The sequence below is a fragment of the Puma concolor genome, chromosome B2 (genome assembly GCF_028749965.1).
Source record: "Puma concolor isolate L17-30 chromosome B2, mPumCon1.1.hap2, whole genome shotgun sequence".
NCBI lineage: Eukaryota > Metazoa > Chordata > Mammalia > Carnivora > Felidae > Puma > Puma concolor.
Genome location: NC_141671.1, coordinates 51,392,580 through 51,536,758, shown reverse-complemented (window position 1 = coordinate 51,536,758; position 144,179 = coordinate 51,392,580). Strand labels below are relative to the sequence as shown.

Here is a 144,179-nt window from a genome sequence, read left to right as displayed (position 1 = left end):
GAGAGATTTCAGAGAGTCTAAGTGCTCGGGCCAGAACAATGGTGAAGGAGCTGTCGTTGAAGTCAAAGGTCAAACCTAAGGAAATACACTTAAGGAAATGTGAGCCTAGTCTTAGCTGGGCCTTGATGTTGAGTGAGTTTGACCCCCAAAACTAGGCTGTCCTTGAAGCCATCTCTCTACTGCGTAACTTGTTCAAGCCTTCTGGTTAGTTCTGTCTCCTTCGGGATAATGCAGTAGTTCTCAGTGGGGCAAGGACAGGGGTGGTTTTTCCCTCAGGAAATGTTTAGCAATGTCTGGAGAAATTTTTGGCTTTCACAACGGGGACAGGATGGGGCTTCTACTAGCATCTAGTGGGTAGAGACCAAGGATGTTGCTAAATATCCTACAATGGACAGGAAACCCCCACCCCCACCCAACCAATACTGATCCAGCTGCAAATGTCAACAATGCTAACATTGAGAAACCCAGAGGGAGAGAAACTGGGAGAGATGGGTTCAAATCCACATGGCTGGTGCGTGAGAAATAACCCTGTTTCTCTGGTTCCTCACTGAAAGGCCACCACCCCTCACCTCAGCCCATCCCCTGAGTGCTAAAAGCCTGGTTGGTTCATCTGCCCACACATAGGACGTGCCTCAACTCAGACATTTATGAAAGACAGTACCTGGGATGACTAAAAGGAGATAGTTTCAATTCTGAGGAGCCACCAACTGCACAAGGGTAGTGTTTCTTTCTTTCTTTTTTAATTTTTTTTTAATGTTTATTTATTTTTGAGACAGAGAGAGACAGAGCATGAACGGGGGAGGGTCAGAGAGAGGGAGACACAGAATCTGAAACAGGCTCCAGGCTCTGAGCTGTCAGCACAGAGCCCGACGCGGGGCTTGAACTCACTGACTGCGAAATCATGACCTGAGCTGAAGCCTGCCACTTAACCAACTGAGCCACCCAGGTGCACCTCAAGGGTAGTGTTTCTGTAAAACATGCCTCATCTCCTGCTCATTTGTCTCCTGTTTCCCGGAGATGCCTGTACGTTTGCAACAGTTGATCCAGCTTGATCAGGTCTTTCTAGGACTAAGCAGAAAATTCCAGGGACTATTTCAGTGATCAGGAGATAGAGCTAATCTTAGGATAGTCTCCTCTGATTCACCCTGAGCTCTTCTCCCTCTGTGTTTCCCCATCATCCCCACTTATCACAGTAAGTCAGGTGGTCACTGCATACGCTGGTCTAGCAGTGGGGTAGAAGGTAGAACCCATGGTTAAGGTTTAAAGGCACTGGCCATGGGTGCTGCAATATATAGGCTTTGAAATAATTATTTTACTTCCAGTTTGGAGGGAACTTTACAGTTTATCTGGTGTAAGCAGAGGTCTCCCCACTGTACAAATGAGGAAACTAGGCCTTGGGAAAGACAGTGTTTCTCAAACCATGAGGGACTGTCATTCTAATTAGTGAAACACCTAGCTACCTGCCGGGACACATCGGAGAAGTCTAATCTTCATCAAATTATCCCCCAGACCAGTAATTAATGTTACCATATCTACAGTCAAAATGCATCACGTTTGCAATTTGCTCACAGTTTCCATCACCCCATTTCTCACCATTGTGTATTCACTGTTATTACCCCTCACCTTCCCATCCCAAACCCTGCCAGTACTGCTCCTGGTGAAAAACTGGCAAGGAGACACTAAGGACATCTTCCCAACGTACCAGTGTCCCACAGCACATATGCACCGAGATGACCAGGGTACCCATTAGTGAATAGCAGATGTTAGGCTGGGAAATGCAAACAGTGGTTATCTCTGGTAGAGGGTTTATGGGCAACTGCTAATGTCTTCTTAATGCCTCTCTGCATTTTCCAAAATGGGTATATTAATTCTATAATCAGAAACAAAGTTTTGAAACATACATTTCCTAAAAAATAATACAGGAAAGATGTGAGTCTAGAACCTACATCTTTTCTTTTAAAAAAAATTGTTTTAATGTTTATTTTTGAGACAGAGCATGAGAGGGGGAGAGCAGAGAGAGAGGGAGACACAGAATCCGAAGCAAGCTCCAGGATCTGAGCTGTCAGCACAGAGCCCGATGTGGGGTTTGAATCTATTCACCATGAGATCATGACCTGAGTGGAAGTTGGATGCTCAACCGACTGTGCCACCCAGGCGCCCCTAGAACCCACATCTTTCCAAACTGAGCCAGGACCCGTCGACTTTACTTTTCAGTGATTTTTGCCAAAAAGTTTGGAAAATTTACAGGTGCTTCCCTGTTTGCTGTGTCATTGGAAAATGTAGGGATAAAAGGCAAAGGAATATTGCCTGTCCCAGAAAGTTTAGGGAGAGGCGTATAGCATGCTTCCTCCGTGATGGCTGACCCTAAAGACTCCACAAAACATGGTGGCCACATGGGCAACTATCCTCACACTCAGAGAAATCTGCGTAATGACAGTCTCAGTAGAAGAGAAGCCTGTTTCCTTTCTTTTTTTAAAAAAAATTTTGTTTTTCGAAAGAGTGTGAGTAGAGAAGGGGCAGAGAGAGGGAGAGAGAGAGAATCTGAAGCAGGTTCTGCACTGTCAGCACAGAGCCTGATGTGGGACTTGAACCCACAAACCATGAGATCACCACCTGAGCCAAAACCAGGAGTCAGACGCTTAACCAACTGAGCCACCCAGGTGCCCTGCTTGTTCTTTCTTTAAAAAAAAAAAAAAACTCTTTCTTCCTTGAAACTTCTTGGTCTTTATATTTCTCCTGCCTCTTCAAGTTCTTCAAGATTATCTTTCCTAACTCAGGTCTGCTTTGACACCATTATTTCTGCTTCCAATTCTTCTATTTCTTGTTGAGTTGGGACAGGGTCAGGAAACAGGGGTTTGCTATTTATAGTCTCCATGATGCTTATAAAGGTCATCTTTTGTACTCTATCATTAAGGGAGAACTAGGCTGTACTTTCTTTTACTCAATTCTTCTCAAGAGTAGAGTCCTCAGAATAAATGTATTGATACATCATTCAAATCACAGCAAGGCCATTGGGTTCTGGATGGGGACATTCAATTTAGGGGCATTGGAGGCTTTCTTGCTCTTGACTGTTTGGCTCATGGATTATAAACTTGTGCATCTTAAACTAATGTTCCTGAGGACCAGTGTGGGCATTTGCTTTCATTGGACCTTATATTCTTTTGTGCTTCCTGTCTCCACTTTAACTTGGCTCTGTGCACTTTTTAAGGTTTCTCAATATTCCCAATCTTCTCTTGACTCATCCATATAATTTCTCAGGGTCTCCTGAGAAGAATTAGGAAGGCTACTCCTGGATGGGATTAGGAAATCATTGAAATTTGCCTAACACACTATCAAGGGTTTCCCATGATCCTCCATGCCTTTCCTTTTGTATCAACCTTTGGAGCATCGCTGCCTTCCATTTATTTCCCCAAAGCTGCCCAAAGCCTGAGTACTGTTCTAGTTCTCCAGATTTCTGCCTGCATTAAGGACGGTCTTACCATTGGTCAGGGACAAACAAAAGGTAACTGTGTACTCCCCAATCCTGTGCCTGGAGCAGGCATCACAAATCAGTCAGTCATGGCACGCTTACCTGGGGAGTTCAGACTCCGCACCAGAATCTTTCTCAACCAGCAGTTCAGGTAACCACTACCAGTTGATCAAATCAGTTGTCGTTGATTTGATATAAGCTTATTTGCCCTGGTAGAGGGGCTTTCTGGTGTAAACTACCCAGTTGAGATAGCTCATAAGTATAGTCTTAGGTTTGGTTGGTTGGCTTTCAAGATTTATGATTTTAGAATCTCCTTTCTGGGGACTCCTGTTTACACAGCTATCTTCTCCCCCACCTGAGTATTACTGTTCTTTTAGACAATCCTATGTGATCATAGTTTCCATATATAGAGGGCCTATTATGTTCTGGGGCTTAACATCTGTAGTATTTTGTTGTCACAGCAACCCTGCAGGTAGTTATCATGATCTTCAGTTTACAAATAAGGCTCCGGGTACTAAGTGAGTTTGACTAAAATAATGAGTGCTAGGAAGGATGGGAATTCACACCCAAGGCTATCCAACTCTCAAGTTCAGGTCTTCTTACTATTCTACGCTACTTTCTTCTCACTTCAAATTCTTTTTTTTTTTTTAATTTTTTTAAATATTTATTTATTTGAGAGAGAGAGAGAGAGAGTGACAGAGTGAGAGCTGGGGAGGGACTGAGAGAGAGGGAGACACAGAATCCGAAGCAGGCTCCAGGCTCTGAGCTGTCAGCACAGAGCCTGATGCGGGGCCCAAACCCATGAACCATGAGATCATGACCTGAGCTGAAGTCAGATGCTCAACTGACTGAGCCACCCAGGTGCCCCTCCCTTAGAGTTCTGAGCTAGGCAAAGGCATTACGCCTTCATGTGTGGGGAAATAAGATCCTTTATTTCCTGTCCAGTTCCCAGGGATTCAAAGGAATCATGTTTAAGGTTTGAAGCATGTTGAAAGACCTTAGATCTCTAGAGGCCCCAGTGTTATCACTTGACACAAATGGTACTAGCCTCTACTACACTAGGCTTGAATTGGGGACACCCAGGCAAGGAATTCCTTCTCTGACACACTCATGGTAGAGAGGATCACAGAAGCCTCCCTTCTACTGCAATTGTTACTATGATGGCCGGACTGAGAATCAGCTTGCATGTATTGAACAGGTACTATACGTTAGGCTCTCAGCTCATGTCCTTTGACCCAATTTGTTGTCTTTGCACCACGCCTCACAGCTAGCTCCTTGCATCACAGGGCTCCACTTAAGGTGATCACACAGAGGAGGTGCCTCACAGATGGGAATAAAGAAGGATCAAGGCAGCAGGGGGAACTTTGCTTCTAGCCTTAGACCTCAAGGGAATGTGAGTCCTGAGGTAAGGGGAAGCTACCTCTCGGCAACTGTCCATCTTAACCTGGGATTGTAGGTTCAGACCTACAGTCAACTAGCCAGATATTAAATAAATCAGACTGCAGTCAAGAACAGATTTGAGGGAAGTAGGAACTGACATATGGATGTCGGCTTTTTCCTGCTGTTGGTGATTCCTGGCACTAGGCTCTGTTAGCCGAAGGCAGAAGTTGGTGAGCCCTCTGAGGAAAATTAGAAATGTCCACTGCCAGTCACTCTTCACACGCTAAGAAACAGCAAAGCCATTTTCTTCTTTGCTGTCAGGAGCAAGGAAAATAACCAGACTAGAACAAATAACCTTCACTGCAATTTAATCTGATGAAAAGCTATTTGTAGGGCATTGGCAATACCTTGTATCTAGAGTGACCATTTATCCCAGTTCAACCAGTTTCGCAGTTTTTGCTTGTTGTCTCCATATAATTAGAAAAAACACTCCTCTTTCTACAAACAAGTGTCCTGATTTTGACCATGAATTGACTATATGGTCACCTTGCTAACACAGGAGGTTTCAACTTCCTGTTCCTCTGGCCTGCACACAATAAAATGGGCTGGATATATTTCCTATGCTTAAGGAAAAGTTAATCTGCATAGACTTCCATTTTGTGAAAAAGAAGCCAGTGCCACTAAAGAAATTTCCACCCTATCCATCTTCAACCTACTGTGCGAGTGCATACACGCACACAGTGTCTAGTGTCATTCGGTATTCTTTGAACAGTCCTGAATGCTTTTGTGAATCTCAGTTCCATGGCCAAATGTCTATTGGAGTCACAAGAAGGTGCAAATAAGGAAACATTGAGTGGATTAGATATGACGTACCAAATCTGGCAATGGGCGGAAGACTATGGGAAGCGAGGTGGGGGGCCTCCAGATGCAAAGTAGTCACAAACTGTTTGTTTGTGATATGGGGACAGATTGACCTCTCTTCCACCCCTTCCCATCTTTCCTACCCCCACCCCTGCCCCAGATGACTCATCCCAGGATCCCTTTCCTATTCATTCCAAAACAGGATATTCGATTTCCTCAACCGGCCAAGATAAACTGGCCAGATAAAAACTGGCCAAGACAACGGAGATTCCTTGGCTAGTTGTTGAGGACTTCAGCATGGCAAGAGTCCGCTCTGTCATCAAGATGGCTTTTCATTTTGGATACACACCTACATTCTTAGATCCTATCATTTGCAGCTTTGAAGGCCAATCAAAAGGATTTGGGGGTGCTCCTGTTTTCTTGTGAATGTGAAAAACAGCCCTCCATAGCATTGACTACAACAAACAAGTAACAAAGAAATGATGGGACAAGAGTGTCACCTAGCGGCAAAGGCATGCCTTCATTTATTTCTTTCAATAAAGCTAGTATCAAAAGCCCATAGAATGTGACCAGTGCTTACTGGGGATTATTGTTACTATTTTAATTAAGTATAGTTGGCACACAACGTTATATTAGTTTCAGGTGCTCAACATAGTGATTTTTGCAAGTCCATATGTTATGCTATGCTCACCACAAGAATAGCTACCATCTGTCACTATACAATATAATTAGAATACGATTTCCTATGCTGTACATTTTATCCCTGTGACTTAGTCATTCCATTACTGGAAGCTTGTATCTCCCACTCCCCTTCACCCTTTTTGCTCATCCCCCTACCTCTTCTCCTCTGGCAACCATCAGTTTATTCTCTGTATTTATGAGTCTGTTTCCACATTTTGTTGTTTATATATTTGTTTTATTTTTTTAGATTCCACATATCAGTGAAATCATATGTGGAACCTTCTCTGTTGACTTATTTCACTTAGCATAATACCCTCTAAGTCCATCCATGCTGTCTCAGATGGCATGATCTCATCTTTTTTATGACTGAGTAATATTCCATTGTATGTATGTATATGTATATATATATGTGTGTATATATATACCATTTCTTTATGCATTCATCTATCAACAGACATTTGGATTGCTTCCATATCTTGATTATTGTAAATAATGCTGCAGGAAACACACGGGTGCATATATCTTGTTGAATTAGTGTTTTTGTTTTCTTTGGGTAAATCCCCAGTAGTGGAATTACTGGGTCATATGGTATTTCTATTTCTAACTTTTTGAGAAAACTCCATGCTGTTTTTTACAGTGGCTGTACCAATTTACATTCCCACCAAGAGTGCACAAGGGCTCCTTTTGCTCCAAAACTCCCCAACATCTGTTGTTTCTTGTGTTGTTGACTTTAGCCACTCTCACTGGTGTGAGGTGATATCTCATTGTGTTTTTGATTTGCATTTCTCTGATGATGAGTGATATTGAGTACTTTTCCTATGTTTGTTGGCCATCTGTATGTCTTCTTTAAAGAAATGTCTATTCAGGCATGTCCTCTACTCATTGTCTAATTGGAATATTTGGGGTTTTTTTTGGTTTTGAGTTGTACAAGTTCTTCATATATTTTGGATATGAATTCCTTATCAGATATATCATTTGCAAATCTCTTCTCTCATTGCATAGGTTGCCTTTTTGTTTTATTGATGATTTCCTTTGTTGTTCAAAAGCCTTTTAACTTGCTGTATTTCTATCAGTTTATTTTTGCTTTTGGTTCCTTTGCCTGAGGAGACATGTCTAGAAAAATGTTGCTAAGTCTGATGTCAAAGAAATTACTGCCTATGTTTTCTTCTAGGATTTTTATGGTTTCATGTCTCACATGTAGGTCTTTTTTTTAAAAAAATTTTTTAACGTTTATTTTTGAGACAGAGAGAGACAGAGCATGAACGGGGGAGGGGCAGAGAGAGAGGGAGACACAGAATCAGAAGCAGGCTCCAGGCTCTGAGCCATCAGCCCAGAGCCCGACGCGGGGCTTGAACTCAGGGGCTGTGAGATCGTGACCTGAGCTGAAGTCAGACGCTTAACCGACTGAGCCACCCAGGCGCCCCTCACATGTAGGTCTTTAACCCATGTTGACTTTATTTTTGTGTGTGATGTGAGAAAGTAGTCTAATTGCGTTTTTTGCAAGTGGCTGTCCAGTGTTCCCAGCACCATTTCCTGACAAGACTGTCTTTCCCTCGTTGCATTTTCTCGCCACCTTTGTCAGAGACTAACTGACCATAAAAGCATGGGTTGATTTCTGGGCTCTCCATTCTGTTGCACTGGTTTGTGCCAGTATGATGCTATTTTGAGTATTACACCTTTGTAGTATATCTTGAAAGCTGGGGTTGTGTAACTCCAGCTTTGTTCTTTCTCAGGATTGTTTTGGCTATTCAGGCTCTTCTTTGGTTCCATACAAATTGTAGGAGTATTTGCTCAAGTTTTGTGAAAAATGCTGTTAGTATTTTAATAGAGATTGCATTGAATGTGTGGATTGCTTTGGGTGATGTAGACATTTTAACAATATTTGCTCTTTCGGTCCATGAGCATGGAATGTCTTTCCATTTGTGTCGTCTTCGTTTCTTTCAGCAGTGTCTTATACTCATCAGAGTGCTGGTCTTTCACTTCTTTGGTTAAGTGTATTCCTAGGTATTTTATTCTTTTGGGTGCAATTATAAATGAGATTGTTTTCTTAATTTCTCTTTCTGCTACTTCATTATTAGTGTTTGGAAACACAACCAATTTCTGCAGATTATTTTTGTAACTGGCAACTTTACTGAATTCACTTATTACTTCCAATAGTTTTTTGTGTATAGTATCATGTCGTCTGCAAATAGTGACAGTTTTTTTTGTTTTTGTTTTTGTGTTTGTTTGTCAAATAGTGACAGATTTACTTCTTCCTTGCCAGTTTGGATGCCTCTTATTTCTTGTCTGATTGCTGTAGCTAGGACTTTTAGGACTAGTTTGAATAAAAGTAGTAGTGAGAGTGAACATCCTTTTCTGATTCCTGGTCTTAAAGGAAAAGCTCTCAGTTTTCACCACTGAATATGATGTTAGCTGTGGTTTTGTTACTTGTGGTCTTTACTATGTTGAAGTATGTTCCCTCGAAACCCACTTTGTTGAGAGTTTTTATCATAAACAGATGTTGAATTTTGTCAAGTGCTTTTTCTGCATCTCTTGAGATGATCATATAGTTTTCATCCTTAGTTTTGTTGATGTTGTGTATCACAGTGATTAATTTGTGAATAGTGAACCATCTTTGCATCCCTGGAATAAATCCCACTTGATCATGGTGAAAGATCCTTTAATGTATTGTTAAATGTGGTTTGCCAATATTTTGCTGAGGATTTTTGCATCTATGTTCATCAGGTATATTGGCCTGTGGTTTTATTTGTTTATTTTTTTAGTGTCCTAGGGTGGATTTGATATCAGGGTAATGCTGGCCTTTGTTGCTGTCTTGGATTGGAACCTAGGGATTATTTAATGTACACAGCACAGAGGTGCTTTAGAATCAGGAATTTTAAAGGAATAGTCCCTGACCTCAAAGAAACCAGCTTTAACAGAGGGACACTGACATGTAAAAACTTTAGAATAGCAGGTGATAACTGATGAGGAGAACAAAGGCAAGAACAATGCAGTAAAATTAAATTTCCTTACAACTTACAGGCCACTCATGATACCTGAGACCTGCAGAGTGTGACTTCCTCAAGGAACTCATGGCTGCCTTAATGTTAATGTTTTACTAGAGACTGAAAGCAACCTTATCCTGACAATTAGACCTCTAGACCTCTAAGATCCTATAATTCTTTAACATGAGGATATCCCTTTAGAGGCTTAGATGATCTCTACCCAGCCCCCCAAACTTAAAAGTATATAATCAGTTGCTTGTCAGTCGTAAGTGCAGCTCCTGCTGCCCCCGGGTCTTGTCCCCATGCTATAATAAAAGCACCTTTTTGCACCATAAGATGTCTCAAGAATTATTTCTTGACCGTTGTATTCAATGGCCCCACATCATTTTTGGTGGCCCATAAGTACAGGGATTCTGCATCTTCTTTCACTGGACTTGGAGCCTTTGTGCAAACCTGGCAGGTTATTCCCTCTTCTCCTTTTACATTTGTGTATATATGTATGTAGTAAGTGATATCTACACCCAATGTGGAGTTCAAATTCATGACCCCAAGAGTCGCATGCTCTTCCAACTGAGCCAACCACGTGCTCCTTAAAATTATTTTTTATTTACTTTTATTTTGAGACAGCAAGTGAGCAGGAGTGGGGGAAAGAGACAGAGGGAGGGAGAGGGAGAATCGTCTTCTATTTAAGGTTTTTTTTTTTTTTAAGGTTTATTTTGAGAGAGAGAGAGAGAGAGACCAGGGGTAGTGGGGCAGAGAGAGCAGGGAGGAGAGAGAGAATCCCAAGTAGGCTCCACGCTGCCAGCACTGAGCCCAATGTGGGTCTCAATCCCACAAGCTGTGAGATCATGACCTGAGCCGAAACCAAGAGTCAGATGCTTAACAACTGAGCCACTCAGGTGCCCCGAGACTGAAAGAATCTTAAGCAGGCTCTGCCTGCTCCATCCTTTGAGCCAAGCATGGCTTGGATCATGACCTGAGCCGAAATGAAGACTCAGATGTTCAACTGACTGAACTACCCAGGCGCCCCTAAAATTATTTTTAAAACCTTTTAAGGTAATCCATACACATAAAATGGTGCTCGAACTCCCAACCCCGAGATCAAGAGTCACATACTCTTCAAACTGAACCAGCCAGATGCTCCTCTCCTTTTATTTTCATTTCAGAGTTTATTCAAGGAGTACGGTCTTATCGGGACAGTTTCATGTTGTTTGCTCAGGCTGCAATCCTCTCACCCATGGCTGCTCTATGGGGAGGAAAAAAAGCCTGCCTTTTGACTGGAAGCTAGTACCTTGGCCCTAATGGTAATCAAGACCCAGAAACTTGATGCCCTCTCTTTATTCCTGTCCTTACACAAAGCTGTCTTTCTTGGGCGTGGGATGGCCACTTAGTCACTAGGATGGTTGCTAATCTTTTTTTTTTTTAATTTTTTAAAACCTGTTTTTAAATTTTTCAAATATTTATTTAAATTCTAATTAGTTAACATACAGTACACTATTGGTGTCAGGAATAGAATTCAGGGATTGATAATTTACGTATAATACCCAGTGCTCATCATAACAAGTGCCCTCCTTAATACCCATCCCTGACCTACCCCCCCCCCCCCAACAGATTGTTGCTAATCTTAAGACTCCCATGTAGGATTTGCTCCTCATTGGTCTCATGTGATCCCCTCCACATCTCTGGTCTAGCCACTTCTGGCCAAGAGACCTCCACCTGGAGCCAGCCAAAACTCGTACCCAGTTGAATTAAAACCCAACCAGGGACCATTTCCTGGAGAAGTCAGTTATAAAGACTATGTGTGTTGGAATGTCGCTTAGACCATGATGGATTTCCATTTTACTATTCTTCATCAGTGTCCCGTACTGACTGCTTAAATTGTAACATTAGGTATGTCCCCCTGCAAATTCTTTACATCTCCATGGATTAAAATAGCAGGCTCTCTTGGTCTGTCTACAGGCTCTCAGTGTGTCATGGGAAAAACAATAGGGAAGTGAAGGGATGTTGACATCCTTTTGGTAAACAAGTCAGCATTCATAATGGCTTTTTGAGGGATGCCTCTGGTCTTTGAACACTTAGAACCTTTGACATTATCCTGAGTGGAACACCACTCAGCAATCCAGGAGGGAGTATGGTAATGGACTTTTCCGCTTTTATAAGACCATGGGATCTTCCTCTTTAGTCCCCAAGAACTCCCCCTTGGGGTGTCTCTTAACCCAAACTGGAACCAATTTTGATTGCAAGATTGAAAGAAGAAAAGATTTATCTCCTTCAATAACACATGGCCTCAGTATTCCTTAGGAAAGGAGGAAAATGGCCTATTAATGGGACAGTAAACTTCAGTATTATATACCTATTTAATCTCTTCTGCAGGAAATAAGGCAAATGGACCAAAGTGCCCTATGTCCAGGACTTTTGACCTTGAATCAAGATACTGACCTAAGGGTGTCTTGCAGGATATGTTTAGCCACTAAGCAGGCTAATAACCCTCTTCTCAACACATTGGATGATGATTGTTTAAAAAGGCTGCCTGCTTGTAACAAACCTGAACTACTGGAGGAAATACCAGCCGGCTTGGACAAATAAGACAGTGGTTCTGTTACCATGCCTCCTCCTTACAAGCTCGGGACCCTTCTGCTCCCAGCCCAGATGGACATACCAGGAGCAGAACTCCCTATCTTCCAGGAGTTCCTCCTAAATCTGAACAATACCCCCATAGGGAGGCTGCTAATGGAGAAATGGGCACTATTAGAGTCCATGTCCCATTCTCTATGGCAGACTTGGCTCAGATAAAACAACAATTAGGATGATACTCAAAAACCCTTCTCGATTTATTGAGGGTTTTCAACAATTATCTGTTATATTTGACTTGACCTGGCAAGTCAAATATATATATATTTGATCAGCCAGATCTGAGATCATTGTCCTGCCAGGGGCCTGCAAACCCACATACCAAACCACACTGGAATTATCAAGAGGATAAGGAAGGGAAAGACAGATCATATGATCACTTGTTTCATGGAAGGAATGGAAAAGGCTCCTCTTAACCTGTAAACTTTGATAAAATTCAGCAAGTTACTCAAATTGCAGATGAAAATCCAGCTCTATTTCAGGGTGATTTGATAGAAACCATCTGTGAATATACAAATCTGGACCCAACCTCACCTGAGGGAACAATTATATTAAGCATGCATTTTATAAGTCAGTCGGCACCTGGTATCCACTGAAAATTGACTAAAATGACTTTAGGCCCTCAACCCCCAACCCAGTGCCTACCAGAGGTAGCTGTTAGAATTTGTAATAATAGAGATAGAGTTTTGAGACAGGAAAAGGACCAGAGAGCTAAATTGCAGGATAAAATAAAGGCTCAAATATTGGCTTCTGCTATTGCAGATTTACCACAATGCCAGACTAACCAGGGGCTAAAAAAAAAGCCGGCATCAGACAAAGGACCAGGTAAAACCCCATGCTGTAGGTATGGCCAGATCGGACATTGGAGCAAGGAATGTCCAAACAAAACCTCTCCACCAGGGCCATGTCCTGTCTGTAAAGAAGAAGGACATTGGAAGAGAGACTGTCCTCGTCTCCAAAGAGAGAGGAAGACAGGAACTCACTTTGCTGCCCAATAGTGGGAAACAGAGGATATGGCATGATGGGGCCCTGAGGCTGGTCCGGCTCCCTTTGACATCAAGATGACTGAGCCCCAGGTCACCCTGGACATGGAAGGTAAGTTTGTCCATTTCCTTATTGATAGAGGAGCCACTTTGTCTGTTTTTACTCAGCGCTCGGGCCTTCCTTGTCTTTCTAACTGTAATGTTGTTGGCATAGAAGGGAAACTAAAATGTGCTGTCAGATAATGCCTATAACTTGGAAATACAAAAGTCAGTTGGTTATTCATGTTCTTCTAGTCCTTCCATCTTGTCCCACTCCATTACTTGGATGAGACTTAACATATAAACTAGAGAGCAGGAGGTGTGTTCTTACTAAAGAAGAGCATGGCTTATTCTCTTTAATACTTGGGGAGAATTAAAACCTTGCCTTGATATCCCTTCTAATATCTGGAAAGAAGTGAATCCACAGGTCTGGGATTGCAGTGTCCCAGGACTGGATCCTTTTTTTTTTTTTTTTTTTTTTTTTAATTTGAGAGGAAGTGTGAACGGAGGAGAGGGGTAGAGGGAGGGAGGGATTGAGAGAGAGAGAGAGAGAGAGAGAGAGAGAGAATATCTTAAGCAGGATCCATGCTCAGCACACAGCCCAATGTGGGGCTCAATTCCACGACCCTAGGATCATGACCTGAGCCGAAATCAAGAGTCGGATGTCCAACCAACTGAGCCCCCCAGAATGCATCTTAAAGCCCAACCGTTAAAGTGACCTTAAAGGACCCAACCACTATACCTCATAAAGAAATATACATCCCTTAAAACCTGAGGCAAAATCTGGGTTACAACCACTTATTGATAAGTTTCTCAAACATGGTATTTTAAGGCCTCATGAATCTCCTTATAATACTCCAATTTCACCAGTAAAAAAGCCAAAGGGAGAATATCAAATGGTACAAGACTTAAGAGCAATAAATTAAGTGGTTGTACCAATTCATCCCATAGTGCCAAATCTATATACTATTCTCACCCAGGTCCCTGGCAATGCTAACTGGTTTACAGTACTTATTTTAAAAGACACCTTCTCTTGCATCCTTCTATGTGAAGAAACACAGCCAGTATTTGCTTTTTTTTGAATGGGCCTCACCTCCAAGCCCACAGACTGCTCAATTGGACATTCTTGCTATGGGGATTTAGAAAGAGTCCTCACCAATTTGGAGCTGCATTTAGCAAAGACATCTATGATATATCCTTGCCTTAAGGGACTATAATCCAATATGTGGATGATATTAAAAAAATTTTTTTAATGTTTATTTTTGACAGAGACAGAGCATGAGTGGGGGAGGGGCAGAGAGAGAGGGGGACACGGAATCTGAAACAGGCTCCAGGTTCCGAGCTGTCAGCACAGAGACCAACGCAGGGCTCAAACTCATGGACAGTGAGATCATGACCTGAGCCGAAGTCAGATGTTCAACCGACTGAGCCACCCAGGCGCCCCCAATATGTGGATGATATTTAATCTGTAGTCCCACAAAAGAAACGTCTGATAGTAATTCTATAACCTTAATATCTGGGGAAATGGGATATTGCATCTCTCTTAAGAAGACACAAATTTCCACACAAAAGGTACAATATCTGGGATACGAAATAACAAGTCACTGTACACTGTCTACAAACAAGAAAATGGCTATATTAGATCTTGGACCCTCAACTACAAAGAAATAACTCTGTGCTTTCCTAAGTATGGTAGGATGTTGCTGCCTATGGATTCCTGGATTTTGGTTGTTAGCCAAACCATTGTATGATTCAGTTGAAGCTTGTGGGTTTTTACCTGGAAATTAGGGAACAAAACAAGACTGGTGGGCTGCTTTTTCAAAGACACCTGATAACGTAGCTCAGAGGTGGCCAGCTTGTCTTTGAGCAGTGGCCAGAATAACCCTTCTGGTAGAAGAAGCTTCAAAAACTCACCACAGGACGGTCCTTGACTGTAATGACTCCACATCAGGTCCAGCATGTCCTAGAGACCAAAGGCCACCATTGGATGATAGGAGGTTGACTTTCTAAATACCAGGCTATGCTTTTAGATATGCCTGAAATAATACTTAAAACCTGTCAAACTTTAAACCCAGTTACCCTGATGCCTGGACCTGACCATCATACTTCTATGTTAGGACATGACCTCTCAGAAATGATCAATCTTGATTATTCTAGCAGACCAAACATAAAAGATTCCCATATTGAAAATGCACATGACAGTGGGTTTACTGATAGTAGTAGCTTCATGGATAAGGGAGAAAGGAAAGCTGGATGTGCCATAGTTAGCCTACTTAAGACCACTGAGGTAAAAGCCCTTCCAGTAAATACTTCTGCCTGAAAGGTTAAATTACTAGCACTTACTCATGCTCTTCAATTAGCAAAGACCTAAAAATTATATTTATACTGACTCCAAATAAACTTTCCTGGTGCTACATGCCCATGGAGCAATTTGGAAGGAAGAGTGACTATTATCAAATCGTAATTCTCCAAATATGGGCCTGAAATAATTACCCTTCTTGAGGCTGTAAATCTACTTATGGAGATGGCTGTAACTCATTCAAAGGACATCAAAAGAACATGACCTTGGAATCTAAAGGAAACAATTTGGCTGACCATGCAGCCAAACAGGCAGCACAAAATAAATATTAAGTCTTATACCAGTTTTAACTCCAATAAGTCCGTATTTCCAGTATATTGAGATCAAGAAATTTACACAGCCCAGAAATGGGGGTATCTAAAAAATACACAGGACTATCTTGTTAATGATGAGGGAAAAATCTTCACACCCAAAAATAACCAATGGAAGGTAACACAGGTTTACACTAAGCTAAGCATTTGAGCAAAATGCTTTAGAACATTTGATTAAAAATATATTTGGTGGAATACATTTAACAACTATAAAACAGGTATATCAACCCTATATTGTTTGTGTACAAGTAAATCTGGAAGGTACAATCCATCCCCCTCTCCCCCAACTTTTGAAATCAGTCCAAAGAGGTGGAACATATCCAGGAGAGGACTGGCAGCTTGATTTCACACAAATACCTCCTTGCAAAGGCTCTAAGTTCCTACTAGTGTCTGTAATACTTTCACTGGATGGATTGAAGCTTTTCCATGTAAAACTTGAAAGAGCCACAGAAGTAACCAAGGTCCTGTTGTGAGAAATTATGCCTAGATCAGGCTTTCCGTGATCCCTTCAAACTGACAGTGGACCTTCTCTTACTGCACAAGTAACTCAACAAATAGCACAAGCTTTAAAAATTAAATATTTTCTACCTTTACCCTGGCATCCACAATCCTCTAGAAAGGTAGAGAAAGCTAATCATACTTGAAAATGACACTTTCCTAAACTTAGTCTAGAGACCCAAGAAAATTGGGTTACTGTCTTACCATGAAGACTTCTCAGAATGAGAATTGCTCCAGAAGAACCTACAGGCTATGAGTTATTATATGAAAAGCCATTTTTTACAATGGACATATTATTAGATAAAGATTATAATACTTTATTAAATTATTCACTCGAGGCCAGTTTAATTCATAAGTTACTTAATGACTATGCTGATCGCATGCTCCCAAAACCTGATTGAACTATAATTGAATGTCCACCCCATGTAAGCCCTGGAGACATGGTTTATTTAAAAGGTTGGAAGTCAAATATGGGGGAGGGAGGGTACCTAAATTCAAAATGTAAAGGACCTCATCAGGTCATATTAGGTACTCTTACTGCAGTAAAATTAGAGAGATATTCTTCCTGGACTCATATCTAAAATAAAACCTGCACCTCTTTCACAGGAAACCAATGAACAAACTAATATGCCTTCTTACTCTTGTGAACCTGTGGAAGACCTCAAACTCCTCTTCAAACGACAATGAAGGTTGTATATTTTCTCTTTGTTCTCTGTTCACATATTTTGACAGTTCCTTTCTACAATGGACACAGTTTTATACTGAACTGCAAAATGAAACAGCCTGTTGGATATGTAGAATTTTTCCCATGTCAAGTACTTCCAGGTTACTCTGATGGGTTTCTCCTTTACAAAGCACTGATTGACATCCTTTAGGTACTTATATTTTAGATGTGATACCTAATTCTAACACTAGCATATATCGTGGTAATTCTGTCACTAGACAAAATGTTTCTTCTTGTCCTATGATCCATATGACTTGGAACTTTCCAAGCCATAACCAGAATTTTTCATTTTTCAAACTATTAGGGTTTTAAACTGAACTCACAAGCCTACAGATTAATGTCTGCCAATGAGTGCAATCTTAAAAACCCTACATATCGATATCCCCAGGATGGAATATACCAAATCTGGGATGAATATTTATGGCTCACACCAAACATTGGACAACTCAATCAACAGATGAGTTTATGCTGGGAACAAAGAAATCATACATGTGATACCTGGACAAATAGCACATGACATTTGGGATGGCTATCACTAGAAGTATATTCTCAAACCATTGTACTCCAGGTTACTGATTGGTTTGCTACTGATTGGGCAGAGAAACCCAGAATTAGATGGCTCACTCCAAATGGAACCCAATGGTTACTTGGGTCCAACATATGGCCCTGGCTTCCTCCAGGATGGATAGGTCATTGCACCTTGGGTTTTGCTTGGGTTTTGGTTTTGGTTTGGGATTCATGGGTGCATTACCAAAACCATCACTATTCTGCTAATCTTCTAAATTTAAGACAACGATTGACACAATCAGTATTTCACTGGTATGATCATTTAACGTCCATCTTTGTTCCATCAGTGGGTCTGAAGGATGTCATCTGGCATATGGAATCCTTTAACAAATACACTATAAAAACACAAAATGACTCAAAAAACACTATTTCCTTACCTAATGCTGAAGTTACACAGATGTTCAAAGCAGTTCTACAAAATCAAATGCCTTAGGTGTTTTAACAGCTGCACAGGGTGGTACATATGCTATTATTAAAATGGGATGTTGTGAATATATTCCACATTATGAAACAGGATTGTGAAAAGATGAATACTCAAATTGGCACTTTACATTATCCCTCCCTCTCCTTCAATGATTGTTTAAACTCCTGGGCTGGAGAAGGATTTTGGTCAACTATCAAAGGTCTTTTTCTCAGGTTTCTTTTTATCATAATAATCTTATTTTGTTGTTTTCTCTGGTGTCTCTCCACCTGGTGCTGAGACTCCTTCAGTGCCATAAATTCAAGCCGACAGGTGGTTCTTTCTACTTGAGATTCATACATGTTGTCTACCTTGGATTCAGCTGTCTCTGCCTTCTGTAACTCCTATATAAAAATTCCCCAACTGACCAATGTTGACCCATAGGTAGGGACATCTCTTCACCCCTGTTCAGCAGGAAGAAGTTACAGAAGAGAAGACCTTCCACCTTCAGCAACCTTAAAGATTTAAGGGTCAAAATTGTTCAGGGGGGAAAAGATGAGGAGAACCAAGGCAAGACAAATGCAGTAAAATTAAATTTCCTTACAACTTGCAGCCCAGTGGTAAATACCTGAGACCTGCAGGGCCTGATATTCCTCAGAGAATTCATGGCTGCCTTAATGGTTTCCTACAGACTATGAGCAACCTTACCTTGACAATAATAGCCGGATCTACAGGCTCCTAGTAGTCTTCTTTAACATATCTATTCTCCCTCCCCCCAAACTTAAAAGTATGTAATCAGTCACTCCTCACAATCACAAGAACATCTCCTTCGGCCTATAGGGTCCTGTCCCCATGACATAATAAAAGCACATGTTTGCACCGTAAGATGTCTCAAGAATTCTTTCTTAACCATTGCGCTCCATGGCCCCACCTCAATAACTGCTGGGATAGAGACATTATGGGGGATTTAGGAAACACAGGAAGGGGTATGTTCTGGTAGAGTCTCGGAATCTATCACAGAGTTGCTGAGCCCAACGTTAAGAGGGCATTCATCAGCTCCACGATGGGCTCATTGACCTCTGCCGCCAGTTGCTCAAGTGGAGAAGCTGTGGGGATTGAGCTCAGCCCAGATCACCCTCTTGCTGTCATTGTTTTACCATGTGCCTATCCGTTAGTGTAGCCCCCCCACACCCCCTGCCTCAGGTAGGTATTGAGCATTTGAAATACAGCTAATTGGAACTGAGATATGTGGCAAATGTAAATTATATTGCAGATTTCGGAATTTAATAAAAAACGAAGTGTAAAAAAATTCCATTAATGTTTTTGTATTACATGTAGAAATGATACTACTTTGGATATATTGAATTAAAGTATACTATTGAAATTAATTTTACTTGTTTCTTTTTATTTTTTTTTGTTAGTGTTGCTCTAGAAAACTTAAAATTATATGGGGCTGGCTCGGTCAGTTGAGCGTCTGACTCTTGATTTTGGCTCAGGTCATGATCCCAGGGTCATGGGATCCCAGGCTCAGCGAGGAGCCTGCTTGGGATTCTCTCTCTCTCACTCTTCCTCTGCCCCTCCTCTCTCTCGCTCTCTAAAATAATAAACTTGGGGCGCCTGGGTGGCGCAGTCGGTTAAGCGTCCGACTTCAGCCAGGTCACGATCTCGCGGTCCGTGAGTTCGAGCCCCGCGTCGGGCTCTGGGCTGATGGCTCAGAGCCTGGAGCCTGTTTCCGATTCTGTGTCTCCCTCTCTCTCTGCCCCTCCCCCGTTCATGCTCTGTCTCTCTCTGTCCCAAAAATAAATAAATGTTAAAAAAAAAAATTTTTAAAAAAATAAAAAAAATAAAAAAAATAAAATAATAAACTTAAAATTATATATATATATATAGTTTATATATATAGTTTAATTATATATATATAGTTTAATTATATATATATAGTTTTATATATATATATATATATATATATATATATATATATATATATATATATAGTTTAAATTATACTTGAATTAGGCAATACTAGTCTAAGTCATTGGTTCAACTCCAGTGGGAATTCTAGCATGTTTGAGTTTTGATGTGAGTCCTTTAGAACTGGGCTCCTGGCTCTGCTACAAGTAGGTGTTCTGGAGTCAGGCTTGCTTCACTACTCAGTAGCTAGGGTAAGCTTGAAGAAGTTTAAATAAACTCTTTTAATGTCAGGGTTCTTAAAATTTGTAAAGTGGGAACAGTAATACCTACGAATTATGAGCATAAACACTATAACCCCTATCAACCAAAGCTTTTTGCTCCATACCTAACATATTTAAGTTCTTAAGAAAATTTTTTTTTAATTTTTTTTTTAACGTTTATTTATTTTTGAGACAGAGAGAGAGCATCAACAGGGGAGAGGCAGAGAGAGAATCTGAAACAGGCTCCAGGCTCTGAGCTGTCAGCCCAGAGCCCGATGCGGGGCTTGAACTCACGGACCGTGAGATCATGACCTGAGCCTAAGTCGGACGCTTAACCGACTGAGCCACCCAGGTGCCCCTTAAGAAAATTTTTAATGTTTATTTTTGAGAGAGATAGAGCATGAGTTGGGGAGGGGCAGAGGGAGAGAGGGAGACAGAGGATCAAAAGGAGGCTCTGTGCTGACAGCAAAGAGCCCAATGCAGGGATTGAACTCCCGAACCATGAGATCATGACCTAAGCCAAAGTCAGATGCTTAAGCAACTGAGCCACCCAGGTGCCCCTAAGCTCTAAAAATATTTTAAACAGCTTTATTGAGGTTTCATTTACAAATAATATTCTTAATACTCTTAGTGAACAGTATTAAGACTAAAATTTTATCTAGTGCTTCCTACTGCTAAGCCCTTTGTATGAATTCCCCCTGATTTGTGCGAATTCTACTTTTACCACCTTAGGCAAACCAGGTCACCTTGCTAGATCCCCATTTCCTCGCCTCTACACTGGGATGATCAATAAATGATTTCTAAGATCAATTCCAGCTTGTTCTTATTTCCTGGTTCTATTTCTTCTTTCATCTCCCGAAGATGTGTAATTTTGGTTTGTTTTTAAAATTTTCTTCCACTACCCATATTTTTCTGTTTCCTCTGTGTTCATTTTCTCTGTTGAGTAAGTTTGCTTCTCTATCTTTTGTGTTAGACTTTCCCTTCACATGTCTGGTCTCCCCGGCTTGTCCATTGATATTTGAGAATGAGACACTGAATGCTAACTGGAATCTCTGTGTGTTGGGTGGGGTGTGGGGGGTGGTGTTGACTGAGCAGTGAGGGATGAACCTATTTTGTTGAGGCAGCTCAGTGTCAGTATCTATAAGTCTTCATATGGAGGATATTTATCAAAGAGGAAGCCTCCACATCCCTGCTTGATGGGGGTAAGCCTGGTAATTTGAATTCTAGGGGCTAACTAGGGATCCTTCCTGCCAGGTCAAACCATTTCAGTGTGCTGCTTTACCTTCCATTGGAGGTCAGTTGAGTTGGTTTGCTCTTTTTAGCTTCCCCTACTTCCAGCCAAGGTCTCGAGTCCCTATGGAACAACAACAGTAATAATAGTACATACAATGGCTGCCACTTATTAAGTACCAACTCCATGAGGCATTGTCTTCAGTGATTAACATGGAGTGTATCATTTATTCCCCTCCACTCTCTGGGTAGGTACTATTTTTTGTTCAGATATGGAGAGTTTAAGTGACTTGCTCAAGGTCACAAAGCCGTGGATCTAGCACTTCTACCTGGAGCCCATGCTCAAAACCACTATGTCATTTGTCCACCTACTTTCTATTTCCCAAATACTACCCTCTCTTGTCCATTGATGGTGCCTCTCCTGTTCTCCTTGTCTTTGAAATGTATGCTTTATTTCCTTACTGTCACTTTAGGAGGGTTTCAGAAAAGAGTGGGGACAAATGTGCAGGTTCATTCATCATATATAACCAGAGATGGAAATCCCTTTTTGGATATAGGCAGCTATCACAATTGGTCACACTGACTGATGGATGGCTAGTGTAAGACTAAGGCCAAACCTGCTGTCCCAGCTTCTGCTTCTGACCCCAATTAGACTTTGTAGCCACAGACGCCTCAGGGAGCCCTGGCTCATATATATATTGGTATCATAGTCAAGTTATCTAGAACCGTTGCTGACAGAATCCGCCACTGAGGAAATGATTGCTAGGTTGCAAGATTCAGAGCATGAGACCATCAGCTAAAGAAGACAGAACTGGAAGTATTTTACTGTGGGAGTGAAAAATCACACATATATATTAGAGGCCAGAACAATTAACACCAAAAGGTAAATAGTAGATTTTGTTGGGTGATGTGACTATAGGTGATTTATATTTTTGTCTTTGTGTTCATCTATTTTCCAGATTTTTATACTGCATGTGTAATTTAACAAGAAATGATTAAGGTATTTAAAAACATTCTCCCTTTGATTTAGCATTTCTACTTCTTGGAAGTATCCTAAAGAAATAATTAAGGATGTGTGTTAAGATTTAGCCACAGGAATGTTCATTCCAGAAACATTTATACCAGCATTAAGTTAGAAAACAGAAATGTGTAAGGGGAGATTAAAGTTGGATTATATAGCCATTAAGAATATATAATGAAATGTACATGGTATTACTATGTGAAGAAAACAAGCCTACAAAGCATTATGTACAATACAATCCCAGTTTTTTATTGAAGTATAATTAAGATACAATGATATATTAGTTTCAGGTATACAACATTGACTCAACAGTTCTATACATTACTCAGCACTCTTTGTGGTAAGTGTAGTCCCTCACCATCTGTCACCTTTTGATATTATTACAATACTATTGACTATATTCCCTATGCTGTACTTTTCATCTCCATGAGTGGTTTATAACTGGAAGTTTGTACCTCTTAATCCCCTTTATCTATTTTACTCAAACCCCTCCCCCCACTTACCTCCCCTGTGGCATCCACCAGTTCTCTGTATTTAAGAATCTTTCTCGTTTGTTGGCTGGTTTGGGTTTTTTTTTTGTTGTTGTTTATCTGTTTTGTTTTTTTAGATTCCATATATGAGTGAAATCATAGTATTTGTCTATCTCTGACTTATTTCACGTATCATAATAACCTCATGTTCATCCATGTTGTGGCAAAGGATTAGATGCCATTCTTTTTTATGGCTGAGTAATATTCCATCATGTGTCTATAACACTTCTTCATTACCCATTAATCTATTGACAGACTCCAGTTGCTTCCACATCTTGTCTACTAAAAACAATGCTGCAGGGGCAAATGAGTGGCTCAGTCGATTAAGTGTCCGAGTCTTGATTTCGGCTTGGGTTATGGTATCACGGTTCATGAGATTGAGCTCCACCTTGGGCTCTGTGCTGACAGCATAAAGCCTGCTTGGGATTCTCTCCCACTCTCTCTTCCCCTCAACCTCCCCCACTCTCATGCGCTCACATGCTCTCTTTCAAAATAAATAAAAACTTAATGCGGCAGTAAACCTAGAGGTGCATATATCTTTTCTAATTAGTGTTTTTGTTTTCATTGGGTAAATATCCAGTGGTAAAGTCATTGGATTATATGACATTTCTATTTTTAATTTTTTGAGAAACCTCCATGCTGTTTTCCACAGGGGCTGCACCAATTTGCATTCCCATCAACAGTTCATGGGGGTTCCCTTTTCTTCACATTCTTGTCAATACTTGTTGTTTCTTGTCTTTTGGATTGTAGCCATCTGACTGGTGTGAGGGGATATCTCATTGTGGTTTTGATTTGTATTTCCCTGATGATGAGTAATGTTGAGCATCTTTTCATGTGTCTGGTGGCCATCTCTATGTCTTCTTTGGAGAAATGTCTATTCAGGAAGATCCTCTGCCCATTGTCTAACTGGATTATTTGGGGTTTTTTTGGTGTTGAGTTTTAAAAGTTCTATATATATTTTGGATATGAACCCTTTACCTGATATATCATTTTCAAATCTCTTCGCCCATCCCATAGGTTGCCTTGCGTTGGTGGTATAGTGGTTAGCATAGCTGCCTTCCATAGGTTGCCTTTTTGTTTTGTTGATGGATCCCTTCGCTGTGCAAAAGCTTTTTAGTTTGATGTAGTTCCATCAGTTTATTTTTTGCTTTTCACCCCCTTGCCTGAGAAGACATATTTAGAAAAATGTTGCAAGACTGATGTCAAAGAAATTACTGCCTGTTTTCTTCTAGGAATTTTATAGTTTCATGTCTCACATTTAGGTCCTTAATCCAGGTTGAGTTTATTTTTGTGTGTGATGTGAGAAAGTTGTCTACTTTCATTCTTTTGCATGTGGCTGTCCAGTTGTCCCAGCACCATTTATTTAAAAGACTGTCTTTTCCCATTGTATATTCTTGCCTCCTTTGTCATAGACTAATTGAACATAAAAGTATGGGTTTATTTCTGGGCTCTTTATTCTGTTCCACTGGTCTGTGTGTCTACTTTTGTGCCAGTATAATATTGCTTTGATTATTACAGCTTTGTAGTAGATCTTGAAATCTGGGGTTGTGATACTTACATCTTCGTTCTTCTTTTCATGATTGCTTTGGCTATTTGGAGTCTTCTTTGGTTCCATACAAATTTTAGAATTATTTGTTCTAGTTCTGTGAAAAATACTGTTGGTATTTTGATAGGAATTTCATTGAATCTATAGATTTCTTTGGGTAGTATGAACATTTCAACAATACTAATTCTTCTAATCCATGAGCATGGGATATCTTTCCATTTGTGTCATCTTTAATTTCTTTCATCAGTGCTTTACAGTTTTCAGAGTACAGGACTTTTACCTCCTTGGTTAAGTTTATTCCTAGGTATTTTATTATTTTGGGTGTAGTTGTGAATTAAATTGTTTTCTTAATTTCTCTTTCTGCTACTTCATTATTAGTATATGGAAACATAAGCAATTTCTGTGTGTTAATTTTGTATCCTGCAACTTTACTGAATTCATTTATTAACTCTAATAGTTATTTGGTGGAGTCTTTTGTTTTTATGTATAGTATCATATCATGTGCAAATAGTGACAGTTTTTGTTGTTGTCATTTTAAATAGTGACAGTTTCACTTCTTCTTTGTCAATTTGGATGACTCCTTTTTTCTTTTTCTTGTCTGATTGCTATGCTAGGACTTTAAGTACTATGCTGGATAAAAGTACCAAGGGTGAATGTCCTTGTCTTGTTCCTGTTCTTAGAGAAAAAGCTCTCATTTTTCACTATTGAACATGATGTTAACTTTGGGTTTGTTACATGTGGCCTTTATTATGTTGAGATGTGTTACCTCTAAACCCACTTTGGTGAGAGTTTTTATCATAAACAGATGTCGAATTTTGTCAAATGCTTTTTCTGCATCCACTGAGATGATCATGTGGTTTCATTCTTGGTTTTGTTGATGTTGTGTATCACATTGATTAATTTGTGAATATTGAACCATCTTTGCATCCCCAGAATAAATCCCATTTGATCATGGTGAAAGATCCATTTAACGTATTGTCGAATGTGGTTTGCTAATATTTTGCTGGAGATTTTTGCATCTATGTTCATCAGGGATATTGGCTTTAATTTTCTTTTTTTTTTTTTTTAGTGTCTTTGGTTTTGGTTCTAGGTAATGCTGGTCTCATAGAATGCATTTGGAAGCTTTTCTTTCTTCTTCTTTTTTTTTCAATAGTTTGAGGAGAATAGATGTTAACTCTCCCTTAAATGTTTGGTAGAATTCACTTGTGGATCCATTTAGTCCTGGACTTTTGTTTGTTGGGAGCTTTTTGATAACCAATTCAATTTCATTACTGATAACCAGCCTGTTTAGATTTTCTATTTCTTCTTGATTCAATTTTGAAAGATTGTATGTTTCTAGGAATTTATCCATTTCTTCTAAGTTTTCCAATTTGTTGGCATATAATTTTTCATAGTAGTGTCACAATCCTTTGTATTTCTGTGGTGTCAGTTTTACCTTCCCTCTTTTGTTTCTGAATTCATTTTTTTGTATCCTCTCTTTTTTTTTTCTTGATGAATCTAGCTAAAGGTTTTTCAATTTTGTTTCTTTTGAAAGAGCCAGCTCTTGGTTTCATTGATCTTTTCTATTGTTTGTTTTTTTGTTAATTTTATTTTATTTTTTAATAAATTTTCATTTTTTTAATTTTTAATGTTTTTTATTTATTTTTGAGAGAGAGATTGAAAAAGACAGACAGCACGAGCAGGGGAGGGGCAGAGAGAGAGGGAGATACAGAATTTGAAGACAGGCTCCAGGCTCTGAGCTGTCAGCACAGAGCCCATCACCGGTCTGGAACTCATGAACCATGAGATCATGACCTGAGCAGAAGTCAGACACTTAACTGACTGAGCCACCCAGGTGCCCCTGTTTTTTTAATTTTAGAGAGAGAGCACGTGTGAACAGGGGAGAGGGACAGAGAGGGAGAGAGAGAGAGAATCTTAAGCAGACTCCACACCCAGCATCACGCCCAATGCGGGGCTCAACCCCATGACCCCAAGATCATGACCTGAGCCAAAATTAAGAGTTGGAGTTTCAACTGACTGAGCCACCCAGATGCCCCTCTGTTGTTTGTTTTTTTGGTCTCTATTTCATGTACTTCTGCTCTGATCTTTATTATTCTCTTCCTTCTACTAACCCTGGGTTTTGTTTATTCTCCCTTTTCTAGTTCCTTTAGGTATGAAGTTAGATTGAGATTTTTCTTGTTTCTTTTTGCCCTTTAAAAATTTTTTATGTTTATTTTTGAGAAAGAGAGCAAGACAGAGTGCAAGTGGGGGAGGGGGGCAGAAAGAGTAGGAGACACAGAATCTGAAGCATGCTCTAGGCTCTGAGCTGACAGCATAGAGCCTGATGTGGGGCTCGAACCCACAAACTGCAAGATCATACCTGAGCTAAAGTCAGACGCTTAACCAACTGAGCCACACAGGAGCCCCAGATTTTTCTTGTTTCTTGAGGTAAGCCTGTATCACTATAAATTTTTCTCTTATAACCGCTTTAACAAAGATTTTGGAGAGTTGTGTTTTCATTTTCATTTTTCACTGGGTATTTTTTAAATTTCCTCTTTGATATTTTCATTGGCTATTGGCTATTTAGCATGTTGTTCAGTCTCCATGTATTTGTGCCTTTTTTTTTTTTAAGTTTTTTTTAAGACAGTCTCTTTAGCAAATGGTGCTGGGAGAACTGGACAGCAACGTGCAGAAGAATGAAACTAGACCACTTTCTTACATCATACACAAAAATAAACTCAAAATGGATGAAAGGCCTAGATGTGAGACAGGAAACCATCAAAACCCTAGAGGAGAAAGCAGGGCAACAACCTCTTTGACCTCAGCTGCAGCAATTTCTTACTCGACACATATCCAAAGGCAAGGGATTTAAAAGCAAAAGGGAATTATTGGGACGTCATCAAGATAAAAACTTCTGCACTGTGAAGGAAACAATCAACAAAACTAAAAGGCAACCAATGGAATGGGAAAGGATATTTGCAAATGACATATCAGATAAAGGGCTAGTATCCAGAATCTATAAAGAACTCACCAAACTCAATACCCGAAAAACAAATAATCCAGTGAAGAAATGGGCAGAAGACATGTATAGATACTTTTCCAAAGAAGACATCCAGATGGCCAACAAACACAAGAAAAGATGCTCAAAGTTACTCATCATCAGGGAAATGCAAATCAAAACCACAATGAGATACCACCTCACACCAGTCAGAGTGGCTAAAATTAACAACTCAAGAAACAACAGACGCTGGCAAGGATGTGGAGAAATGGGAACCCTCTTGCACTGTTGGTGAGAATGCAACCTGGTGCAGCCTGCAATGGTGTGGAGGTTCCTCAAAAAATTAAAAATAGATCTACCCCATGACCCAGCATTAGCACTCCTAGGAATTTACCCAAGGGATACAGGAGTGCTGATGCATAGGGGCACTTGTACCCCAATGTTTATAGCAGCACTTTCAACAATAGCCAAATTATGGAAAGAGTTAAATGTCCATCAAATGATGAATGGATAAAGAAGATATGGTTTATATATACAATGGAACCTACTTGGCAATGAGAAAGAATGAAATCATGCCATTTACAGCAACGTGGATAGCACTGGAAAGTATTATGCTGAGTGAAAAAAGTCAGAAAAGGACAGATATCATATGTTTTCCCTCATACGTGGATCTTGAGCATCTTAACAGAAGACCATGGGGGAAGGGAAGGGGTAAAAATAGTTAAAAACAGAGAGGGAGGGAGGCAAACCACAAGAGACTCTTAAATACAGAGAACAAACTGAGGGTGGATGGTGGGGAGAGGAGAAAATGGGTGATGGGCATTGAGGAGGGTACCTATTGGGATGAGCACTGGGTGTTGTATGTAAGCCAATTTGACAATAAATTATATTAAAAATAAAAAAATAAAAAATAAAGGGTTTTTTTAGTGTTTATCATTTTTGAGAGACAGAGACAGAGCCTGAATGGGGGGGCGGGTGGGGGGGGCAGAGAGAGAGGGAGACACAGGATCTGAAGCAGGCTCCAGGCTCTGAGCTGTCATCACAGAGCCCAATGGGGCTCGAACCTACGAACCCTGAGATCATGACCTGAGCTGAAGTCGGATGCTTAACCGACTGAGCCACCCAGACACCCCTGTATTTATGTTTTTTAATTTTTTTCTTGTGATTCATTTCTTGCAATTCATTATGTTATATGAAAAGATGTATATGAGGGGCTCTCTCTGCTGTCAGCATGGAGCTCACTTCAGAGCTCTTTCTCTCTCTGCCCCTCCCCTACTTGTGTGCACACATCTCTCTCTCTCTCAGAAATAAACATTAAAATTTTTTTAAAAAGATGCATACAGTTTCAATCTTCTGAAACTTATTTACTTAATTAAAATTTTATTTTAGAGCACATGAGTGGGGGAGAAGGGCAGAGGGAGGGAGGGAGAGGGAGAGACCGAGAGAGACAGAGAGAGAGAGAGAGAGAGAGAGAGAGAGAGAGAATCCTAAGCAGTGTCCACACTCAGCACAGAGTTTAACACAGAGCTCTATTCCACTACCCTGGGATCATGACCTGAGCCCAAATCAAGAGTCACATGTTCAACAGACTTAGCTACCCACGCACTTCAGTCTACTTAAATTTATTAAGACTTGTTTTGTGACCCAACATGTGACCTATCCTGGAGAATGGTCCATGTGCACTTGAAAAGAACATGTATTCTATTAGTATTGGATGGAATGTACATCTCTGTTAAGGCCTTCTGGTTTAATGTGTCATTCAAAGACACTGTTTCCTTATTGATTTTCTGCTGGATGCTCTAGCCATTGAAGTAAGTGGAGTGTTAAAGCCCCCTACTTTTATTATATTACTGTCAGTTTCTCCCTTTATTTCTGTTAACATTTCCATTATGTACTTAGGTGCTCCAATGTGGGGTGGACAGTTATTCACAATTGTTATATCTTCTTGTTGGAAGAGCCCTTTATCATCATGTAATAATACCCTTCTTTGTCTCTTGTTACAAAGTAATTTTGTCTGATCTAAGTATTGTTACATTGATTCCTGCCTCCCCATCCACTTCTATTTACGTATCTTTTTCCATGCTTTCACTTTCAGTCTGTATGTGTCTTTAGTTATAAAGTGAATCTTTTGTAGGCAACATATAGATGGGTCTTTTTTTTTTTAATCCATTTAGTCACCCTGTTTCTTTTGATTGGAGCATTTAGTCTTTTTCCATGGAATTATTGATAAGTATGAACTTATTATTATTATTATTGTTATTATTAATTTGCAGGTACTTTCTGTTCCTTTATTCTTCTCTTGCTCTCTTTCCTTGTGGATTGATGGCTTACTTTAGTGCTATGCTTGGGTTCCTTTCTCTTTTTTGTGTATCTATGATATGGTTTGATTCGTGGTTACCATTTCATTCATATATAATGTCTCATGTGTACATCAATTTATATTAAGTTAATGGTCACTTAAATTCAAGCACATTCTAAATTTTTGTGTATCCCCTAACTGAATTTTGTGTAAATAACCAATTTTACTACTTTTTGTTTTAAACTCCATACTGACTTTATAAGTGATTTTATCTATTACCTTTACTGCATGCTTTAACAGTGAATTTTTTTTTCTTTCATCATTTCCTTCTAGCTATAGCCTTTTCTTTCCAGTCAAAGGATTCTCTTTAATGTTTCTTGTCAGGATATTCTAGTGATGATGTATTCCTTTACCTTTTGTTTGGGAAGTTCTTTCTCTCTCCTTTTATTCTAAGTGATGGCCTGCTAGATAGAATATTCTCAGTTACAGGTTTTTGTTTTTTTTCCTTTCAGCACTTTGAATATATCATTCTACTCCCTTCTGGCCTGCAAAGTTGCTGCTGAAAACCAGCTGATAGCCTTACAGGGTTTCTCTTGTACGTAATTTTTTTTTTCTTGCTGCTTTTGAAATTCTCTCTTTATCATTACTTTTTGCCATTTTAATTATTATGTGTCTTGGTGTGGACCTCCTGGTTCATCTTTTTTTTTTTTTTATGTTTATTCATTTGTTTTTGAGAGACAAAGAGTGGAGCACAAGCAAGGGAGGGGCAGAGAGAGAGGGAGAGAGAGGATCTGAAGCGCTGCACTGGGAACACAGAGTCTGATGCAGGGCTTGAACCCACGAGCCACAGGATCATGACCTGAGCCGAAGTCAGATACTTAACTGACTGAGCCACCCAGGTGCCCCTCCTGAGTTCATCTTGCAAGGGGCTCTCTGTGTTTCCTGGACCTGGAAGTCTCTTTCCCTCTCCAGATTAGGTAAGTTTTCAGCTATTATTTCTTCAAGTAAATTTTGTCGCCTTCTCTTTCTTCTCCTTCTGGGATCCCTATAATGCAAATGTTATTAAATTTGATGATGTTGAGTTCCCTTAACCTATTCTCATTTTTTATTTTTTTTATTTATTGATTCTGTTTAGCTTGGTTGCTTTCCATTACCACCTTCCAATTACTGATATGTTCTGTATTCTCTAATCTGCTGTCAGTTCCCGCTGGTGTAATTTTTATTTTGGTTATTGAATTCTTCATCTCTGGTTCTTTTTTATATTTTTCTTCTTTTTGTTTAAGTTCTTCCTGAGTTTATCTGCTCTTTTCTCAAGTCTAATGAGTATCTTTATGACCATTACTTTGAATTTTTTATCAGGCATATTGCTTATCTGTGTCATTTAGCACTTTTGCTGTGATTTTCTAGTATTCTTTCCTTTCAGCCATATTCCTCTGCCTCCCCATTTTATCATAGTCTTTGTGTTTATGGATTAGGGAGGTCAGCTGTGTCACCTGGTCTTCATAGTAGTGGCCTTGTGTAGAAGATGTCCTGTGGGGTCCTGGAGCACAGTGTCCCCAGTCACCAAAACCAGGTGCTCCAGGGGTGCCCCTTGTGGGGGCTGAGTGCACTGTGCTGTCGTGGCTGAGTGGTTTGCCTTCTCCTAGTCGGCAGCAATGATCCACTTTGCTGTGGACACACGGCAGAGTTTGGTTCTTGCACTGTTGAGGGGCCTAATACCGGTTTGGGACTTGCAGGTGATGCGCTCAGTAATCAGACCAGGTGTCTGCATTCAGCCTTTCTGCTGCGGCTGCGGGCCCTCAGAAGGACGGGTTTTCTCCCTGTGGTGCACGGAGGCTCTCATTCACCAGCAGGGCCGGACGTCAGAATAAATGTCTGCAGTTCATCCGTCTGCTGCAGTTACGGGTGCACCAAGCAGCAGCGCTTTTGCCTTGCACAGCCAGCCAAAAGGCTCTGCTAATGGAACTGCAGGCACACCGGCATGTGGGGTTCTCTCTCCCTCTCCCCGTGCCAAGAGTCACTTTGGAGTGGTGCCAGTCCCTGCCAGAGCTGCTTCGGTGCGCACCTGCTGAGGCAAGAGGGTTAGATGATGCAAGGTGTGCAGGGGAATTCAATTCAGGGGTGGCACAGAGGGGGCCGGCGAGGTAGGTGAGGAGTTAGTGCTGGTTCCCACCAGTGTCTATCTAGTCTAGGGGAGGGAGAGCCCCCAGCGGCCCCAAGCACTCCTACCTTGTCCTCCACTAAGGTGTGAGAAGGGGGCTGTGGAGGAAACACAAGAGGGGGAGAAGCTGTCTCCACGGTTAGTTCTTAGGCCAGATTCCCTAGAAGGGCATCTGGACATCTGAGCAGTTCAAGCAGGATATAAATGCAATTTCTGGAAAATGTTTTGATTTTTTAGGAGTTAGTCGACATACTGCTCTGTCAGCTTTCCATAGTAGTTACTGGTTTGTCCAAGTAGAGCAAAGGAAGGACATTCCTGAAGTTGAAAGGCTTCTGCGACAGGACTTGCAGAGAATAGGAGGAAAAGGTTACACAGCAAAAATTCCTCCTGGTTAGTTTTCTTTGGGTGTTAGGATTGCTTTTCGATTCTCTGTATTTTTTTAATTTTTGTTTTAATAAAGCACAGGAGCAGGGGAGAGGGGGCAGAGGGAGAGAATCTTAAGCAGGCTCCACACTCAGTGCAGAGCCTGACGTGGCGCTGATTCCTACAACCCTGGGATCGTGACCTGAGCCAAAATCCAGAATTGAACACCCAACTGATGGAGCCACCCAGGTGCCCCGTTGTTTGTACATTCTAATATTCTCACAATACAGGTATATTGCTTTTGTATTGAAAACCTATGTACATAAAATTTGAAAAAATAGTATTTTCAGCTTCAAGGTAAATACGTAAAAGTTGCTTTAGTGGTCACCAGAGGGAAGCTTTGAACTTGGTATCCACTGGCTACATGCAGCAGGTCTTCTAATCCAGGCATGGGTGGCAAAGCAGAATCGACTCCCACTCTCCTTAGGAATCTATTTTTCTAGCTCTATTTGATTACGTCCGAATCAGATGTCCTCTTAACCTGTATGTCAAAACTAGTAGTCACATCATAAAGAGCTGCCTTCTCTAAGGCATTTTGCTTCTCTCTTTTCTACCTTGAGGAAAACATCATTTCTCAGATTGTTACACAAAGCCAACCTAAGCAGAAGTCTCTTCTCACACACACGCTGGATGCTTGGTTTTCATCTTTAACATAACATGTAGTAACTTTCTCCCACACCGAATTGTAGGAACTTGGGAAGCATCTCTTAATGTCAACATGAACTTGAAAGCAACTGGCTGCAGATGCTGATTTCTGAAAGGACGGGAGTCTTCAACCCCAGCTGTGTCTGAATGTCCAACAACAAAGCTGATTCCAGGAGAGTTCTGCCACACACAAACTCTGAGACCACACAGCAATGGCACCATCATCAGAGAGGTAACACAGCACACTCAGTGGCTGGCTCTCTCCCCACTTTAATTCTGGACAGAGTTGGGCGTGGGTTGATATGATCATCTGCTGCTCTTTTAGGAACAAAGGTGCCCAGCTGAGTTTGTTGAAGGGCTCCAGGCCAGAGTTCAGTCTTTCTCACTTAATGTCACACATCTGTAAGGTGCCTAGATGAGGCTGGAGTATGGAGAGTGACAATCTGTGGCCACATACGGAGACCACAGATATAAGGAGGCAGATTCCTAGACCTTCGCTGGCTATCCCAGGGCTATGTTTTATTCCAACATTTAAAAAAAGGCCATCTAAATACATTTTCTTGAAAGAAATGTTTATTATGTTTATTGGTCAAACAGTTTCAAACAAATCCAGAACAAGTTTTCACATTTTGAGCCTTTAGTGCAGAGAGACTATGTCATGCGTGAAAGAAATGCTGGTCCAGTGGAGCCCTTCCCTGATGCAATTAATATGGGATGATCAGGCAGAAAGAGAATTATGTGACAGAGCTCTGCTCAGAAATCCTCTTGAAAAAGAACAGGATTTAAAGCTCATTTTAAGGTTTGTCACAACATAAATGTGCTTAAACAACTTGTAATCTCAACTTCTTAATTTCAAAACAAAATACCCCAGGTATCAACTATCCCTTTAAATAAAAAAAATAATCAATTTATACTCTTCTTAAAAGAACTCTAACAATGTAAAATAAGTTCCAATTCCATATATATATATATGTACATTTATAACTTAGGTGCTCTTTTGCTCTATATACTTTGATTCATGCAACAGTGACAGAGGACTGGATGGGAGGCCCTAGAGAGGCCTCTCCGAGAAAGCAGTGTAGCTCCTCACTCTGGCGAAGAACAAGGGGGTGTACATCTTGTCAATCTCAAAAGCAGTGACTGCAGTCTCACCAGTTGATCTGCAAGAAAGCACAAAAAGACCAGTTACAAGGAAGTTGCAACTTATTTAAAATTCTTCCATCTTTATAGGGGAGGGCTTATCTTATATTTTAGTCTTTATTTTTAATTCATCTCAGTAAATTCTACATGATAGAGGCATGATACAAGAAAACCACAGGCCCCAAATGGTGTCAATTAGACCGAGTTTCCAAACCAGGGCCTAATACATAAGCGAAATGCAATTTCAAATCAGTCAGGAATTTTATGATGGGCCCCCATGCGTCTGCCACATGGGCCCTCTCCATCCCCCAGAGGACGAGGAGGTAATCTGCATGGGAAGACTCCCTGCTCTTTCCCTCTAAGTGAAAGCAGCATTGCCCGGGAAAAGCCTTTTCCTTTGTTAATAACCTGCTTGTCCCCACCCTCCTACAAAAACCTTCCATTTTGTGCAACTCCTCCGACCTCCCCTCTACTTGTTAGATAGGATGCTGCCCAATTCGTAACTTATTTAATAAAGCCAATTAGACATTTAAAATGTACTTGGTTGAATTTTTGTCATTTAACACATTTGGTGCCAGCAACAGGATCCCAGGTGAATTTCCAGCAGCACATGGGGACAATGAGAAACAGGTATGGTACCTGTGACCCTTTGAGTTCACTGCCTTTCTCACCATTTTCAGGGCTGTGGGTAAGTTCCTCTCAGTTATGAATTTTTTGTTGTTGATGTTCAAGCTCCCCATCTAGCTGGTTTTCCTTTACAGGGCAGGTCAGCTTGAGGTGGCAGAAGGGTCTGCCTGAGCCAAGCTCCTAGCCTTGCAGACCACAATTTCCTGGTAGAAAAGCAAGGTTCCACAGGAATTGGTGGTGGTGTGCACAGGGCCTTCTTACAGGCCGAAACACTGAGGTGCACGTTTGCCAGGATGGTTTTGTGCAGAAAAGGCTATCAATAGTGGGGATCTTGGAGGCCAAAAAGCTGCACGAATTGGTGGGTATGGGTGGAGCATTTAAAGGCTGTTAGAGGGCTCCCCACCTCAAGAAGTCTCCTGGGATAGAAGTTGGTCATGGAACAGGTTAGACAGGCACTAGGTCACCTACCAACCTCAAGAAACCTTCCAGGCAACAAAGTAGACTGTAAAACACACAGTTCCCAACCCCATGGTGCATCCCTTTTAGGTGTTGGTTCAACTTGGAGAAACCCAAAGACCTAGCTAATGGGATCCTTAAATCCTAATAAGTCAAGCGTGCCATGTTCCAGCACACCTGCTTATTCCGTGTCTAAGAACTCTAGTCCCAGAAGTTTTAGATATCCAGCAAAAATGGCAAAATCCTCCTAAGCTTGTTTTGTATCTGAGGAACTTGGCTTGGTAACCATCAGGTTGGGTGCCCCAAAAGGCAGCTGAACAGAAATGTGGGTTAACTCCGTGGCTAGGGTCCTACCAAACTGCTGCCAGCCCTCAGAGGAATTACAACCTAGAAATACAATGGCCAGTATGGGGAACATGCCAATTAGATAAGATCATTTAAGAAGTACACTTGCAAGCAAGGGTTTCCAAATTAAACAGGATGGGAGACCTGTTTTCTGGCATGCAGAGGCTTTCAAAAGGTTTTAAAATTCCAAAATAGTTTCACTGAAAGATTTTATCACAGGAAGTTAGTGAAAAATTAAACACAGAAAAGGTGACTATCTAAAACAAGACTTTTAAGACTGACATGACTCCTACTGCTTCCTCTCTGTCTTCCTTTGGGTACTCACTCTAGTCTGAATTTTTTCTTCCACTCTGAGAAGGCTAATAAAACCATAAACAAAATTCTGCCAAGTTAATGGCCTTACAGGTTCCCTGTTACCTACCTTCAATATCTACCTTCAAAGAAGGGCCCTCATGTGAACCCCTCTCAGAGTTGATGAAGCTGAGGGATTTTTCTTATAAGCTGCTACATTATTCTTTAAACAGTCAAGGGTAAACTGGCAGATATAGATACAGATCTTGCCAAAGTGATCCTGGAAAAACTGGCAGAAGCCAGCAAAAGGTGAAAATTCTTACTGGAACCAGCTCTTCCAAATCTGTCTGCCCAATTAAACAGAAAATAAAATCACACTGCCCCTTCCCTTCTAAATCCAGACCCATTGGTTATTGATCCCTTCTCTCCCAGGGACAGCTATTGCCTCCTTGCTGGTCTTGTTTTGTGTAACTGGTCTTGGTTTTCTGCTTGCCTGGAACATATAGATTGTTGGTTCTTCCTTTTGGCCATCACTGTGAGTGGTTCTAGATTTGGGAAAGAAAGTTGATACCCCCTGCACTCTCTTTGGTGACCCATCTTATACCCGAGGGAGGCTATTCAGTATTGCCAAAAATACTTAGAATTATGTACTGAGAGGAGGAGAAAAGCAAATTGAGGGCACTATAGTTGGATAGATGGAGCAACCTATGACTTCATTTAAATTACAATCCAATTCTTTGAAGAACTGAAAGCAACTGGTCCTGATGTTACAAATCTTTACCAAACCAGAAATGTAGCTCTATAGGCAATCATGAGTTCACCTATGCCTCTAGCAATCCCCAAACTTGCCCTGGTTATCTCAAACAGCTTGTACATTATTGGCCTTAGGAAACCAAAGTTCCTCTAAAAGGAGCTTGTATTTTCCCCTGTACCTTTTAAATCTAAATGTTCAATGTTCTACCTGGTCTTCTCCAGGAGCTCTTTAGTCCATCTCGTTAAAATGAAAATTTAAGGGAGATAATTCTTATCAAGAAAAAAATAAAACAGAGAAAGATTTTTTGGAATTTTAATTACCAAGGACAAGCACAAAACTTAATATCCAAAGATGGATATTAAAAAAAAAAAGCTTTACCCCCTAACCGGGTAACCTTAACCTATTCATCATCTACCAGAAAAACAAACTCACATCCAACTTTCATTGGATTTCATAGCAGAAATTTCATAGCAGATTTCATAGCAGAAATTCTGCTATGATTTCATAGCAGAAATTTCAAAACCAGCTCTAAGTCCCTGAGCCTGTCTGTTCACATGTGTCTACAAGTGTGTTATGTGTTACCTTCTACCTCCGCATGGTATTGCTAAAATGGATTTCTAAAAAAGCTCTACGTAGTTGGTTTGAAGGCAAGTGCCTGTAAGGATGGGCAGTCTGAAACTCAGAAAGAAACCCAAATGTTTAAGTTCACAGGTTTTGGGAAAATATTTGATATAAAAACTAGATTATGGTTGATGGCTTAATTAAAACAAACATGTTTTTAGTTATCAACATTAAATATAAAACTTACTCTACCTGAGTTTACTAGCTATTTAAGTTCACGTTCTCTCTTATAAGATGTAGCCACACAAAACATAATAGCTTAGGATAATGGCTGACTTTAATGTCTAATGTTTAATAAAGTTCTTGTAGGTAATCTAAACATAATTCAGGATATTTCAAAAATAAAGACAAAAGTTTACAAATGAGCTTTTCAGCAATATTTTCCCTAATTTTTTTATTTTTTATTTGGATAGTCTAAAACCTTGAAGTTTTACTGAGTTAGGTTAAATAAGTTAGTCGTTAAATATGTAGGTCATTTCCAAATAAGAGAAAATTCTAAAACATTAATTAGTAAACATAGGCTTATCTACTTTTGGCTTCCTATTACAGAGAAACAAGATATTTAAACAAGCTAATGCTACATTAAAAAATTTAAAAAGGTACATGCTTATAGAAATTCTAAAATGTATTCATAAATATGCAAATTAAAAAAATCTAAGCTCACTTCTTAGTTTTCACTAGAAATTAAGGTTTCTTAAGGGTTAAGAATTCTAATATACATAATTAAAGCCACTAAAAATAATTAGGGAAACATCTGTATACGCCAGGAAAAGTAGGACGTGTTTTTACTAACAAAAGGTATGAGAAATGGAGATGTGTTTTTTGTTGAGGAAAAAGAAGTTTTATCCTAAAATGAAGCTGGTTGTTTAAAGGGGAAAAAAAAATTTTAAAAAGGACAAAAAGTATAGAAAGAAGCGGTGGGGCCCTTGGGTAGCTCAGTCAGTTAAGCGTCCAACTTGGGCTTAGGTCATGATCTCACAGTTCATGGGTTCAAGCCCCACGTCAGGCTCTGTGCTGACAGCTCAGAGCCTATAGCCTGCTTCGGATTCTGTGTCTCCTCCTCTCTCTGCCCCTCCCCTGCTCCTGCTACATCTCTCTCTCTCTCTCAAAAATAAATAAAAAACATTAAAAAAAAAACAAGTTTGTAAAAGGTTTGCAGAAAGAATCTTTGAAAAGGAATTTTAATGTGTGGTCAAGCTGGTTAAGATTAAAACTTATTTTAAAAAATGAGTTTTAGGGGTGCCTGGGTGCCACAGTCAGTTGAGTGTCCAACTTGATTTCGGCTCAGGTCATGATCCCAGGCTTGTGGGATCAAGCCCCCTGTCAGGCTCCACTCTGAGTGTGGAGCCTGCTTGGGAGTCTCTCTCCCCCTGTGCCCCTCTCCTCTGTTTGCATGCTCTCTCCCTTACATAAAAACTAAGTAAGTTTTGGGGCGCCTGGGTGGCTCAGTCGGTTAAGCGTCCGACTTCAGCTCAGGTCACAATCTCGCGGTCCGTGAGTTCGAGCCCCGCGTCAGGCTCTGGGCTGATGGCTCAGAGCCTGGAGCCTGCTTCCGATTCTGTGTCTCCCTCTCTCTCTGACCCTCCCCCATTCATGCTCTGTCTCTGTCTCAAAAATAAATAAACTTAAAAAAAAAAAAAAAATTAAAAAAAAAAAAAAAAAAACTAAGTAAGTTTTAACACCAAAATAAGATGGTGCAAAATTAGAGTCTGGCTTTCTGTTAAGAAAAACAAAGTTTTCTTGGACTTTGGTCTGCTTTTGATAAATTGCAAAAATGTCTTTACCTTTTAAATATTAAGTTTCATAATGATTTGTAATCCTATTTAGGCAAGTACTTTAAAACCCTTTTTAAAAATTTTTGAAAAACTTCCAAAGGACCTGTTAAACTAATGAGGCTTACTTAGTATGTAAATTACATGGAAAGCATTGTCAAATGAGTTAACACTAAGCCTTCTCTATGTTTGTAAAACTGTGGCACATATGGATAAAGTCTACTCTGCTTCCATAAAAATGGCCCCTCATCACCGGACTCTTGTCATCCTGATGTCCTTGTGACATGGCAGCAGCCCGCTTCTAAACTGGAGAAATGGAGCTAAGTAAGCAATGACTGCAAATGAAACCAACACTTGGGTTATGGGAAACCCAAGATGGCCTGGTTCTTTCTGGCTCCCTGGCAAATCCCATTTTTTTTTTTTTTTAAGTTTATCTATTTATTTTGAGAGCAAGACAGCAAAAGCGAAGGAGGAGCAGAGAGAAAGAAACAGAATCCCAAGCAGGCTCTGCGCTGTCAGCACGGAGCCTGATGCAGGGCTCAAACCCACAGACTGTGAAATCATGACCCGAGCCGACATCAAGAGTTGGACACTTACCTGACTGCACCACCCAGGTGCCCCACAAATCCCATTTTTCAATTGTTGCATTCCTACCACAGGACATTTAAAAAGACTCAAATTATAAACAGACATTGATAGACTGATTTTGTAATTTTATAGATGTTTATCAGCAATATTTGACCTGACTGGTCACCACCACTCCCCTCCTCCCAAAAATCTACTTTTGTTCCCAGAAGCCTTAAACCTCCACCCTCTGGACTCAGAATACTTGCAGCTGGACTTCATTCAGTTGCCACTTAGTATGGGTTATCAATAAATGTATTTTTGTTATTATATGGGTGGTTTCTAGATGGGTCATGACTGCTGTAAGACAGATGCCCTCACAGGAAAAAATAAGTAACATTAAAAAATGTGTTTCCCATTTGGGGTATAACTTCCACTTCATCTCCAGTGATCAAAGCAGCCATTTCACCGGACTAATCATACAAGCCTTAATGAAAACCCTACAAACTTCTTGGAATTCTTAATGAAACCTTACAAACTTCTTGGAATTCTATTAGTACACAACCTTCTGCTGAACCCCTGTTGTCTCATGCTCATATAACCAGCTACTACAAGTCTCTAATGTCTTGTGTTCAAGCCTGACATCAAAAGGTTCAAGAAGCTTCTGGATCCCAGTTCAGAGAAACCTGTTGATCACAGTTTAGAGCTTGGTGACTACATAAACATCAGAGGAAAACAACCCTCCAGCCCCACTGGAAAAGGACCTTACCAGGAGTACCAGGTGCCCCTGACCACTGACCCTGCTCCAAAACTAAAAAGTATTAAGCCCTGCATACACATCACACAATTAGAGAAGGCTCCACCTGACACCTGGTCCTGTACAGATGCTGGAGACCTCTGTATCAAATTGACAAGGAAAAGACATAGCTGACATCAAGGTAGACTCCTTCCTTCCCAGATGATGGATCAACACCTCATATGCTAACTAAATGTAAACCCCTTTCTCCTCTTCGCCTTTCCTTCACTCTGGCATTGGCCTGGAAAGATAACACCCTCATCTAGATCTCCCAGGCCATTGCTAAGGGAGATGGGGTGTATAACCTCTGGAGTTTCTCTAAATTTACACTGTTGAATTAAAGAAGACCTATGAGGAGACATTCATGATTCAGATTCACTCCTTTTCACAGGTCCCTATTTCCTTGGTTAGGGATAAATATAAATGAGGCTATGATCAAGAACTTCTTAATTCTCAAAAGTATTGCAAAATCTGCTGCTAAAGCAGTAGCACAACAGAGATCCTTAGACTCTCTAGCCAAAGTTGTCCTTGATTATCTTTTAGCTGAACATCTTGTGTTGTGGCCAACACCACCCACTGTGACTGGATTAAGAACACTTAGGGGAAAGTTAAAACTCAATTATATAAGATCACTGAGCAAGCCCCTGGGCTTAAAAAGATGACTCCTTTAGCAGGGTCTTTGACTTGTTTTTTCTTGGTTTGAGTCTTGGAGACCATGGCTCTAAAGTATACTCCCACTATTGGGTATTATCCTTATAGTAATAATCCCTTTGATGCATTATCTTCTCTCAAAATCTTTGAATGTATGTTCACAGCCACTGATCAGCAAGCAAATGATCTCCTAAGACTGGAATGTGAACCTGAAGCTGTGACCTAGCAACATCATAGAGATTAAGGAAAAGAATCAGGAGCTATAGGTACCACACAAAGGATCTACAAAAGCTGTGAGAAGTACAGAATGGTAATTGACAGTTGGTGCTAATGTCTTAAATTTTTATCACATCTCTCAGTTAAGCTGAGAGTCTGATCAAAAGGGGGAACTGTTAAAGGGGGCACTATTAAGAAAACCACAGGTCCAAAATGGCATCATCAGAATGAGCTCCCAAACTGGGGCTTAATACGTAATTTAACTGCAGTTTCCACCTCCCTCAGAAATGCAGTCTTAACTGGTCAGTCAGGAATTTTCTGATGGTACCAAGGAGTCTGCCACATGGGCCCTCTGCAATCCCCAAAGTAAGATGAGGTAGTCTGCATAAGACACCTGGCTTTTCCCTCTAAGGGAAACTGTCCTTGCTTGAAACAATCCTTTTCTTTTGTTAATAACCTTCTTGCTTGGCTCTCCTATAAAACCTTCCATTTTGTACAACTCCTCAGAGCTCCCCATTCATGAATCTTTCAATAAAGCCAATTAAATCTTTAAAAGTTACTTGGTTATTTAATAGGCATATTATTAAAAAAATTGATAAATTTAGGGGCACCTGTGTGGCTCAGTTAAGCAGCCAACTTCACAGCTCAGGTCCTGATCTCACGGTTTGTGAGTTCAAGCCCCATGCCGGGCTCTGTGCTGACAGCTTAGAGCCTAGAGCCTGCTTCAGATTCTGTGTCTCTTTCTCTCTCTGCCCCTCCCCTGCTCTTTCTCTCTCCAAAATAAATAAATATTAAATTTTTTTTAACTGACAAATTTAGAAAAGTACAAAGAAAAATCACTCATAATTCCATCACCTAGACATAGCATATGAATTACAGTTGACCCTTGAACAACGCAGGGTTAAGGGTGCCAACCTCCCACACAGTCAAAAATCTGCATATTAACTTTTGAGTCCCCCAAAACAGAACTACTAATGACCTACTGCTGACCAGAAACCTTTCCAGTTACAAACAGTCGATTAATACATATTATGTATGCTATATGCATTATATACTATAATCTTACAATAAAGTAAGCTAGAGAAGAGGCGAAGTTATTAAGAAAATCATAAGAAAAATACATTTAAAGTACTCTATTTATTGAAAAAAATCCACATATAAGTGGATTCATGCAGCTCAAACCCATGTTGTTCAAGGGTCAACTGTACTTCCTTCCAAGGACCTTAACCTGTCTATTGAGCTTTTCTATTGAGATCATACTGTTAGTAATCCTGCTTTTAATTTAACATTCTGACATACGCATTTCCTCCTATCAATAAATACACTTCAGAAGTCATTTTTGGTTCCTGTGTAATATTTCACTGTCTGCCTATATCACAATTTACTTAATAATAACAATCCCCCTTTTTTGGAGATTTAGGTTGTTTTCACTGTTTGGTAATTAAAAATAATATGATATTTTCTATTATATCCTTTGAACAAATTTCTAAGAATAGAAATTCTAAGTTAAAGACTATAGGCATTTTAAGGATCTTGTTAAAATGTAATTTATAAAGAATTCTATTCCTATAATAGAATTTAATGACTTAAATATTTGCATGATCAACAGCATGATCACAGTTCAGAGGGAGAAGAAGCAGGTGACAAGTTAAACTACTATAGCCTTTTATTTGTCTCCAAAAAGGTGAGAAATAAACAAAGGCTTAAAACTCAAGTGACTTTATAAATACTGTAAGGAAATCAATGTTATCATTAGCAGTTATAGATGACACCTATCATGTCCTTTTTCTCCTAAAACGTGATAGAAATTCCATCTGCACAATTTTACAAAGTGAAGCAAAAGAGGAGGTATAGGACTGGTAGGTAAGAATTAAAAGAAAGAAAAATGCTTTCTCAGTTCTCAGGACCTTTCATATGAGTGGGGGGGAAAGTTCCTTGTAAGGTGGAAACAAGACGCAGAAAGTTTTCGACCCTGTGGTCAAGGCTATGAGGTAGGTTAATAGGAGATGACCTCAAAACTTGTCTCTGAGAATTTTGGATTCAATTTTGGAACGGAGAACCCTCGACCACACACCAATATTCCTTTAAACCTAGCAACAGTGAACCTCAACATCCACACAAATTGCTCTTTCTCTTATCTCTGTACTGCTCCTTTCTCACACACATTCTTCTGCTCATTAACTATTTCACACAGGTAACCTAACATGAAGAGCTTTAAATTAGGAACGACCTGATAGATTTGGCTTTCAAACACAGATCTTTTTAGAAGACTTAATTACTCTTCTACCTACCATTTTATTAAAATCAGTGTATAATCCCTGAGAATAAACACAATGGAAATAAGTAAAAAAAATGGTAAGACTGAAACCCAGGGGAAGAAAACAGATCTAGTGTTTTGAAAGTGCCTTGAGTAAGTCAATGAGTAAGTAATGCACGGACAGCTTCGAGTGACTGAGTACCATTCTGCTTGAGGAGCTCGACTTTCACTTCCAAAGTGGCGGCACCAGTTCCCACTCCCAGGGGCACTGGGGAGAGTTCCGCCTCCTGGTCCACTCTCAGTTTATCTCCTTTCAGCAAGTTTCTTGGTTTGTAGTTGTTGTTTTGGTTTTTGAATGCCTGACAGAATAACACTGCCATAGAAAAGACTGTCATTGGCCCGGGCCCTCTTCCTGGGCAGGTGACCCCCACCCAGAAAACGGAAGAACATGACCGGCTTGAACCGGCAGCACTAACTACCACACTGAGAGTTCTCTAGGGAAGTACAACAGACTTGAGCGCATCTATGGGAGCACGTAACACTCTGTAATGTAATGCTGTTTTACAATGTAATGTCAACTCTGGAGGAACTTGAAAGCTATGTGAGGGTTTTCTAAGCCTGACATCAAGTACACATTTATTGTGTAACTCTAGTATTTGTATCACATTCACCTACTTGTATGTAACATGACAAGAATGATGTATCCAGATGAGTTTGTTGAACCTCTGGTGGCCACTGGAACACAGCTGTAGCCCCACATGAAAACTCTGATCTGCTTCTGGTACGGGGACACGACGGAAGTATCTGTATTTATAGTCAAGTGGTTTCTGTAAAAGAAAAAGTATGTGAGCCATAATGAAACCTCAACTCACTGACACGTAGAAATATCATAGGAATACATTATGCAAGAGTGATGCTAAAAGTAACATGGCATCTGCACAGAGCAGAGGTGTCCTCAGTATCAAATAAGAATGTGTATGAGTGCTGACAAATGTTAAAGCACTCTAAAGTAAGGTTTTCTATCATCAACTTAATCATCACAGTAACCCCAAGTGTTAAATATGATTGTACATTGCTATTTAATGGCTAAAAGAATGAAGACCTAGGGAGGTCAAACAAGTTAATCAAAATTACACAGCAGTTGCAGAATTGGAAATGAAAACTGCTATCTTCTACATGTAAGCCCAGTACTTCTTTCTACTGAAAACACAATTTTTAAGGAGGCAAAGGGATGAACTGGTGAAAGATGTAGAAAAAGCATAGAGTAGAACTTAACTTTTGTGGTAAGTCAATGAAGAAACAGATGTAGACAAGGTTCATTAGAATCACACTTTTGCAAATACTATTGCTAATGACACAAGAATGCCAACACTATACATGGTTTCAGTGTATCATATTCTGAAGAGAAAATTGGAACTCAATGTAGGGAGTTCCTAAACTCTTTTATTAGATAAAACCTAAATAACAAGGGCCTCAAATTTTGACCTTAGGAAGCTCATGGCCAACATCACAACCATAGCAGCCACCTCTGCCCCTCAGACTGCTGCCCAGATTCCTGTAGCCTACCTGAGGCAGGCAGAGAAGCCGGCAACAGATGGCCACAAGGTGATGGGACTCCAATGAAACCCTGCCCTAACTACCTCAACACATGATGCCAAGGAAGAGAGGAGGATCTGATGGGAGGAAAACCTTCAAAAACTACATTAATTATAAAAGCATTAGGCAAGTCTTATTCCAACTATGTCACAACCGACTACTCAGGTGTATGGACTCCTTGGGTATACATTTTTAAAACCAGGACTGAAAAACGCATATGGAGAAAAGTTGTGAAAAAAATTAGGCCCTCAATGTATTAAAGACAGTTAAAAGTAATCTGGAATGTAATAATTCAATAGTCACATTTGCTTGGCATTTTTTTCCTTATATAAACACAGGAAGAAGGAAATTAGCTTATTTCCAGTATAAACTGATTGATTCTCGGGGTTCCTGGGTGGCTGAGATAGTTTCGCATCCAACGTTTGATTTTGGCTCTGGTCACAATCTTATGGTTCATGAGTTCGAGCACTGCATCAGGCTCTGCGCCGACAGTGAGGAGCCTGCTTGGGATGCTCCTCCTCTCCCTCTCTCTGCCCCTCCCCTGCTCATGTTCTCTGTCTCTCAAAATAAACTTAAAAAATTGAAATTCTCTGTAAAAGTATCCTTGAGAAAGAATCATCTGTGTGAGCTAACATAAGAACAAAATCCCTTATGATTCAAAATGAGAACAGCTAAAAACATATTCAGGTATGATTTTACTAGCTATTTCATAGGATATTTTGGGTTTACATTTTCATATGTAAAAAGCCTGGACTAGAACAAGAAATCATTTAGAGAAAAACAAGCGAATCCATAATTCAAAATACCCCACATTTTAGAAAACCTTCCAGCTCTGTTTAAAGAGATGCTATAAGTCAACATACATTTTGTGAAACGTATAAATTATAAAACACAATTTTCTTTTTGTTTAAATTTTTTTTTAACGTTTATTTATTTTTGAGACAGAGAGAGACGGAGCATGAACAGGGGAGGGTCAGAGAGAGAGAGGGAGAGACAGAATCCGAAACAGGTTCCAGGCTCTGAGCTGTCAGCACAGAGCCTGATGCGGGGCTTGAACTCACAGACCGTGAGATCAGGACCTGAGCCGAAGTCGGAGGCTTGACTGAGCCACTCAGGCGCCCCTAAAACACAATTTTCTTATCCTTTCTAATCAAGAATTCTTAAATGAGTAGGGTACTGAAATGAAGAGAGAACTGCCAATTCCACCTTGTATACTCACTTCTTCTTTTTTCTTAGTTATCACAGCAAATACTTTGGTCTGATTGTCTGTATCTTGTGACAAGCGGTAATGACCCAGTAGAATTGCATCAGTTCTAAAAATTAAAAAATACAAGTCCATTAATCAGTTATTGTATGTATTTAAATAACCTAGGAAGTAATATATTACAATAGTAGTTACTCAACTTGCCCGAGAAGAATCAACTAGGATGTGAATAAACCTAGTTTGGTAAGGTTCCAAAGACCTACTGAACTGTCCTCTCTAGAGCGATGCCCAGGAATTAGTATTGTTCACAAGGGCTCTTGCAGAGTGCTGTTTTAATCATGCAGTACTAACTTAAGGAAGCACTGGATGACATTAACCTGCAGGTATCCATATAAAATGTGGGCTGGATAGAGAACTACAGAAAAATACTACCTGGTATTCCTAGTTCTTAAACGAGGAACAATGGACTGAGGCTCCTCAGGGGTTGTCAACATCATCATGTGGCCATCAGGGAAGAACCTTATGTACCTGTGTAAAAAGAAAAAGAACACCAAAAAACACCACACACACACAAAGTATAAAACATGTCCTTGTTTTCTAGCCCTAAACCTGTTCTCTGCTGTGAAATCAAAACAGAAATACCATGGGTCAAAAACTGGCAAAACATCATTAAAACAAACACTACTGATAACCTGTGAGGCCAGCACAATAGAAGTGAAGGCATTTTATTATTATCTTTCTCAGAGTTTTACTCCTGAATAAAAATATTCCTCTATTAAAGCACTTTTCCTAAAGCACTAATTAATATCAAGTGAGCTCTAATGATAACACACAGTAGTTAACAAGTCTACTTATTCCTCTTTTTTATGTTTATTTATTTTTAAGAGAGTGAGATAGTGTGAGGTGGGGGACAGGGGGGGGGGGGGGACAGAGGATCCAAAGCAGGCTCTGCACTGACAGCAGAGAGCTTGATGTGAGGCTCGAACTCATGAACCACGAGATCATGACCTGGGCTAAAGTCGGACGGTTAACCAACTGAGTCACCCAGGTGCCCCATGTCTACTTATTTCTCAATGACAATAACATCTGATGGATAGTAAAGCTGAATAATAGCAAAAGCTATGTGAAAAGGCAAATGAATGAGTACACCAAAAGCAAAAAACAAGAACTCTAAAACATAAAACAATTCTGGGGCACCTGGGTAGCTCAGTCGGTTAAGTGTCTGACTCTTGATTTCAGCTCGGTCATGATCTCATGGTTTCTTGAGTTTGAGCTCCACATCGGGCTCTGTGCTGTGTAGAGTCTGCTTGAGATGGTCTCTCTCTCTCTCTCTCTCTCCTAACACTGTGTCTGTCTCTCAAAATAAATAAACTTTAAAAAATTTAAGAAAAGGAAAACATGAAACGATTCTTAGATTTAGAGGCTAGGAGGAATTAAATCATGTGCATTAACCTATTAGTTCTTCGAGTGCAGGTCCTATTATAATACTGGATAAAAATACTGAGGGTCATTCTATAGATAAATGCAAAAGCCACAGAGAACAGCTTCCTACTAACTAATGAACTAATACTTGGAGAGAGAGAATTTTTCACTCACTCAGTTTACTACAGTTGTACCTGTAATATTCCACTTGGTGCCAGGCTCTATAGAAACCATCAAGAGACTGTTCCCCTTGACGAATATATGTCGTTTTACTGATATACACTCCTATAAAAAAGAAAGTTGTTTTTTTTTTTAAGCAGGAACACAAACAAAAATTTTATAGTTACAAGCACATAAAATGTTTCTAGTTTTAATTTTATTGTGGTTTCCTTTAAATATGATCAGAGGACTTACGTCTGTTACAGAAAATGAAGACTATGTATTTATCAAAATCAGCAGGACAGACCACTATTTCTTCTCAGTTCTAAAGAGTTCAACTTACCATCAAACCGGACACGGGGCCTTTCTAAAAACATCTCTCTCCAGGATGTATATGGAACAAGTTTAACACAGCTTCTGCCCCAAACTTTCAAGCAGGCCAAACGCCATATTTCAGGGTCTCTAGGTGATAAAACATAACATCAATTTATAAAAAAGGCTAAGTCCATCTACGCAGATACAAGAAATATCTCTGCTACTAGCAATCATCTTCTATTCAGCAAGAACTTGTTGAGCTCCTACAAGTCACTGTCTGGGTTCTGGAGATAGACTGATAGACACGGCTAAGGCCCTGCTGGTTTATTGGTGGGAAAGCAAACAAAACTAAGAAAACAAAAAAGTTTCAGGTAGTGTGCCCAGTGTAAGAAAAAATGAAGCAGGGTAAACAGACAAGAAATGTAGTGGGGAAATAGAGACAATTTCAGATATAGTGGCTGGGAAAGAACCCTGGGCAGAAGCCATAGCAAGTGCAAGGCCCTTGGATAGGAGTGTGACGGGCACACTCAACAAGGACCATGAGGTTGCAGCAAACTAAGCAAGGTTAACAGACTACATGATTAGAGAGGCAGTCAAGGGCAGGGGAGGTAACAGCTTGCAGGCTATTTAGGTGAGACAGATGCCACTGAAGAGCTCTGAGTATGATTTAATACTTTTACAGGTTTTTGGGTTTTTTTTCCAATTTAAGTTTATTTATTTTGAGAGAGAGAAAGCATGGGCAGGGGGCAGAGAGATGGGGGAGAGAGAGAAGCACTAGCAGGCTCCACACTGTCAGTGCAGAGCCTGATGTGGGGCTCAAAGTCACAACCCGTGAGATCATGACCCTAGCTGAAACCAAGAGTTGGATGCTTAATCAACTGAGCCACCCAGGTGCCCAGACTTACGCTTTTAAAAGATCACTCTGGTAGTCTGGAAAATATGCTCTAGGGGTGTCACAGTGGAAGCAGGCCACTGCCATAACTCAGACCAGGTATAACTGTGGCTGACCAAGAAGGGTACTTGGAGAAGGGTGAAATGGTCAGACTGGAGGTCTACTTTTAAGGCAGCACCAACAAGACTGTTATGGGGTTAGTGTAGAAAAACTAAGCAAAAGATATACTGAATATTAACAGGATTCCAATACAGCTCAAAATACTTTAACTCTATCTGTAACTTGAAATATTCAGTTTTAAAGATGTAAAAAACTACTTGTATCTGAGCCGGGCTGCAAAAAAGGATTAACTACCTCCCCAATTTTTTCTTTTTATGATTATTTTTATTTTATGAAAACACACAGAAGTTTTATCCCTGAAAATTCCCTTTATAATTTTTTTAATGTTTATTTATTTTTGAGAGAGACAGCGACAGTGTGGGAGAGGCAGGGAGAGAGGGAGACACAGAATCCAAGGCAGGCTCCAGGCTCCAAGCTGCCAGCACAGGGCCCCACATGGGGCTCGAACCCACGAACTGTGAGATCATGACCTGAGCTGAAGTTGGATGCTTAACCAACTGAGCCAACCAGGTGCCCCTATAATTTTTTAAAAAGTTAATAGATTAACAGTTCTAGAGACTCCCATTTCAAAACTGAAATCTATTTATTTAATAAGAATTTGTTAAATGGAATAGCACACAGAATCACCAAAAAACAAAGGCATCAGGCAATTCAAACATTTTACCCAAAATACAAGACTCCAAATGAAATTAGGTTGTTAAAAATAATGAAGTTTAACAAGCTATAAAAAAAACTTCTAGATGCTAAGGACAAAGTATGTATTTTTATGTAAGATATCCATGAAAGATGACCAATCTCAAATAATTTTATACTAAGCTAGGATTATTCTTTATGTAGCAATATTTTAAAAGTATAAGATGGGGGTGCCTGGTGGCTCAGTACATTGAGCGTCTGATTCTTTTTTTTTTTTTTTAATGCTAATTATTTATTTTGAGAAGAGAGACTGCGCGAAGGGGAGTGGCAGAAGGAGAGAAGGAGAGAGAGAATTCCAAACAGGCTCCATGTTCAGGGTGGAGCCGGTGAGCATCAGACTCTCAATATTGGCTTGGGTCATGATCTCAATGTCATGAGATGGAGTCCCACATAGCATCACAGAGTGGAGCCTGCTTGGGATTCTCTCTCTCCCTGTCTGCCCCTCCCCCACCTCAAAATTAATAAACATTAAAAAATAAAAGTATAGAATAACTTTGAATGGGCCAAAAGAAAGTTCTAGTGCAATCTAAGTTTAAATCATTACTTAAAAAAATTTTTTTTTTAATTTTTTTATTTATTTTTGAGGGAGAGAGAGAGAGCCAGCAGGGGAGGTGCAGAGAGAGGGAGACACAGAATCCAAAGCAGGCTCCAGACTGAGCTGTCAGAACAGAGCCTGACACAGGACTCGAACCTGTGAACTACAAGATCATGACCTGAGTCAAAGTCAGACATTCAACCAACTGAGCCACCCAGGTACCCCTAAATCATTATCACTTAATGGGTTTAGAATTATTCTGAAAATGACTTGAGTTTATTTTTCTAGTGCAATTTCTTTTCCAAATCAGTGACACTAGCATGCAAACTACCCTGTGGAAGTAATGTGTGTGACTACCTCTGTTCTACGTAATAGTCTATACTCTGGAAACCTAGTGCCTTCTACCTTTAAATGCTGAGTGGTTTGAGAAAATCACACAAATACAACTTAGGCCAAACTGTTCATTCTAAATTTTTACCCAGAACATCAATCAAGTTTTTTATCAAAACCGGCAAAAGACCATAATTTTTTTTCACCACTGCCCAAGTTGTTTTAAAACAGGTGAAGTACCTGGCACAGATATAGAATCCTCTGCACACCTGTGACAACTGCTCTAATGATCTGAGATCCAAGTCACTAGACACCACCCATCGGAAGATGTACATCAGGACCTCCATTGGCAGCACTGCAAAAGAAAACCAACCGTTCGGCGACTCTTATTTTACCATCTCATTCTCGGTGCAGGTAGCTCTCCGTACTCCCACACATTTGTGAATCACACCCTTAGTACTGCTCAGAGCTGTGCACGCGTGTATTTAATTATCCAAAAGTAATAATGGTTTCTAACATCAAGACACAAATCTTTGTTTTTTTCACTATGGAGCGAATCAGAAGTCACCTTTATAGAGCACCCTTTCCCTCAAAGGATCATTTTACCACCAAGATATATAAAAATACAAGTGTTAGAAAAATAGTCTGATACACACACACACACACACACACACACATAAAATCCATATTCCATTCGCTAACACTAAAAACTTATTGTCATCTCCTTGAATCTGGAAAATCCCATAACTAATTAAATAACATTTAACATATGAAAAGAAAAACATTCATTTTTGAACATGTGCCTATCTCAGGCTAAAATGCCTGGTGACACCAATATTCCTCTAATTTTCTTGGACTGCTTCAACACCCTCTTAGATCTTCATTGAACCAAGTTGGACCTCCTTGAATTGTGCTACAAACTGCTTTCTACTTGAGGTTTCGCAAACAGTAATTGTAACTAGCTCTCCCAACATATCTTGAACTAAAGCAATTACCTGGCAAGTTATCTGACCTTGTAAGTTTGGAAACCTTAAATCTCTGGTGAAAGTGTGCCTCGCCGAGTTCTAACAACCTTGAACTCATACCTGATATGTGAGTCTGATTGCTCTCCAGCTCAGGCTGGCACAATTTGAGCACAGACTCCTGAAACGTGAGCTGCTGCTGGAAGCAGGACAAGAGGTCTGCCATCTTGCTGTCGTCATCATTATCTTCCATGCTGAAAAAGGAGGGAGATGAATAAACTAAGTGCCTCAGTCCACAACAGAGCTCAGAAACTGAGTTTTCATAGTAGTTTTAAAATCTGCTTCAGAAAAAGTCATCTAAAAGTAAACTATCTTAACTACTTTTTTGATTTGAAAAAAGTTTATTCTGCCTTGCAAAGGAGTATCATACCCAGTCTTTTGAAGGAAAAAGCAATTTTCGTTCTCACCCAGGAAGAACTAGAATTCAGAGGGGCGGGGGTGCGCATGGGTGGCTCAGTCGGTTAAACGTCTGCTTGGTTTCAGCTCAAGTCATGGTCTCACAGTTTCGTGAGTTCAAGCCCATGATGGGCTCTGCTCTGACAGTGCAGAGGCTGCTTGGGATTCTCTGTCTCCCTCTCTCTCTGCCTCTCCCCAACTCATGCTGTCTCCATCTCTCTCTCAAAATAAATAAAAAAAAAAAAGAACTAGAATTTGGGATACAATTACTGACATTTAGTTAGTCCATTTTATTGTAGAGATTTCTTGAATTAGTGAAAAAGATCATTTCAAATGATTAAAAAAAACTTGTGTAAATATATTCCATACTAGTATGACTATACTCCATTCTAACTGGATAAAAATCAAACATACAGATGTCATCTGTGGTACTTACTTACCAAAGGTTTTGTAACAGATGTGCCTTATCACCCTACCTTAAGAGAGGAAAATATGTAATTTAAAAAAATCTTAGCAGGGTCCACAAATCATCTACCAACATAAACAAATGTGCAGTTTAGAGTTCTGGGAAAAGAAAAAAAAAAAACCTCTAGCTTTCATTTTTGCTGAAATTAACCCTAAAAGTGATCAGACTACAAAAAGGCCTAGAGGAAGAGTGAAGTCAAAAGACCAGGAAAGGTTTATTATAATACAACAAAGGCACATGTGGTTGAGGCCAGATGGACTCAAAGACTTCTCTACTGACATTTCAGGGAAGGCAAGAAACCAAAACAAACCCAGGAAAGAGACTTTCAGGGATTACTAGATCAGTAAGAAAACAAAAAAAAAAAACAAAAAAACAACTGTATCTTTAAAAAACCTTCACTGCATATGGGCTTGCAGAAAGGGATGGGACAGAAAAGAAATGCTTCTTTCATGTTTTAAGGGAACCTTTCTTAACAGCACCTATATCTATTCATAAAACTGGCTAAGAGCTAGGTCTAAATGACCACCTGAGTTTAAAGACGGTTTAAAAAAGTCCAAATGACTCATTTTGAATATGAACTATTTCACACTGGTAACTCTCACTTGGTGAACAATATACTATTAGCTTCAAAGTTCAAACACACAATTAAGACTGACTTCATTCGGATGTTTTTAATATCCAAAGCCTGTGTGTTAATACTGTAAGCAGTTAAAAAAACAGTGGCAATAAGTACATCGTCCATAAGGGGAACTTAATTATTTCATGACAGAGGTAATTTAATAATCATTACCAAAACATGATTTTCCTGTGTATTGCTCATTTTAAAAACCTGACATTCCCTGGAAATGCAAACTGGTGCAGCCACTCTGGAAAATAGTATGGAGGTTCCTCAACTAAAAATAGGGGCACCTGGGTGGCTCAGTCGGTTAAGCGTCCGACTTCGGCTCAGGTCATGATCTCACAGTCCATGAGTTCAAGCCCCGCGTCAGGCTCTGTGCTGACTGCTCAGAGCCTGGAGCCTGTTTCAGATTCTGTGTCTCCCTCTCTCTCTGACCCTCCCCCGTTCATGCTCTGTCTCTGTCTCAAAAATAAATAAACGTTAAAAAAAAAAAAAAACACTAAAAATAGAACTACCCAGGACCCAGCAATGGCACTACTAGGCATTTATCCAAGGGATACAGGTGTGCTGTTTCGAAGGGACATGTGCACCCCCATGTTTATAGCAGCACTATCAACAATAGCCAAAGTATGGAAAGAGCCCAAATGTCCATCGATGGATGAATGGATAAAGAAGATGTGGTATATATATACAATGGAGCATTACTCGGCAATCAAAAAGAATGACATCTTGCCATATGCAACTACGTGGATGGAACTGGAGGGTATTATGCTAAGTGAAATTAGAGAAAGACAAAAATCATATGACTTCACTCATATGAGGACTTTAAGAGGTAAAACAGATGAACATAAGGGAAGGGAAACAAAAAGAATATAAAAACAGGGAGGGGGACAAAACAGAAGAGATTTATAAATATGGAGAACAGAGGGTTACTGGAGGAGTTGTGCATGGGGGGATGGGCTAAATGGGTAAGGGGCACTAAAGAATCTACTCCTGAAATCATTGTTGCACCAGATGCTAACTAATTTGGATGTAAATTTTAAAAAATAAAAAAATAAAACAAGTTAAAAAACAGAAACAAAAACCTGACATTCTCTCATGGGTACAGACACTCCTCCCTTCTCATTTCAGCAAATTAAGCTTTTAGAGATGGATTAAGCCAAAACAGTTTTATAGAATTGTTTTGCAAATAGCTTCAAAAGTACTGGTTTAAAATTCTCTTGAGCTCTGTCCATATAAAACTATCAATGCCACTTCATGACTTTCCTGCAAGTGGCATCTGTCCAAAGAAACAGTTTCTTTCCTGTACCTGTGCTTTTAAGCAAATGTTACAGTCTTGATGTCCTCCTAGACACCTTAAAAGAATAATGAAGTCCTGTTATAATTCAGCATTTTCTTAATAAAATGAAAAACCTTTTTTTAAAAAAATGTATAGCTTCTAACATAAAAAAGGGAGAAAGACTAGTTTGATGAAACCCCGTGTACACATCACCGAATTTCGACGATTATTAACATTTTGTCAACTTTGGCCTATTACATTTTAATAGGTTTGACTTTTTAAAACAGGTTTCAGAAAACTGAAATGTGTCTTTTAATTTACTTTCAATAATCACTGGTTTTACTTAAAAAACAAAAAACTCTTGTTACCTTGTCTTCATTATATCTGCTTAAAATGTGCATTTCTATATTTTAATCTTAGTATTTCCCTAACTAAAAAAAATTCTACAACTGTATAAACAAGTCTTTATACTAAAGACTATATAATTCAACAGAATTACCACCATCTTCTTATCATGTTAAGAGTCAACAGGGCAAAGACGCTTAACTTTAACAAACTCTATGTATTACTGTCTATCGAATTATATACGCACTAGCTGTTTCCAACGCCATCACCATCTGGAGACCGGGTATAAGTAATCTTGAACTCTATATCAGGTACAAGTTGCATAGCCCTACGATAAAACTTGATGGCTAAAAGAAGAAATAAAGCTAAATTAGCTATGACCGCACATTTTTGTCATTTCCTTTACCTGTAACTGTGGTTTAATTTGGTAACTTTCTTTACAAAGAGCCAAATTCCTTTTTTTCTGTATGCAATAGTTCAGTGAACAAACTTATTTCCAAACCTCACTACTCAGAAGCAACCTTTCCTTTTTCTAAAGCTAACACATTATACAGGCTTAAGGATGCTGTATTTCACTCTTTGCTTTTAGCCCTTCCCACCTTTTCCCTCAGCCTCTTAAGCATTGTTAGAAGTGATCTTAAGTGGTTGTCTTTCTTGGGCTTTGAAAAAGCAATTGTTGTAGCCCCAAGAAAAACACTTTTAAGCAACCTTTTCTTTCTAGGTTGCAGAGTTGAGGATAATCAAATGCTTCCTACTAGGTAGAATAAAGAGGTTTTTTTGAATTTAACCTTCAAATCCAGCTTCCTTTAATCAAGCTATTATTTAGCTAAATAACCTTTAAAAGCTACTTTTTTATGAAGTTCCTGGCCAGGTGGTTTAGAGCCGTAATACTTAGTAATCTCTCCCACAAAGCTATACCAACAGAACTTGAGACTTCAAAAGCCTAACAGCTCTTTTTCCCTTAGATGGAGTCTATTCAATTCAATATATTCTGCTGTGTTCTATCACTCTGGGTGAATTACTATACACTAAATGGAAATGGGACTCTCACAAACTAATGAAGACTGTAGAGGGCTTTCACCATTTGGGCTCTTTTAATATCTCAGGGTAAAAATATCGCTAGAAGAAATGTGCAAATAAAATGCAGTAATCCTGAAAATGTTATTTTTAGGGCATTTTCAAATGATTAAAGCAAAGCATCTTTCCCACACTCCAATTATCAGCTTTACTTTCACAAAATGGAAGCCTACTTACATGCCTAATACAGTAAAATGCCCCATCACTTTATTTATGCATTTCTAATGGATTAATAAAAGAGACAATTAAAGCTGACAATTATTCCTTTGTGTAAATGTAAATTAGAAGATAGGTTCTTGAAACTATGCTTTATATTCTCCTCCTCTGAAGTCATTTTCATCCATAAAAGAATACAATTTTTAAATGAGAAACAATTATTTTTAAGACTTTAATAATGAAGAATTAATAAATAGTAAAACCTAAATGTAGGCCAATATGATGATGTGTCACAGCAATATTCTGGAAAAAGGTTACACAGAAATATAATTTTTAGTTTTGATTTGTTAAAAAACAATTTCAAATATAAGGTGACTGATGTTTATATACAAATATAGTCTAGTTAAAAAAAGAATTGGTCAATAAGAGCTGTTATTCAGAAATGTCATGACCATATGATCCTGGGCCCTGAGTTTTACCTTCATAGAGAGCTCCATTCTGTTCTTCTTCTACCGCTTTTAGGAAGAGTTCTCGAGCCTATAAAAATAGTGAAATGCAATTTTTGAAAGTGTGTATTAAAAATGAGTATGCATGTGGGAATGCAAGCTGATGCAACCACTCTGGAAAACAGTATGGAGGTTCCTCCAAAAACTAAAAATAGAACTACCCAGAACCCAGCAATGGCACTACTAGGTACTTATCCAAGGGATACAGGTGTGCTGCTTCGAAGGGACAGATGCACGCCCATGTTTATAGCAGCACTATCAACAACAGCCAAAGAATGGAAAGAGCCCAAATGTCCATCAGTGGATGAATGGGTAAAGAAGATGTGGTATATATATATATATATACAATGCAGTATTACTCGGCAATCAAAAAGAAGGAAATCTTGCCATTTGCAAATACATGGATGGAACTGGAGGGTATTATGCTAAGCGAAATTAGTCAGAGAAAGACAAATATCCTACGACTTCACTCATATGAGGACTTTAAGAGACAAAACAGATGAACATAAGGGAAGGGAAACAAAAATAATATAAAAACAGGGAGGGTTGGGGCGCCTGGGTGGCTTGGTCGGTTAAGCGTCCGACTTCGGCTCAGGTCATTATCTCACGGTCCGTGAGTTCGAGCCCTGCGTCAGGATCTGTGCTGACAGCTCAGAGCCTGGAGCCTGTTTCGGATTCTGTGTCTCTCTCTCTCTGCCCCTCCCCTGTTCATGCTCTGTCTCTCTCTGTCTCAAAAATAAATAAATGTTAAAAAAAAAAAAAATTAAAAAAAAAAAAACAGGGAGGGGGACAAAACAGAAGAGACTCATAAATATGGAGAACAAACAGGGTTATGGGAGGGCTTGTGGGAGGGGGGATGGGCTAAACGGGTAAGGGGCACTAAGGAATCTACTCCTGAAATCTTTGATGCACTAGATGCTAACTAATCTGGATGTAAATCTAAAAAAAATAAAAAATAAAACAAGTTAAAAGATAATAAATAAACTAATTAAACCCACTTTATTTAATAATAAAAAAAAATGAGTATGCATGGCAGAAGGGCAGTCTTTCCAACAAATAGTGCCAGAACAACTGGACATCCACAGGCAAAGTAATGAACTGTGACTTAAACCTCACATCTTACATAAGAATTAACTCAAGGGGCGCCTGGGTGGCTCAGTCAGTCGAGCGTCCGACTTCAGCTCAGGTCATGATCTCACGCTCTGTGAGTTCAAGCCCCGCGTCGGGCTCTGTGCTGATAGCTCAGAGCCTGGAGCCGGCTTCAGATTCTGTGTCTCCCCCTCTCTCTGCCCCTCCCCTGCTCATGCTCTGTCTCTGTCTCAAAAAAAATTTTTTTAATTAAAAAAAAAAAAAAAAGAATTAATTCAAAAATGGATCACAGACTTAAATGTAAAATATAAAACTTTTAACTTTTAGGGAAAAAAAAAATCTTGGAGATTTATGGCTGGGCAGAGAGTTCTTATACTCAATTCCCAAAGCATAATCCATAAAAGGAAAGGTTGATAAACTGGATCTCATCAAAAATTAAAAACTTTTGCTCTGTGAAATACCCTGAGGATGCAAATACAAGCTACAAGCTGAGACAAGCATTTAAAACCCACATATTCAACAAAGGACTGTATTTAGAATGCATAAAGAACCCTCAAAAACTTAACAGTCAAAACACAAGCAATACAATTAGAAAAGACAACATATTGTACAGAGAGGATATAAAGATGACAGCACATGAAAAGGTATTCAACATCATTAGCCATCAGGGAAATACAAATTAAGATCACAATGAAGCATCACTACATACTTATTAGAATAGCTAAAACTAAAAAGTAACGACAACACCAAGGGCTGACAAGGATGTGGAGACCGTGGGCCACTCATACATTGCTGCAGGGAACATAAAATGGTACAGACACCCTAGAAAACAACTGGCCAGTTTCTTTTAATCAAACAGGCACTTACCATACAACCCAGCAATTGCACTGTTAGGCCAGAAAAATGAAAACTTACATTCATGCAAAAACCTGTACATGAATATTCATAGCTGCTCTATTAATAGCCAAAAACTAGAAACAACCCAAATGTCCTTCAGCCGATGAATAACCAAATTGGGGTATACCATACCATGCAATACTACTGAGCAAAAAAAGGGAATAAACTACCGTTACGCACAAACGTGGATAGATCTCAGGGGAATTATGCTGAGTGAAAAAAGCCCACTTCAGAAGGTTATATACTAGATGATTCCATTTATACAATATTTTTTGAGTATCAAAATGATAGGAATGGAGACTAGTGATTGCCAGGGGTTATGAATGGTCAGGGAGGGGGGGACGGAAGGGTACAACTATAAAGGTGTTGACAGAGCCCTGTGGTGCCAACAGTTCTTTATCTTGATCATGGTGGTGGTTAAAGGAAGCCACAATGTAATAAAACTGCATAGAACTATTTACATACATACATACAAAGGAGTGCTTATCAATTTGAGAGGTCTGAATAAGCTCTGTGCATTGAACCAAAGTCTATTTCCTAGTTTTTGACATTGTACTATAGCTATGTAAGATGTCACCAACACAAGACCTCCCTATACCTGTTTCTGTAACTGTTTCAAAATAAAAAAACAAAACAAATATGAAAGTTTTTAGTTATCATGGTAATTTCAATTATTTACTGGCAAATCACTTGTAAGAAAAATTGATGTAAAGATGATAGCCTCTATGGAATAGGAAAAATGGAAAGCGTGCTGTGCCTAGTTCACATAAGTAGCAGCATTCAAAATTTTTTCAGTGTGAGCACTTTCAAAATTTTCCAGAATAAGGAAATAATTAATGCATCATTATACATCTGTTCAATGCAAATTTTAACAAAATACTGCATTAAGACCTTTGCAAAGGTATTAACATTTGAACAAGTTTTTTCTCTTTTAGTGCTTCTGCTAATAAATTCAGAGGCATCAATCTTTTAGAGACCAAATGGATCTCAGGGATCTATAAATTGCCAACGACAGTTCCACGAACATAGTGTACCTCCAGAAAGAAGTCCATGAATGGTGGTATCATCCAAAGTACCTAGAAGCAGAAGTGAAGGATGGACATACTGGTATACTTTCACACATGAGGAAAAGTTTTGTTATAAGTTATGTGCTTATTTCACCAGAACACAACTATAATGATCACTTGCTTAAGACCACGCAAATTCTCATGTGCAACTGGAAAAAAAAGTTACTTTGTCACAATGTCCATAATACTTAACTTTTCTTCCTTTGCCAGTTCTTGCTTTCCTTTGGTGTCTGCTTTCAGTAAAGAGCCTTTTGCTGCTGCTCTACAAGGCCGAGTTTCTAAATTGCTAGAGCCTACACCTGGAGCAAGTTCAAACATCCACTGAGCTCGAAACATCTGGAGTTGTGCCTAAGGAAGGAAAAAGTACTTTAGGATTCATTAAGGAAGAGTAGCTTAGCTCTGAACAATTTATCAACAGGTCCAACATCAATTTCCATATAAATAATAGAAAACTAGAAAACATGGTCTTTTAAGTTACTAATATCCATTTGACACGTTATCTTCTAAAATAATGTTCTGCTTAAATCTTTAAAAAAATTATGAAGAGTCACCCAAGTTTGTCTATATAGGAAAAATCTAATGGTATCAAAAAACCAAATTCTGTTGAGCTGAAAATAGAGGCCATCACCTAGGGGCTGAACTTAGAAGCTTTCAAACATTTGTTTACCTGGAATACATCATCTACTAGATGTGAAAAGTGCTGTTAAAAATTCTCTAGTTGAACCTAAAACCTTTCTTTCAATAGCCATTCTCTTTTTTAAAAAGGAACTGTTTTCTCTTATATATGTGATAGGAATTTTTAAATACAGAAAAAAAGTGAAGAAGTGGTAGACTGCTGTGCTGCCCAGATCCTTTTAGGAATGAAGGCACTGATGAGCCTACCTGCTGGGACTAATACAGAAACAGCCCCCAGCTAGCTGTCAGCCCTTTCAGGTATTGCCTCAGCAAGATCACACCCCTTCCCAGGCAATCCCTACCCAATGACTACCAATGGCTGTTAAGTCTGAAAGGCTCTGGTTCCTCCATTCTGAGAACTACAGAATTGACTAAGGCCAATTCTTCCCTCCCTCTCCCTTCCATAGGTGTTGATCCCAAAAGCACTCCCTAGTAAACCTCCCTCATCATAATCTCCACCTTCAAGTCTGCTCTCTGGGAACCCAACTGGCAATGTCCCTCGTCCCAAAGAAGACCATTATCAACAGGACTGTATATATTATTCCTAGTTTTTTTTGAAGAGGCATATATAAAATACATATTTTTAAAATAATTTTTCTTGCCATTCTGTTTTAGTTCCCACCCTCCTACTTCTAACCCAAAACACATTTACCTCTGACCTATAGAGTCTTTAGTAGCACTGAATGTCTATTAGATGACACATTTCATATAAGTATACAAAGTTTTAAATTAAGTAAGATATATTTATCTAATTACAATGAACATTTTTCTATTTCAGTGCACAAGGATTTACCCCATCCTTTTCAATGACTACAGTGTATTTCACTATTTGAAAGTACCCAGTTTACTCATTATTTTCTTAAGATTAATTTTCTGCAATGTATGTTTTTCATTTTGTTCCATCTTGTTAGTCTGTCCCCCCAAAAAGTTGTAGCAGTTTATACGTCATGTGCACTGATTAAGTGTTCTCCAAGACTGAACAACAATGGGCATTGTTCACCAATCTGATTGTTTTAAGAAAACACCAGTGTAGATCCAATTTGTATTTTAAAAACTATGAGACCAATAATCTCTTCAAATATTTAATAGCTATTTGTATTATTTTTCCATTAGCTATCCATTCATATCTATCTTGTGTCCCTCTTACTAATTTATAAGGATGTTCCATATACTGAGAGTGGGTATCAATCATCTGCCTATATGTGGTAAATAGTTTTTCTAGCTGATCATTTCTCTTGAATATATGTCTCTTCTACATATAGGTTTTAACTTTTAGGTGGTCAAATCCATCAATCTTTATAAGGTGATGGGTTTTGAGTTATGCCTTATATTTTGTTCTGTTTTTTTGTTTCTATTTTTAAGTAGGCTCCACACCCAGCATGGAGCCCAATGCAGGGCTGGAACTCACAACCTTGAGATCAAGACCTGAGCTGAGATCAAGAGTCAGACGCTTAACTGACTGAGCCACCCAGGCACCATGAGTTATGCCTTGTTTTGAACACTTTAAACTCATAAATCAAACTATATAACAGCAATTATTGTCATTTTCAACATGAGTACTCAGAATTTTCCAGAAGAAGGAAATAATTAATGTATTATATATTTTGTTCAATGCAGAGTATTATAAAATACTGCATTAAGATCTTTGCAAATGTTAACATTTGAACAAGTTTTCCTCTTTTGGGTTTCTGTTAATAAACTGAGAGGCCAAGTGAAACTCCAGGGTCCATAAATTACCAACAAGAGTTTCATGAAGATAGTGTACCTATAGGAAAGAAGCCCATGAGGAGTGGGGGTATCATCCAAAGTACCTAGAAGTAGCAGTAAGGGATGGATAAACTGGTTCTGCTGTTTGTGGAAGATGGTAAGTGAGAGGATCCTGAGCTCACCTCCTCTAATGGACATACCAAGACAACAAGTATATCTACTGCAATTAATTCTAAAAATGACCTGAAGATGCAGACAGATCTTCCACAGCTAGTTGGAGAGAGAAGGCCACATTGAAAAGGGTAGGAAGAACAGAGACACAGTTGGAAACCAAATCCCCAGGATAGTTAACCTCTAACAGGAGGGGTATCGCAAGCACAGAGGAGCAAGGGGATCACCCCACAGCAAGCACTCCCAGCCCTGGGAAGATGAGTCCTCATAACATCTGGCTTTAAAAATCCTGAGGCCTAACTCCCGGAGAGTTAGAGAGCTACTGGATGAGTCTCCACCCTTAAAGGGCCAGCACACTAAAAACCTTATCAGCAAATCGCACAGAAGCAGCACTTTGAAAGTGCCTAGGGTATGCATGAAAGTATTTACTAATTAATGCCAGGACATGTGCCAAAGGTGCAGGTACCTGCAGGAGAGTTCTCCTGGAACAAAAGTGCTAATGGGTGCCATTTTTTTCCCCTCCCCCAGTCTGAAGAGCTAGAGACATGCAAGAAGCAAATTCTAACACTATCCGTCTCCCTTGCTAACACTTGTGTGCCCCGCAGCTGCATTTCCCTGTAGACCTCCCATTGAAAATAGTTACATTTTCTCCCTGTAGACCTCCCGTGGAAAATAGTTATATTTTCTCCCTTCGAAAATAGCTACAGCCAGCAGGCAGCCCTGGGCAGGACCAGCACCCCTCCAAAGTGACTCCTATCGTGGGAATGGAGGGAGATACCCCACAAAAATAACACATCAATTCCTGCAGCCAGGATCTTAGCTGGCTGTGCTGGGAGAAGCCGTGCCCTTTGGTGTGCCTGTAGCTGTCAGGAGCAGTTAACTGCAGACAGCCAACATGAGGACTGACTCCACCAACTGTAAAGTCTATAGCAGCTACAGTCGGGCATCTAACAGCACCAAGAGCAAAACCCGTCCAGTGCACCTATAGTAAACAGCAGATTACTGAAACCAGCTGGACCTGGAACAGTCCAACCTATCAGCATGCCTGTATCAATCACAGCTCAGCCACAACAGGAGGGCACAAACAGCCCACACAGAGGACACTCATGGAACTGCCTGGTTCTGGTGACCAGGGGATTGAGCTACAGAGCATCTCAGAACCTCTTCTATACAAGGCCACTACTTTTTTTAATGTTTTTTTTTCAGAGAGAGAGAGAGAGAGAGAGAGAGAGAGAGCGAGCACACGCGTGTACACACACACAAGCAGGGGACGGGCAGAGAGAGGGAGACAGAGGATCCAAAGCAGGCTCTGAGCTGTCAGCACAGAGACAGACACAGGGGTTCAAGCCCGCGAATTGCGAGATCATGTCCTGAGGCAAAGTTGGATGCTCAACCGACTGAGCCACTCAGGCTCCCCAAGGCCACTACTTCAAGACTAGGACATGTAGCTGACCTACCTAACACAGAGAAACAGAGACAAAACGAGGAGTCAGAGAAAAATGTCCCAAATGAGAGAACAAGACAAAAATCACCAAAAAAAAGAGCTAAATGAAACCAAGATAAGCAATATGCCTAATAAAGAGTTCAAAGTAATGGTCATAAAGATACTCAATAGGGGCACCTCAACTAAGCGTCTGACTTCAACTCAGGTCATGATCTCACAGCTTGTGAGTTCAAGCCTCGCGTCAGGCTCTGTGCTGACAGCTCAGAGCCTAGAGCCTGCTTGGGATTCCATCTCTGTCTCTCTCTGTCCCTCCCCTGCCCGTGCACCATCTATCTGTCTGTCTCTCTCTCACATAAATACTTAGAAAATAAATAAATAAAGATACTCAACAGACTTATAAGTGGATGAACTCAGTGAGAACTTCAACCAAGAGATAGAAAATATAAAAAAGAATGAATCAGGGGTGCCTGGATGGCTCAGTCGGTTAAGCGTCCGACTTCAGCTCAGGACATGATTTCATGGTTCATGGGTTTGAGCCCTGCAGTGGGCTCTCTGCTGTCAGTGCAGAGCCTACTTCGGATCCTCTGTCTTCCTCTCTCTCTGTAGCCTCCACTGCTTGTGTGCGCTCTCTCAAAAATAAATAAACATTAAAAAAAAAAAAAAAAAAGGACCAAAAAGAGCTGAAAAACTCAGTAACTGAAATGCAAAATACATTAGAGGGAATCAATAGCAGATCAGAGGACACAGAAGAATGGGTCAGTGATGTAATGAAAAGCAACCAAGCCAAACAGAAAAAAAGAAAAATATTAAAAAATGAGAATAGTTCAGGGACCTTTGTAACATCATCAAGTGTAACATTATTTGCATTATAGGGGTCCTAGAAGGAGACAGAGAGACATAAAACTTACTTGAAGAATAATAGCTGAAAAGTTCCCGAATCTGGAATGGGAAACAGATATCCAGGTCGAGAAAGCACATACTGCCCCAACAAGATGAACCCAAGGAGGTCCACACAAAGACACATATTAAAAATGGCAAAAAGTAATGATGAAGAGAGAATCTTAAAAACATCAAAACAAAACAGTTACATACAAGAGAAACCCCGTAAGGTTATCAACTGATTTTTCAGCAGAAACTTTACTAGAGGCTAGAAGGGAGTGGCATGCTCTATTCAAAGTGCTGAAAGCAGGGGGGCCTGGGTGGCTCAGTCAATTAAGCCTCCAGCTCTTGATTTTGGCTCAAGTCATGATCTTGTGGTCATGAGATTGAGCCTCTTATCAGGCTCTGCACTGGGTGTAGAGTCTTCTCGAGATTCTCTCTCTCTCACTTGTCCTTTGCCCCTCCTGCACTCATGCTCTCCCTCAAAAAAAAAAAAAAAAAAAAAAATTAAAAAATTAAAAATTAAAAAAAAAAGTGCTGAAAGGGAAAAACCTACAACCAAGAATACTCTACTCAGCAAGGCTATTACTCAGAATAGAAGAGATAAAGAGTTTTCCAGACAAAAAAAAGAGTTAAAGAAATTCATCACCACTAAACCAGCCTTACAACAAATGTTAAAGAGAATCCTTTAAGAGAAAAAGGAAAGGCCATAACTAGAAGATATTGATAGAAAAAAAAAGCACCGGTAAAAGCAAACATATAGTTAAGGCAGTAGATGAATCACTTATGAAGCCAGAATGGAGGTTAAACAATAAAAGTGATAAAATCAATCGTACCTATAAAAAAAAATTAGCCATGGGATACACAAACTAAAAATATGTAAAATATGGCATCATATGCAAAAAGCAGGGGACAGGGAATGAAGATTTAGTGCTTTTAGAAAGTATTTGAGGGGTGCCTGGGTGGCGCAGTCGGTTAAGCGTCCGACTTCAGCCAGGTCACGATCTCGCGGTCCGTGAGTTCAAGCCCCGCGTCAGGCTCTGGGCTGATGGCTCAGAGCCTGGAGCCTGTTTCCGATTCTGTGTCTCCCTCTCTCTCTGCCCCTCCCCCGTTCATGCTCTGTCTCTCTCTGTCCCAAAAATAAATAAACGTTGAAAAAAAAAAATTAAAAAAAAAAAAAAAAAGAAAGTATTTGAACTTGGGGGGCCTGGGTGGCTCAGTTGGTTAAGGATCTGACTTTGGCTCAGGTCATGATCTTGCGGTTTGTGAATTCGAGCCCAACGTCAGGCTCTTTGCTGACAGTCAGAGCCTGCAGCCTGCTTCAGATGCTGTGTCTCTCCCTCTCTCTACCCCTCCCATGCTTATGCTCTGTCTCTCAATAATAAATAAATGTTAAAAAAAAAATAAAAACAATTTTTTTAAGTATTTGAACTTATATAACTATCAATTTAATATAGACTGGCACAAACATAGGATATGATATACGAACCCCCTGGTAACCACAAATGAAAAAACCATAATAGACACACAAAAAATAAAGAGTAAGGAATCCAAACATAACGTTAAAGAAAGCCATCAATCACAAGAGAGCAAGAAAACAGGAAAAAAGAGAGAAAATACAAAAACCCCAAAACAATTAACAAAATGGCAATAAGAATATACCTAACAACAAGTACTTTAAATGTAAATGGACTAAATGCTCTACCGAAAATACAGGGCGGTGAATGGATAAAAGACCCACCACCTATATGCTGCCTACAAGAGACTGACTTACAAGAGACTCACTTCAGAGTCTGGAAGATGGCAGCAGAGTGGGAGGACCCTAGGATCACCTCATCCCACAAATACAACTAGATAACTATCAAATCATCCTAAATACTCCAGAAAGTGAGCCTAAGACTGGCAGAACAAGCTCCACAACTATAAAGAAGAAGCCACACAGAAGAAAGTAGGAAGTGCTACAGACACAGTGTGGAAGATAAACAGATGGTGGCCACTGCAGTGGGGAGGAAGCCCCGGTTGTGGAGAAGGGCAAGAGGCAGACTAACAAACAGGGGAGAGCACAGAGTGGACACCTACTACCTAACTTGCTTATACCAAACCCCAGCACCCCATGCTCCAGAGAAATGGGTTCAAAATCAAATGGCCATCAACTTAATATAGACTGCTATATGCAGAAGAGGTTATAAATAAACCTAATGGTAATCAAAGATCAAAAACCACTAATAAATATATAAAGAATAAAGAGAAAGAAATCTAATATATCATTAAGAAAACCAACAAACCATCAGACAGACAAAAAAGGATCTGAAAAAAATCTTCAGAAACCACCAAAGAAAATATAAAATGGCAATAAATACTTATCAATAATTACTTTGAATGTCATAAACACTCCAATCAAAATGCACAGGGTGACAGAATGGATAAAAAAACTAGACCCATCGATATGCTGCCTACAAGAGATTCATTTGACACCTAAAGACACCTGCAGATTGAAAGCGAGGGGATGGAGAAACATCTATCATGCTAACAGACGTCAAAAGTAAGCTGGAGTAGCAATACTTCTGTAGGACAAACTAGACATTAAAACAAAGACTATCACAAAAGCAAAAGAAGGACAGTGCATAATATTAAAGGGAGAATCCAAAAAGAAAATATAACAATTGTAAATATCTATGCACCCAACACAGAAGCACCCAAATACATAAAACAGATAATAAACATAAAGGAACGAATCAATAATAGAATACTAGGAGGGGACTTTAACACCCCATTTACACCAATGGACAGATTTAAACAGAAAATCAAAAAGAAAAAGATGGTTTTGAATGACACACTGGAACAGATAGACTTAACAAATATACTCTAATATTCTATCCTAAAACAGCAGAATACAGATTCTTTTCAAGTGCACAAGATCTTCTGGGAAGATCACATATTAGCCCACAAAACAAGACTCAACAAATGCAAGAAGAGTGAAGCCATACCGTTTCTGACCATAACACTATGAAACTAGAAGTCAACCACAAGAAAAAATCTGGAAAGACGAAAATACAGGGAGGTTAAATAACATAATACCAAACAATGAATGAATCAACCTGGAAATAAAAGAAGAAATTAAAAAGTACATGGAAACAAATGAAAATTAAAACACAACAGTCCAAAACCTTTGGAATACAGCAAAAGCAGTTCTAAGAGGGAAGTTTATAGCAATACAGGTCACCTCAAGATCTCAAATAAATAACCCAACCTTATACATAAAGGAGCTACAAAAAGAACAAACAAAACCTAAAACCAGAAGGAAGGAAATAATAAAGATTAGAGCAGAAATAAATGTTATAGAAACTAAAAAAATAATAGAACAGATTGATGAAACCAAGAGCTGCTTCTTTGAAAACAAAATCATACAATTGATAAACCTGTAGCCAGACTTATCAAAGAGAGAAAGAGAGAAAGAGAGAAAGAGAGAGAGAGAGAGAGAGAGAGAGAAAGGACTCAAATAAATACAACTACAAATTGAAGGAAAGCTGAAAGAAATTTAATCAGTAATGAAAACCTTTCAACAAAAGTCCCAGAGCAGATGGCTTCATAGGCAAATTCTACCAAACATTTAAAGAAGAGTTAATATCCATCCTTCTCAAACTGTTCCAAAAAATAGAAGAGGAAGGAAAACTTCCAAATTCATTCTATGAGGCCAGCATTACCCTGATAACACCACCACTAAAAAAGAGAAGTACAGGCCAATATCCCTGATTAACACAGATGCAAAAATCCTCAACAAAATACTAGCAAACTGAATCCAACAATACATTTAAAAAAAACAATTCGCCATGATCAAGTAGCATTTAATTCTGGGTTGCAAGGGTGGTTTAATACTTGCAAGTCAATCAACATAATACATAATATCAATAAGAACCATGTAATCATTTCAATTGATGCAGAAAAAGCATTTGACAAAGTACCACACCCATTCATGATAAAAACCCCAACAAAATAGGTATAGAGGGAACATACATCAACATAATAAAGGCCATATATTAAAAACGCACAGCTATGTATATATATATATATATATATAATATATATATATATATATATATATATGGTCAACTGATCTTTGACAAAGCAGGAAAGAATAGCCAATGGGAAAAAGACAGACTCTTCAATAAATGGTTTTGGGAAAACTGGACAGCAACATGCAAAAGAATGAAAATGGACCACTTTCTTACATCATACACAAAAATAAATTCAGAATAAAGACCTAATGTGAGACCTGAAACCATAAAAACCCTAGAAAAGAGCACAGACAGTAATTTCTCTGACACTGGCCACAGCAACTTTTCTAGATAGGTCTCCTGAGGCAAGGGAAACAAAAGCAAAAATAAACTATTGGAAGACTCTGTCAAAATAAAAACCTGCACAGCAAAGGAAACAATCAAACTAAAAGGCAACCTACTGAATAGAGAAGATATCTGCAAATGACATGTTTGATTAAGGGCAAGTATCCAAAATCTATAAAGAACTGATACAATTCAACATCTAAAAACTAATCTAACTAAAAATGGGCAGAAGGCATGAACAGACATTTTTCCAAAGACACACAAATGGCCAACAGACACATGAAAAGATGCTCAATATCACTCATCATCAGGGAAATGCAAATCAAAACCACGATGAGATATCACCTCATACCTGTCAGAATGGCTCAAATCAACAACACAAGGTGTTGGCAAGGATATGGAGAAAAAGGAATCCTCCTGCACTTCTGGTGGGAATACAAATTGGTATAGCCAATACGGAACACAGTATGCAGGTTCCTCAAAAAATTAAAAATAGAACTACCCTATGATCCAGTAATTGCACTACTGGTTATTCAACCAAAGAATACAAAAGTACTAATTCAAAGGGACACATGCACCCCTATGTTTATAGAAGCATTATTTACAACAGCAAAGCTATGGAAGTAGCCCAAGTGTCTATAGATAGATGAATGGATAAGGAAGAAGTGTCATATATACACAATGGAATGTTATTCAGTCATAAAAAGAATGAAATCTTGCCATTTGCAATGACATGGGTAGAGCTGGAGAGTATAATGCCAAGCATTATAAGTCAGTCAGAGAAAGACAAATGCCATATAACTTCACTCATAAGTGGAATTTAAGAAACAAATGAGCAAAGGGGGAAAAAAGAGAGGGAGACAAACCCATAGAGAACTCTGAACTATACAAAATAAACTGATGGTTAACTGTTAACTATAGAGAACAAACTGATGGTTACCAGAAGGGAGGTGGGTGGGGCATAGGTCTTGAGTACACTTGTCATATGGTGAGCAAAGGGTGATGTATGGAATCGTACACCCGAAACTAATATAACACTGTATGTTACCTTACTGGAATTAAAATAAAAACTGAAAAAAAAAAAAAAAAACTATTTGTATTTTCCAAAGTTTACTTTATGTAATGGGACTAAACTGAGACTTTTTATGGGACTAAACCATAAAAAAAAATTTATTCAGCTATGAAAACGGTAACAAAACAGCAGCCAAAGTCCGAGAGCATTATCAGGTTTTAACTTTTGCATACAGTATTTAATGCACAGTAAATTTTTGTAATTTGTGTGACAGAAATATTTAGAGATAAACCAATCAAATGTAGTTTTAGTCAGAAAAAAAAAAGACTCGCTTCAAATCTAACAACACATACAGACTGAAAGTGAAGACAGAAAAATATATACCATGTAAACAGAAGCAGAAAAAAAAGCAATGCCTGTATCAGACAAAATAGACTTTGAAATAAAGATCGCAGCAAGAGACAAAGACACTACATAATAGTGTAAAAGGGATAAAAGAATCACTCTAAAAGGAGGATGTAACAATTATTAATACCTATGCACCCAATACAGGAGAACTTAAATACATAAAGCAAATATTAACAAAGAGAAAAACGGATGGTAACACAATAGTAGGGGATATGAACAATTCATTTACACCAATGGACAAATCATCCAGACAGAAAATCAGTAAGAAAACCAACAAAAATCTATCAACACACTAGACCAGATGGACGTAACAAATATACACAGAACGTTCCAACCAAAATCAACAGAATACACGTTTTTCAAGTGTAAATGAAACATTCTCCAGGACAGAGGACATGTTAGGCCACAAAACAAGTCCCAATTTTAAAAGTTTGAGATGGTTACCAGAGAGGAGGTGAGTGAGAGGATGGGTGAAACAGGTGATGGGGATTAAGGAGTGCACCTGCTATAATGAGCATCCGGTAATGTATAGAATTAAATCACTATATTGTACACCGGAAAACTATTACTATATGTTAGAATTAAAAAACTAAAAAGTTTGAGATATCAAGCATCTTCTCTGATCACAACACTATGAAACTAGAAATCCATTAAAAGAAAAACACTGGGCAAACTACAAACACACAAAACGGCTAAATAACACCTTACTAGACAACCAATAAATCAACAAAGAAATCAAAGAGGAAATAAAAAAAATACATGGAGACAAATGCGAATGGAAAACACAATGGTCCAAATTCTTTGGGATGCAGTGAAAGTAGTTCTAAGAGGAAAATTCACAGTGATACAGGCTTACTTCAAGAAACAAGAAAAATCTCAAACAATCTAACCTTACATGTAAAGGAACTAGGAGAACAAAGCCCCAAGCCAGTACAAAGGAGGATATAATAAAGATCAGAGCAGACATAAATGAAATAGAGACTTAAAAAACAATAGAAATGATCAATGAAACCAAGAGCTGGTCCTTTGGGAAAAAAAAAAAGAGAGAGCGAGCAAGAGAGGGATAAACATTTAGCCAAACCCAAAAAGACACAAAGAGTCGTCAAGTAAATGCAGAAAAGGAGGAGAAGATATTACAACTGACACCACAGAAATACAAAGAATTCCGGGGCGCCTGGGTGGCGCAGTCGGTTAAGCGTCCGACTTCAGCCAGGTCACGATCTCACGGTCCGTGAGTTCGAGCCCCGCGTCAGGCTCTGGGCTGATGGCTCAGAGCCTGGAGTCTGTTTCCGATTCTGTGTCTCCCTCTCTCTTTGCCCCTCCCCCGTTCATGCTCTGTCTCTGTCCCAAAAATAAATAAACGTTGAAAAAAAAAAAAAAAAAAAGAAATACAAAGAATTCCAAGACAATATTTGAAAAGGCATATGCCAACAAATGGACAACATAGAAGAAATGGATAAATTCCTAGAAACATATTATCCTCCAAAACTGAATCAAGAATAGAAAATTTGAACAGATCAAATACCTTAACAAAATTGAACTGGTAATCAAAACACTCCAATGAACAAAAGTCCAGGACTAGATGACTTCACAGGTGAGTTCTATCAAACATTTAAAGAAGAGTTAATATTTAGTCTTCTCAAACCATTTCAAAAAACAAAGAGGAAGGAAAACTTCCAAATTTATTCTACAAGGCCAACATTACCCTGATACCAAAACCAGACAGACACCATCTCTGATGACCATAGATGTACAAATCCTCAACAAAATATTAACAAACTGAATTCAGTAATACATTGAAAGGATCATTCACCACAATCAAGTGGAATTTATTCCAGGATTGCAAGTGTGGTTCAATATATGCCAATCAATCAATGTGAAACTCTACCCTAACAGGTATAAAAACCATATGATCATCTCAACAGATACAGAAAAAACATTTGACTAAATTCAATACCCATTCATGATAAAAACTCAAGTGGGTTTAGAAGGAACATACCTCAACATAAAAAAGGTCATATATGACAAACCCACAGCTAATATCATACTCAACGGTGAAAAACTGAAAGATTTTCCTTTAAAGGAAAATCAGGAACAGGACAAGGACACCCACTCACCACTTTTACTCAACATAATACTGGAAGTGCTAGTGGCAGCAATCAAACAAGAAATAAAAGGCATCCAGACTGGTAAGGAAGTAAAAAACTGTCACTATTTCCAGATACATATAGAAAATCCTAAGACTCCACAAAAATTTTTTTTTGAAAAATGAATTCAGTAAAGCTGCAGGACACAAAACGAATATACAGAAATCTGTCACATTTCTGTACACTGAGAACAAAGTAGTAGAAAGAGAAATTAAGAAAATAATCCTAAATAGGATTATTATTATTAATTGCACTTAACAGAATACTAGGAATAAATTTAATCAAGGAGGTGAAAGAGCTATACTCTTTAAATTTTTTTTTAACGTTTATTTATTTTTGAGACAGAGAGAGACAGAGCATGAACGGGGGAGGGCCAGAGAGAGAGGGAGACACAGAATCTGAAGCAGGCTCCAGGCTCTGAGCTGTCTGCACAGAGCCCGACGCGGGGCTCAAACTCACGGACCGCGAGATCATGACCTGAGCCGAAGTCGGACGCTTAACCAACTGAGCCACCCAGGTGCCCTGCGATCTTGCTATTTCTGACAACATGAAATGCACCTAGGGAGTATAATGCTAAAAGAAATCACAGAAAGATAAATACTATATGATTTCACTTATATGTAGAATCTAAAAACAAAACAAATGAAAAGACAAGCAAACAAAACACAGAAACAGATTCATAAATACAGAAAAGAAACTGGTGGTTGGCAGAGGGGACATGGGACAATGGGTGAAATGGGGATTTAGTACAAACTTCCAGGGTTGCCTGACTGGCTTTGTTAGTAGAGAATGAGACTCCCGACCTGGGGGTCGTAAATTCATGCCCCACACTGGGTATGGTGATTACTTAAAAATAAAATCTTAAAAAAAGAAAAAACAGAAGTACAAACTTACAGTTAAAAAATAAGTAAGACACAGAGATGAAAAGTACAGTATAGGGAATACAGCCAATAATACTGCAACCAACATATGGTGATAAATCATTTTAAAAAAAATCTGTAAGACAGCTTTAATTTGCTTATTCTGTAAACCAGTACGAAGGTACAGTTAAATTCAATGCAAATAAAAACCGATATATCTTTGTAAGTATGACCAATTTTTGCTCATGCATGGAAAGTAATGGAATAAGAATTAAATATACACTTGAAGAAACATGCCTGCAGATCTGTTTCAGCAGGGCTTTCATTTTCATCATCTCCTGCTCTGACAGTATCAGAATGACAATCTTCCTCAGCTTCTGCCTAAAGGGGAAAACAAAATAATCATCAGGAATATGCAAACATCAGTTTCCCTTTGTAATCCACATCTCCTTGAGCTACTTGCCCAGTGAAATATTTAGTTGCTTCTCTCTCATCTCCTTCACAGTTAAGTTTAATGATTCCAGTAGAATAAAATTCCATACTTCTTTTTAACAGTGCAGAATAAACAACTTTACTGGACTCCAGTTAAAATGTTATGGTAGATGATTTAAAACAGCTCTGCTTCAGAAAATAACATTTAGTTGTAGCATAGAGTTCAGCAAATGGTTTTCTTTTCATCCAGCACTTAAAAGACCATTTTTAGTCCATAGGTAGATGCCCTTCCTTTTACACCACTGGCATGTTACTAATATGTGAATGCGACTTTTCTCTTATTATTTTAAATGTCCTGGGAAAGGTCATTAATTAAAGACATGTAATAGTGAATGTTTCTGTAAAGAAGCCTGTTCTGTCTTATAAACCCAGATTTATATACACTGGATTGATTTAAGTGGAAAAAACATGGGCTGGAATTACTGTGCAATGGTTTGGGGCTTAACAGCGGTCTCAGGTCAGTTTCCTTGCATTTTATCCTTTTATTCTCAATATATGTTTGCTAAGTTAAACTGAATCCTACTTCCAGTGAAAATGAAATGCTTCCTCAGTTCAGTCTGTTAGCTAACAGGCTCAGTAGCAAATGGGACTTGCTCAACACTTCATGTGTTCAGTCCCACAATGTGGTAATAGGGGAAATGACCAGAGGGTTAGAAATTAGAACAAAACCTACTTAATTTCACTTGTTTCCAAGATGCAAGCTTTATAATTGTAAATTTTCACTGTAATTTGTTTCTAGGACAAAACACATTAACACAAATTTTTGAACTTGGCAACCAGACAGACTTGTACTACTTTACATCACAACATAAATAAGCCTCATTTCATATCTTATCTGTGGCAACCAGACTCAAAGCAGAGGTGACTTTAAGACTTGAACTAGTTAGTATATTGGAAAGTGCTGGGCACACCGCAAAGGATAAATTAATGAAGATATCAATGAAAGAGGCCAAGATTCTGAACTAATTTCCAGAAAAATGGAAAATGGAAGCACTAATGTATTATCAAATATATTTTTTGGTCTCTTTAAGCTGGGAGCTTTTGTACTAATAGGAAAACCCATAATGAAGGACTTCGAATTTTTTTTTTCAATTAAAAAAATTTTTTTTATTTATTTTTTAAATTTACTTATTTTGAGAGAGACAGTGCAAGTGGGAAGGGACAGAGAAGGAGACAGCAAGGATCCCAGGCAGGCTCTGTGCTGCCAATACAGAGCCAAATGCAGGGCTTAAACTGAAGAAATTGTGAGATCATGACCTGAGGAGAACCAAGAGTCAGACACTTAACTGATTGAGCTACCCAGGTACCCCAGGACTTTGAATTTATAGACCCCATTGAGGAGGATCTTTCTATCCTTAAATAAGAGGCTGCTTTATCACTGTAAACACTAAGTGCAGCTAATGGGAGGGGACCTGAGCTCCCTCTGACATCCTCTTTGTAACTCAGCCTTCTAACTCTGGCCTAGCAGTCTTACTAAAGTGACTTCATTCCAGAGCTTCCCCTGCTCTCTCCAGCTCCATGCTCTTGCACATGCTGCTTGCTCTCTCCATATGGAATAACTTCTTCCTCACTTGGTAACTTCTCATCCTTCAAGGTTCAGTTCAGGGATCATCCCAGTAAGTCTAATCATTTGAACTGCCTTTGTTTCCCTACAACATTTGTGCTTGTATCATAGCATTTAACAACTGTATTGAGATTATTTTTGTCTCTTTGCTAGAGTCAGTGCATTGGGAACAGGATCAGTCATATTAGTAACCTTAGAGGGCCAAACACATTGCTTAAGTTGTAGAAAAAGCCTGTCCAGGCTTCACCTTTCACATCTGTGAAGAGAGGGTTGTTGGATTTGATAACCTCCGAGGTACTTTTTCATATGTGACATTTTATGATTAACAGTTTACCATAAATCGGGGCACCTGGGTGGCTCAGTTGGTTGGGTGTCCGACTTTGGCTCAGGTCATGATCTCACAGTCCATGAGTTCGAGCCCCACATCAGGCTCTGTGCTGACACCTCAGAGCCTGGAGCCTGCTTCAGATTCTGTGTCCCTCTCTTGCTCTGCCCTTCTCTCACTAGTGCTCGGTCTCTCTAAAAATGAATAAACATTAAAAATAAATAAATAAAAATTTTCACCATAAATCACCTTACAGGTCTGGTTATATTGGAGATCTAGTATCCGTTGGGGTCTAGCACCAATAGGAGCTCAAAAAAATTGTTTGAATTAACAAAAAACGTCATGTGGACATACAGAGCATGTCTAAAGAATGAGGAAAAGAAACAGGAAATCTTTAATACAGAAAGCATCTTCTCCCCTGAGTTCCTGCGTTGTTCTTGAATTCCAGTCCTTTATTACTTTGATACTGGCAGTATGATGACTATCAAATTTGGGGTTTTACTACATTTTGTCAACTCAAATACTACTTGAAATAAGTAGGTCCCCAGCTGTCACCCAGAGATTTTTTTATTTTTCATAATTGAGTCGACCTAAACATCACCTTTCACTTGAGTTGCTTATGTCTTCATCATTTTACTCCTGTTTTGCAAATGGGATTAATGAAATATAAAAATTTAAGTGCTTGGGGCGCCTGGGGGCTCAGTTGGTTGGGTGTCCAACTTCCGCTCAGGGCATGATCTCATGGTCCGTGAGTTTGAGCCCTGCGTCGGGCTCTGTGCTGACAGCTCAGAGCCTGGAGCCTGCTTCAGATTCTGTGTCTCCCCCTCTCTCTATCCCTCCCCTGCTCACACTGTCTCTCTCTCAAAAATAAATAAACATTAAAAAAAAAAAAAAAGTTAAGTGCTTAATCCTGGTCGGTCAGAGAACTATTCTGAAAGCTTAAGGGCATAATCAATTACTGCTTTTTCTATCATTCTGGTTAATTTAACAAAATAAATTCACCCATCCATTTATTTAATAAAACATCTGAGTGTCAGCTCATTAGTTTGGTATCATTTCACACCTGATTCATTCAATCCTAGTTAGTCTCTCAGATGGAAAATGTACTCAAAGCCAAAGAAAGGCAGTTCAGGGTAGAGACTACACATTCCAGCATGCAACAGTCCCATGGAATTTGCGTTGTCAATTTCTGGAGCTTAAGCCAGTCTCTCCATTTGGACCGCACTGACGCTGCTCAGGCCCTCACCGCTACGAAGAGAGACAAAATCTCTCTGATCCCACACCGCCAGGACCGCCTGCCAACAACCTACCCATGGCACTTGATGCGTCACGGGGCAGGTGCGTCCTAAACCCAGGACTCCTTAAAGGACCTGAACGGCTTCTCTGTGGGTACTGCTTGCCGGAGGGGTAACAATCAACAAGTTGTCTCCGTTTGCCAAGGTTCTCCCAGCCAATTTCAGATGGTGCAACGGCTCACCTGAACCTACCCTCACTGCTTTTGATAAAATCCCTCGAGGGGCACATCCTGAGCAAACCAAAAAGAGGCATTCTTTTCTGTTGTCCTGCACACCCGCTCTTTCTCACACCGGATCCCGGCTGCGGGGGGTTCAAGCAGGAGGGAACGCAAGGGAGCGGTCGGGGATGGTACCCGCTCCACTCCCTCTAAGGCCAAAGGCCCCACAATGGGTGGCGGCCGAGCAGCTCCTACTCCTCCCAGTCTCCACTTCCCGCTCTCTCGGGGCTCCTCCCAGGCCTAGCCCCTCCTTCACACCGCACTCCCACCTCGCAGTGTCCCTGTGAGCCCCCTCCCGGGTTACCATGCTGGCGAGGCGGCCGGCCGCCGTCGAGGGGCTCTCCGCACCCCCTCTGCACCGCTCCCCCGAGGAGGTGTGCTGGGTGTCCGGGTGTCTACTCCTGTCCGTCCGCTTCAACAGGGCTTAGCAGAGTTCTCGGTCGGAGAAGCGCACCAGGCAGCGGCAGTAACTGCGGGCCCGGCGTACGGCAGCCATCTTCGCAGGGCAGGGGGCCAGATCCGGGCGCGCTAGAGCGACGGCCGGGAACTCGCGGAGCGGAGGGACGCCCGCTGCCAGCGGAGGCCGAGGACCGAGCGAGCACCAGAGCGTCGACGCTGCTGAAAACCCCGGACGCCGCGGAGGAGCTGCCCCCTCTACTGCGGAAACCTGTGCGGACGCACCGAGCATGCGCAGTGCCGCTGCCGCTTGCGTGCGCCTCACGACTCCCTGGCCTCGAGCGCGCTCCCTAGTGGAGGGGTAGGAGGTGTGCGCGAGGTCGCCTTGGCAGATCACCAATTTGCCGACTTCGAATTTAACCTATGTATTCGTCTCAGTGACCACTTATGAAAACTTGAACAAGCATTATATCAAAAATGTTTATAACTCAAATCTAGGGTTGAGACCTTAAGGTAAACATCCCTTCAGGAGCATCGAACTTGGTGCTCAGGAAAGTCGCTACACGCTTTTCGGGGACTCTGGTTCAAGTCCTACGCCAGGATTTCAAGGAAACGGAGAAACCCCACTGCAGTCACAGGCTGTTATAATGGCTAAACTTTTTGCAAGTACGTACTTGGAAGTTCAGGAAAAGATAAGCTTAGTATAGAAGCAGGGCGAAAGAATGCCAAGGCAAGACTTGCCTTACTACAAGTGTCTCCGTTTGCATCCCATCATGCAAGAGGGGAGAAAGACGTTGAGACTCCTAAGGCCCTGAAACCCGAGTCCAGAGGAGACGGAGCCCGCAATGTACTCTGGGGTTTGTAGTCCGCTGTGCCGCGTAGAGCGTCGGAACTTATCCGCAATACGAGCCCCACCTCTTAAAGCCCAAACACCTGACTTTGTTTCCTCACAAGACACTCCTTTATCGGGCGATTTATTATTTTGCCGCACTTTACATTGTTTTAAATACGGAAGTTTGCATGCTTTGTAAAAACCTACACTCTTACAGCCCCTTACCTTCATTTGGCAAATGTCTAGTTTCTACTAGTTAGCTAACTGACAGTTATCAGGTTTCCAAGAAGCTAGTTCAACGAACCCACAGTTTAAATCTCTTATCCATTATTTTATTCTGGAGATCTTAGACATGCAGTACATCTTTGGCAGAAAAATAGGGGCAAAAAAAGGGGGGGTGGCAGAATGGTGAGCTACAATAAGGAAGACCAACGGCTATCTTTTAATATTAGGATCTACCATCCTTTGGATGTGTAAGTTTTTATTTCCACCCTAAATCAGCTACCTAGAAAAAGTACCTTCATGTTTAACGAAGGCCAAAAATTTTAATAGTTTTTAATTTTTAAAGGAAACTTAAATCTTTTAAAGATGACTTTCTTCTCAATGACTTCTTTAAATTGATTTTGCAGTTTAAATAGGAAGGGGGGAGATCAGATGTAAGGATTTGTAATCAGAGAAAGTGATATATGTGACTCATGAATGCAAAAGATTAGTTTCACAAATGAAAAATGAGGCATTGAAATATTTTCAGAACTAGTCTATTTCATCAAACATGTTGAATGCTAATTTAAGATCTCTTGGTCAATTAATTCAGATTTCTATTCTAGCTAATAAATAAAGCTTAATAAAATATACCATTTGTAACGATAAATTAAGCAGCTATTTTATTAAAATGCTGTTGTTTCAGTTACTAAATTTCAATTCTAAATATCAGTTACTAAATATCAGTATCCACTGTATCCATTAGACCTCAGATTTGTATTATCTTATATTATACTTACAGGGTTATAATTTTCCTGACCCAAACCATTTACTAGCTCAGTGGACCCTTGTTAAAGGTAGATCAAGACTGTCTCTCTTTTTTGCTGGGTAGACTTGCTTGGACAACTGAACTTGACTAAAACTGGTAATTTTAGGTATTTTAAAAATCACTTTTCATGGGAGCAGCATACAATTTGTTAGGCTACCCTTCTTATCCCCCTATCTTTTCATTGATAATGACTTTCAATTTTCATTTGCCATATGGTTTGGGTATTATATAGGTAAACACAAAGATATATAAATGTTACACGTTTTCCAAGTGGCCAGATGATCCTTTCCCAGTTGGGATAGGAAGTCTTGTATCTTGTGGGTTTCTTCAATAGGAGGAAGAAGAGAGAGGGATTCAGACCTTTGTTATAGATTCTATTAGGAAAAAACAATGCCTTGAGTTCTTAGAATTCAAACATAAAAAGAGAAAATTGATATGAAGATGAGCTGGAGAGTTTAAAACTCAGAGAAAGATCCACAATGTGGATCAGTTGCTGTATTGATTAAAATTGTGTTGCTCAGGGCAGTATGGTTCCCTGGACCAGCAGCATCAGCACCAGAATTCTGGGGATGAGCCCAGCAATCTGTTTTCACAAGCCTGCCAGGTGATTCTGATCCCTCCAACTAAAGTTGCTCCCTCCTGCAGTCGACTAGTTTTGAAAAATGTAGTCTTGGGGCAATTATGTAACTTTAAATTGGGAAGGGGGGAGGAGAAGGCTTGAAGCAGTTTCCTTTTTCAAGTCGCTTCAGAACCAGCCTTTATGTGGATGATTTAAGGTAATGTCTACAATATAATTTATGACACAAGTGACTGTGTTTAACACACAAGTGTGTTAGATTACATATAACTAGTTACACGCAGAATACAATTGTTGTATGAATCATATCTAGTGTTTCCCACCTGGATAACAATCCAGCCTTTCAAAGTAAAGTTGCTAACCGTATAAAAACTCTTCAAGTTCAAATGAATGCTAACAAGCAACCCGTTGCGTTTTTATTTCAAAATATTTTTTATTGCTGTAAAGTATAACACAATCTGCCATCTTAACCATTTTGGAGTGTACATTTCAGTGGCACTGATTTCATTCACAATGTCATGCATCCCCGGTTATGTTCTTTTAAACCGGGCAAACGTTTTCACCATGATTACCTGTAATGAAGTGTTCTCAGAACCTGTGTCCACGGCCTTCGTTTCTAAATCTTGATCCCTGATGCACAGACGTGCAACAAGGAGAGCGTGTGGAGCTGGGGGGGGGGGGGGGGGTGCCTTACGGGTGGTCAGCGGACCGCAGGGATCCCTGGGCTTGGTCCGCCCCGGCGAGGAGCGCGGCGCGGCACCTCGGCGCCCCCGGGCTGCCTGGACGCGGCGGTGCAGGGACGCGCAGGGCCAGCGAGGGGAGCTGCAGGGTAACTTTTCCCAGGGAAAGCGGCCGGTCGTCCCCACTAGAAGCCTCCCTGCCTTTTGTTTGTTTTCCAGCCGGAGGCTGGAGAGCGGCCGGGTTCCTGCTACTCCACCATGCGCCGCGCGGCCCGTGCGACTCGCCGGACCTCCCGGGCGTCCCTATACGGACCGCTCGGGCTGTCCTAGCAGGGATCGCCCCTACCCCCAGTTCCCGATCCGGCTGCTGCGCCCCAGTCGCCGAGGAACTGCGCTCACCGCAGGGGCGGGCCCCCGCCTGTGTTCGCGGCGCCAGTAAGTGGGGCTGGGGATTTAGGGGCTTCTGCTGGGCGACCTGTCACTGGGGATGAAGGAGTGGAACTGCGGAGGGACCCCGGCGCCGGGGCCTCAGCGAGGGGCTGGAAGGAGAGGGAGAGGCTAATGGGCTGTAGTTTCCGCGGTCATGTGGCTCTTTCCCTCTTGGCATGGAAACTCCGGGTTGCTCCGGCTCTGGAAGATTTTGATGGGTGTTTACCTTTCGGTGTTAAAGAGAGAAAAGACCTTGCCCGATTTTAAGCCTCTTTTGTAGGATGTGGGGGACTTGCTCTTGGAATTTTCCTGACTAGGCCTGTGGCTGTCCCACAAGGGGGTCTGAGCTAGAATCTTCACACATTTATGTGCAACCATTTTTCACTGGGTTTCTTTCTGCTCTGATTTCTTCTTACTAACCTGAGTAGATATTAGGAGAGGGATGTTGAAGGATTTTCCAGAGCAACCGTTTCTTTTGTAATATACCTTTTAAAGTCTGACTTTGACACTAACATAGAGGGCTTTTACTTTAAATATAAAAGTAGTTGAAAACGTCATTCTGCAGAAAAGAGTACTCATTTCTACTTATAATTAAGTAAAGATCTGCTTTTGCTAAAGCTGGGCCAGGCTGAGAGAATACTGCCTTGAATTTTGTATGCAAGTCTAGATTTCTCCAAGGTATTGTTTTTTATTTTGGCCTGTAACACTCTTTGTAGCAATAGAAGTTTGATAGGTACAGTTTTCATGTCTCATTTTCCAGTGAGTAGGCTTTCAGGATGTGCCCCAACAGTGAATTGTACTCTTGCTGAATGTAAAATTAAAATGAGCTTGAAATTTGTGTAGTCAACATGTAAATTATTAAGAAGAATTTGTGTCTGAACCATATGCTAGCTGTACTAAGAGTTAATGTATGCATAAATATGCACATTTGAAATAGTTTCTGGACAAAGCGCTGTGATTTGGTAAAGAATCTTTAATGCCTTCCTATTTATTTGAGGATCACTAACTGTAAAATACTAGGAAGTGGGTATAGAAATGAAAGCATTGCTGTGATCCTCTATTTAAAATGATATCCTGTACCACTGCCCCCTCCGTAAGATATATGGCCCGCTACAGTGACCTTGCCCACTTTTTGTTTTCCTCTGTCCACTTTGCCTTGCCCTCCTCCAAAGTCAGGAGTGGGCAGCCACATTTCTTAATGAGATCAGTTTCGTTTTAGATGATGGAGGGATGTGTTGGAGGGTTGATGGAGCCTGTCTGAGGAGGCAGAGGTCTATGCTCCTTGCCAGGGGAACTCAGCATTTAGCCGGAGAAGTGGTTTTTCTCACTGAAATTTCTTACCTACAGACAATGCATAAACGAGTTGCCAGGATAAAGAACAGATCTTTTTGGGGTTTTGTTGACTGTTCAACATCATCAAAGCTCTTTTTATACTTTCATTGTTTGTTTTATTCGTAGCACTTTTTGAGGTTTCCAGTAAAGGTGGAAATCATGTCAGTCTTGAACCTTTGGAATTATCTTTATCTTTTCCTTCATTTCCTTCAGCCTCTGTATCAATGAGTCACCAAGACCTTTGAAATGTGATTTGTTCAGATCCCTCCCTCCATGTTGTTGTCCAGAACCTCACCCTTCTTCTCCTGCAGACTGGAGCAGTCACTTAGCTGGCAGTCCAAGCAAGCCTGGCTCTTAGTAAGTCCTCAGTAAATGTTTGCTGAATAAACCAATGAATGAATGAATGAGATGCTCCCCTTTCTGGTCTCTTCAGCATTTGCTGTCCATCTAATTTTTTTTAACTATCACTTCGACTCTCTCCTTGCCTTGCAACCTTCAGTTCCTCTCCATTTGCTATCTCAAATAATTTGCCTGATTTTTCAAGGCTTTCATAATCAGGCCTCACCCCTCCTATCTAAATCCTATTTTCAGTTCACTGTAGATCCGTGTGCTCTATGCAGTTTGGTCTTGCTGTCCTGCTAAGGGGGCCAGGCTCATTCCCACTGCAGTGTCAAGGCTCACACTGCTCTCCTAGAAACTCCCTCCCTCCTCCCCACTCTCCCATGCAAATCTTACCCATCCTCTGAGGAGGAGACCAGCTCTCCTTCTTACCTAATGTCTTCTCTAGCTACTCATTCCTCTTCTCTTTCTTTAAAGTCTTAAGATTCTTGTTTGTTAATTCTTCATTATATTGGCTGTATTGATCTCTAATTGGTTTAGGTTATTTTAAGCCTCTTTAGGGCAGAAGCCATAGTTTACGTGTGGTGATGTGGTGTCCTGAGCTTTGGAGTCAGGCAGAATTGAGGTCAGGTCCTGACTCCACTTATTACTCACGTGGCCTTGTGGGATACTCCTAGCATTTGAAAGGGGAAATGCCTTCCCCAGCATGTGGTGGTGCAAAGATGCCCTATGGTGCCTCAACAGTGCCTGACATACACCTAACTAAAATCTGCCCATCCCTCACAGTGACTCAAAGGGGCCTGAACATGTAGCACCTATTTGGTAGGTATTTGTTGACTGGCTTGTAGTAGACTACAAGTCATGGCTCAGAGGACACGGCGACCACGCGGTGAATCCTCCGTGAGTGTTATCCTGCCCTTACTTAACATGGCTTGAGCTGAGGTTATCTCTGGCTGCAGCTCTGCTTCTGGGATCTGTTGCTGTTTTTCCATCTGAACCTTGCCAGGAACACTACTGCCTTCTTGTTTGTTTGTTTGTTTGTTTGTTTGTTTTTCTCTCACAGCGTCTCTTGCGGAAAGCGCCTCCGTTTCATTTTGCAGGACCTTGCTGAGTTGGAGTGTATCTAGCCCTTCTTTTTTTCTGCATGTGGGGTATGTATGAGTGTCTCTATTTATGGCAGGACTGCTTGCATGGTGCTTTCTTGGCAGAATTCTGGGTACAGTGACCCTTCTGTGGATGTTGACCCGTCAGCCTGTGAGTAGGGTCTCACTGAACTGTAAATTCTCTCATTGGCAGGCTTTGCCAACCACAGCATCCTGAGAGGGGCCCTATGAGTAGAGAATTAGAAGGACCTCAGATGTGGTTGATGTGGTTGGCTGGGATTGTGCACAGAGGTGTGCACGGGATGACTGACACACACACACGTGTTGTTTGGGGGTTACGGTGCATCTGTATCATAGGTTGTGACTGTGCTCACCTTGAAACAGTTCTGACTTTCTTATCAACACACAGGTGTTCTAGAAAGTTACCTTATAAAAACAGTTGGGTAAAGCAAACCATTTTGTGGGGCGAATTGCATTCAAATGCTGTGTGTTTATGGCAGGAAGAAATCAGAAATGTCTTTACTTGCAGCCAAAGAAATGAAAGAAGAAACACAGGTCTTCTCAAGATGGTAAGGAAAGTTGATGTGGGCATTCACGCTCAATCCCTCTGCTCCAGGTGAGGTGCTGTGTGATGCTGGGAAAATACTACTATTAAGCTGATCTAGGGAAGTACTCAGTCCAAGCAGAAAGCTTCCATTCCTGATTTCCTTGCAGGGAAACTGAAATGTCCTTGCACAGTGAGTAAGTGCCTGACTCGCTGCTTTGTAAGTCGGGAACCTTCATAGAGTGTTTGTGGTGGGGCTCACCTGTGCAGGTGGAATCAAACACTATGTGTGTTGACCTGTGAAGTTGTCTCAGAGTTTGAAGAAAGCACATCCTTGGAAGTCTGCCTCCTTTTTTTAAATATGTGGTTCAGGATTAACAATATATACTTTCTACAAAAGGGGAAATGGGGAGTATTTGATATATCATTAATAAATTCTTAAAACACTTCTTATATTCACACATTAAACAGTATGCTACTCTGGAGCACCTGGATGAGTCAGTCAGTTGAGCATCCGACTCGATTTTGGCTTATGTCATGATCCCATGGTTGTGGGATCAAGCCCCACATCGGGCTCTGCAGTGAGCATGGAGCCTGCTGTAGATTCTCTCTCTTTCCCTTTGCCCCTGTCCCCTGCTCACTCTCTCTCTCTCTAAAATAAAGGTGGAAAAAAAAGTTATAAAAGTATGCTACTCTGAAGATAACCAAGATTCTATTCGTAGTAATGAGGTCTCAAGATCTCATTGGTAAAGTGAGAGTATTGCATAATCATTAAGGTCCCATATAGGAAAAAGAAAATCTAATTCTGTAGTCTAAAGTTCCCTCAACCTTAAGCTGTGTCTATGTTGAATTTAGGTCCTATTGATCTTAGCATTCAATCTATAGTAATTAGTATTGGGTTATATATTATCTTACTTTAAATTTTTCCTGAATTTTAAGTTTGTCACCTTAACTCAATTTTTTTAAGTGAAAGGACCATGACGGTACCTCACATTTCCTTTGGTATGTTTTCCCCCACACCTGGGGCTGTGAGTAGCCACTTGATAAATGTGCAGTGATGGCCAGGAACTTGTGAGAGCCCCATATTTCTGAGGAAAGATCAATGTGAGTCATATTTTACCTTGTAGGTGTAATACGACCTGTGAGGAAGTGCTGATAACATGTGACTGCCCTCATGGTTACTATGAAAGATAATGGCCCAGAGCCAGAAGGTAAAGTATTATGGTATAACGTCCCACTACTATTTGACAATATCGTGAAAGTTACTCACTGCATGAGTAATAATAATAATAAGTAATAATTAATGATTTTGGCCTCTTGGACACTGCCTTTGCTCTGAAAGTCAATTTATTAAATTTTGATTTAACATAGGCAAAACTGAGAAAATAAAGATACATATTTCTATGTGTTATCTTAGCTGTTAAAAAGCAAATGTTTTCTCAAATTTGTGTAAAAATTTTTAGGAGGATTCATAATTTTCATGCCCTGGCCCCCATATTATCGTCCAATTTTGCAGAGAAGGAGGGGCACAAGGGGATGGGACAGCCGTGGACGTGGGGTTGGTGGTACAGGAAAATCACCAATAGTCACAATTACCCTTTACAGACCCATCATGTGCTCATTTCATTAATTTATTCATTCAACAAATGTTTGTTGTGAGCAGCTGTTTGTGCCAGCTGCATGCCAGGTACATGTCTAGGTGCTGGGCATGTAGTTATGAACATAATAAAACTTCTGCCCACAAAGTGCTTATATTCTCGGATATGTGGATCTTGAGAAACTTAACAGAAGACCATGGGGGAGGGGAAGGGGAAAAATAAAGTTACAAACAGAGGGAGGGAGGCAAACCATAAGAGACTCTTAAATACAAAGAACAAACAGGGTTGATGGGGTGTGAGCGAGAGGGGAAAGTGGGTGATGGGCCTTGAGGAGGGCACTTGTTGGGATGAGCACTGGGTGTTGTATGGAAACCAATCTGACAATAAATTATATTAAAAAAAAATTTTTAATTAAAAAAAAAAAAGCGCGGGGCGCCTGGGTGGCGCAGTCGGTTAAGCGTCCGACTTCAGCCAGGTCACGATCTCACGGTCCGGGAGTTCGAGCCCCGCGTCAGGCTCTGGGCTGATGGCTCGGAGCCTGGAGCCTGTTTCCGATTCTGTGTCTCCCTCTCTCTCTCTGCTCCTCCCCCGTTCATGCTCTGTCTCTCTCTGTCCCAAAAATAAATAAACGTTGAAAAAAAAAAAAAAAAAAAAAAAAAAAAAAAAAAAAAAAAAAGCGCTTATATTCTCAGGATGAACACAATTTGTGTGAGCCACCCTGTAACCCGAGGGTACTCGAGGCATAATTGGGGAGAGTACTTAAAATGTTTATGTGCAGATTTCCTGTTTCAGGGGTAGAGAAGCTGTGCCTTGTAGTCGTAGTCTGTCTGTTGCCTATTTTTTTTTTTAATTTTTTTTTTCAACGTTTATTTATTTTTGGGACAGAGAGAGACAGAGCATGAAGGGGGGAGGGGCAGAGAGAGAGGGAGACACAGAATCGGAAGCAGGCTCCAGGCTCTGAGCCATCAGCCCAGAGCCTGACGCGGGGCTCGAACTCACGGACCGCGAGATCGTGACCTGGCTGAAGTCGGACGCTTAACCGACTGCGCCACCCAGGCGCCCCTGTTGCCTATTTTTTTTAAATAGACTTTACTAGAACACAGCCCATTCATTTACGTATTGTCTGTGACCGCTTCGGTGCTACCCGGGCAGAGTTGAGTGGTTGTGACAGAGACATAGCCCTCAACGCCTAAAATATTTACCAACCCTTCACAGAAAACGTTTGCTGACCCCTGCTCTATTTTATTTTTATATTAAGCCTTTACCTCTTTCATCTGTGTTACTGATTGGTTTGTTGTGTATGACAGCATAGCATCTTCTATGGAGTGAGGTCAGCTCCTGAGTTAAAGGTGCTGTAATATCTGCACAATACCTGACATATGTGACTTGTTCTCGTTCACTGCCCCCATCTGCTCCTCACCCTACCTCGCCCACCCTTCCATCCTGAGGTGGCAATCAGGCAGGCAGCTGGGGCCCGACTGTCGCCACCTTCGATGGCCTTCTTGATTAAGCTTTGGGGACCATCCCCCAGCTCATCCACAGTGTCACACGAGTCAGGGTACAGTGATTCTTCCTCCAGCTCTTCAACATTTCACTCTTCCTTCAGTTCTTCACGGTCTGCATGAGCCACATACAACGACTTGTCCCAGTTTGAAAGTAACCTACAAGTGACTGAAGACTTTTTTTTGGTTCAGGGCGGGGGCGCCCTTTGGTACCCTAGGAGAAGCAATGGGAAGTCATGGATCCTACTCGTGGTGTTAAAGACCCTGGTGCATGAGAAGTTTTTTGCTCAGAAGTGGGATTGAAGGAGGAGACAGAGGGCGAGACTGGAACAGTTTCTGGGGAATAGCAGAGATACACCAGGTAGCTGATTTTCTTCTCCCTTCACTCCAGGTGATGCAGTAGCCAAAAGCATCTTTAATGCATTCCTTTGTCAAGGTAAAGGCAAGGCGGATTCCACGTAAAGAAGGCTCTTTTGGTCTTCTGGCTGCTGTCCTCAATGCAGAAAAAAGCACTATTCCAAGAGGCAAAGTACTTAGAAGACATTTTTGCTAAAATGAATATGAGCAGAAAGACTAGGCCCCAGAAAGAAAAATATAAACACAAGTGTACTATTTTTAGTACCCTTTTAAAGTAAATTGACAACATTAACTCTTGTAAAGTTATGACACGTTTGAATATCAATACAATGTGTAATTACCTGTAGGATGAGGTAAAATGGAACTCCAAAGTGCCATGAGGAGGGCCATTTAATGATTTTACACGTAATTCTGTTTTCCTCTGAGGATAGAAAGTTTCGGTGTAAAACGATTAAGGCTGAAGGAGAAAAGCTGCTCGGAGGGGTCTGAATTTAACATGGCTGGTAAACCACAACTGCCAGACAAGGCCAAGTTTGTGTACCGTTTTCTGTCTTCTTTCTTAAAAGAAAAAAAAAATAGTAATTGTTACATCAATTCAATGACTCTCAAAGTTTAAGAATAAAGAATGGACTACTATTGTCCCTGCACCTAGCCTGTTTTCCAGGCTGTGAATGAGCAGGGTACATGGTATGAGCTACTGGCCACAAGCAGATGTTCTTGGCCTCTGCTGAGGATTGAAGCTGGAGGGAGGGAGGGAATTTGGGCAGATTGCAGGAAGGTTTTCCCCAATGTCACCTAACCAGAGAAACCATAACATTTGTTTCAGAGATTTGCTGGAACTCTGAAAGCAAAATAAGGCTGCATGTCTGTGTTAGTGGAGTACAGCCTTTCCCAAAGGCTGAAGACCTGATCTGATGACACTGAGGGGGCCTTTCTGTGATTCTCTGAGAAGCAGTGATTCCAGCATTGTGGTGGGAAAGCCCTGCCTTAGCCTTTCCATGGTATTTACTATTCTCCATTTCAGAATTTCACAGCATTTGTGGTCAGGTCAATTTGATTATCATTAATTTGCACATGAAGAAATAGCACTATGTTTGGAGATACTTACCAAGGGTGATACAGGAAATAAATAGCAAAGACTAAAATTAAACTTTTGACCAGTCAAACAATGAGTACCTACTGTATGCAAGTGGAATGTGAGGTGTGAGGCCACAGAGATGAAGGAAGCATGGTGAGTGTCCCAGCTGATGCACAGGGCAGGCTTGCATGTCACAGATCCCAGGGAGAGGCTAGCAGTGAGGTGGGGACAGGATGCTGTTGTAGCTGGGGGAAAGAGCCATTAGCTGTGTCTCTTGTTGCAGGTTGGGACAGGAAGCTCTTGAGGTGCTGTTTGAGCTGGACTGAGAGGGAAGGAAAGGAGTAGATTCTGATTTGGGGGGCCTGGCTGAGTCAGTAGAGCACTGTCTTCTGAAAGAGATGTCATGTAGCATGCAGGGTGCCTCTGGTCTACTACCTTCCCTTTGCTAGCTTTTATGTGGGTGACAGGAAATGTGGAAACATTGGTCATTTTTTTTTAAGTTTATTTATTTTTGAGAGAGAGAGAGAGAGAGAGAGAGAGACCACAAGTGGGGGAGGGGTAAAGAGAGCGAGGGAGACAGAGGATCCGAAGCGGGCTCCATGCTGACAGCAAAGAGCCTGACACAGGGCTCTCCCGATATGAGGCTCAAACTCACGAGAGGTGAGGTTAGGCCTAAGCCAAAGTCAGACGCTCAACCAACTGAGCCACTCAGGCGCCCCAGTCCTTTTTTTTCTAAGACAAAAACTAACTTGAATCCTTACACAGAGAGTCACAGAATCACTGATCATTAGAGAGGGAAAACCACCTCATTTCATCATGAGTCAGTTCAACATCCCGATTTCACAGAAAGTAAACCCAAGGATCAAGAGGTACTCCAAGTCACAGGGTTGGTGCCTGTGACCCTACCCATGTGATCTGGACGAGGTGGAGGGAATCCTGAGAGCACTAATCTAAGTGATTAAACTGCTGTCTTACAGATGATGTATACTTCATACATCATTCTCTTTGTATACTCTTCTCCTTTATTATGTATTCTGTAAAAGAAAACCAAGAAATCGGACTCAGAAGATACTGGGCCTGCATCAAATAGTGTTATGGGAAAAAGACTTCTGTTACTATAGTGTTCATTAAAAGACTGGATGTGTTGCAAAAAAATGAGGGTGTCAAGGGCATCTCAGCTTTAGCCAGAATAATGATTTGGGGCAATCTACAATATGTGACATAGTCACAGAAAAATTATTCTGTTTGAATTAAAAAGAGGATTTTTAAATAGAGCGCTAAATGATCCCAACAACAGTGACTTTGACTAAGTGGTGTGAGCATGGTTAAGTGGTCAGGGTTTCTTATCCCAGGTGGGTCCCATGATAAAAGCAAAGGATGATGCCTGATACCAGGTTTAAAAACCCAAGGAGGGAGTGCCTGGCTGGCTTAGTGGAGCATCTAACTCTTGATTTGGGGGTCATGAGTTCAAGCCCCATGTTTGCTGTAAAGATTACATACGTACAACTACACATACATTCAATAATAATAATAATAAAAACCTTTCCTTAAAAAAAAACAAAAACAAGACACAAAACCCCAAGAAGAAGGTGATTATTCTGCAGGACAGGTGAAGACATTCAAACATTATTACATTATTTGCTATTTAAAAGCATTCAACAAGCCTGTGAGCCCAGAGTCTACGTGAGGATGCATTTGAGTTCAAAGTGGGATCCAGTTCCTCTTTATCTGCATCCACTTTGCCTCCATTGTAGACAGTTGGTGCTGGGGAGGTCCCTGCTGGGTTCGCTGATGTTTGATTGCAGAATGAGGCCACCTAGAGCATGGCGACATCACTGGTTTCCGTATATGGACTTTGAGCTACAAAGTACTTCTAATTCCTCCCATTCTCAGATCCTCAAAAGGTTTCATGATCTTTAGATCTTCACCTTACTTTTGAGTTTGGTACAGTCAGCCTGGGTGCCTATCACTTACTAGTTACATAACCCTGGACAAGTCACTTATGTCTCAGTTTCCTGATCTAGAAAATTGGGGGGAGAGAGGATGATGGTAATAGTACTATGGACAAGTTGCTTGTGCCTCAGTTTCCTTATCTGTAAAATAGGGATAATAATAATAGTGTCTATGGATAGAGTTGTGAGATTTGAATGCATTAATATATGTAAAGCACTCATAATAGTACTATACACATGCTAAGTATTTAAATTATTATTATTACTGCCCTTTTGGCTTAATTGATATATTAGGAAGCTAAGTGTGGCTTAGTTACGAGTGCTTTATCCAAGTTAATTCTTGGAGTCCGAGCAGTATTTAGAGCACTGCTCATCACCAGGTTAGCCGATTCCCACGTTAAAGATGTGTGGCTGCATTCCTTCCACTACTACGGCAGTCAGTACTGGGAGCTGTGAATTCAAATTCTGTCAGAGGCAGAGGAAGAAACGTAGAAGACTCAGGAAAGCTGGGTGTGTGCTTGTTAAACAGGAAAGGAATTGCTCTTCTCTTTTAAAAAAAAAAAAACATTTTTTTCTTCTCCAGTTTTTCTTCAAACGTGGCAGTTCGGGGAGCGGGGTGGGGGGGGGGGCCGCGCGTGGTTCAGGCTGGTTTTTACTTTGTCTCTTTCAGTAGAGGTACAGGAACAGAGAAATATTTTTCTACCAGTAACCAAGTGGTGTGAAGGTACAAAAATAAATGACAACTAAAAATATTGGCAACCTATGTGGTATCCATTTTAGGGACAACAGGCAAAATGAGGACTGTGATGAGCATGGGGACTCTTGTCAAGTCTAGCTTCTTAGCTTCATTTCTCTAGCTTCTTATTACCATAGAAGGCTAAGGATCCCGTGTTATTAGCTCTTCAGTTTTTCCAGAGAAACCCCAAATCTCATTTTTATATTAGAATTCCTATTTTTATTATTATTTTTTTAATGTTTATTTATTTTGAGAGAGAGAGAGAGAGAGAGTGCATGCATGTGAGCTGTGGAGGGGCAGAGAAGGGGGGAGGAGAATCCCAAGCAGGCTCCAGCCCCAGCAGGGAGCTCCACGTGGGGCTTAATCTCACAATCCTGGGATCCAAGATCTGAACCAAAATCAAGGGTCAGACATTAACCGATTGAGCCCCCAGGCGCCCGTGGAGTTCCTATTTTTATTTTTATTTTTTATTTTTATTTTTTTCTATTTTTATTTTTATTTTCAAAGTTTATTTACTTTGAGAGAGACAGAGAAAGAGAAAGTACAGGATAGGGGGAGAGAGAGAGAAAGAGACTACTGTCAGCACTGAGCCTGACTCAGAGTTCAAACCCACCAACCACAAGATCCTGACCTGAGCCAAAATCAAGAATCAGACGCTTAACCAACTGAGCGGCCCAGGGCCGCCCCCCCCCCCCCATTTTTAACTGTAGCCTCAAAGCATACCTCTGAATTCAGTTCTCAGGCTGCTAGTTGGCAACCCCTGGTCCACACTTGGGAATCACCATATGCTAATGTCATATATTCAGGGATTTCAGTCAGAATTGTCAAGTCGTGTCCACTGTGCAAAATTAAAGAGAAATCCTCTCTGTATTTCAAAAAGGAACTCGTTGGGTAAGTAAGCACAGATTTCTGATTCCATTCCTAAAACACTCAACTTTGAATGAATGAAAAGCACTGCTCCATAATTCAGATGATTGTTTGAAAGGCTTGGAGACTTTTGTTGGAGAGTAGTAGACTAAATAAGATCCCCCAAAGATATCAGGTCTGTGAATGTTACCTTATATGGCAAAATAGACTGCAGATGTGTATTAAATTAAGGAATTTGAGGTGAGGGGGGTACCCTCAATGATCTGGGTGGGCGTAAATGCAAATACAAATTCTTAAGCAGAGGGAGATTTGACACCACCCAGATGAGAAGGCAACGTGACCACAGACTGGAGTGATGCATCCACAGCCAAGGAAGGCCAGCGGCCACCAGAAGCTGGAAGAAACCAGGAAGGGATTTCCCCTAGAGCTTCTGAAGGAAGTGCCTATACCTTGATCTCAGCCCACTGAGAAGCCCAGTACTGGTTTCAGACTCTGACATCCAGAACTGTAAGAGAATAAATTTCTGTTGCTTTAAGCCACCAGGGTACTATTATAGTAGTTTGTTACAACAGCCATGGGAAACTAATTCAGCTGATAAGGAAGAGTTTTTATATATATATTTTTAAAGGTTATTTTTTGTCAGCATATGGGTAAATGGCTTGTCCTCAACAAGAGAAATTAGCCATTATTTAGAGATCAGTCGCCCAAAGCCTTAAGATTCCTTACCTGTGGTTCGCAAAGTGACTTCTTCTTGTGCACCTATAGCATTCTTGTTGTCTCCACACTCCTGGGAACCTACCCCAACCTCCATGTCTCCTGGTCATTGTGTATGTTCCACCTCCTAGTTACATGGGAAGGTCCTACAGGCCAGATCCTCCTCCCACAGCTCTTTGGATCTTATGTCTCAGAACTGAGCATAGTCCCTTGTGCATAATTTTTCACATGTGTGGTATTTTGTTGCTACTTTAACTTTTTGAGCATATTTCAGATATTCCTGTATATCTGAAATATTTGTATACTTCTTTATTTCTTAAGTTTATTTATTTATTTTGATAAATAAGTTTATTTATTTTTTTATTTCATTTATTTATTTGAGAGAGAGAGAGGCAGAGAGAGAATCCCAAGCAGGCTGCACGCTGCCAGCACAGACCCCAATGTGGGGCTCAATCCCACAAACACTGAGGTCATGACCTGAGCTGAAACCAAGAGGTGGACATTCAACCAACTGAGCCACCCAGGGGCCCCAATGTGTGTATACTTATATAAAAATATATATTTCATATATTTCTATATTGTGCAACATAAATGTGGGTAAACCTCACAACCATGGAAAAGACAGTACTTTGCCTTTTTATCAAGTTATAAAAAATTGTAAAATTTTTACCAGTTGTAAAGAACTCAAAAGTAGAAACTGTCTTCTCCTTATGTACTGAGATCTCAATGGAATGACTTACAGACAAAATGTCGTGGAGAGGAGAAGACATGATGGGCTTGAGGGGAACCAGAATGATACGACCATGATTCATTTTCATACTGAGTTGAGTCATCTTGGGTTAGCTACAGTTTAAAAACATAGAGTAGTGCATAGTGGCTTTTGTTCTAAATGAGCATTCTGAAACACTCAGTTAATAAAATACACTGAAGTACCAAACTTTTTATTTCACATATGCATTTTACACATTTGATGGTTGTCTTCTTTTTGTCACTTAATTTTTGTCAAGAACTGACTCTGTAGATGTAGCTGTTTCTCAAGCATCAAAGAGGAGTGTACAATACAAACAGTCATTAGTATGTTGAAACTTCTTTCCTGTTAAGACTCAGACTGAGAGTTCTAGGATTTCCTTGGTTGCCTTTCACTTAAGCTCTGTTGTTCCATGCGGTAAGTTTCACTATTGGTAACATCCAGAGTGGGTCCCACGTGGGCATCAGAACGGTGTTGTCCATTGGGCCCTTATTAGAGGATTTACAGAATCTAGGTTTAGTTGCCAGCTATAGAGAATATTTATCTGGGAGTGCCGTCTGCCTAACTTGGAGGGACCTTCAATGTCCAAGAGAAGTTGGGTTTGGATAAATCCTGGGGAGAAGAATCCCCAGTCCCAGCTGGCTAGTTGTGCAGGCAACTCTGAGTGACACCCAGGGCCATATTTGGACAGTCATGTTTGTTTCACCACAAGATTTGTAGTCATTTGTTCTTCCAGATTGGAAGCAGATCATGGTCGATGGAAAATAAACCTTAGGCTAGCAGAGAATTACTTCTTCTAATTTGTCTCCAGCTATATTCCTCTTTTAGTCTTCAAAACCATGCTAGCCACAGAAGTTCAAACTGTTGATTGATTAATCTACCACCTTCTGTATAGATAGAATTTTGTATTTGGCCTCTTAAGTCAGGGTAGCCTTAGTCTACTGTATCCAGAATGCTTTCGGCTGTACTCAATAGAGTATCTAACATTGGCTTCAGCAACAAAGACCTTTAATTAGGTCATATAACAAGAAATCTAAAGCTGATATTTTCAGAGATCATATCATCATGGACTCAGCCTCCTCTTTCTTTCTTTTTATCCATTCTCAGCAGATTGGATTCTCATCTTTAGAGCTGATTTCTCATAGTCACTAGAAGGCTGTCTCAGCCCTAAACATTACAGTTTTATGCAACCATGTTAAAGGCAGAAACATAGGCCAGCCTCTTTGTCAATTGTCTTTATCTTTCCTTCTCAGAAGCCTTTCTCTTTCCCTTACCAGCTCACTTTCCTTTCCATCTTCTAAGTGGGAGCCATAGTTCCATTCCTAAACAAATTTTAGTGAGAAGTGGAACTGCTTTGCTTGGCTTAGACTGATCAGAGTTCATGCCCTGGGGCTGTGGTAGGTGGCTGCCATCCCTGATTATGTTGGATCCTGAATAAAATCAGGGTTTTGTAAATTAAGCAAGAAGGGGAACATTACTATTGGGTAGATCAGCAATGGCATCTGCTGTCTCTCCCTTCTTTTTTCTACTGCATTGTCCATTGCCCTGTTGTTTTCCCAGAGCAGCAGTGGGGTTTTGTTCGGTTTCAGATTATGACATGAGTCATCATATTTGGGCCACCACAAAAATGGTGAACTGAAAATACTGATCTCAAATGTATTTAACCAGTTCCTGCTGGGGTGTGCTCAGAATAGACTTTGGGTTGACTGATGCTTCTTGTGTAATGCTAATTTGAATAATACCACTGCATTCTTTTAGTATGGGAAATAATCCACTAGAGTAGAGACTAGAAGGGCAAGAGATTGGCCATGGTTCTGTTCTATGGATCCAGACATAGCGTAACTAATCCTTCTCTCTTATACCCCTTTGTACACTTGAAACTATGATCATGGCTTCCTAAGTCTCTTTCACTTCAAGTATTCTTTCTTCAACTACTCTTCTTGTGTGTTTATTTAGGCCCTTGATTGTGGTCTTCAATATCTCTCAAAGTTTGTCATCCAGAGTTGTGCAATGTATCAACCTTGTCTGAATGCTGTGCTCCTAAGAGCTCCAATAATGCATTGTCTTTGGAAAAAATAAAACCGCTTGTAGCTATCTATGGAGCATCTCCAGTGAGAGGTTTTGTACATACGTCAAATTCAACACCTTAGAAAACAGACCCATTATTTCTGCACCTTGTCCGAGTAACACAAACACACATTCCCTATTCCAAACCTGTATCTCCTGTATCTGAGATTCATCCAGTCAGGGACCTTCGTTCAGGCCTTCAGCAGGTATCACCTGGTCTACTGCAGACCCTCCAAACTAGTCTCTATGCTTCTAGTGTCTCTATCCTAACATCTGTTTGTTCTCCAGAGGGATCTTTCTCCAATCATTTCCCTGCTTGAAAGCCCTGGAGAGCTCCCCCCTGCAGAGTAAAGACCAAATTCCTGCATGACAAATATACCCCTTCTCTGCTGGGTCCTACCCTGAGTTTCTAGGCGTTTCCTGCCATTTCCTTTACTGCCCTCCATGGTCTTTATGTCCTAACCCTATACTTCACAGCCTAGTGCCTCCTTCCACATTAGAATCACCTGGAGAGCTTTCTTAACTACTGAAACTCATCCCCCCCCTCCCCGCCCCCGACCTCATTCCTTAGAGGTGGGGCCTGGGCATCAGTTATTTGTTAAAAGGTGATTCTAGGGGCACCTGGGTGGCTCAGTCAATTGAGCATCTGACTTCAGCTCAGGTCATGATCTTGTGGTTCGTGAGTTTGAGCCCCGTGTCAAGCTCTGTGGTGACAGCTCAGAGCCTGGAGCCTGCTTCGGATTCTGTGTCTCCCTCTCTCTCTGCCCCTACCCTGCTCACATTCTCTCTCTCAAAAATAAACATTAATTAAAAAACATTTTTTAAAGGCGATTCTAATGTTCAGCCAGGGATGGAACCACTAGGCATTTGCCCTCCTGTGAACACACCAAGGTCCTGTACCACCGACATTTCACACATAGCTTCCTCCATCTGTAATTCCTTTCTCTCCCTTTTCTGTATAGCAAAACTTTGCTCATTCTTCAATATCTCCATAACTACCTCTTCTCCAAAGGGTTGTCAGATCCCTCCCTCCACCCAGGAGTTGGTTGCTCTCTGTACCATATTCTCATAGTACTTTCTACATTTTTTTGGATCGTGTTTGTTGTTATTTAAGGAAGGACCCTTATCTTATCCATAATGTGCCCCTAAAGCCTTGCATAATGCTTAGCATCTTAGTAAAGGTTCAGTAAAATTGTACACTGTCAACCTGACATCAGTGCCTGAAGAGACACTAGTTTGACCCATTGTACAATCATTTATGTAATTACCTGAAATAATGTAAGATTAAAAAGCAGCTATCATGGCATGGTGAGAGTCAAATTTTGCTAGAGTAATTGAATTTTGTTCTATGATAATATGACAAACTATAACAAAGAGAAATTGTTGGGGTGGCCGTGTTAAATAAATGACTCTATCTTAACTTCACTAAAGTTCTTAATTCTTTCACAAACAGCTTTCTCAACGATAATCTAGGAAAGCACTATCCCAATTATACAATTTAATTGGATGAGTAAGTAGTAGGACACTAACTACCAAAGAAGGGCTTCTATGATTAATAATTTATAGATATGAATCAGTAGTATGACGCCATTGCAAAAAAAAAAAGTGGGGGAGAGCCCACGTGGTACTGGAACATACATCATTATTAAGATTGGTCACCACAACTCATCAAGGGGATGGAGAAATGTGTGAGGATTCAGAGATGAATGCCAAAGATAATTAAAGGAGTGGAAAAAGGTCCTATGAGGAAAGGTTGCATAATTAAAGCACAAGAAGGCTGAGAGACACACATTGGATTACTGATTTCATGTCCACACATATTTTTGTGAGTTTCTTTATATCTGCAAAAAAAAAAAAAAACAAAGCATGAAGAAATTAGCTTAAGTTAGAATAGGCAAGTTTTAGTTGGACATTAAGAAAAATATTCTGTTTAATTGGATTACAAAATACAAATCTGATCATGTTATTCTCAACTTAAAAAAAAAAAAAACATAACTAACGTCCCACTGCCTCTAACTCAAAGCCTCCTTTTTTCTTTCTTTCTTTTTTTTAATGGAGCATGTGATTTATTAGCTGATATGTGACAAATCAAGGTACCAGTGATTTTTAGGAAGATGACATACAACAATGGTTTAGGAATTTTTATTTGTTGGAAATGAAATTATGAATGATGTAGAAATCATATATGTCATCAAAAATAGATGGAGATAAATATGAAAAAGGGGAAAACAAATGCAGAGTCAAAAATTGCCTATGTTGTGGTTCAAGTACTCTTTCTGTGTTATGTTGAGACACAGCCATGGTATATGATAGTGTTCTAATAGTAGGGGTTTTGTTTTTAATTTTTTTAGTGTTTATTTATTTTTGAGAGAGAGAAAGACAGAGTGTGAACGGGGGAGGGTCAGAGAGAGGGAGACATAGAATCTGAAGCAGGCTCCAGGCTCCAGGCTGTCAGCACAGAGCCCAGCGCGGGGCTTGAACTCACAGACTGTGAGATCATGCCCTGAGCTGAAGTTGGATGCTTAACCGACTGAGCCACCCAGGCGCCCCTCTAATAGTAAGTTTTATTGAATAAATCTACATTTGTATGTTTTAAGCTGAAATAAAATGATTCCCTTCCTCTACAATTTTGAAGAGCACTTTTAAACTCCTAATGTAGAGTAATTTAAAACATACAGGAAGAAACTTGCAAGAATCGTACAAAGAAAACCCATATACCTTTACCCCAATATACCTATTATTCACATTTTACCCCATTTGTTCCCTCTCTATACTCACACTCTTCCCCCTCACACACATAATATTTTTGTTCTACCCAGTGGAGAAGAAATTGCATACATCGTGGTCCTTTACTTATATATCCTTCAGGATGTATTTTCTAAAACTAACACTATGTTCTTATAGAACCACAGGACAAGCATCAACTTCAGGAAATGTAATACAGATGCAGTACTTTTACCTAATCTGTCATCTGTATTCCAGTCCTTTCCACTGATCCAATGACGTCCTTTGTAGTGCTTCCTTCTCCCCTAGTACAGAATCCAGTCGAAGCCTCTGTTTTTCAAAATAGCATCTGAGGCCCTCCACAAATAAAACTCTGGGGTTCTGTCTCTCCAGTCCCAAGCTCCCCACCCCCTCCCTCCCAGGTTGAAGCCCCTATGCCTTTGTTTCAGCTCCTTGGACTGCTAGAATGTCTTACCTAACAGAACACCTACTTTTCTTGTTTTTTTCAAGCTCCATCTTTTATGAAGACTTTGCTTATGCCCTCCTCAGCCCAGATGGAATTGACCTAGCTGGAAGCCGGTGGCAGGCTTTCTCTTTAACCCCTCCCACGTCCTGTACCTCAAACCTAAGTGTTTTTGAAATACCTTAGTGCATATTCATGAGTACATATCTGGGCCCACCCACCAGCCTCATCCCCTGCCATGAGACTAGGATCTTTGAAAAAAGGAACGATATTGTATATTCTTTGTATCCCCAGGCTTTAACATAGGGTCTATCATACAGAAGGTGCTTTATAAATATTTATCAATCAGCAATGGAATACATCACTATAAAGAGCTGCTGCAGGAAGTTGCAGGGAGTTTGATCCTGTAGCGCTTCAAGATGAAGGAAAATGCCCCTTTAACCAGGGGCCTTAAAATGGCTCTAGAGAGAGGGAAATGAGTTTGCGATGGGGGAAGCTTAATCTCAGAAAGCTCTCCAGTTATATGATAGAGTGTGGTGAAATCAGACATAACCTTTACATGTAAAGCTTCCTGAGGTCTTGCACAACCTTCACAAGAACATAGACTGGTTTTTTTGGTTTTTTGTTTTTTTAACCCATCCCTTCATCTACCTCCCCTCTGGCAACCACAGTTTGTTCTCTATATTTAACAGTCTTTTTTGTTTGTCTCCTTTGTTTTGTTTTGTTTCTTAAACTCCACATGTGAGTGAAATCATATGATATTTGTCTTTCCCTGACTGACTTACTCCACTTAACATACTCTCTTGGTTCATCTATGTTGTTGCAAATAACAAGGTTCATTCTTTTTTATGGCTGAGTACTATTCGTGTGTGTGTGTGTCACATCTTCTTTATCCATCAATCTGTCAATGGACACTTGGGTTGCTTCCATATCTTGACTATTCTAAATAATGCTGCAATAAACATAGGGGTGCATATATGTTTTTGAATTAGTGTTTTCTTTTTCTTTGGGTAAATACCCAGTAGTGCAGTTACTGGATCACATGGTAATTCTATTTTTAATGTCTTGAGGAACCTCCATGCCACAGTGGCTACACCAGTTTGCATTCTCACTAATAGTGCACAGGGGTTCCTTTTTCTCCACATCCTCACTAACACTTGTTGTTTGTTTATTTTAGCCATCCTGACAGGTGTGAGGTGATATCTTGTATTTTTGACTTACAGGTCCCTGATGATGAGTGATACTGAGTATCTTTTCATGTGTCTGTTGGCCATCTGTAGGTCTTTTTTGGAAAAATGTCTATTCAGGCCCCTGCACATTTTTAATTGAATTATTTGTTTCTTTGGTGTTCAGTTGTATCAGTTCTTTATATATTTTGAACATTAACCCCTTATCAGATATATCATTTGCAAATATCTCCTCCCATTCAGTAGGTTGTAACTGGGTTTATTTTTTAATATTTTATTTTATTAAAAAAATGTTTTAATGTAATCTCTACTCCCAACATAGGGCTCAAACTCACAATCCTCAGATCACGTGTCACATGCTCTACCAGCTGAGCCACCCAAGTGCCCTGGATTTATTTTTAATTCTGAACTAATTTTAGATTTCCAGAAGAGTTGCAAAAAATAGTGCAGAGAATTCCTAGAAATCCTTCACTCATCTTCCCCTGATATTAATATCTTCCATAACCATAAAACAATGATCAAAACTAGGAAATTAGCATTGGCACTATGCTATTAACTAAACTACAGACCTTATTCAAATTTCACCAACTTTTCCACTAATGTCTTTTTTCTCTTCCAGGATCCAATTCAGGATCCCATATTGCATTTAGGTGTCATGTCTCTTTAATTGTCTCCAATCTGTGACAGTTCTTCAGCCTATCCCTGCCTTTTATGATCTTGACACTTTTGAAGACTATTAGTCATTTGTTTGTAGAATGTCCCTCATTTTGGGTTTGTCTGAAGTTTTCCTATGAATAGATTGAAGTTCTGCGTTTTTGATAAGAATGCCACGGAAGGGATATGCCCTTCTCAAAGCATCATATCCAGAGTTCATGATGACATAAGTTTTATTAATGGTTACATTGAATTTGATCACTTGGGTAAGGAAGTTTTTGCTGGATTTTTCCCTATGGAGTTAATCATCTTTCCTTTTGGAGTTAGTAAGTGTCTTAAGAGATACTTTGAAACTATGCAAATATCCAGTTTCTCCTCCACCTTTCATTCACTAATAGCTGCATCCATCAGTGAATGTTATCTGTAACACATCTTACTGTGGTATTTACCTAATAGTGAATTTTTTATTTTCCTCTTTCCATCAACATTTATTCACTGGAATTCTTCTGGAAGGAGAAGCTGCATAGACTGGATTTAGGTGCAGAATATCACATACTTCTAATCAGTATTCTCTGATCTTTTGGCTTCTCAATAATTAGTTTGACAGCTCTAGGGGTTTTTTTTTTGTTTGTTTGTTTTTTAATACCTTTATTTTCAAGGTGCCTGGCTGGCTCAGTTGGTAGAGCATGTGACTCTTGATCTCAGGGTCATAAGTTCAAGCCCCATGTTGGGTGTAGAGCTTATATTTAAAAAAAAACCTTATTTTTATTTTAGCTTTTATATTTTATTAATGTTTACATAAAAGCATTGCAATCACTTAAGTTATTACTACATATTCTCTATTACCAGGCAGACTGAATGACTCAATTTTATAAATTGAAAAATCAGCGATTTATTAAAGAAAACACAACTGAATGACTTTTTTTTTTAAGTTTATTTATTTCGAGAGAGAGAGTGAGCCAGCATGAGCAAAGGAGGGACAGAGAGAGAGGGAGGGAGAGAATCCCAAACAGGCTCCATGCTGTCAGCACAGAGCCCTGTGCAGGGCTCTATCTCACAGACTGAGATCATGACCTGAGCTGAGATCAAGAATCAAATGCTTAACTGACTGAGCCACCCAGGTGCCCCACAACTGAATGACTTTAAAAGGGCATACCCTACATATAGACCTTAAGAAATTAGCTGTTCTTTGTTTAGCTTCTATACGTCTAGTAGTAAAAATAATACTGTTGATGCCTAACCACAAATAGTTCGTGGAGCACATGTAAGTTCCGTATCAGGAGAGCTTTAATTTTAGCATTTCTTGGCTTTGTTACATTGGAAATTGTAGCAGAATTACACAGAACCCAGTATATTTAGTACTAAATCTGGACTAAATATACAGATTCTTGTAGCTCGGCAATTTTTGTCGACCATAGTTTTCATGCAGTGTTTGCCCACAGTGGCTGGTCAGCAGAAAAGCATTGAATTGGAACTGATTCATTTCTGAGTCAGTGACGAATTCACTTTCCAAGAATGGTATCTCTCATTTTGTAAAAATTGGAAAAGAGCATTATTTAGGCCAGAGGTTGGCAAACTTTTTCTGTAAAGGGCCAGATGATAAATACTTTAGGTTTTGTAGGCCATATAGTCTTTGTCACAACCACTCACCTCTGTTCTTGTAGTGTGAATGCAGCTGTCGACAGTATGCAAGTAGGTGGCCATAACTGTGTTCCTATAAAACTTTATTTACAACAACAGGTGGCAGCCTGGGGGGTTATAGTTTGCTGACTCCTGATTTAGATGATAAAAATACCCAAACTTAAAATGTACCTTGGCAATTACCCTTGTCTCTCATTTTTCTCTCCAGGCAGAAGACTGATCTTTGAAAATATGTATTTGGGAGATAGTCACGTTCTGTTGAATACCTTGTGCTGGTGCTGCCATCGAAAAATCTGGTTACACTCCGGGGAGGCCTGCTGCCTCTGCAGGACTGCACCGCCTCGGCCCTGAGATGAGTGTCCGGCCTGAGCGGGCACACCATGAATAGATACACAACGATCAAGCAACTTGGGGATGGGACCTATGGTTCCGTCCTACTGGGACGAAGCATTGAGTCTGGGGAGCTGATTGCTATTAAAAAGTAAGTTTTATTCTTCACTCGCATCAATTCATCCTCAACTATACATTGTCAACATCGTTTTAACTCCACCTTCTGCATTTCTCATCATTGCAAATTTTCTAAAGGTGCGTGGATGGGAGGCATGGAGGAAAGTCTTAGACATTGATTTCTGTGGGCTCAATGACTGTTGGCCCTGGAATGCTCATGTCAGAGGTCTTAAACACATTCCTACTTTAGATTTGCATATGATGTGAGTACTTTTCCAGAGTGTCTTATATTGTGACATAGTAATGAGCAGGGTAAGAAATATTTTATTGGAAAGGAAACTGAAACCCTGAGAAGGACTTAATTTGGATCATTTACACAGGTAGCAGTCTGGGGACTACTGTCTTCACCTCCCCACCCCACTTGCCTTTTGCAATCTGAGTCCAGTCTCACTGTCTTAGTTATCTGTTGCTGCATAACAATTTATCCCAAGGATTCATGGTTTAAAACTATACACCTTTATTATCTCACAGTTTCTGTGAGTCAGGAGTCTTAGCATGGTTTAGGTGAGTTCTTTAGAGTCTCTCATGAAGCTGCAATCAAGGTGTTGGCCAGTGCTGGGGTCTTATCTGAAGGCTGGGCTGGGAATGGGTCCACTTCTAGGCTTACTCACTCACGTGATTACGGGCAGCATTCAATACCTACTGGGTGGTTGCACCGAGGGCCTCAGTTCCCTGCTGGCTATTGGCTAGAGGCTGTTCTCTGTCCTTTACCATGTGGGCCTCCCCAGAGAGCAGCTTACACCATGATACCTTGCTTCAAGACATGGGGGCCACAAAGGCAATGAGAGAGGCTTCTACCAAGATGGAAGTTACATCTTTTTGCTTTTGTAAACTAATCACAGAAGTGACACCCTCTCACAGATTGCTGATTCCATTGGTTAGAAGCAAGTCATTAAAGGAGAGGTGTTATGCAAGGCTCTGAATGCCAGGAGGTGGGAGGCTTCGGGGACCATTTTAAGGCCTTCCTGCTACACCCATCTCTATATCCAGTCACTTTCTCAACATCTCCATTTTGGATACCTGCAGACACGTCAGACTCGTTGTATCCCAAACTGAGCTTATATCCAACGTTTTCCCTCTCTCGCCCCAAACCTGTTTCTCCGTCAGTGTTTCCTATCTTGATAAATGACACTGCCATCCCCTCAAAACCTGCATGTCCTCCTGACTTCCCTCCATAGGCCCAGCATTGGCCGTCTAGACCCATAGATTCCAACTACCATATATTTATCTGATTCACCTACTTCTCTGTATTCTCCCTGCTAACCTCCCATTCAACCCATTATCATTTACCACCTCTGCCACTAGAGGAATTTCCCCTGTAGGGATCCTGGCTTCCATTCTACCCCCTCTCTATTCCAGTCTGAAAGAATTACTTTAAACACATGAATCTAATTGTCTAAAACCATTTGTGCCAAACGCTGTGTCCCCTCTGCCCCGTCAAGTTGCCTTGTCCTACCTGAATTCAGCATGCTATGTGTACAGTTCTGTGCCTACTACCAGCACCCCCTCCCCAAGTGCACTTGAGAGACTCTCAACCAGGGCACCTTCCACACAGGTCTTTAGAAGGTCCCCAGCAGGACTGAGCCCCAGTTGCCCACCTTGGTATCAGCTCAGTAACGCACCCTTTAGTGGGTTTCCCACCCCTCCATTCCCAGTTTCTCTGTTCCTTGCCCTGGCTTTCTGGAATCTCGTCCCAAATAAACTACCTGCACCCAAGTCCTTGCCTCAGGCTCTGCTTTCAGAGGAACCCAAACTACAGCAGTTTGCAGTATCTTCCTATCAATTTTAGGATCAAGCTCCCGGTTTTTAATGGGACCTAAAACTTGCCGTTATCACTTGGCCACTGCCTGATTTCTTCAGCCTTCTCTCCTGTCACTACCCCACTGTCGATTTTGTTCTAGCCACTCTGGCCTTTCAGCTTCTTGAACTCACCAAATATCTTTCTGCCCCAGTCTTCACATGATATTCCCTACCTCCCACCTTCATAGGCCAATTGATCCTTCAGGTCTTAATTGAAACATCACCTCATTCCACAAGTGCTTCCTGATACACCAGGCTAAATTAGGTCACTTTGGGGTTCACTCTCACCATGCCCTGTGCCCTTCCTTCCTAGCACTCAGCACAGAAAGTGATTAAATGCCTGCCTTCCCACTGCAATGTCAGTTCCATGAGGGATGCCCCTCTCATTGTATCTCCAGTGCAGACAAAGCCCCTGCCACGTGGTTGGGGGCTAAATAATATTTGGGGCATGAACAAAGGAACTGGTTACTCTGCTAGCAGACGGTATGACGCTGGGGACAGAGTATGAGAGTGAGGTGGAGAGATGGAAGTTGGTCTCTTATTGGCCAACAGTGAGACCTTGGGAAAAATGACATGACTTTTCTGTTTCTTCGTTTCCTCACTTGCCCCATCTATTTCCTGGGGCTGCTGGAAGAGCCAAAGGAGACCATGTGATTGTAGTGCAATGAAAGATATAACCTTGAAACTTGGATTTCTGGTTGGCCCATAGAGTTCTCTCTCTCTCCCCTCAGGCTGTAGGCCGAGGTTGGCAAACTTTTTCTGTACACGGCTATGCAGTAAATATTTCAGGCTTTGTAAGCCATATGGTCTCTATCACAACTCAGTTCTGCTATCGTGTAAAAGCAGCCATAGGCTATGTATAAATGAATGAGTGTGGTTGTATTCCAATAAAACTCTTTATGGAAGCTGAAATTTGAATTTCATAAAATTATTACCTATCATGAGATCTTCTTTTTCTTTTGATTTTTTTTCCCCTCCCATTTAAAAATATGATAAATTGAGGCACTTGGGTGGCTCAGTTGGTTGGGCGACTGACTTCGGCTCAGGTCACGATCTCACGGTTCATGGGTTCGAGCCCCACAGAGGGCTCTTTGCTGACAGCTCAGAGCCTGGAGCCTGCTTCCGATTCTGTGTCTCCCTCTCTCTGCACCTCCCCTGCTCATGCTCTGTCTCTCTCTGGCTCTCCAAAAATAAATAAATTTTAATAAAAAAAATTTTTTTAATAAAAATACGATAAATCATTCTTAGCTCACAGGCTGCATGAAAACAGATGGTGGGGTGCAGTTGGCTCATGGGCCATCATTTGCCAACCCCTATACCAGAGGGTCTAGAACTGTGTTGTCCAACAGGGTAGCAAGTAACCAAATGGCATTTAAATTTAAATTTTATTAAAAATGAAGTTCCTATATTGTGCTAGCCATATTCCACTACACAGTACCCATATGTGTCTAGTCCAGTGGCTACCATACTGGATAGTACAGAGCATTCCCATCAGTACAGAAAGTTCTATTGGAGGGGCGCCTGGGTGGCGCAGTCGGTTAAGCATCCGACTTCAGCCAGGTCACGATCTCGCGGTCCGTGAGTTCGAGCCCCGCGTCGGGCTCTGGGCTGATGGCTCAGAGCCTGGAGCCTGTTTCCGATTCTGTGTCTCCCTCTCTCTCTGCCCCTCCCCCGTTCATGCTCTGTCTCTCTCTGTCCCAAAAATAAATAAACGTTAAAAAAAAAATTTTTTTTTTAAATAAAAAAATAAAAAAAGAAAGTTCTATTGGAGAGCTCTAGTATAGATCAAATAAGCCTGAGGGATTTGCCTCCAGGGCAAGGTTAGCCAATTAGTGATAGAACAAGACAGCAGGCGAAGCCTCCTTGGACTGCACTGTACCATCCCTTTGGGGCAGCTTTGTGATGTGGCATCAATCGCACTGCCAGATTGTCAAATAGAATGCTGTTTTGGATAGTGTAATATTTGGTAGAAATTGAAACCAACTCTAAGCACTATTCACTGGATTTAGAATGGAAACATTTTTGAACAAGAAAGTTTAGCCTGTTACTGGGAATAAGCATGCTATTTGTTTCTTTGTTCTCTTTTAGAATGAAAAGAAAGTTTTATTCCTGGGAGGAATGCATGAACCTTCGGGAGGTTAAGGTATTTATTAATACACCAGGGGATAATTTATGTATGGTTGATTAAAATAGCTTTATACATGCTTAGATTTGTGATTGATTGGAGTTAGTCATGCTGTTTGAATTGTTTCATTGATGCCAACAAAAGGGGGCAAACGACAACATTATACAGCTAATAGCTCAAGGGAGAAGGTTGCCATGCCATTATATTGGTGAATATACTTTTTTAAACTTTGGTATTAGATAAACCACGGATTTATTTTGATCTCACTAGTTTCCCACTAATATCCTTTTTCTTTCAAATTGTGATGAAACACACATATGTAAAATGTACCCTATTACCAGTTTGTAAGTGTACATTTGCTGGTATCACATACGTTCATACTGCTATGCAGCCTTCACCTCCAGGCACCCCTAAAACTCCCTTCATCTTGTAAACCTGAAACTCTACCTACAAAACAGTAACTCCTCATGACCAATCCCCCAACCCTTGGCAACTGCCATTCTACGCTCTGTCTCTATGACTTTGAACACTCTGGGTACCTCATGTAAGTGGAATCATTACAGCATTTGTCTTTTTGTGACTGGCTTATTTCACTTAGCATAAAGTCTTCAAGATTCTTCAAGGTTCGTGTCTTAGTGTGTGTCAGAATTTCCTTCCTTTTTAAGGCAGAATCATATTCCACTGTAGGTACAGACCACATTTTGTTTATCCATTCATCCGTTGGTGGACACTTGGGTTGCTCCCCACCTTCTGGCTATTGTGAATCATCCCATTTCTTTTATTTTTTTTTAAGTTTGTCTGTTTTGAGAGAGAGAGAGAGAGAGAGAGAGAGAGAGAGAATCTCAAGCAGGCTCCAAACTCAGCACGGATCCTGACATCGGACTCAATCCCACGACCATGAGATCATGACATGAGCCGAAATCAAGAGCCTGCTGCCTAACCGACTGAGCCACCCAAGCGCCCCTGGACCTTCCCATTTCTTTAAGCTCTTCCTTTCCACTGGCTCCTTCTCTTCAGCCTATAAATAAATATACGTGCCTGCCATTCTCCCTAATCAGCCTCAGCCTTCTCTCTCTGGGAGCTTCCACCCCTTCCCTTTCCTTCCACCCCTTCCCTTCTCCCTTTGCCATCATTTCCCCACCTGCCATGGACTGTCCATGTAATTGAATCAGGCATCTGCCCCTGCACCTCTACTGAAGCTGCTGTCCTAAAAGTCACCTGTTGCCAAATCCAGTTCATTTTTTCAGACATTTTTATGCCTGTGGTGTTGGATGCTGTCCTCTCCCAGGACTGTGTAACTCTGCTTTTGTCCAGCTGTCCCACCTCTTTCTTGCCTCAGCAAGTGCTCCGTGGTTCACCCTTTAAATAGTGATGATTTCTGGGGCGCCTGGGTGGCGCAGTCGGTTAAGCGTCTGACTTCAGCCAGGTCACGATCTCGCGGTCCGTGAGTTCGAGCCCCGCGTCAGGCTCTGGGCTGATGGCTCAGAGCCTGGAGCCTGTTTCCGATTCTGTGTCTCCCTCTCTCTCTGCCCCTCCCCCGTTCATGCTCTGTCTCTCTCTGTCCCAAAAATAAAAACGTTGAAAAAAAAAAATTTAAATAGTGATAATTTCTTACATTCCATCCTTAGCAATTTTCTTCTTTGCTCTGAACCTCCTCCTGAGTAATTTCATATCTTTGCCTTGCTTCAGTGGTCTCACCAAATCTCTTATCCTGTGTACGCATTAGACCAGGGGTTGATGAGTGGCCATGTCCTGTTCCTGTAAATACAATTTTATTGGAACACAGCCATGCCCACTTGTTTCTGTAGTGCCTATGGCTGATTTCACGCTTTGATGGCAAGGTTGAGTAGTTGCTGCAGGGACTACATAGCCTCGAAAGCCTAAAATATTTATTCTCAGTCCCTTTAAGAAAAGCTTGCTGACACCTGTTTCAGGCCCATATATCCAGCTGCTTAGTGGACATCAGTGCCTAAATTTTCTAGAATGTCTGCTTCCCCAGTCGTCCTGTTTTTCCCCTCTTCTGTTAATTATCATTTACTCCTTCACCCACAAACTGCAGCTCATTGCAGGTGCCTGTGTGACCTCACTCCCTCCATATCTCACCCCTCCTGTGTGCTGCTCCCAGAAAGATCTCCATTACATTCAGCTGTTCACACACTACGTACCGTTTACTGAGAAGCTATTATGAGCCAGGAAGCACCTTAGGTGCTTTACATGCACTGTCTTATTTTATCGTCACAACTACCCCATGAGGAAAATTTTAGTATCTTGAGTTTGCTGCTGAGAATAGCTCAGGCCCAGAGACTCAGTAACTTGGCTTGAGGTAAATACAACTCTAAGCCACAGAGCTTTGTTTCAAACCCACATTTGTTAGCTTCAGTGGGTGTATACCTGGCATCCAAACAGTGCCTTCCCTGCCCACTTCCCCAGTTGAAGTCTTCTGGGCGAGCCTCCTTTAGAACCTAACTGGGGTAGTTCTCATCCCTCAGGCATAGCCGACTTCCCCTCCACTCCCACGCCCATACCTAAGAAGGGCTTCTTTCAGGACTCACTCTTTCCCTTCCACTGACTTCTTTATCTGGATGGTACTCTTCCTTCAAGTCACATTTCAGATGACATATTCACTGACCACTCAGGGTTTGCTGATTACTCCTTCTTGAAATGTTTCTGATGTTCCTTGTCTCTGTCATTCTCTTGACCCTAAGAAGATCTCCCTTATTCTGTTTTATGGATTTTGTATTTGTGTCCTCTCTTCCCTATTAGGCTGTTTGCCTCATCTAGGCAAGGACTGTGTCTTCTGCCCCAGGGTACCTTTGGGGAGCAATACATTGCAGTTTTGTTAATAGTTAAGAACCGTCACCCAAATGGGGATAAATAATCTCTATTAGGACTGCTGACTTGGGTTTAATTTGCTATTTCTGCTTCTCTGCTCTAATTGTCCTGCCTTTTCCTCTCCTTATAAACTCTTCCTGGGCCAAAATAAGATGCCTTCTATCTGTAAAATGAGTCACATGAAATTCCCCCCACACAATTAATCCCTTTTATATTAAACTAATGTAGATTTTAACTTGCCCGTGATCCTTGCTCAGAAAAAAACTGCAAGGGGCACGGGGGTGGCTCAGTCGGTTAAGTGTCTGACTCTTGGTTTCGGCTCAGGTCATAATCTCACAGTTCGTGGGCTTGAACCCTGCATTGGGCTCTATGCTGACAGCATGGAGCCTGCTCAGGATTCTCTCATTCTCCCTCTCTCTCTGCCCCTCCTCCACTCGACCTCTCAAGCTCTCTTCCTCTCTCAAAATAAACATTAAAAGAAGAAGAAGAAGAAACAAACAAACAAACAAACAAACAAGAACTGCTAGCCCTTCTTAGACTTCTTAGCCAGCAATTTGTGCTCAAAACATACATCAGGCCAAGCATGGAGGGTACCCTACTCCTTGCCTAGAATCCCCGTCTCGAAAAGCTTAAAAACCTACTTCATTTTCCCCTGAATTAATTTGCCCCATTCATTCTGCTTATCCACTGGGCATCTCAGCCATCGCAGTGATGCGTTTTAAGCAAATAGGTAGAAAAGAAGGCCACAGGGTGAATACTTACAAGCCAAGCAATGTTTGTGCTTGTTACTTTTGGAGAACCTGGAAGCCAACTTAACTGAAACAGGTAATCAGCCACGTTGGGTGATTCTAGAAGGATCTGTCCTTTGGTTGAGGTTTTCCTGCCAGAGGGGCTCCTTGGTGGGAGCTTGTCTTTCAGGGAAGAACCTCCTGAAGAGTTTTATTTTGTTCTCATTCACTGGCCACATTTCCTCTCCCTTCCCAGCTGCTTGAAGTTACTCTATCATATTATAGCACTCCCAAGCTCTGATTCTTTGGGTGCGTTATTACTGTCTTTCTAGATTTGGATATTCGCAGGGGCACCTGGGTGACTCAGTCGGTTGAGCGTCCAACTTTGGCTCAGGTCATGATCTCGCGATTTGTGAGTTTGAGCCCCCCATCGGGCTCTGTGCTGACAGCTCAGAGCCTGGAGCCTGCATCAGATTCTGTGTCTCCCTCTCTCTCTGCTGGACCCCTATTCATGCTATGTCAAACATAAGGAGGGCTTTACAGTGTATTCTTATTGGAGTCACTTCTGTGAGGAAAAGCCTTTTGGAATTGAACAGCTCATCCCACTGTCCAGCAGCCCTTTGAGGCTCCCTTGAAGGAGACTGTCAATCAGGTTCTGACCATCTGGTGAGCAAACCAGCAGTTTCTCTAGCTGTCGTACATGAACAGGATTGCTGCTCACAAATACAAAAGTGTACTCTTTCCCCATCAACAAAATTAATAATGCAAACAGAAAATAGTTTACGCGTGGCTGTACTCACATGGATGTGCCAGGAACAGGAAAACTGCATGTGCGCCAAGATGAAGAATCAGGTCACGCCCCGTTTTCTGAGCCACCCTCTTGTTTCTCATCCCCTGCCTGACGTTTTCGCCTTTGCTGTTCTTAGAAGCGGAGCTATTTCTCCCATCTCACTTCAGGGTCTTTGCAGTGAGATTTCTCCTCCTCCTTTCTCCTTTAAAACTCACATCGTAAGGAGTGCTGTGTGCCTCATGGACACACATGAGTCAGAGGGAAATTGAGAGCCTTGGGCTATGAGCCTCTTGTCTATTTGAACAATTTCCTGTCCAAAGGGTCTGCAGACTGTTGGCTGGTCATCTCAGCCCAGAGCAGCTGCCTTCTCTAATACGAACAACCAAAGCTTCAGCTTCCAGTTGGTTCCCTTCTGGCCATTTTCATGGCATGAATTCCATCATCTGGAGGGACTGCACCTAAAATAGTTCTGGCCCCTTGCCTGGCGCAGGATGCAGCCAGAAATACCAGTAATAATCAAGCGCTTACTTTCTAGTCAGCTAATCAAAACAGTTTTCTACGTAAAGTTGTTATTGACTTCAGAGAAATACCGTTTGTTAAATTGTCAATAAAATAGGAATTGCGGCATTTCTGAGGTTCTGGAATTAGATGTTTCTTCCTAAGTATATGTGGGATTACTTTTCTTTCTCAACAGCAGATTTCCTCCAATTTTTTGTGTTTTCCCCCTTGCCTTTCAGTCTTTAAAGAAGCTCAACCACGCCAATGTTGTAAAATTAAAAGAAGTTATCAGGGAAAATGATCATCTTTATTTTATCTTCGAGTACATGAAGGAAAATCTTTACCAGCTCATTAAAGAAAGGTACAGTCTGGTCATCATGACTTTAGAAATAAATATTGCAAAGTGGATGGGTTTTCTTTTTGTTTTTGTTTGTTGCAGTCGTGCTACTTAGGCTTCACTGTTTAAAGCTGCCCGTTAGATGAGGGGCCCAACCCACATTCCTGCTTTGGAGGCCTCATGATAGCATCACAGAAGCTACTTTCAATGCAGCCGTTTTCGTGTTTCGGTGGGTTATTCGTGCAGAAAAGCTCAGATTGAACAGGTCCTCTGCAGCCCTCGTTCCCACAAGGAAACATGGGCAGAACAATTACAGGTCAGGGTGTGACAGCTTTGTTTATTTTGAGACCTCCACTGAAAACTTGTAGGTTGACTGCACTTCCTTTCTTGCTATAGTGCTCAGGGGCTTATGTGTTGGGAAGAGGACACTAATAAAAAACTCACCTGCTATGGTCATTTTTAACTCTGAAAGTGAACCATGTAGAACCCTGGGGGTATATTTTTCTAGTGGCAAGTGAGTGCCGTTCACAGCTTCTCTGCGTGGATTCGGTGAACAAATGCCATCCTCATTGTCACTAGCAACACTGAAGCTGTAAGGTTTGCCCAACCAAGGGAATATGGCAGGATCCACTATGTTTCATAAGGACTTTATCTGGAAGACCTCAGATTGTCCCCATTAAAATTTTTGAAGTTTTGTTTTATATTATGAAGAGAGAAGATTTTTATATGATAGATTGGAGGGATTGGGGGGGGTGGTTACTATGATTTTTAATCTTCTTTGTAACATAACTGAATATACTAATTACCAATATACCAATACACCAGTGTTTACAAGGCAGCCATCTTGTGTGGACAAATGGTTGTTTCTCTTTGGTCTTTATTATCAGAGGATCTGGTCAGATTAGTGTCTGAACAAATGTTTTCTTAAAATCTTACTATATAACCAAAAGAACATGAACACAGGGTATTCAGATTCATATGTAAATCTAGACTTACGACTTTTTTCCTCCTCTGCCCCATACAGAAATAAGTTGTTTCCTGAATCTGCTATAAGGAATATCATGTATCAGATATTACAAGGACTTGCATTTATTCACAAACACGGTAGGTGATTTGGAGTACTGTGTTTTTTAATAGCAGTGAAATGTTGTCATCAGGTAGAAGATACAGGAAGCATCAGGGCCTTTTGTAATGGACTCCCAGAAAAGGCTGAAAGAGTTGAGAGGCTGACAGTGGGTTTTGGAATACATTATCTTTCATAACTTGATTTCTGAATTTCTCTCATTATTTATCATGTCTGTGTGTTCTTATTCTTTAGGCTTTAACATTAAGCTTGTCATAGATCTAAAATTTATTCCTGCTCATTATCTGGTGTATTAATGAGAAACCTAAGATTAGAATTCAGAGAAATTTCACGTGTTATGTTTAATCTGCTGCTTTGCTGTGGCTTCTCATTTTCCTAATATATTTCAGTTTGTTCAAAAGCATTAAAAAATGGTCTAACAAAATTTATTCAACACAGGAAAATAAAATCAATTAAAAATGAGCAAAGAAAGACAAGGACAAAACAAGGTATAGATATAGCTGGGGGGAGCGGGGGAGTTAATCAGCGAAATGCATGTCAGCAAGTTCTGATTAGTAAAAGAAGCAGGCTACAGATTTAATTCTGAGCATTCTGAGCAAAATGGGAAACATGACCAACTGCATCCAACATAGTTACCCACTCCCCCCGCCCCAATCCGGTAAAAACAGTCCAGTTGCCCAAGAGAAGCGGAACTGTTCTTAGAACTAAGACCAGAGAGGTTTCTCTCGTGGATCCTTATAGACGTGACAGTATGTAATGTGACTTCATGGCAAAAACGAAGTGACAAGTTACATAGAGCAGTTTCATGTTGTATCCCTCTTTCTAGGCCAGTTACATCACCTGATCAGAGAAAACAGTTCTAATGGGGCCCAGTATGATTCATTGTAGGGATGGTCTGGATAGTTCAAGGAGAGATTTAGAATATCTAGAGGAATGGATGGCCACATACCCTTCAAGGAAATTCTCCAATAAATACTATTGTTCTTGGTTGAGCTTTTGAAAGGTATTGAGTAGCAATGACTTTGAGGCTATATTTTCTAGCAAATACCTGGGGTGTTACTACATCTCTGCCACTAACTGGACGCAGACCCACCTTCTTATAAACACAGAGCCATGGGATGGACGTGTCCATTGGTGTAGCCAAGAGTTCTGTAGGGGGTCATCTGAAGTCACTTTAACTTTATAGACAGATGCGCCAAGCGTTTGATCTTGCGTAGGCAGAAAGCCATTCACCCCCAGCCTAAGGATATTGTTGCCATTGCAAATATTGCGCCAGCAGATGAGTTTCATTACCCAATAAGGAACCTGGGTGGAAGCCCTTTGATAATACAGTTGGTACAGATTTGACACAAATTGGCAGTGAGTAGAAAAGACATTGTGTCACAGCTGGTGGCATAGGTCACCTGGGATCCTTCCCAGCCTCCCTCTTCCCCTCTAAGTAGTCCTTTTGTTAGAGACTAAATGAAACACACAGAGAGGCTATCTGTGCAAATCCATGTCAGCCTCGGCACATACTGAATAATCGAGTAATATGCAAGACTGAGTCCACTTGTGAACCAATTCCAGTAAAAAGTTTTTAGTAAAAGGTCAGCCTCCACAGGCTCACCAAAAGACTGAGACCTAATCATAGGACCCCAGAGCTTCTTCATTCTCCTCAAACTTCACCAACACATTAATAAAGGCCCATTTAGAGCACTTCCATCTACCCAGCACAACATGTCTGGCTCTGAAGAAAAAAACAGAAGGCATACTAAAAGGCAAAAAATTAACGTTGAAAAGACAGGCAAGCATCAGAACCAGTCTCAGTATGACAGTATTGTTGAAACTGTCAGACCAGGAATTTAAAACACCTATGATTAAAATACTCAGGGCTCTAATGGATAGAGTAGACAGCATGCAAGAACACACAGGCAATTTGAGCAGAGAGATGGAAATTCTTAGAAAGGATTTAAAAAATGCTAGAGATCTAACACATTGTAATAGAAATGAAGAATGTCATTGATGGGCTTATTGGTAGACTGGATACAGATGAGGAAAAGAATCTCTGAGCTTGAGGCTATCTCAGTAAACACCTCCAAAACTGAAAAACAAGGAGAAAAAATATGGGGGAAAAAAAACCCAGAACAGAATACTCAAGACCTGTGGGGCAACTACATAGGTGAAACATACATGTAATGGGAATACCAGAAGGAGAAGAGAGAAAATAACGGAACAAATATTTGAAACAATAATGACTGAGAATTTCCCACACAATGTTATAGGTTAATTATAATTGGTAATGCTTGGATGGACCCAAGGACATCATGTGCAAATGAAACAAGTCAGAGAAAGACAAATACAGCATGATATCACTTATGTGTGAAATCTAAAAAAGCCAAATCTGCAGAGACAGAGAATAGAATGGTAGTTAACAGGGGCTGGGGGGTAGGGAGAGTAGGGAGATGTTGGTCAAAAAGTACAAACTTTTGTTTGTACAAAAAGTACAAAGTTAGAAGATGAATAAGGATATAATGTATGGTGTTGTGATTATAACTAATAATACTGTGTTATATACTTGAAAGTTGCTAAGAGAGTAAACCTTAAATATTCTTACTACAATAGAGAAATAATTATGTGTGTGTGGCGGGGGGTGAAGGTCAGCCTGATCTGGCATTGGCATTGATAGAACCTTCAGTTACCAGGATTCATGAAGGATGGCATGAATTTGCAAAACATGAAAAACTTCTGGTATGGTGTCTGAGGGACAAATAGGGGGAGAAGGGTAACTTACTAGGTTTAAGAGCCTGGGAAAAGAATATGATGAGAGATCAAAGTTCTTACTTTGGTTTTTACTATAAATTAGATTCTCAAAAGAGAAAGGTCAACCAGAATGTTTTCACACAGGGACAGTCATAGCATCTGAGTTACTGGGCTGTTTGCTCAGTACTGGAAACTGAGAAGTGGACCTAAAAGAAAGTTAATATTCATTGGCTTTCCCTTCTTTCCCTTTTGGTTGCTTTTCATGAGATTCAGGTATTTGTTGCCAGAAAGACCTTGTAGCCTTCTACCTGGGTCTCTATCTAATCCCATCAAATGAACACACACACACAGTCACACATGCACACATCCACACCCACAAATGCCCATGAATGTGTGCACATGCAATACATATTTGTATCCTGTAATTTAGCATCCAGATACTATTGTGACACAACAGCTCTTTGAAGCTCTGCACTCTCAGTTTCTCTCACACTCCTTGGACGCTTGGATTGCGTATGAAGACAGAGCAAGGGAAGGCTCAGTTCATGCAGAAAGTCAGAATACCTTTGCTCTTAGCACCACTGCTGCTACCAAATATTCTTGTGGACACTTCTCCCCAGCTGTTGAGTGCCAGTTCTAGTTTGAGCTTAATAACGTTTCATCTGTCACCTTCCTTATTTCCTTGCCAACGTCTTAGTTAGAAAGGACAGATGGTAGCTATTCCTTCCAAAGAAGAAGAAACTGAGGTTCAGAGAGGTTTGAAGCCCTGTCAAAGACTCCACTGCAGGGGCGCCTGGGTGGCGCAGTCGGTTAAGCTCCGACTTCAGCCAGGTCACGATCTCGCGGTCCGTGAGTTCGAGCCCCGCGTCAGGCTCTGGGCTGATGGCTCAGAGCCTGGAGCCTGTTTCCGATTCTGTGTCTCCCTCTCTCTCTGACCCTCCCCCGTTCATGCTCTGTCTCTCTGTCCCAAAAATAAATAAACGTTGAAAAAAAAAAAAAAAAGACTCCACTGCAACAAAGCAGGGAGGAGATTAGCTCAGATATCTGTGCCCATTTGCCATGCTCCACTAGAAAAACCCATCTTCTCTCAAGGAAAACAAAGGAATAAGAGGTGAAAAAAATAGCAATAATAATTGTAGGTAGGATGGATATTAATTTTACAGGTCTGATTTCATTTTTATTGATACATGATTTTCAGAAACTGTATAATGGTTTTTATGTGGTATTGACTTGACTCTGGTTAAGTGCACATGTAACTCCGTAGTATCTATCCCTTTCCTCCAGTAATGGGAAAAAAAAAAATCATCTAAATCAGCTGTAAGATTTGTCTTGTTAGCTTGTTCTCACTGTGAGAAGGTGCATTCTGCCCCTAGAGAGTAGACTCCTTTGAGAGGGGAGAAGAGCGCTGCAGGTAGTTGCTATGGCCATAGTTCATGTCACTGAGTACTTCCCCCCCCCCCCCACCCCACCCCAGGGAATGAAAACATGACTCCACTTGGTACTGATTGAGCAATGCCAAAGCATATGTACTTTGTCAGAATTAAATAATTAATGCAAGCCTTGCTTCATCCTTGACCTGCCCTTACAAATATCCAGCTCACACTTACCTGTGCAAGCAATCAAGAATGCCTTAGCTAGCTTGGACGACAGTGTTTTGCCCTAAGAAGTGGTTCTCTGCTTCTGTGTTTCACTACTGCCTTGCATTGCATGACCTTGAGTCAGCCCTTGGCCTTTCTGTGTGTTGCTGTCCTAATGGCCTTCTTGAGGAAAACATTGTAGGTGTAAATCAGTAATATCTGTGAAGCTACAGCTTCCACAGCAGGAAGGCGCACTGCATAAATTCAGATTGCTTAGGTATTCACTGGTTATTTCCATATATTCATATCAGGTTCATCATTAATAGAATGTGGCGGAGGAGAGAAAGCCTTCTTTGTGGCTGGATGTTTTCCCTTGCCCAAGGGTTGTTAATGAAAAGTAAGCACAACACAGTTTCTGCCAGGATGAAAGGGAAAAATCCCTCTTTTATTTGACTGGCATGGGGTACCCTGAAATTAAATCGAAGGTCTGTTCCTGTCTTCTGGAAGCCAAGCAGTTTTGAACAGGAAGATTCTTACCTTGATAGCACTTGGCCATTGCATGATGTCTGAATGACCCAGCTGTAAGCATTTCCATTGTGAATCAGAAGCCCAGAGGAAGAAGTGGGCTTATTGTTGCAAGCTCCAGTGCACACATCAGCAGAACACGTACCTGGCTAAGAACTGGATCAGAGCTTAGCATTAGCTCCTCACAGGTGAAGTGCATGACTAGCTTCATAAGCTTCATTCTTCTGTGCAAAAAATGCAGCTGTGTCTGCCCACCCCCCCTGTTGGGGGGTAAAATGAAAGGATTCATACTACTAATAATGACAAGGTCTTGCAAGGTGCCAGCATGCCAAGCACAGCTCTATGAGCTTTGCAAAATTAACGAATTTGGTCCTGCAAAACAAGCCCTTAAGGTAGAGGCTATTTTTTCCTATTTTACAGATTAGGAAAATGAGGCACAGAGAGCCTAAGTGATCTGCCAGACAGTGAACAGAATTGGGATTTGAAACTGGGCAACCCGATTGGTCTCCACACTTAACCACTATGCTGTATTGCCTCTCATATGGAAATTATAATGTTTTGTCAAAATAGAGATGAATAATAAATGTACATGACACGAGGGTCTTATAATTTTAGTTACCAAGGAATAGAACTCATCGGTATAAGGCTAATAATAGCTAATTTAGTAATGGAAAGAACAGGAGGCTAGGTCTTCTACAGATATATTCACAAATGCTTTCTAGTTATAAAAGGCTTATACTCAAATACAGTCTAACAAACAGCATATGTCAGCTGACAAATACAGTTTTCGTTAGTCATTTTTAAAAGTCTGTTTGCAGTTAATTTTTTTCCTAGCCGTTGTTCCTCTGATTGTTTTGGGCCTGAAGTATGATCTATAGAACGTGAAGCCGGTTAGACAGATACACGGGGGACCAGAGTCTTCATGCTCCTCATTTTATTAGTGCATCTGTTCTAGTAGGATTAAAGAGGAGTTAGCAGTGAGGGACCGGATAAAGCTTGACTGATGGGAGGAGGTAGTTAGTGCTCACAGGAACATGACCTATAGTGGAAGCAAGGTACAAGGTCCAGAGTGCAAGAGGTTAGGTGTATCCCGGTACAAGTCGATGTAATGGGATGAACTGAGCAAGGATAAGGTGCAACTTTGTTGAGGTGGGTGTTACATGTGGGTGCAGAGGGAGCTTGCCATGGGGCTTGGAGGCTGGAGGACAAATGACTCACTATAAGGGAAATGCCACATAAGTTTGGAAATAATAATTTCACCCAAATAGAGGAGAAACGGGGAGTCTAAGAAGAGAAACAGCGTCCATCTGGACTTGAAAGGACTAGAACCACAAACCAAGATTTAACTGTGTGGATTAAGAGGGACAGAGTAGAGCAGAGTAGTACATTAGCTCTAGTACATTCTTATAAGATTGTGAATAATTAACCACCGCCCCACCTTCACCAGCTCCGGTGACTCACTTTTCCCATCTGTTCAGTAAGAAAATGATGTTTGTTATTTCTTTTTTTCACTGGTGTGTTTTTAAGGCTCTGAGTATTTAGGAAGAGAGGACCCACAGTTCATATATTTTCAGGGTGACATAAGTCTTCCTGCATGCACTGACGAAAGGTCACTCTCTGATAACTGCTTGTGCCTTTGCACATTCTTAAGCCGGTTCCAAGATGGGAGCATACAATCAGGCCTTCTGGGAGCTGGAGCGTGCTCTGAAGAACAGAGGGTCCGAACACGATGACTCAGTTATGCTGAGTCTTAGAAACTGCCCACTCTAGTGTGCGTTAACAATCTTTATTTTAATTTGTCTGTTAATAAGCCATTCAAACTTATCCGCATCAAAAATTGTTTTTGGGGCGTCTGGGTGACTCAGTTAAGCGTCTGACTTTGGCTCAGGTCATGACTTCACAGTTCGTGGGTTTGAGCCCCGCATCAGGCTCTATGCCGCCAGCTCAGAGCCTGGAGCCTTCTTCAGATTCTGTGTCTCTCTCTCTTTCTGCCCCTCCCCTGCTTGCACTCTCTCTCTCTCTCTCAAAAATAAATAAACATTTAAAAAAATTGTTTTCTTCCATTTTAAAGGCCATCCTTGACAAATACTGCATTACCCTTTGAGTATACTGATAGCCTCAAGTTTGGTTCTTACTATAAATTAGGTTTAACTTACTATTACTTTGGTTAGGATACTTAAGGAATTGGTGTGAAGAAGGCCATAAGGCATACATTGGTATAATGGCGGGATAAAGAATGAAGCAATGGAATATATACATGTATTTTTTTTCTTCCCATACAAACAAGGCACATATGCATATGCATACACATATGCAAATAGCCAACTCCCTGTGCCTATCTCTGGTCTAACCCAGGTAGGACTCCTTTGATCTTCTCTATGCCTTGGATAATGGAAAACAGAAGCAGTCGTTTGGTGCAAAAGAGGTACTTCCTCTTCTCACTTGTGGCCCTCTTGAATATATATGATCCCTTCTGCACTTTCAGCCTCTTCTGTGTGCTCTGTACTTATATTTATTTTGTGCATCTTAGCCATTTGCCTGCAGATGCATCATTATGCCATAATACCATCCATTTGGAGTGTGACCTGATACCAAGCTCTGGTGTCTTCACCAGGTGAACAGAGAGGAGTGTCTTTTGATTAAAAAACACTGTTGCTTTCCATAGTGCATGACATCTAGTGCATGTTCAAGTATGACTACATCACAGTTACCCTCCCCTTCCTCTAGAGCAGAGAGGGTTTTGGTGAAATAGCCTTGACTCTTAGATTTAGTCCTGCTGGAACTCCCCCCATGCTGAGGACTTCCTGCTCTGAGCCCTCAATGTCTCCCACACTACTTCAGGGTCACTGCTCTTCTCAGTTCTCAGTTGCTATCTTGTGAGACTTCCTGCCTCCTAGTCTTCCCTCTATTGTCCCTGTCTACTTGACCAAGATGGATTTGTCTCCATTAAGCTCCTGCATGTTCCCTACAAACCTACTGAAGTCCTTTGTTCTGTCAATAATATGAAACCATCATGCTCCTGCCACAGTGCTAGGCATTCAGAAGAAATAGATCTGTAGCCTCTACCCTTAAAATGCTCCATCTAATTATAGAGAGATAGTCAATATACTTGAAAATGGTAGAGTCTGCTCAAGCTCAGAAGGGAGAGCCTGTCATGTCCACCAGGGCAAGAACTATGCCCATTGAAGTTGCTTCTGAATCCACAGAGCCTCACATATTACCTGGGCTGGAATGGGCCCTCAGTGAATATTTGTTGGTAGGATGAATGAGTGAAGAAAGCTAGCATAGTTTGAATGGCTTCCTGGAAGAAGGGAAACTCAAAACAGGTCTCAAAGGATGGCAAAGATTGGGATTGACATAGATAAAAAGGAACAAGGGTACAACATTGTTAATGGGAATAGACGCAGTGAACCTGAAGGAAATGAGGGATTTTATGTGATTGGAACACACTTTACACATACTGGTGATAAATATTAGAAAAGAAGTCTATCTCTGTAGGTAGACTGAAAGGAGTTCAAGCTTCTTAAATAACTTAAAGGAGTCATGGATGCTTGTGTGTGTGTGTGTGTGTATGTGTGTCAGTGACAAGAGAAAGACAGTGTTTAAATTATCAGGAAGTGTAGTAATCCAGAGAAGCTGGGGTAAGAAAGGCCTACCAGAAAGTGGCAGTGTAGGGATGGATGAGGAAAGCAAAGATTTAGGAGGAAGGAGTATAAAAGGGCAGGAGGGGTCAGATGGAGATATTTGGGTGAGAAACAGAACATATTTCCATGGCTGTTTGGGAAGGATCCAATATAACTACAAGAAACCGGGATATCTTATCGAAAGGTTTGGGAAGGAGAGATGATTTGGGAGAGGAGAAAAGTGGTTTGGAACAGGTTAATGGGGGGAGACAGTGACATACCCTGTTGGAGACGCAGGTCCAGAGAAAGGTAGGAAAGACACATCAGAGATGTAGATCTGAGCGTTTTCAGCATAGAGGTTGTCAAGGAATAGTGTGGCTCTTCCGTGCTGGCTGGTGATTACTCCCATAATGTGCTAGTTGGGATCCACCTTTCACAACATTGATAATGACAGCACAGGACAAATAACACCATCAGCAGCATTCACGGAGTTGTATTTCCAGTTTTTGTGTTCCAGTGAGATTTAGAGTCACATAGAATGATGTCTCTGTCAATGATGCTCTGTACAAGTGGAAGGTTTTAGGTTTTCAGAGGCATTTATTCAGAGGCATTTATCACCGATCAGTGGGTGTTGGAGTGCAACAGTTGGAGGTTCGCGTGTTGAATGACCTGCACACACCCCCAAAACTCTGCTGCAACTGAGACAGGATTCCCATTTGATGAGCTGTCTTTGCCTTTCACAATGTATGCTGCAGATACACCTTTTCTCCTTCATTAGGCAAATAATAAGCATTTAACACTTAAACATTTGTTGCAACACACCAGAATCTCAGATATGAGTAGGTCATATTCTCAGATCTCTTGTTCCTTAATCAAAAATTGCATTTGTGGTTTTCTTGTGACATAAACTCTCAGAACTCATAGACTTTTGTCTTTTGAAACGGTTTTAATCTCAAATTCTTTCTGGCTGACTTGGCCAGGGTAGGCATGATTTTTTTTTTTTTTCCTTGAGTGACAATTTCTTTTTGCAAAGTTCTCTCAGCCCACAACTGAGTTTTGATCATTTAAAAGCTGTTTTCTCTCTTGGAAAAAAAAAAAAAGAAATTATGAAGATCAGCTTTTGAACTGTTTTACATTTTGAATTCATCAGTGGGAAATGAAAGAAGTCCTGTGCATAGAGCCTTCAGTGTCATTCCAGGCTACTTTTCAAGTTACAGCTATTACAAAAAGAGAAATACAGCTGCAAAGAGCAATGTGGAAGCAAACGTGCATTTGGATTCCTTCTCCACTGTCTCCACAGGCTTCTTTCATAGGGACTTAAAGCCTGAGAACCTCCTCTGCATGGGCCCAGAGCTTGTGAAAATTGCAGACTTCGGGTTGGCCCGAGAGATCCGATCAAGACCCCCATACACAGACTATGTATCCACCAGATGGTAAATACTCTTTCCTCAAAATTATTTAATTGCACTTCTTTAAAAATATACCATTATAGGGCACCTGGGTGGCTCATTTGGTTAAGCGTCAGACCTTGTTTGGCTCAGGTCATGATTTCACAGTTTGTGAGTTCAAGCCCCATGTCAGGCTTTGCAGTGACAGCTCAGAGCCTGGAGCCTGCCTCAGATTCTGTGTTTCCCTCTCTCTCTGCCCCTCCCCTGCTCATTCTCTCTCTCTCCCTCTCTCCCTCTCTCTCTCTCTCAAAAATAAAAAAGAAAACATTTTTTAAAAATTTAAAAAATATATACTATTATGCTGAGGATAATTTGAATGTCACAAATATTAAATCTTCACTAACAAAAACAGTACAATTTGAAACACATATTTGTAGGTATATTGGTGTTGTACCAGGTTTAAAAGCTTGTGCTGTAAATAATTCCCCCTGATATAAATAATATATATAGCCCTCACGAAAGACTATTTCCTAGAAGAGTTGTATAGAAGATTCTCCAAAGACCTGTCCGAAAAAAGCAGCTAATTGCTATTGTTAAAACTTTCAGACCCCAAGAATTTAAGCAGCTGGCCATGACCAAGAAGTGGCCTACAGACAACAAGTTTTATGTTATCTCTTCTCTCTTCCTCACTCTTACTGTTTCTCAAGGATGCTGTACAGAAGAGTCATGGAAAGAAATGCTCAGTGAAAATACCATGAAACAGAGAAGCCCTAGTATATGACAGCATCCACAGCAGCCACCAAGTCTTCCTGAGTCCACCTACCACACTGAGCTAGACAGAAATTAGAAACAAGGTCGGGGCGCCTGGGTGGCTCAGTCTGTTAAGTGTCCAACTTCGGTTCAGGTCATAATCGCTCGGTTCCTGAGTTGGAGCCCCACATCGGGCTCTGCACTGAGAATGCAGAGCCTGCTTGGAATTCTCGCTCTCTCATCTTTCTCCGCCCCTCCCCTGCTTGCACTGTCTCTCTCAAAATAAATAAATAAAGACTTAAAAAAGGAAATATAGAATGCTTTTCACTGAGAATTGATTGTAGTATGTCATCGAACTTCTGACCTGGAGAAGCAATAACCAGCAGTTCCTTTGTCCCTCCAGGTACAGGGCTCCAGAAGTGCTCCTGAGGTCTACCAACTACAGCTCCCCCATTGACATCTGGGCAGTGGGCTGCATCATGGCAGAAGTGTACACCCTCAGGCCACTCTTCCCTGGGGCCAGTGAAATTGACACCATCTTCAAAATTTGCCAACTGTTGGGGACACCAAAAAAGGTAATGCTAGGGATCAAAGGCCTGTTGGCTAAAGCCAGCAGCTTTTCCTGCTCCTTCTCCTGCACCCGGGAGAGCTCTGGCCCCGTGGATCACCTGCTGGTCTTGCAGTCTTTCCCTCCACCTCAGTGATCCTTCCCTGCCCTTGTTTGCAGAAGCAGCTGCCTCCCTCCCTCCTGCTCTTCAGTGTATGTGTTAACGGTTCCCTCTGCTCTTCTCTCCGCCATCTCTTATCATCATGGCTACGACTCCTGCATCCGTTCTGAAGTCTCCTGAGTGAAATCCCTCCTTTTAACTGCATTCACGTATTTACCCGACTGTGAGATTTCCTCCCGCCTTCGCTGTCACCTTGGACTCAACACATCGGACACAGATTGTGTTTTGCCTACTCCCGGCTATCTTCCTTCCCCCATTGCCCGTTTGTGCTCGCGGTCCCACGTAATCCCAGCACCCCGGCCTTCGGTCTGAGTTTCTCTCTCTCTCTCTCTCTCTCTTACACTCCTCTTCCCCTCATGCAAGCAGCTGCCGCATCATGCCCAGCTCTCACCTGGGAGCCCCACTACCGCCAGCGCAGGCCAGCCGTGACTGCCCCACGGCCTGTGTTTGGGGCATCTTCGCCACAAGCCCTGCCCCCAGTTTATCTTGCAGCTAGATTCTCCTAGCTAAACGTCAGCTCTGGTCCCGGCCTCCCTGCTAAAAATATCTGCTGAGTCCCCATCTCACAGCCTTCTTCACTCTTATGGCCTCTCTCCCATGTGGTACCTGCGCCCTCTGGGCTCTGCTCCTGTGGCGCCCCACTTCCGAGCTCTGCGCAGGCACGCTCTGCACACGGGAATGAATGTCTCACCTGACCTAATTTCACTCTTTTTTCCAGGCCCCTCAGTAACTTACGTCCTCTCTGCTGCTGTAGTCTCCTCTCCATTTCAGCTGTATTCCATGTTGTAATATCATTGTCTGTGTACATCTCTGTGCCCTGGACCATAGGCTTACCCAGGGCTAGGCTTTGCCTTGTGTTTATTTTCCCAGGTCCTAGCACCATTACTGGTACAAACCAGACCCTCAAAAATTTTTTGATCGTTTGAATGAATCTTTAGTGCCACGTCTTCAAGATTTCCAGAGACTCCTGCTAGAATCTCTCCCTTTTCTGGATGCCTGTACCTCGCTTGTGACCATGATCACTTTTTTCTCTGAATTATTGTGTTTTTAAATAAATGTTTCATGTTCTCTTTTTGGACAGTGGCATCCTTAAGGGCAGGATTTATATTGGATTATTTTTGGATACCCAACAAGGGCTAAGCATGTAGTAAGCACCCAGTAACTATCTAAGTGAATAAATCATATAATCTAGCCTTAGTGCCACTTTACCTTACAAAAAATAAAAGCAATTATACCAGAATGTGTTTTCTAAAATAGTAGAGTGTTTGAACTAGAAGGGACCTTGAAGATTATTTGTTCATCACTTTCTGTCATATCCTCCAAAATTTAGTGTCCCATGGGAATGATGCATGATGCAGTGGAGACCTTTAGACTGAGTGAAACAGCTTTTTTTACTGTTGGACTTCTTAGCATATTTATTTTGAATCCTCAAGATTGGGATATTGTAATATGTAGGGTATCACAAATTTATTTAATTGGAGACAAGGTGTTTTGTTTTATTATCCCCCCCCTTGCAAAATTTCTCATTAGCAGTTTCTAAAACCTCTGTTTCATGGAACACAATTAGGAAAATACTAATTTGAACCATCTCGTGTTAAGGTTATAAAACAAGTTGGTGGCAAATTCAGTGTCTTCTCCACTGTTGCCCAGACTTCATGTTCTTTGTAGTCTCTCCATTAGCATCCCCCTGGGTTTCATCACACACAGTGCCGCACTGTATGAACATGATAATGATATGATTGCTTTTACATTATGGCTACGTGTACCGGAATGTAAACTATCACAACACATCAGCTAAGCAACATTTTCTTTCTCTTCCTTGTTTCAGACCGACTGGCCTGAAGGCTACCAACTTTCAAGTGCAATGAACTTCCGCTGGCCCCAGTGCGTACCCAATAACTTAAAGACCCTGATTCCAAATGCTAGCAGTGAAGCCATTCAACTCCTGAGAGACATGCTTCAGTGGGATCCCAAGAAACGGCCAACAGCTAGTCAGGTTTTCTTCCATTTCCTTGTTTGATGCATTTCGTATTAAGTTCGTATCTGACTCTGAATAATTCTTATCAATCTCATAGGAAGTATTTTATTTGGTATTATGGGTGAAAAATAATATTGAATGTCATTAATGGTGTATAATACATAAAAACATAAAATAGTTTGAGACTCACTGTATATAGTTAATGGTTTAAGCAATATAGTGGCCTTGAAAATTGGCATAGCTCTATGCCACATACATTCATTTTCACCACATACATGGAAATGAAAACAAACAGATATATTTACCTTTCTTTGGAGAATGTTTTCAAATATATTCTCTCTCAGTTAAGATTATGTAGCACTTTGCTTCTAAGGCAGTACTGGTCGTTGAAAGGGAATTTGAAAATATCTTGTAAAATCCAACTTGCTCCTTTTACAGATGACACAGAACAACAGATGAGATAGAGCTGGGATGATAACCACCATGAGCATTTTATAGCACTTTAGAGTTTGTGGATGCTTTAGTTTTTACGTGATTCTAACCCTATGAAGATTCCATGAAATAAGTGTTATTGTTTTCACTGTGTAAGTGAGAAAACTGAGTCTCAGAAAGTATAAGCAGTTTGCCCTAGTCACTCATCCAGTAACTAGTACAGATAGTACAACCAACTGCATTTCCTTCATGCAGATGGTAGGTCTTGGCCTCATACCTCCTGTTTTCTCAATCTGCCTTCCCCCAGGCCACTTTGTCTTAGATTGTCAAATGCATCCAGAGGGGCGTGGTAATGCTGTGGCTTCAACCACTCCCATGCCTCTTGCAAGGCTTAAGTTTGCTAATTGTCTCATTGGCGAGTTACATTGCTCAGAATGACGAAGGTGACCAGTTCTAATAGAGAGGATGATTTGGCCAAACAAAAGTGACAGGGACATGTGAAGATAGGACCAATGTGACAGTAGAATTCACTGGAGAGATGACAGTTGGGGGTTGAAGAATTATAGAAAAGCACGTTTCCAAAGGCTCAGAAAAGAAAGAGGCATAATTTGGTACCATAAAACTTTGGGTGGCTGGGGTTGGAAAGCTCTCAGAAGTGCACTTCAGGGGATAAAATTCACAAATATTCTGAGGGCAGAAGAAAAGCTTTCTGATGAACCCAGTTTTTTAAAGGTTGTATCCAAGAGATCAAAAAATTCTGGAGCGCCTGGGTGGCTCATTTGTTAAGAATCTGACCCTTGATTTCAGCTGAGGTCATGATCTCATGGTTCGTGAGATCCAGCCCCACATCAGGCTCTCTGCGATAACAGAGCAGAGCCTTTTTGGGATTCTCTCTCTCTCCCCCTTCTCTTTCCAGGTCGCTTGTGCTCACTCTCTCTCTCTCTCTTTCTCTCAAAATAAATAACCTTAAAAGAAAAAAGAAAAGAAGAAATTCTGTAACAAGGAACCAAGAGAACAATGTGTACTTTTAAGAATAGTGTCATTGGCACCTGGGTGGCTCAGTTGGTTGAGCTTTTTTTCAAGTTAGATGCCAGGGTTTAAGATCAGTACCAGAGTATCTGTATTATTGGCCTCTGTATCTACACTTACATATAATAATTGCAAATGTTTATAACTATGTCCCAGAGTCATCAAGAAGGGTTATGTTATGTTCAGTGATTTCCATTCAAAAAAACTAGGGCATACAGGGAATGTTTCAGAAAGAATTATCAACCCCAGCACTTTAAGATTTATCACTTGACTATCTAGAAAACTGGATTGTTCAGAAGAACAAGGTTTGTCCGTGATTCTTGAGAGGCAAGTTTTAACTATATCTGTATTACATTTTTGGCATTCCTGGGGTAATGTACCTGCTTATTTTACACTTGATTCTTCAGTCTTCCAGGATTATTGGCTCTCTCTGTTTTATATTATTTTTTTCTTTTTGTGAGCTGAGCAAATTGGCTCAGAAAGGTGAAACATTATATTTAAGGCACATAGTAAATAAGTTACCAAGCCAGTATCTGTGTTGAGCAAGAATACTTTTCAGAAGTAGCAAAGGTAATGGCAGTATAACTGGCTGCTTTATCCAAATAATTTTAAGTGTATACATTTTATATTTTAGATAAGGAAAATCATAAAGAATGTCACACATTCGAGATGCTGTTTTCTGGTTGGGTTAGGCTAAGAAACTGTAGTAAAATGGTCCCGTGAAATGTAGCTCAGTGAGCCTGATGCTGTCAGTCCTCCCGGCTAGACTTTCCTCCTAAAGCAGCCCTATGTGTTATTCCAGGCGCTTCGATATCCTTACTTCCAGATTGGGCATCCGCTGGGCAGCACCACACAGAGCCTTCAGGATTCAGGAAAACCACAGAAGGATGTCCTGGAAAAGGCAGGCCCACCTCCTCACATTAAGCCGATCCCACCTGCCCAGCCCCCAACCAAGCCACACACACGGATTTCTTCGAGACAGCATCAGGCCAGCCAGCCCCCTCAGCATCTCATGTACCCCTACAAAACAGAGGCTTCCAGGACAGACCACCTGAACCATCTTCCAGAGGACAAGCCAAGCCCGTTGCTCTTCCCGTCCCTCCATACCAAGAATCCTCAGTCGGTGAGCGATTGGCTAGTGAGCCTTGTCTGGCCTGTTCCTCCTCTGACCCCATTTATTGTGTGGAAGGTTTTCTTTTTCAGCATAGAGTCTAATTATAATAAATGTATCTTTGTAATACCATGGGATAGTGAAAAGAGCTTTGGCCTTGGAGTTGAAGTTCTAAATTCAGGTTCTGGCTGTGCCTGTCAATAGCAGTGCGCGTGGTAGGCAACCGTGGTGTCGGGGTTGAGAGCCGCACAGCACTCACACTGCCAGAGGCTCCAGTCTCCTCTCTGCTGTTTCCTAGCTCTGTGACCCTGCGCAGTTTCCTTGGCCTTCCTGCTCCTCAGTTCCTTGCCTGTGAAACAAAGATAACAATTGCTGTCTACCTGATAACAATTTTTTGGGGGACTAAATGAGTTAATACTTGAAAGAATTTAAAATCGTAGCTAGCACTTTGTTAGAACTTGATAAATGTTAGTCACTGTTATTATTAATCGCTGAGGACTCAGTTTCCTCGTCTGGAAAAGGAAGATTATCATGCCTATCTTGCCCACCAGACCAGGCATGAGGATCAAAGGTCCTGCTGCTTGTGAAGATGTTTTGAAAAACCACAAAGTGCTATAATAAAATTTGTATACTATTATTCCTATTAATGCCATCAAGTAATGCTGTCAATGCTGGGCTGTTAATTGAGCCCAGATCTTTCTTCTCCTCTTGGGCTGGTGCTCAAAAGAAAATAGTTTGGGTTAGATTCAATAATAACCCAGGGCATCAGGTGACTGGTTAGCTTTATAATGCTGTCTGCCAGTCTGATTTTTTCTTTCTTTCTTTCTTTCTTTCTTTCTTTCTTTCTTTCTTTCTTTCTTTCTTTCTTTCTTTCTTTCTTTCTTTTTAATCTGTATTTATTTTTGAGAATGAGAGACAGAGCATGAGCAGGAGAGGGGCAGAGAGAGAGGGAGACACAGAATCCAAAGCAGGCTCCAGGCTCCGAGCTGTCAGCACAGAGCCTGACTCGGGGCTCAAACTCACAAACTGTGAGATCATGACCTGGGCCGAAGTCAGACGCTTAACCGACTGGGCTCCCCAGGCACCCCTGCGAGTCTAATTTTCTAACCTTTTATGCAAAAGTAGTATTTTTTTCTGTTAACTAGTGTTCATTCACTGAGTGCTGGCTCCCAACCAATGCTGTGAGATACTGTGTGAGACTGTTCGCTTTACCCCAACCCACAACTTTGGAAGCAGCATGTATTTAGAAATTTCTTGTTGTAGCTAATTCTGTGATTAAATAGTATCCAGGTCTACTAAAAGGCAAAGAAGGCATATTTGCAGTGTTTTCTGTTAAAGAGCAGGATGATTGACGTCTGAGCTGAGCTGTAATTCTCCTGCATCTGTAGGACAGAATAAAGCATGTTAATGCTTTCAGGGATGAGGCCCAGATGACAACCCAGCCATCTTCCCCGTGTGTGAGGAGTACCTTATATTCTTTTCTAAAATCCTTATCTTGTACAACAGTTGTCCCCATAGGGTGCAAACTGATGTGACCTGCGCAGGATATGTGAGAGACAGAGGTCTGGGAACATGCTTTCTGTGGTTACCTTTTCAGATAAGCAGTGCATGTTGGGAATGATATGCCCCCCGGATCCTCCTTTTCATAAGCGAAGAAGTTTGGAATAGGCATTCCTTATGGGTGAGCTCCATTAATGCCAAGTATTACTTTGTCCCCCCAATGCTTGGATACGCAGAAAATGCTGGCTGGCCTGGAACACAAAAATGGGGAGATCAAGCCAAAGAGTAGGAGAAGGTGGGGTCTTGTGTCCCGGTCCACAAAGGATTCCGATGACTGGGCTGACTTGGATGACTTGGATTTCAGTCCATCCCTCAGCAGGATGGACCTGAAAAACAAGAAGAGACAGAGCGAAGAGACCCTCTGCAGGCAAGTGTACACCTGACGTCTGTAAACAGATCAGATCTGGGACTTGTGAAATGATCTGTGCCTTTCTGATGATGCTGTCGATCTCATGCTGACCTAAGTCACCTTCCCTTGCTTCAGATTTGAGAGTGTTTTGGACCTGAAGCCCTCTGAGCCCATCGGTACAGGAAATAGCGCCCCCACCCAGACCTCTTATCAGAGGCGAGACACCCCGACCCTGAGGTCCGCGGCCAAGCAGCACTACTTGAAGCACTCCCGATACTTGCCTGGTAATGGAAATACTTGCCTTTGCTCTTGTCATTGATAAGAAACCATTTCCCTGGAGTCATATTCACAAAGATTCTGTTTTGGAAGGCAAGTGCTTAGGGGCTTCTAGAACCTCAGAACTGGTGGGAACATCATCAAAATACTTGCTGAGGCCTCACGTTTTATGTTCTAGAGTTGCCTAAGATAAAAAAATGTAGTGGAAACTGGGTCCAGCCCCTGGGAGCAAGGAACTGGTGAGAGCCAGGCGGCATGCCCGAGGCCCCGGCAGCAGACCAGGTTTAGGAAAAATTAGCAGCCCTGTGTGCTCTCAGGAGACCAGAGTAAGAGCTCAGTCACACTCTCTGGCGGTATTACAGGGGGTAAGCATAAATGCTATAGTTTGATGGGTGCCCGAGCCTCTCCAGATTCTCCAGATTCCAAGCTTACAGCCTACCGTTCATTCATAAGTTCATTCTGTCAGTAAATACGTGCTGAGCACCTGATGTGTGCTAGGCACTCAGGAAATTACAGGGACCGCGGTCTGCAGTGGTATCACAGTCCATGCAGTGACTGCGTACAGCAGCCCTGCAAACAATACTTTCGCCCCCATGTAGGTTGTATCCTAGTGGGAGGGAGACAGACCCTAAACAAGTAGACAACCAGTAGTTCAGGTGGTGATAAGTCACATTAAGAGTGATATAAGGCAGGGAGGAGGCACAACTGTAGATAGAGGGCTCAGGAAGGGCCTCTCTGAGCAACTGGGCCCCAAAGAATGGGGAAGAAAAAATGAGCAGAACAATCCAGGCAGAGGAAGCAGCAAGTGCAAAGGCCGGGGAGGCAAGAAAGGGCGTGGCTTGTGAGGGGAAGGGCAGAGAGGCCAGTGTGGCCAGAGCATTGTAAGGAGGTGATAGTGTGAGGCATGAGGCATCTTTGGGAGTCTTGCAAGACATTTGGAATTTATTTCATAAGCAGCAAGAAGCTTTATCTGTGTGCTGAGTGGATGAGGGCAGGCCATAGCTCTCATGCAGGTGAGGGGCATGGTGACTCGGAGCTGGGACTGTGGGTCCCAGGGACAAGAGGTGGGAACGGCAGGCCCTGCTGATGTGTTGACTCCTCGCCCTTGGTTGGCCTCCCAGGATGACCTGGAAGAAGAGAGAGCAGGTGGCAGGGTCTAGCAGTGGTCCAGGTGTCAGGTGCAAAGACTCAAGCTACAGTGACCGCAGGCCCAAGGGAGCAGGGAGGGAATTAGAGAGTTATTTCTTTTTGGCTCTAGGAGAGGAAAGAGGATAAAAGATGAATTCAGTCTTTCAGTTCTGAAAAATAGCTGCAGTGCTTGACATAAATGGGAAAGTGGGCGGTCTAGTGGGTGGTTTGGCTTAAAGTTGAGGTGATTGATTAAGGTCAAGGCAGCCTTGGAAATGAGGGAGTCAGGGAGGGTCACCGGTGCAGACCCGAGTCACCAGCACTTGATGGCGCTAATGGTCCAGGTCAGGGGAGAAGATGGATCTGGGGGACTGGATGCAGAGAGGACAGCAGGGGCTGCAGAGCTGGTGGGGTGGAAGGGGGTGGAAAAAAACCTTGGGAAGGTGACAGAAAGGCAGTGGCTCTTGAAGGGATGTCAGGACAGCACGAGACAGGCCAGGACAGGAGACATGAGACACTCCTGTCGGGAGAAGCTTAGGAGACCTCTCTCAGGCTGCCCACCAGTGAGACAGGATGCTAAACCCAAGGATGGCATCTTTCCTTTGCCATCTATCAGAAAACAGCCTGGTCGGTTCTTGCTCCAATTGTTGAACCACAGGAAATTTGGACAAATTAGGTTCTGTGAGAACTTCATCACAAAATCTGGTGCAAGATTTAAGATGTACTTTTTTTGCATTTGAAAATCATTTCTTCCCCACTAGGAATAAATATAAGAAATGGCATACTTCCAAATCCAGGCAAGGATTTCATTCCATCTAACCCATGGTCTAGTTCTGGTTTGTCTGGAAAATCTTCAGGGACAGTATCGGTAATCAGCAAAATAAATTCAGGTGAGTAGTGATTATTACTTCCTAAATGACAAGAGGCAAATTCTCTGAATGTGGCAGGGCGGGTACAGAGAGACAAGCTGTGGAAACGAAAGTTTTCTGGTGTGGAAACCCAGGGCCCCTTTTCCAGGCCTTTAATCCTGTCTCTTTCTTGGCAGCAGGCTCTGGGGACCCAGCCAGCTGCTTCAGGGTCTGCCTTCAGGAGGGGGGGTTGGGGGGTGGGGCTCGTCTGACTTCCCGAGGCCCTGCCCTGTGGGCCATCCACCTCAGCCCCATCCGCCTTGCTCCAGCTCGTCCCCTCCCTCTCATGACCCAGAGCCCCCCAACCCCTTCTGGTTAGAAGGTGGACAGCTCAGAAGGCCATCCTCACTTTTTTTTAAATGAGTAAGTGAATTTCATAAGTCTTCCAGGCTGGCTAACCCCGTTCCCAGCAGACCAGTCCACCATGTCATTTTCTCTCACTCAGGCAACCCTGCCACATGCTGCTTCCCTTTCCACATTGTCAGGTAAACATCTGGGCATCACTTCTCCTGGCTTTATCCGTTATGTGTTCATTTATTTTGAGAAACCCAAAAAAGAACAAAATGATGCATCAACCTCCACATACTCCCCACCAACTCAAGGAATCAAAGTTGGCAGATACACACGAAGCCCACTCTCTAGGCCTTACCCTTTCTCTCTTCCCCTCTCCTGATTTGGGTGTTAATTGTTTCTATGCATTTTTAAAAGATACATGAAATACATAGTATGTTTTTGCATGTTCAAAAATTAATGTGAACATAATTCTGGATATATATTGTGATGTAGCAATCACACATATATGTAAGATACATAACATTATATACTGTATAACATATATAATATATATAACTGTGCCACACCAGAATTTTATTACTTTTACTGGATCATAATTTATTTACTCTTTTCTTCTTGATGAGTGTGTAAACTGTGAACAATCTTTGCTATTAGAGCGCCGAAGGAACCTTGTTGGACCCCATTGTTGTGCACCTGTGTGAAGGTTCCTCTGGGTATAAATGTAAACATGTTCAGTTAAAGGGTGTGCTCATCTTTGACTTTACAGATGTTGCCAAATTGCTCTCCAGCAGGGTCTGGGAGTTGTGCTGTATCCTTGATGCCACTTGGTACTGTCAAGATTGCAAAATGTGTGCTGATGTGATGGGCGTGAAATGGCATCTTATTGTGGCGTAAACTTGCATGCCTCGTGTACTAATGAGGTTGAGCATCTTCTCTTGTGTTTATTGGCTATACGCTTTTTCCCTTTTGGGACCTGTTCAGATTCTCTTCCCACTTTTTTTTTTTTTCCATGTCTTCACCAAAAATGCAAAATGTGCTCTAGCATAATACAACTCCTCACACCTGCATTGCCACTCTACCTTAACTAAGCAGTTGCTAGGAACACTGAGTTGTGAAGACACACAGCAACTCTACCACAAATTCCCTCTTTTCCTACTGGCTGTAACTCCCATTTGTATAATGACCCATAATAACATTTGTCATTGTTCTGTGTGTACCTTAAGTCTTAGTGATAAGGCTTCTAGATATCCATTCATTCATCTGATGTGTATTGATTACTGGCTATCTATAAAGCATCCTGTTGAGCTCCTAGAATAACTAAGATGAGTAGCATACAGTTCCAGCCCTTAAAGCAGTCTCAATAGAAAAGCACCATAAGAAGTGAATATATTTAATATAATGTAATAATCATTAACTTTTCTGATTACAGACAATAACGTTTAGTGTAGAATTACTTGTAATTGCTAAATAATTAAGACAATCTGTGTGCCGATCAGTTAGAGGCTGGCTAAATTAATTATCGCTTAGCTGTATTCTAGAATTTGTATATACTGAGGAAGGATAACTGTTCTGTGTTATGGAATGAAAAAAACACAGATTTCAGAACAGGCTAAACCTATTATCCCAAAAAAGAAAGAAAACTGCGCATTTCCTTTTTCTTAACCGACCAGCCAACCAACTGGACTTGGTGTGGGTGCAGGCTATAGGAGAGGCACTGTCTTTGCTGTCCCTCTCCCCAGTCTTTCCAACAGTGTGCTGTGGAGGAGTGCTCTGCTCAGAATTCACTGTTCTTATCATACTTCCCCTGTAAAAGTAAGGTCCCAGTTCTGTATTATTCCGCACCTGTTTAACCCTATTGATTTTACATGCACGTGTCTTTGTGTAGTAATGAGCTTTTGCTTTTGTGTATCAGTTGGTTCCAGCTCTACAAGTTCTAGTGGACTGACTGGAAACTATATCCCCTCCTTTCTAAAAAAAGAAGTTGGTTCTGCTATGCAGAGGGTACACTTGGCACCTATTCCAGACCCTTCCCCTGGTAAGTTCTATTTCAGATCATTCATGAATCAATGCAGCAGGTGGTTATGGAGTAGCTGCTTTGTGCCAGGCCTGGTGTCTGCTGCCATGGTGCCAGGATCCACCAGTGAAGGAGACAGACAGGATGCCCTGTCCCATGAACTTGCACTCTACAGACAACCGAATCAGATGCTCACCAATGCTAGGGGGAAAAATAAAATTAGGCAGGGTACAGGGAATGTGGAGGTTGGAGTGTGCTTTTTTTTTTTTTTTTTTTTTTTTTGAGAGAGAACATGAGCCAGGGAGAGGGGCAGAGGTGGGGAGAGAGACAGAGACAGAGAAGGAGAGAGAGAGAATCTTAAGCAGACTCCATACTCAGAGGCTCAATCCCACAACCCTGGGATCAGGACCCGAGCCAAAATCAAGAGTCAGACTCTCAACCAGCTGAGCCACCCTGGCACCTCTGGAGTCTGTATTTTTTAAAGAGCGTAACCCAAAGAAGACCTCACCGCAAAGGAGATGTTGAGTGAAGGTGTGAAAGAGGTGAGTGAGCCACCCAGTCAGTGAGGGTGAGACTGTCCCCAGCACGGGGTTCCTAGTGCACGGGCCTGGAGGCAGGAGAGCCCAGCCTGTTCAAGCAAGAGCAAGGAGGCAGAGGACAGGGGTGACGTGAATGATGGAGGGGAGTGGGCAAGAGAGAGGGGTGACAGGAGACCGGGTGGTATGAGGCCCTGCAGGCTACCGTAAGCGTTCTGTCATTCACCGTGAATGACATGGGAGAGCCACTGGAGGGTCTCGAGCAGAGGCGTGGGGTGATCGGACTTCCATCTTCCAGCCTCACTGCAGTGCTGGCTGTCACTAGACTGAAGGTGGGAAACAAGGTTGGAAGCAGGGAAGCAAACCGGCTGCTGCCGTGATCCAGGCAAGGAATGATGGGCCAGAGTGCTAGGAGCTGAGCTGGTCTGGCTCGGAGTACATATGGAAGGTAGAGCCAGGAGCATTTGCTGACCAATGACAAGTGGGATGTGAAAAAAAGGGAGGGGTCAGGATTGACACCAGTATTTTTGGCCTGACAACTATAGAGTGTTGTCATCCTTGACTGAGAGAGGGAAGACTGTAAGACGCAGGCCGGTGCTTCTCTTGAACTCTCATTTTCCGATATTTTGTCGCCAAGATGCACTTACTTGCTTTGTTTGCATGAGTCCCCACATCAGTCAGACCTGCCTTCCTCTCTAATTGCAGGCTATTCTTCCCTGAAGGCCATGAGACCTCATCCTGGGCGACCTTTTTTCCACACCCAGCCTAGAAGCACTCCCGGGTTGATGCCCCGGCCTCCGGCTGCCCAGCCAGTGCATGGCCGGACGGACTGGGCTTCTAAGTACGCGTCTCGGCGATGACTGTGCCGAAGCTTCTGGGGGTGCAGGAAAGCAGGACACGGTCCCTCCACCAACTGGTGTTCTGCTGACAAGAAGCTTGCGGATGGTGTAAAAGCAAACCAACACTTTATAGTTGTTCTTCTGAACGAAGACATTTCAATATTCTTTAAAAAATTTTTTTTAAATATTGATTTGAACGCAGTACCCTTTTTTTGTACAAAATTATTTTATTCTAAAACTGGGTCCCATTATTTTCTTAAACAGCAGCATTTTGTATATATGGATTATGTTTTAGCATTTTATACAGTCAACTTTGTAATGAACTTTTTAAAAATTAATTGACTTTCCTTTGGGGTTCCAGATAATATTTTATACAGATTTTTAAAAATTTAATAATATTGATGCAGTATTGCAACAGGGGTGCAATTTAAGGCTACATGATAGAGGGTTATTTACTCAATGCGTGCAGATATTTGTGAAGTGGTTAAATTTTAAATGTGGCACATTGGCACTTCAGGCTCTCTTGGACCAGTGTCAGCCCTAGAGAAATGATCTTCTGCTTTTCTCAATATCATGTTATTCGTTTGACTTTTTTGATACCACTGTGCTGTTCTGAAAGTACCATTATGCAGTTCATTTCGTTTTGTGTTTCCCAAATGAAAGAACTCTTAAGTAAATATTTTTTGAAATGTTTACAACAACGCTTTACGGTGGTTGGAGATAAGCAAATGAAACCGAGCTTTACCACGCTAGGCTGTCCTATTCTATTTTTCTTCTATTTTTGAAATCAAACTGTGTAAGTTTCCACAGAAGGGAAGCTTTTCAGGCCAACAGGTTTTTAACATAAAGGTTAACACAGTCAGTTAAACTTAGATCCCTGCCAGGATGCATGACCAAAAAGCTAAGTTTCAAAGCAGCAGAAGGGTTTTTTATTATAATAAGTGATCAGATTTTGCATTCAGCTTAGTTCTCCAGGCCTGGCTAGGAACAAACAATGAATAATCTTCTGTCCTAGCTAAACTCTCAGGGCACGTTGGGGAGCAGGAACTTACCCGGGAAGTCACGGTTACCATGATGTTAGTGTCCATAGCGTGCCACATTTGAACTCTTAACCCTTGTGTAGCTTCTTCACACAGTGGGAACTCTATTTGTTGGGCAGAGGCTGTTCCATTGAGAGGAATGTTTACAGCAATTTTGAAAACGACAAAGCTAGTTTGGAGACAGAAAAAGACAAAAGGTCCACTCTTCGTCCATCTCTGTAGGGCATTGTGCCTCCACCCATGGTTACCTGAAAGGCAGGAGGGAAGGTCTCCGCCGTTGAACAAGATACAAACTCAATAGCACATTGACTCACATTCTGCCAAGCTACTCTTATTTGGTTCCAAGTTCCAACGTATAGCAAATTGAGCCACATGAAGTTGTCATTTCTGTAGGTTAAAAAGATACATTGCAGTGAATATTGGCACTTTGATTTGATTCAACCCAATAAGTTGGTAAATGACTGCTTTGACGTATTAGTAACATGTTGCAGCCTGAACAAATTGCCATGGCTCCCGAAGAGCCCTAATCTAAATCACGGAGTAATTTTTGCTTTGGAGAATCTGGCTCAAAAATGTACTTGACCAAGCACTATGATCCCTAGGGGCACAAGAAAAGCACATGATGGATGTGGATTTGGTAGGTAATATTTTCTGTTAACAAACTGGCAGCAAAGCTTCAGAAAACAAATATGTATATGTAAGCACAACTTGAAGCTGAATTCACTTCTGTATTATATGCTCAACTCATTATCTAAAGCAACAGAAAGTGTGTTTTCAGAGACGAGTCCTTTACTGCAATTAATATTTATTTTCCCTTTCTGTATTATGTATAAAAAGTAAGTGAATCTGTAACCTTACCCAGCTTGCTGGAAAGCTGGTTTTAAATTGTACATACCTCTTAGAGAAGCTAATGGATTGTGAATATCATATGTGTGGCCCTCTAGCTTATGTTAAGGTCATTACATTTTTTAAATTAAAAAACCTAGTTACCTGGTTGTTACACATTATAAACTTGTTTTTCTAATACTTTTGTGGGCCCAAACTCAGAAAATAATCGCCTTTTTCATCCTCTTACGTTTTCCTTTATTTGTGAGTAAACAACTCCCCTTCGGAAGCTGAACATGTTTATCCACGCGAAAGTTGAGCAGCAGATGTGCGGTTTGGAAAAACAGAAGACTGAAAAAGCAATGTGAATTCTAAAGAACTAGCAAAATCCTAGGAAGTTCTCTTTTTTCCCCCTGAAATGGGTAAAGGGCAGATGTGTATACAAGCTGTTTACTATAAAAGGGAATAGTGACCATTTTTTGGTAAGTGAAAATCACATGCTACCTGGTACATCTATTTTTTTCACTGTACCTATTTGTGACTATACCTCATTTCCAGTCAGAAAGCTTTTTGGGATGTTAGGAAATGGTACAAGGACAGCTCACTCCAAGCCCAAAGGTCCAGTGATGGTGGTATGCCAAGGGGTACATGTGTAAACTGCAAGGCAAGCTTCCTGGGCATAAAAACTACTCTTGGTATGATTGTTCATCTGACAATAAAATTCCATTAATTACTAAGCACTCACCCAGCTTATGTATGATAGGGTTTAAGTAGGAAGAAAATTGATTTTCAAACAGTTTTTTAGACACATCTCATCTATAAAGCCTAAAGGACTATATACTTCTAACAAATTAACACTGTGTCATCTTCTGACGTTATCAAAAATTGAATAAAATCAAGGTAATGCCTAAGTACAAGCACCAGTACCACTAGAGTTCATGGGCACCACCTTTTCTCATGAAGTAGCATTTCCCTACCGTCAAGCCATTGTTTTGTGCCATTTAGGAGAGAAAAAGAGTGCAGCCTGTATGTTCCAGCTCAGTGTATGACCAAAAGCAATATGTTTATAAGAAAATGTTTGACATGCTAATTATTTTATATCATTTAAAGCATACTGTAGCAAATTGTTTGTTTAATATATGTGGTTAATTTTTAGAATGATTTTTACAATATCCAACCAAAGTACTGTATTTTATATAACTTATTGTGAGGACCTTCTCATGGAAACCATTCAGAAGACAAACTGGAGGCAAGCATCGCATTAATCTGTATTATCAGTTTCTTATGGACACTGTGCTAATGTGAATTTGAGATGACCCAAACAGTCTTCTGATCTCAGATATCTTAGTACTGATAGCAGTTTAGTCACCTGATTTGATTACAAGGGAATCACTGAGAATATATTTATTTATAAAGCAAATATTCATAATGATGAGAAGATAGAAGGACAGAAAACCACTGAAACAAGCCCCTTATGAAATAAAATGTTGCTTTTTGAATAGTTTGTCCTAAAGTGTTTAAAAATGTTAACTTTATGTAAGGAAAATTCTCCAAATAAAGTTACAGTTTAAGAAAAAAAAAATGAATGTTCTGTTATTATTTTCGTTATTCTTCCATCAAAGGATAACATTAGGGGGCGCCTGAGTGGCTCAGTCATTTGAGCGTCCCACTCTTGATTTTGGCTCAGGTCATGATCCTAGGGTCAGGAGATTGAGCCCCAAATCGGGCTCTGCACGGAGCTTGGAGCCTGCTTGGGATTCTCTCTCTTGCTCTCTCTCTACCCCTCCCCTGCTTCTAAAATTGAAAAAAAAAAAAAAAGATAAGTGTTTCCTAATGTGGAATTTTGACATTTTGTAACTTCTTCTTAATGCTTAGCGCAGTGTTCCTGCCATGGAATTGGAAGCATACGTTTAGAGCAGCAGTGTGCAGAGTTATCCTGCAATCTGGAGACTTTCATTTTTGTATTTATTTTTTTGGAGGCTTTTTTTAAATTTAGCATTTAGCAAGTTAGGTGAGTAGGAATATAAAAAAAAAAAAAGGAGGTGGAAACAATTTCTTGTTGCCGATTTTGTCATTCATCATGATTAATATTTACCTTGTATGATTTTAGCTTTTCACAGCATACTCCTATGTACAATATAAACCTTCCAAAGAAACTCATCACTTTGTGAATTACGTACCAGATTCCACTGGGAATTCATTTCCCGAACACTCTTTGAATCCTTGAAAGAATTTTTTAAGAACGTGGTTTACAAAACATGAATTGCTGAATCCCAAAGCGTGCCCCTCCCATCAGAACACTGCTGACCCAGTGGAGCTCAACTGACACTGAGCTCAGCTGGTCCATGCCCAGGCAAGAAGCTGAATCACAGCCTATCTGCTGTGGACCATCTCCCAGTGCCATCTGCCCAGGAGGGCTGGCAATGACTCTTGGAGGCTGTGTGGCCCAGCAGCATCCAAGCTAAGAGGTGGCTGAATAGAGCTGATCCTCTACAAGAGCAAAGCCAGTATCAGGTGCAGAGTATTATGCTAGCACAGGCAGGGGGATTGATTCACAGCCAAGGCTGAGGGTAACTCCTGGCTCCTCCTAACCTGAGAGCCAGTTTGGGAAAATTGACTGTAGCCTGGAGCAGTCCCTCCCCTTCCCACCTAGGCAAGAGAGCTGAGACCTGGCCCTACTAGCTGTAGAGAGTGTCTTCTGTCCCCATCTGACCATAAGGGCTGGCAAAAACACCTGGAAGCTATGTAGGCCAGCAGTACACAAGCCTAGAAGCAGACAGAGCCTACAGTTTGCAGAGCAAAGCCAGTGGACCTGTTTGGTCAGGGAACTGGGGTGTGGGTGGGCTTGAATTAAGACGACAAAAAAGAGCTTTACCAGCTTTAGATGTGCTTCTCCTTGCTGTACCCGGGCAGGGAATCTGATTCGTAGTTCTGCTCATCACTGAATACAGGCTTCAGGGTATCCAATGAGGGAACCTAACCAGAGCACACATGGAGAACTGTGTTGCCCATTCAACAGTCCCACGTATAGTGACACTTGAGCACAGAGCACAGCCCATGGCTTTCTGCATCTGCAGAACAAAACCAATGACCTTAACCACAAAATTCAGTGCACGTTCTGGCTTCATTTGGGTCTGCAAACAATGAGATATAGATCCTGGTTCTATCCTGCTATCCTGCTAAGGCAAGGAAGTTAATTCATAGACACATCTATTACTGAATATAGTCCCCAGTCCTGACCATCTAGCAAGCCTCACCAGAGAAGTCAGGCAACTGCAGAGCCCATCCTACAGCCTCATTTAGGGAGGGAACCAAGCCAGCTGTCCTAGCCAACTGTTCGCAGCCAGTGGCACATTCTCCCATCCCCATCCTCAGAGCTTGAACAGTTGCCTCACCCAAAAATAGACCATAATAGTAGGCCTCTTCTGTCCAAAGACATTACCAGCAGACACACCCAGAAACCCAAACTGAGCTGACTGGTGAAGAACTGTCTCTCCCAAGGAAAATCTGTAAAGTCTGGAAGAGGAGCCCCATTACTCAAATACACAGATACCAATGTAAGGAATCAAGGGTCCCAAAAAAGTCAAGTAAATATGAAACCACCAAAGGAAACTAATAAAGCTTCAAGTACTGACCCTAAGGAAGTGGAAAACTATGAACTGTCTGATGAAGAATTCAGAATAATACTCTTAAGAAATTTTAGTGAACTCTAAGAAAACACAGACAACTAAACGAAATTAGGAAAACAATACATGAAAAATAATGAGAAGTTCAACAAGAAAATAGCAACCATCAAAAAAAAAAAAAAAAGAAAAGAAAACCCACAAAAAAAACCCACCAAACCCTAGAAATCCTAGAGTCGAAAAATACAATAACTGAACTGAAGAATTCATCGGTTTCAAAAGTAGACTTGACCATGTAGAAGAATCAGCAACCTGGAGGATGAAACGCTGGAAATAACCCAGTCAGAGGAGCAAAAGGAAAAAAAGAATGAAAGAGTGAAGAAAGCCTACCAGGATTATGGGACACCATGAGTTATGGGACACACTATGAAACAGTATTCATACTATGGGAATTCTAGAAGGAGAAGAGAAGGAGAAAGGGACAGAAAGTATATTTAAAGCAATAATGCTGGAAACTTCCCAAACCTGGGGAGAGAAGTAGACATCCAGATCTATTAGGACCAAAAGACTCTAAATAGGTTAAACCCAAAAAGGGCTACACCAAGACACGTTATAATTAAATTGTCAAAAGTTAAAGACAAAGAAAGAATTAAAGAGAGGTTACATATGAGAGAACCTTGATAAGACTACTGGTGGATTTCTCAATAGAAATTCTTCAGGCTAGGAGAGAATGAGATGACATATCCAAAATATTGGAAAAAAATAACTGTCAGCCCCAAATTCTCTACTTAGAGAAGCTGTCCTTTGGAAATGAAGGGGGAGATAAAGACTTCGCCAAACAAACTAAAGCAGAGGGATTCATTATCATCAGACCTGCCTTATGAAGGAAGCTAAGATTTCTTTGAGTGAAAGTAAAAGAACCCTAATTAACATCATAAAAACATGAAAAGATAACATAAATCTCACTGGTAATGATAAATATGTAGTCATAGTTAGATTCTGCTATATAATCATAGTGATGCATAATTCACATAAATCTCTAGTTTAAAAGTTAAAAACAAAAACAAATGTAATCAAAATAACCGTAACTACAATAATCTGCTATTAGTCGCACAATATAAAAAACATGTAAATTATAACAACAATAACCTAAAATGTGAAGGGGGGAGAAAAGTACTAGTGTAAAGCTTAAAGATTCTGTTGGTCATGGGGTAGCTCAGTCAGATAAGCACCCAACTCTTGATTTCAGCTAAGGTTATGATCTCACAGTTCAAACTGTGAGGTTGAGCTCTGCGTCAGGCTCTGGGCTGACCTCACAGAGTTGGCTTGGGATTCTCTCTCCTCTTTCTCTCTCCAAATAAATAAATAAACTCAGGAAAAAAAGAATTCTATTGGTTAGCTGTTATCAGCTTAAGATATGTAAGTTACCAGTTTGTGTAAGCTTCCTGGTAACCACAAGGGAAAATCCTGCTGTCATTCCACAAAAGGAAAAGATAAAGAAGTCAAAACATACTGATACCAAAGACATCAAAGCACAAAAACAGACAGCAGGAT

General features: G+C 41.0%; 3 protein-coding genes and 2 long non-coding RNA genes across 12 annotated transcripts; 2 read left to right on the top strand and 3 right to left on the bottom strand.

The window, feature by feature from the left end:
- Nucleotides 1–33,441: 33,441 nt before the first annotated feature.
- Nucleotides 33,442–77,666, bottom strand: FBXO9 (F-box protein 9). Of its 2 annotated transcripts, XM_086707074.1 has the most exons (14): nt 77,407–77,666; nt 75,599–75,783; nt 73,506–73,589; nt 59,760–59,913; nt 56,486–56,545; nt 55,021–55,120; nt 51,732–51,862; nt 50,887–51,001; nt 48,105–48,223; nt 47,797–47,887; nt 46,613–46,708; nt 46,196–46,289; nt 44,056–44,207; nt 33,442–34,050 (listed from the first exon to the last, which is right to left on the bottom strand). In XM_086707074.1, the coding sequence occupies exons 2-14, from the start codon at nt 75,599–75,601 to the stop codon at nt 33,942–33,944; spliced, it is 1,308 nt and encodes a 435-aa protein (XP_086563200.1). In that variant the 5' UTR covers nt 75,602–75,783; nt 77,407–77,666; the 3' UTR covers nt 33,442–33,941. The 2 variants fall into 2 exon arrangements, with proteins under 2 accessions (XP_086563200.1, XP_086563199.1); XM_086707073.1 differs by lacking the exon at nt 75,599–75,783.
- A 3,084-nt stretch (nt 77,667–80,750) lies between these two features.
- Nucleotides 80,751–103,003, top strand: LOC147580987 (uncharacterized). 4 transcript variants are annotated; one of them, XM_086707078.1, is made up of 4 exons: nt 80,751–81,052; nt 84,350–84,389; nt 85,492–85,575; nt 102,861–103,003. In XM_086707078.1, the coding sequence occupies exons 3-4, from the start codon at nt 85,539–85,541 to the stop codon at nt 103,001–103,003; spliced, it is 180 nt and encodes a 59-aa protein (XP_086563204.1). In that variant the 5' UTR covers nt 80,751–81,052; nt 84,350–84,389; nt 85,492–85,538. The 4 variants fall into 4 exon arrangements, with proteins under 4 accessions (XP_086563204.1, XP_086563203.1, XP_086563205.1 ...); XM_086707077.1 differs by having other exon boundaries at nt 84,350–84,561; XM_086707079.1 differs by lacking the exon at nt 84,350–84,389.
- Nucleotides 87,035–111,877, bottom strand: LOC147580986 (uncharacterized). Its single transcript, XR_015251291.1, has 3 exons — nt 111,445–111,877; nt 88,163–88,379; nt 87,035–88,013 (listed from the first exon to the last, which is right to left on the bottom strand). It is a non-coding gene; the product is annotated as an uncharacterized LOC147580986 (long non-coding RNA).
- Nucleotides 102,996–140,582, top strand: CILK1 (ciliogenesis associated kinase 1). Of its 4 annotated transcripts, none has more exons than XR_015251290.1 (14): nt 102,996–103,133; nt 107,048–107,102; nt 112,172–112,293; nt 113,294–113,373; nt 123,118–123,250; nt 124,359–124,530; nt 126,512–126,679; nt 128,925–129,245; nt 130,970–131,160; nt 131,278–131,426; nt 133,308–133,436; nt 134,515–134,575; nt 135,661–135,783; nt 137,004–137,139. XR_015251290.1 is itself a non-coding variant. In XM_086707071.1 (14 exons), exons 1-14 carry the CDS (start codon nt 103,033–103,035, stop codon nt 137,156–137,158), a joined length of 1,998 nt encoding a protein of 665 aa, XP_086563197.1. In that variant the 5' UTR covers nt 102,996–103,032; the 3' UTR covers nt 137,159–140,582. The 4 variants fall into 4 exon arrangements, 3 of the variants coding, with proteins under 3 accessions (XP_086563197.1, XP_025781477.1, XP_086563196.1); XM_086707071.1 differs by having other exon boundaries at nt 134,515–134,613; nt 137,004–140,582; XM_025925692.2 differs by lacking the exon at nt 134,515–134,575 and having other exon boundaries at nt 137,004–140,582.
- On the bottom strand, nt 129,276–131,039 carry LOC147580985 (uncharacterized). The gene is made up of 2 exons (XR_015251292.1): nt 130,823–131,039; nt 129,276–129,582 (listed from the first exon to the last, which is right to left on the bottom strand). It is a non-coding gene; the product is annotated as an uncharacterized LOC147580985 (long non-coding RNA).
- Nucleotides 140,583–144,179: the final 3,597 nt, after the last annotated feature.

Excerpts from the sequence above, each read along its gene's own strand:
- CILK1 (XM_086707071.1), top strand. The coding sequence starts at position 103,033 with ATGAATAGATACACAACGATCAAGCAACTTGGGGATGGGACCTATGGT. Across the intron at positions 103,134-107,047 it reads GAGCTGATTGCTATTAAAAA|AATGAAAAGAAAGTTTTATT; the intron begins GTAAGTTTTATT and ends GTTCTCTTTTAG. Across the intron at positions 124,531-126,511 it reads TGTTGGGGACACCAAAAAAG|ACCGACTGGCCTGAAGGCTA; the intron begins GTAATGCTAGGG and ends TCCTTGTTTCAG.
- FBXO9 (XM_086707074.1), bottom strand. Across the intron at positions 56,546-59,759 it reads AGAACTGGCAAAGGAAGAAA|AGGCTCGAGAACTCTTCCTA; the intron begins AGTTAAGTATTA and ends CACTATTTTTAT. Across the intron at positions 47,888-48,104 it reads GCCCCGTGTCCGGTTTGATG|GAGTGTATATCAGTAAAACG; the intron begins GTAAGTTGAACT and ends TCTTTTTTATAG.
- LOC147580987 (XM_086707079.1), top strand. The coding sequence starts at position 85,539 with ATGGTTACTATGAAAGATAATGGCCCAGAGCCAGAAG. Across the intron at positions 85,576-102,860 it reads TAATGGCCCAGAGCCAGAAG|GCAGAAGACTGATCTTTGAA; the intron begins GTAAAGTATTAT and ends TTTTCTCTCCAG.